This window comes from Pagrus major, chromosome 13, assembly GCF_040436345.1.
Source record: "Pagrus major chromosome 13, Pma_NU_1.0".
Taxonomy (NCBI): Eukaryota; Metazoa; Chordata; class Actinopteri; order Spariformes; family Sparidae; genus Pagrus; species Pagrus major.
This window is the reverse complement of record NC_133227.1, coordinates 4,661,564-4,802,785: the sequence shown is the minus strand read 5'-3', so window position 1 is coordinate 4,802,785 and position 141,222 is coordinate 4,661,564. Positions and strand designations below refer to the sequence as shown.

Here is a 141,222-nt window from a genome sequence, read left to right as displayed (position 1 = left end):
GCTTAATTTGTGAAAAAATGTTAACCTATCCTTAAAGGGGTCAGTTCACCTAAACTTTTAAAAAAAGAACATAAACATAGTTCATAGTTTTGTTTTAATTTAGCTTTACTTTGAGGTATTCATCGCTGACATTTCCTTTCATTATTTAACCTAAAATTGCCCTAAAAAATTAGGTTTTTAGTTGTATAACATGTATTAAAACAACCAATTTGGGATCATTAGGGCTATTTGGAGGCCCTTGTTTTAAGTGTGTACACAGCATTCATATCTTCCAAATTACTTGTTAACAACAGATGAGAGGAACAAGTGTAAAATAAAGTCACAGCGAAAGGGTTTAACATTCCAACAATATTTTAATAGATATGTAAGCTCTTATACTATTTCATTTTACTTTCATCACCCAATTAAAATCTAAGTATTTCCTATTTTTGTGCTTTTCTTTGTCCTTCCTCTGAACCTTAACTGGTGCCTCAAATAATCCAGGACAACACTTGGCCAAACTTTAGTAGACTGTGTTTCATCCTCAATGATAAATGCAGATTCCACTTGGAGGGAACGGCCATCGCTGGATCCAAATGCAAAGTCTCCTCCGGGTCCCCCGTCGGCTGCCAAAGGACTGGAGATGAGGTGCCGAGGGTAGAAACTATGTGGGTAATCCTTTGAACGTGCAAACAATTATTATCTATAATTATTATTTATTATGAATGGTGATATTATTATAACTGTGGAGGAGGTGATTTAATTGTATTTGTAATTAAAAAGTCAAACTGTGTTTGACAACAAGAGGAAAGCTTTCATGTTCTATTTGTATATTTTCATGACTCCTCCATAAATATCCTTTGAGACCAGTTATACTTCAAATGTTTGTAAGACGGAAAAAAAAAGAACAAGAAAAAATTATAAGGATTCACCATTTAAAAATGTTGACAAATATAGAAAATGTGTTGTTATGGTAGATAATAATAAATCACAATGATATATTTTTTCAGTGATGAAGGTAGAAAATGAAAAATAAACTGATAAGAAAAGAAAATTGTACCGTACCTCGTTGTGGTCTTGAGGAGGTTCTCTTGAATCCAGCAGCATAAATAAAGATAAAGTCAAGAACAGCAAGAAAGACGATCTCAGCACAGAAGAGCTTAGGGCCGGTGATACTGACATCTTCTCTCAGACCTGCATTGGCCAGTATCCAGAGAAAATTCAAATATATCTAATGTTTTTAAATACAGCTCACCAAACTCAAGCTTGAGTTTCTTTATGAAAAATAGCCTTTTCACAGGTGCCACTACATTTATATCTCAGCTTGCATGGAACAAGCTATCCAATAACAGGCCCTCACATGCCATAATCCAGCTAATGGTAAGCCTAAGTAAAGCTACCTTCTATTTGGTTAGTTCAAAAAGGTTAATTCAGCTTGAATATGAATGATCTTTTCTTCCAAGCAGCAGGTTTTGTGATTAAAGGCACAAGAAATTGAGAAACTGAAAAGACATGGAGCTCGTTAGGAAGGATTGAAAGGAAGTCATCATCTGCAGGAAGTCTTAATGAATCACCTAAAGGCAGGTAACTGTTTAAAGGCTGGAGAAGAAAAATGTATTAATTAGTGATATATAATTAATACATACATTAATAAGTTATTTTTTGTCCATTGATCCAAGTCTCACTCCCAATTCGTTTGTGAGGAGACAAAAATCTTTTCTTTTCTTTTTTTGTTTTTTTTTTTGTTTATTTTTATCAATTTACAAAATGCAAAGTGAGCGAACAAATGAAAAATCTAAATCAAATCAATATTTGGTGTTACTACCCTTTGCCTTCAAACCAGCATCAATTCTTATAGGTACACAAAGTCAGGGATTTTGTAGGATTATAGTCAGGTGTATGATCAACCAATTATACCAAACAGGTGCCAATGATCATCAATTTCACATGCAGGTTGAAACACAAGCCCTTTTCACACAGAGACGCTGCATTATCTCCACAGCGGAGATTCACCAATTCTCCACCTTTATTTGTTCACGCAGAACCGGTTGGGTCAACGCCTTTGTTTGTTCACACAGAACCAAGCAGCTTGGCCAAGTGACTCACCTATACATGAAAAACATAGGAACTGGAGTGCAGAAAAATGGCAGCAGGTTCTCTGGACTGATGAGTCAAAATTTGAAATATTTGGCCAAAGGGCTGGAGAGCGGTAAAATAATGAGTGTCTGCAACAGTGAAGCATGGTGGAGGTTCCTTGCAAGTTTGGGGCTGCATTTCTGCAAATGGAGTTAGAGATTTGGTCAGGATTAATGGTGTCCACGATGCTGAGAAATACAGGCAGATACTTATCCATCATGCAATACCATCAGGGAGGCGTATGATTGGCCCCAAATTTATTCTGCAGCAGGACAAAAACCCCAAACATACAGCCAATGTCATTAAGAACCATCTTCAGCGTGAAGAAGAACAAGAAGTCCTGGAAGTGATGGTATAGCCCCCACAGAGCCCTGATCTCAACATCATCGAGTCCGGCTGGGATTACATGAAGAGACAGAAGGATTTGAGGAAACCTACATCCACAGAAGATCTGTGGTTAGTTCTCCAAGATGTTTGGAACAACCTACCAGCCGAGTTCCTTCAAAGACTGTGTGCAAGTGTACTTAGAAGAATTAATGCTGTTTTGAAGGCAAAGGCTGGTCGAACAGTATACGACAGGCCATAGAGTAGTCTACAGGTTGATTTGTATTCATCTGTATAAAGAAAGCTGTCATTGTGCTGCTGTGTTTTTCCAATGGTGTATTCACTGATGAAAATAAAGGGCTAAACACAGCAGGGTATCCCTGTTCCTGCCTAATTAGTTACTCATGCCAATAGGATCAGAGACCATGCATTAATTCCCACATTTTCTTACCTGAGACATGCTTTTTACAGAAGCTAAATCCATTTATTATTTTTAATGGAAGCACCTGTAACCTGTTGTGGCTCAGCACACTGTGGGCAGCTGAAGGAGACGGTGCAAAATGCACTGAGTTTAAGGGTAACTCCACCAATTACTGTGGAGGTCTTGGGGAGTACTACTGCATATGTGAAAAAAGACTCCAGGGGAAGCAGCATGTAATGTAAAAAGGTGTGGGGAAAAAAGGCGATATCTCTGGTTCTGATGTTTCAATTATAATCACTTGTTTTTAAACCTTCCATAATGAGTCCAACAGTGTTACAGAAATGCAACACGGACCGGTGGACTGCTTTTCAAAGCCTGGCTCCTACTTTACCCACAGTGCAACTTAGCCAGAGTGACAGTACTGTAGGCAATTTATAAGATTAGAAGCAGCTTCCTCTGGAGCCACTAAAGGCTTTATGCAACTTTTTTTTAATTAACATATGCAGTAGTCGTAGTAGTAGTAAAATTGGTGGTTACCCGTTAAGTATCTCTATAGGTAAGTGTACACTCTCATTGTAAATGTAGTATTCTGAGAGTAGAATGAACAAAATCCTTTGATTAAAAAAGGATATTCAATTATTTTATTAATAATTTCTGTTAACAATTCAGCAATTTTATCAACATTCTGTATAATAATTATTTGATGTTAATTTCAGCTTTGATATGTATCTATACATATTTAAAAATAACAACATTATGCCAGTATTTTCTTTATATTGGCTTATTGAATACAGGCCATTGTAAGGAAGTGTCCGTCTTAATCTAAACAAAAGAAAGTGGCACCACAGTCCCGTTTCAGTATCATTTAATCTTCCACAAATCACACATTAAATGCATCTTTCCACAGACTGTGTTTAGACATCCTAAGGATTCCCAAACCTGCATTATACATGGAAATTATACTTGACACTGTACATTTATTTAGTATTTAGTATTTGAATGTGATAAACTAGGCACATTCTAAAAGAAGAAGGGAAAAGAATCAATGAATCTGGGGATTATATTTTTTCATTCATTTCAGTTAACAGTCTCTAAAATCGAGACATAGAGAGCAAAAACAACAAAAAAAGTACAGTACAAAAAGACATTTGAAGCATACTGTAAATAGGAAAACAGCTGTTCTATTTTACAAGACAGACTATTGCCAACAAGTCCCAATCAGACCTTGATAGTGTGGAGTCTTTTCATCGATCATCAGTCAGATATAAAGATGGAATGTATTGATTTCAGTCCTACTGCTTCAGACAAACAAGACATACGTATTGTTTTATCCTTTCCTCTGTTATCATACATAGTTATGGTGTTTGGGGGGATAGGTTTGTTCCCCTCTCTGATGTGGTATAGAAGTTTATAGTTGAAGTTATACAGTAGGACGAGTTATTTCAATCGATGAAACAATTTTTAAAACATCTGGAGCACTTGTTTTTGCTGTAGAGGACAGTGACTTTAAAGTTCCACACCCCATAAGGTTATTAAGCTATACATTAAAAACAAAAATTCCAGTTATGATTTTATGATAAAGGTAAAAGCTGTGCATTTATTTATGTGGAGCAGTGAAACAGTTTGGCTAAAACAACTTTTTAAGTTTTCTATTTGTACTGCTCTTTATACAAATCAACAGCATGGACCTCGCAAAGGTCATCTTATAAAGTAGAGAAACAAGCCATATCTTGTTTCTCAGCCGTCGAGCGAAAGGTGCAAATCAAGCAAAGTGTTGGCTGGCTATCTGTATCATCACTAGCACTAAACATGTGGAAACACAGGCGTTCTCTTTCTTGTTCATCAAAACAAATCTGGAGCACACACAGTTTCAGACACGGAACTAGATCAACAGTATCATCTACAGCTAGACAAGAGGAAAACAAAAGGAGTGTGAATCCTGTCCCTTCAATTTCCCAACATTTAATTTAACATACACATGTACATCAAGGCCAATGTAAGGCCAATGTAAGGCAATGCTCTTTTTTCCGAAAAACACCTCCAGGGTCCCATGAATCAACATGTTGTCATTCTGTTGTGTATAAAAATGGAAAAAAAGCCTATTAAATATTCATGAACCTATATTGTACTGATTTAAAAAAAGGTATAACAATTCATAAAACCAAAGCCTATTATTTATTCTCGCTATGTTATTCACTTACAATACCAACTGACCTTTACTTAGTTGCTATAAACCTGAGTTTGTTCAACTTGACAAACTGGATAAAGCTAAAAATATGTTTCTTAAACTGACCACACAGTATTTTCGATAACAATGTGAAAGCAGCAGAAATGTATAACATCTTTGCGATATTCTATGATTGCGTAATTTACTGTGGTTTTGAGAACAATCTGATATTTCAAAGAACTGAAATATAGCTATTAAAAAGTGTGAAAAGAGAGCCAAGGGGATTAAAAAAATAAAATGAAGACAAGCATTTCCTCTCGACTTGCATATCGTTGTTAGGGAACGAGTCGAAGCTGGAAAAAAGGACTGTCAGATATAAAACAATTATTATAAAGACAACAGAGAGTCTTCAGACTGCACTAACCTTACTTAAAACCTCACATGGAAAACCTAGAAGATCCACTTTGAGTGCGAGCACAAAATTTGTTCTGTTTAGCAACACAGGCTTCATCTACTAGTCACACTCTTACTCTACAGCACATCATATTACTGAGATGTGTAAGTGGCCCATTTATTGTGTGCAGCACTAGTGGTTAGGTCAAGTTATGAATTAAAACATGCATTAAAAAAGACGGTCCAAGGACAAATATTGGAGTGAATGTGTGTAGAAGTAATTCTCAATGTTGGATTTTGGTAAAAATCGATCAATGCATGTGCTGCATGTGCTTTGACACCAACAAGTAGACCTCCTCTGGTTACTGGGTAAAAGATTCTGTTACTATAAATGTCTAACTAACCACAAATCTGAGTTTATCAGTGTGATAACAGTACGCCCGATGACAAAGACCCTTTTAAGTAAAACTAAGTAATCTCTTTCCAGTCATCAGATCTCCACTCTATCCCTACCAATGAGCTGAGCAGTGTCGTCGTCAGTGTGGTGCCTGTCCTCTCCTGCGTCATCGCTTTCTGAGTCTGTGTCCTCCAGGGGGGAGTGGTAGCCCTCAAAGCCCAGGATGGGCGAGTCGCAGTGTGCAGGGGAGGCGAGGCACTGGGCAGTGGTGGTGGTGGTGGTGGCTGAATAGGCCCCTGGGCTTCCTGTGGGGGACCCCGGGTTGGAGGGCCGGAGCAGAGGAGTGCGTTCCGAGTCTGCTTCACCCTCTGTCCCTTCTTCCTCCCCACGACCCCCAGTTTCATCCTCAGACTCGGACTCAGAGTGCTCTGTGTTGCTCCTAGTGACGCGCTGTTTGCACACAGGACACGTCTTCTTGGTCAGTGTGAGCCACGGGTCTACACACTTGCAGTGGTAGGCTGAAAAGCAGAAATTAAGAATTTAAAGGTTTTTTGTTTGTTATGTAGAGTGAATAAACAAATATCAAACATTATCGGACGAGGTTATTGAAAGGGCCTCACGTGATCTTTAAATTCAGCCTCAAGTTAAAGTATACAGTTACTATAGGTTTGGTAGCATACACTGCTCGAGGCGTCCAGGTGTCACAGAGGGAGATGTGTTTGACAGTGTTTTCACGGATGGAAGCTCCATTGAACATAATTGCTTGTGTTCACTGATGGGACTTCTCCTGACTCATGTGTCTACAACGTCTCAATATATCTACACTAACCCAGGCCAAGATTTCACTTGGAGTATCATATTGTACTTTTTAAAAGGTACATTAAGTAATAGACAATAGGGTATATTCATGCACTTAATGTGAAAATAATACAAAGGCTTGTTGCTGAATGTGTGGTAGAAGTATTTTTCCAAATGTATCCTAACATGCAAATCTCATAATAACAGCACTGAAATATTTACCATGTGAACAAGGTAAAACTCGCAGCTTGTCTCCCTCTTCATACTCATCCAGGCAGATTGCACACACATCATAGTCATCCCCTGAAATAAAGGAGAAAAGACATCAAATTAAACCATTCAAAATTAAGAGAACGATTATAAATTTAATTATTTTCCAAAATTAGTAACAATTCAGCATAAGAACCTGTTCTATGAGAAGAAATCGCCACGGATGATAGAGGAAACTTTATAGACTAAAAGCAAAGTAGTACAGTTCAGTAAAAAGGATACAATATCTTTACCTTTACGGAACCGGTGTGTTGGAATCCGCTTCAGTTGCTCCTTAGACAATCGATTTTTTCTCAGCCTCTTCCTGTACTGTACACATCGTATAATCTGAGCAATACAAAAAGACAATGTTACTGATGGCATCAGAATTACATTGACACTCAACATGGTTGGATGGGCCCTAGACCCCAGGGAAGTAAGTTAGGAGCTGATTCAGGGCTTAAATTTAAAAGTATGTGTCTAGTGAGTAAATATAACATGTCAAGGGGAATATTAGCAGCCTCTAGCTTTTTCTGAAATACCATTAGGATATTATTTTACAAGACAAAGAGGCATATTCAAGGCTACGCCTCTGCTACCCATGGGCCAAACAGTCTAAAGTCTTGAACAGCCTGTTCAAGGTGAGACTGTTGCACCACTGGTCCCCTTCCCTTTCTTTATAAAAAGGTACAAAGGCAGAATAGGCATTGTTGTTCCACCTCTAAGTTGGCAGTGGAGGTAGTAACAGTGCTGAATCAACGTCAGTGTAAAAAGAGTGAGCCAGCAAGGTGTGACGGTTTAGACGAGGTGTAATGTGCAAGACACACAACAGGGAGATTTCAAAAGCAGCTAGCGGCAGTTAGCAGCTAAGTCAAAGAAGAACAGCAGCGTGCAAACAGGGGAGACAATGCAAGGTCAGGGAGCCTCTTACCCTCTCAGTAGAGGACCAGATCAACCACCATATAACAGGGACAGTGGGTCATCGTTATTGCCATATTATGAAATTGTTATTGATTAGGAAGCCTAATACACATACACATCGTGTGTTACATGTCACACTAGACACCAATGCTGTTGTGTAACACGTCATGACAATCACGCCTCTTGTGCTTGCCAACACTAGCACACTGTTTTATATCGCGGACCGAAATAAACACAAAGCCAGCGTAAAGAAGGGTAAAAGTTTTTCCATGGTAGCAGGATGCTAATCGTCCTCTGCAGAGCGAGAGGTACGCCTTACCATTCACTAATGGAGAGCTAGGTTAAAGAATTTCTCAGTGAGTACTACTAACACTGATGTTTATTGCTTTTCCCACTTAGCTAATGCTAAGTGTCCCAGGTACCTATACTTGTTTCTCCAAAAACCTCCCCAGGAAAAATTTTTTATTTTATTTATTTATTTATTCATTTTTAAAGGTAGGTATATTAAAGATGGGCAACATTCAGCTTAATAAAACTCCCAAGGAGGCACAGCATCATGTGCATACTTACCAGAACGACACACATCACAATAATGATCATTCCGACTACTCCAGTGAAGGGAATAAGGTAGTACGAGAGTGGAAAAGCAAACTCCGGCTTGAGGATCACATAAGCCCTGCAGGCCAAGAAGACAAACAAGGAAAAAGTCAATGTGTATTAGACCATGCAAATCTAATGCTGACTGTTGGTGGGTTTGGTTTTGATTATTGTTTAGTTCAAAAAGTTTTTCAGAAATCAAGTTTAAACAAATGGCAAAATGTTTCACTCACCCTTGTTCTGGAATTATGAACTTCCTGAGAATTTGGGAGGCGTAGTAGCTGGTGAATACAGAGGGGATCTCAATCTCCTCAGCAATAGTATCTGGAAAATAAAGAAACAACAAGAAGAAGATTTTAATTTAAAGGTATTTCAGTAAGATTGTACGAATATGTAATGTTTGATATGGTACACATTTAAAAAAAAAAAAAAAAAAGGAATTACCATTGCTGTAGTTCATATTGAGCAGGGTATCTGAATACATGTTGTGAACTACTGCAGCACTGAATCCAGCTTGCTGTGCATGCAACACCTGAAAAACAGTTCCTCGCATTAGACCAGTTTCCCTCACGGACACTACAACATACTCAATATCAGTCAGACATTACTGACCTTTAAATCAAAATTGCAATCATAGCGTCGAATGAGAGCAATGAATTTGGTGGTGTTGGCATCGTAAGATGGTGGCAATGGAGGAGGAGGGTCCATTGCTGTACAACCATTAAGTGGACGGGACACCACCAAAACTCCCTTTCACACAAAGAAAAAAAAAACATCATTATAAAGCATTTAGACTGCTATTTTTCTGTATGCACTGCATTCTCCAATACTCTCACCATTAGTCCATCCTTAGGAAGCGGGGCACCAAACAAGGCGGGCAGGTCCTCAAATAACATGGAGGTCATATTGCTATAATGCTGCCAAAACAATAAACACATAAGGACCAACATAATCTCTCAGAAGAATCATATTACAGCTGAAGTTTTCACAGTCCATGAGCTAATGCTCCAAGGTTACTTACAGCATAGATATAGGCATGTGTGGGTGAGAGAAGCAGTACGCTGCAATATAACACTGTAAGGACACTCCATCGAGCTCCCACGCACCACACACCAGTGTGAACCATCCTCAGTCACTTACAGTTGCACTAAACTGTGGAAAAGATAAGACAGAAGCACATAACAATCAAGAGGGAGTAGTCAGATTCAGGTCTCAGGCTGAAGCTGATTGTACAGTTCGATCGCAGCCTGCCATTAGCATACTAATGCTAAACAGACAATTCAGGTGTTAAGACTGTGTAAATGCATACATGAATATGCAAATAAGGGGCTGCAAACAGGCTCGTCGGCATGCACTGACGAGAAAACCTATGCGAAGTAGTTTTAGGAGTGACTGTTATTCTGTTAAACTGCGAGAATGCAAATGGCCTCTCAAGACAAGGCTTTTACAAACAACAGGGCAAATTAAGCATAAAACAATGAATGCATCGTATTGACTTTTGACTGTAGTCACCACAGATTTGCTTTTAGAAATGTTGTGCAAAGTAACCCTCTTAATGTTGTTATCTAAACATGGTTAAAAATATCCCTTAAACTTTTGGCAAAGTGTATTAATTTGTTTTTGCGTTAAGTCTTTAATCGATCACCTGGTCTCCAAATCCCTGTATTTCTTTAGCTGATTATATCCTCTTTAAATATCAATGTTGCCACATTTACGTTGAGTTCACTTCAAACAAACAAAATAGAGCGGCAGCCAATGTACATGTTTATGTGCAGCAAGCTCTTCAGCTCTGTTAGTCTGGATTACTTTTTGGTTGTTGTTTTGTTGTCATTTTTCTACTAAGTAAGCATGTAGCAATAATCTGTCTTTTACATTATTCTTTCAGGTTAATGCACACAGTCAGGAAACATTTGCTCACATAAAGCATAAGGATTTTGCTGCCAGCTTTCTTGTTCAAAATGCAAACAACTTCCAAGTGCATAGTATTTATGAGCCTTAGTCCAGAAGCAGTGTGAGGAAAGTGTTAACAAAAACCTTCCATTCACATTCCAGTGCATCTCATGCTTTGCAGAGGTACTTACAGGTTTTACTACAAGACCTGACTACAACCCTGTTGGCCATTTTGTTTACAAATACAGGCAAATTAATGTGTAATTAAAGTCGATAAGATAATTCAGTTCAGCAATTGAGCATTACTCTCCTCCCATGTAAAGAGATCTCAGGAGAACCAGGGGTCTGAACTGAGAGTCTGCTAGTCAACTTGATTTCAAGTTGATTTTTTTGTAATAATAGTTCAAAAACTTCTTACCCCAGATCTGGTTAGCGCTGCGGTTTATGTTTGTCCGAGTAATTAACTTATTTATGTAACGTTACAGATAATCAGGGTTAAGAAGCAAACTGCATTAGGACGAGATGAGGTAAAATAAGCGCAGTGCTCAGGTTATTTGTGCTTGGAGGCAAGATGTTATCACAACAATGAAGGACAAGTTCACGTGCCATGAGGACTGTAAATAGGCTAACTTACTTTATGGCCTTACTTATCAAGTTGCTCCATGTACTCTGCCTCCTCTTTGTACTATCATAGAGACATGCATTTTAAGCCGCCCACAGAAAGTTAGCGAAGAACAAATCTGTTCCCGTTTTGTTACATCTGTCGCAATGCTAAACCTGGTAAATATGTAGCTAAAGCCATTTCCACACATCATCCCGAGAAACATTACTAAGCTAGCTAGCGATATTACCTCGATTCCCGACAGGCGATTAAGTAGTTAGGTAACTTACATTTAAGTACCCTGACACGCTGGACTGCCATTAGTATTTCACTCAATTATTAAAAACCTCTGACTGTATTCTGTGAGAAGAAGAAAAAAAAACAATAAAGAAAAGATATTACAAGTCATCGGGGTAATGTTATTGTGTTGTTAGCTAGCTACATACCGTAGTACGTGCTAAAATAGGGACCTCGAAGGTTGTGATCTAATTGAAGTTTCTCATGTGTGTCACTTCAGTTTCTCACATGTCGCCGCAAATCACTTTAAGTTTTCTCTACAACATCTCGCTACGTTCTCGACAATCCTTTAAATCCAACAGAAAACGACAAAAACAGGGAGGATTAACGTTGGCTAAGCTAGCTGACGTTTAGCTACTGTTAGCAGATGTTACGTACCAGTTAAGCAGTCACAGTGACAGATTCCTATGCGTCGTCTTTGTAGTCCGTGTACATCGTATTATACACGGTTAGTGGTGTGTAAACAATTAATGTGTTTTTCCAGTACACCAGACACTTTTCCTGTATGTTGATTTCCAAAAGTTGCGCTAGTTCGCTGCTAGGTTTGTTTGTTATTGCTTCTTGCTCTCTGGTTCCTCTTGCTGTTGTGATGGAGGATTGACTCACCAGCATCGTGGCCCACAGTGCCACCAGCGACCAAAAGGAGGTACAGCAAGGAACAAAATGTCCTGACCTGCAGGCCTCATGTTCTCCATGCGCATTGCAAGCTCTTGGCTTTCTTTTGCTCACCTGTGGTTTACGTAAATCTGAAATGGCAAACCTAGTAGACACAAAATTTTAAAAGTCTGTAATTGTGTTATCTTGTAGAGTATGTCTGAAAAAGAGAATGCACATATTCAGGATTGTCAGTCTGCATTTCATAGGAGCAGAGGGTGACAGGCACCGACCGGTTTCCCTGCATTCAAAGAACCAGATTACAATCAGTCAGTTCCCTGATTACAGAAAAGCATTCACAGGTCGCATGGATGAAGTTCCTGTTATTCATGCATGACAGTTGCAAAAGATAGGACTCCTGCGACTAATGACTCATTATCATTTAGAGGGCAACATTGCTGTCTGGAAAGACAGAGAACTCACAGTCATCAGGCCACAACTTCATCAACACTGCCCTCAAGTGGTAGTTTCACTGTACTATCAAACCATTTCCTGTCAAAATACTGTCTGTCTTATTTCAACAAATGACAACTTAGGTACAAATGAAAAAATAAATAAATACTGAGCTGTGTAGTGGCACTAGTCTATCAACATATAGCAGTTGTAGTGTCAAGATAGTCAACAATTTATGAAACCATTTGTGCCAGTGCATCTTATCATTTAAATAGTAGTAGCAATAAGAGAGTCATCAAGACGACGGTGAGATGATGGAGATGAAGGGCAGTGACATTACTGACTAAAGCGAATAAAAGTAGAGGATGCTGATAGTTTTTTTTTCCTGTGATGCAACCAGATAGCCAGTGGAGTAATCCCTGCTACTGCCAATGTCAAAGACTAACCCTCACTGCAAGGCGCCTGTGATGCCCGCTGCTGAAGCTTTTGTTTCATGAGCAATACAAAATGTGCGTGGATCTGTAGCCTTTCGTTTAAGAGACAAAGACGCTTCACAGAGAGAATAGACTAACCACGTTTGCTGTTGACCTGCCGTATCTATATTGGCCTATAAATAAAGTCTCATAAAACATGATTAAACGTTTTAGGGCACAGAGGTTGCAATAGTCATATCCTGGAACACAAAAATGTATGGGATGGATCATACAACAGTGATGAGTTTCTGGGTCAATGTTTTCCTGCTCTCAAACTTCCCACCATGGAACCACCTGTCTTTTGGAGTTATAATGACCTCACCAGGAAGTCAGAACATTGTAACAGTTGTAGTAGGCTCCCAGAGCTGAATATACAGACCCTGACCCACAGGATATCTCTGCACCATCACATAAACATGTCTAATTGATGGAAGAAGGATTATGTAAACATAATGAAAATGAATGTAACACCTGGATTTGATATCAAGCAATTAACTTTCCAGCATACAGCAAGATATGGTGCACACTGCCTAATGAATCAAAAGGAGGATTAAGGGATCTAAAGCTGAAGATCTCCACCATGTGTGCTGTATATAATAGTGTTGTTTTTATTATGAATATGGATTTAGGTTAATGAATGACATACAACTGATGTGATTATGTAAAACAAACAGAAATGTAATCTGAACTTTTTCTTTTTCTCTTGTCTGCATTTCTGTAGCTTTCAGCTGCAGCCATCTTTCCCAATATGACTCAACATACAGCTCACCCTGTACAGGTGGTTAGGGTTGTTTTAGGGTTGGCTCTTTTGAAGAAGCAGTTACAATATCTTATGATGCACAGCACCAACATAACCGGGCTATTAGTTGAGTTGGAGAGAAGTGGTAAACATTGGTCTTTTAATATCTCTCCGTTTTTAAGAAAGCTGTGTGTCAATGTCACTCACATTTGTTATTTGTTGATCTAATGGAGGCAAAATGGATAATATAAGGTTATATATATAAATAAAAAAACAGTCAAGCCAGCCCTCCTTTTGTGTAGTTGTTCTTACTCATTTGCATTTTCTGAGAAGCCTGAAATGTAATTATGACTGGTGAATGAGCCTTTGTTGGTAGCCTTAATGGCAGCATACAATATAAGACACAATCACATAGAAAGTAGCACTGGCAGATATTTTTTTACTCATTACAAGCAAGAAACACCATCTATGCACTGTTTGTTTTTTTTTTACTTACTTTTGGAACATTTGTAACAAACATGGCTCTTATGGGCATCAGGGACTGTATACTTTGTGGCATGCAGCGCCTACATATATACAGCTCCAGAGCAGGCAAACAAAATCCATATGCTTCTTCTTCACCTTATAGTTTTTACATTTTTAATGCAAAAATCTTAAATTGGAGATGCAAAATGTAATTTCAATGTGCCCATTCTAAAGTTACAGCTTGGACAATGGAAAATAAGTTTATTTCAAGGTGAAATTCAGTGAACTTAACTTAAGTCAGTTTGAAGGGGCTCTGTGGAAGCCAGTTGTTAGCTTATGTTAGCGAGCTGCATTTCTGAAATAACGTTAGCTACTTCTGCTCTCTGTTAGCAGAGTGGAGAGAGGCACTCGAGAACAGACTGTCAAGGAACCGAGTCCTTCACAAAGAAATCCAGCAGCATTAGGTAATTTTGTGAACAAAGTGATAAATCGATGTATATTACTACAAATTGTTAAGAGATATATCTTTGAAGAATGTAAATGTATGAACTGATGGTGAATCAAGAGGATCAAACATTGGTCCTTTTGAACAGTAGGGATTGTAGTGTACACTGTGTCATTTGCCTGTAAGACATTTAGCTTGGTTTCTCCACTTACTGTTCATTATAGATACTAAAGTGCAGGGACCCTGCATTCTTCCTCTCATAAGCATGCAGCTAAATTAGATGAATAGATGGAATTTGCCATGCAAGTGGCAGTCTTTCTGCCCAACAACATGTTTAGTGTGTACACACAAGACTAAGCAACCAAGAGGATCTATGATTGTAGATGAAAAGTTACATGTAAATAAAATACAAACAAGCAAAGAGGTTAAATGTAATTTTTTACTCCACCTCAGCCATTTCAGCTGCATTAAATCATTAAAGAAAAACCTACACAGAGTTAATTTAATGCTCCACCATGTCCAGTCCACCGTGTCACATCAGAGTAAAAAGCCAAATATGATCCTCCACAACAGTGTCTTCTGTCTGCTTCATCTTCCGCAAGTCTTCCAGTGTTGGGCGACCAGACATGCATTCCTATCTCATGGCATTCAGCTCTCATAGAAAATGAGACACACAGCACCTGGGAAGTAAAAAAACAAACAGTTTATTATATATTATGAGTGGATTAATGTACAAAATATATCCACATATTGAATCTGAACATCAAAACTTACAAGAAGCCTTTTCCACAGCCCAGAGGTCCGAAGAACAGCTCTGTTGGAAGGCAGACCTTTCTACACACTCCACTCAGACTGGGGCAGGACCAAGGAAAGGATGCAGCCTCATTCTCCACAACTGTAATGATGGAAAATACGTCAGCAATGTTCAATATCAAATCTTTGTGCTGTATAATAACAAAATATACTATCCATGGAAGCAAAGAAATGTGCAGATTTGAGCTGCAAGAACATGTAGAGATATGAAATCAAGACTTACCATTAAGCAGCAGGACGACCAAGAGCGCCAAAACAACCACACGATAACAAGACATTCTTGCGTTCGATACTGTCGCTCCACAATGAGGTCTTGGCCAGGTCTGTTTGTATTTTGGTCAGAGGGGAGGAGTGAGGATAATATGAAGCAGCATACTGGTCACTGGGTTTTATATTATGGAATTATAAACATCCTAAAGAGAACATGCTTCTCTTAATCTCATTTAGGAAACGTAAATTACTGTGCCCAACTCGTGACAGAGTGTTGTCATGAGACAAGAGACAAACATTCCCAAGCAGGGAATTTTCAGCTGATTTAAAACACATGCACATCCTTAAGCCTCATTGCTGTCTGAGATTGAGAACATGAGCCCAGGGGCCACCTTTTTTAGCATCAGAGAAGGCATTTTCTCACAAATTGTTTCTGTCGAGGAGAAAACATCTGCAGAGGTGAGCATTTTGTAAACAACATTAGCATTTCAATTTTGAGATTCAGCATGTAAACTTTACCCAGAAAGAATAAATCAAGACCATATTTTTTAAAAGAAATAATGGCAGGATCGAATAACTGATCTGATAATCAGTTTGATCTCCTTTAGTGGATTAAAAATCTGTCCGAGTGTGACTGTCACATTGTTGTCATTTTCCAATTAAGTGGCTGCCAGATGTCATAAAGGAGCTTTTCTAATGTGAGCCTGGCAGAGGAAAACACATTCATGAAAGTTGAAACTATTTTTATTGAGGCTGTGATGGACAATGAATGTTTGCCCTCATGAAGTAGAATATTGCTTACTTTCTGTCTGCATCTACATGTGGAAATGAAATGAAATAATAGAGAGCTATGACAATCGCCACGCCGGTCATCAGGCCGAGCTTCCACGACCCAAAGTCAAATTTACTGGGGTTCAGGTAAGACATGCGCCCTTTCTTCAGAGACAGCATCCAATGGCACTTACAGTGTACGCTGCATCCTGTAGCCATCAATTTCTTCACCTTGGCGGCCACTCGGATGACCCATTCGTAACCATTTCCTACCAAATGAGCTTTGGTTCTTGAAATGGTTCCATTCACGATTCTTGGAACCTCATAACTATCTGCAGTTTCACCAGTTTTGAGCACAACCAATGTAAATAAAGATATGTGATCAACGAAAGGCACTATACAATGTACATTGGTCGAACTTCTCCAATCAGTTCCATAACACAAAGGCCACCACCTCCCTGGTCAGTGGATTGTTCCTGCTACTGGCTGGATGTACATGAGCCCACTAGCAACTTGATTAAGTGGGGCACGACTGTCGACATCACCGGAGTAGTACTCAACATTGGCCTCTTGAGTCCACCAACTTGAGGACTATGGCCAGGGGTTAGAAGCAGCACACCCAGAAGCAGACATCCAACAGAGAGGGATGTCAGGATGCCAACAACCACTGCTGGAGTGGTAGGAGGCGTCTCATATCGATAAGAAAACCACAGCCAGGTACTTGCAGTGGCTCATCATCATACAGACATCAGCCAGACTATGTGGCTGAGACCTGTTGTTGGAGAGACTATTATTGATGAGAGAGAGGGGTTGTCACTTTCCAAACTTAGATTACAATTAAAATACTTGTGCAATTGAATATGTTCAGTGCAGTACGTTGTGATAATATCTCATTTTGAGCAACATTTACTGCCTCAGTGTAGAATATTCAGCATTTCAGGGTAGAAAAACATTGAAAGACAGTACAGTCATCAGAAATCACATTCACCTCCTACTCTAACACTTCAGGGCAGATAAATTGCATTAATGATAAAAAATGTTTTATTTATATAGCACCTTTACAAACAGAGTGCTTTGACAGACAAAGCAAAAACAGGACACTCAGGAGGCAATATAACAACAGAAAGCCAAATAGAAGCAAGACCAGATTAAGGAAAAGAACAATGCGGGATGTCAATCTAAATTCATAGAAATATGAATAATAAAAGCGATAAAAAAGATGAAATCATATAAAAGCAAATAAATAACAAGAGTAAGAGAAAATTCTTAAACCAAATCGAGTTTACCACTGCTCACTAATTACCTCCACCAAGGAGGTAATGTGTTCACCCAAGTCTGTTTGTTGGTTTGTCAACAGGATTACATGAAAACTACTGGACAGATTTCAACCAAACTTGGATGGTGGATGGTGGATGGTGGATGGGTCTCGCCCCAGAATAGACCTCATTGACTGTTGGTGCTGATACGGATAAAGGGGCAGATTTAGGAATTTTCCTCTCACTTCTCTGTTACCTTCATGCTGTTTAGGGTCACCAGTAAAGTAGAGGAGCCGTATCTGAGCGGAGCTGTGTATCACACATTAAATGCCAGTCTACAATTTACATTTATTTACAATAGATGTTGGTCCCAGGTGTGATTGTTACCTTGCCAATCTATCCCACCTCTTCCAGATCATAGTTCATCTATTTTAATTTTGCTTATTTGCTCCTAACTCACCACAGGCCACCTCACTGCACTCCTCATGAAGGACTTATATGTAAATCAATAGTTTAGATTGGTGGGTATAAACCCATTTGATGAGATATGCCTGAATAAATTATTGCTGTGATTTGTTTTTTGAGCGCAAAGGTCACGACCCCTCAGACACAGTTTCATCGGTGTTGCATCAGTGCTCTCCAAAGGGAAGTCTGTTTATTTTTCACTCCTCGTCCCTATTCCCAAGTTGCTGTCCAAAGAGGTCTCACCAGTGGCAAAACAGTGGCGTCTAATTGCTTTCTAGAGGAATGGAAAAACAAGGTGGACTAATGACCTCTGGTGAGTGTGTTTATGGCTTGCATCATTGGTGCTGAAAACTTTTTCTTTAACATGTGGATGCAGTCTGTAGTGGTTCTTGCTGATAACACCATACTGTACCTTGACACATTAATACATTTTTAAGCCATTCCGTGTAATTTAAATTAACGGTGCATAATTTTCTGATGTCTGATTAGTCGAGGTCACACAGAAAAAAATCAAATCCAAGATAAATTGTAACACTCGGAACAAATTAGAGTAAAAGTACGACAAATTTAGTCATTTTTAACACAAGCTAGTGAAGTCACTTTTCTTACCATTCTTTTCTTTTCTGCTACAGAGAGGCAGGCATGTCTGTCATATGACGCTTACAGACACACAACCATGTTGTAATATGCAGTAATGCACAGCCTGACAGTACAACTGACTTGGTCAATGTAGTTTCAGGGAGGCCTTGTCCTGAAAATTACGGAAGCCCTAAAGGACCATGCATTCATACATTTTATTTCCTCCGTTTTCCCGTGATAACAAGTTAATTTCATTTGTTTTCTCGAGATCTCGAGTTATTATCTCGAAATAACAACTGCCGTTTCCCGAGATAACGGGATAATTTTCTCGAGATCTCGAGAAAACAAAATTTTGTTTTCCCGAGATAACGATACAATTAATTCGAGATCTCGAGATAATGACTGTGATATGATAGGCCTGAGATTATGGAGACGCCCGGGACCTTGTAGCTGGTCAGCTATGTAGTTAATGACGACATCAGGCTCACTTAGATTGCGCCGCCGATATAGCTGAAGCCTTGCTAACCATCTTTTTAGATTACCCGCACTAATGTGTATATTATCTGTAATAGCAAGGCATAATGCTTTTTCAGCCTGTGTCAGGCCTTGATTGAAAAGATATGTGACGCGGTGATCGATATGCTCCTGCTCCTCTGACATCACTACACTGAATGATGTTTCCTGCAATGATTTAATATACTACACTATCGTTTTGTTTTCTCAAGATCGAATTAATTATATTGTTATCTCGGGAAAACAAAGTTTCATTATCTCGAGATCTCGAGAAAATTATCCCTTTATCTCGGGAAAACGGCAGTTGTTATTTCGAGATAATAACTCGAGATCTCGAGAAAACAAATTAAATTAACTTGTTATCACGGGAAAACAGAGGAAATAAAATGTATGAATGCATGGCCCTTTAGGGCTTCCGTAGCAAATAAATGTGCAGATATAAAGTATTTTTTTAAAATACAGTACATATATAATAAATTGTGGAAATATAAAGATAAAGGAACTAAATAATAAATGAATTAATAAAATGTGGAAATATAACGAAAAACAAATATAATATATATAATATATATTATGTAATATATAATAATACATGTTAAGATATAAAGACAAAAATATAGAATAATAATTACAAGAATTCTGATATATTTTCATATTTATTTGTTGATTTATATATTTATGTTGTTGTTTTTTTATTCCTTGAAGGGCCAAGCTGTCAATTATCTGGCTTTAGGCAGGTCTTTCTCCTTTCTACATTATAATAAGTTTTACACAGTCCTTGAACCCCGATCACACCCTAGGCAGCCATTGTTGCACTTTTTAGTTTGTCACCTGACACCCTGAAGTCTTTCTGCCAGAAAGCCTTTATAATGTGGTTAAAGTTGTGAAAGGGTCTATTTTAACCCAAACCCTGATCTAATCCTGAACCTAATCAAATCTTGAGTAAATCAAATTGATCAGTTTTCTTGTTAAACCTGAGAAAGTAGTTTTGTCACCTAAACTTGCAAGTGAAAACTGAAAAAAGAACTTTTTTAAAAAACCAACAAAAGTGAAAAAAGTAAATAAATAAGTAAACTAACCAACTAATAATGAGTAAATAAGTCTAAAAATAGTAATTCAACAGTATAAGAATACATTTTTATAGGACACAAACCCCAGCCTCTGCAGTGAGAGTCCTGTGTTTAACCCATTAAGCCACCATGACCTGTTTGTTGTTTTATATACCACCTAAAGCCTTTCCTCCTAGCCAAAAGAGATCCTGGTACTAGGAGAGGTTTGCTTTCGAGGCTTTAAGAAGTCAGGGGGTGTAACAGCAAAAAATTAATTCTAGGGTGTAGGTTGTGGCGGCTGTATGGGGCATTAACCCACTAAAACTTGTGATATTGTTGACATTTCATGTGTGCAGGAACTGACTTCTCAGCCTGCCCCTGAAGGAAAAGCAAAAGCAATAGTCCAAAGAAAAGAATAAGAAAAAATTAAGGGATAGAAATAGCGTAAATAAATAGCATTATATAAAAAATAAATAAATTGTAATGAAAAACAAGAAAAAATAAAAAGATATTTAGAACAAATAGAATAATCTATATAAAAAACATAAATAAATATACATTTTTGAAAATATGTAAAAGTAAATATACACTAATAGATTAAAATGCTTTTGTTAGTTGCCTTTATATTCCCAACATTTTGCACTCATATGACTCCATACAGATTTCTACACATTAGTCATTCATATGTGCTCTGTGTGAAGAATCTGTTTAATATCAGGATCAGCAAATTGTCCTTTCTTCACCAAACACTGACATGTTCTCTATTGTGATGGAGCTCAGTAGACGTAACACACTTAGGTTACCATGGGAACACCACTAGTCCGCCTTGAGCGATGTTAAAGAAGGCACCTCAAGCTTCGGCGGCGTGCAAACTCTGCTGTGCTGGGAGGAACACGACCGCTCAGGTAACTGTAGACACATGAGATCTCAATGAGTCTGTCTGTACTCTGATCCAGTGACACTGTCAGATAAAGTCTGGTCTAAATTATAGATGATGTTTGGTAGAGTCCAATCGTTATTAATATTTCTAGTGCTATAAAAGCATTGTTTTCCTATTTCTGTTTGATTTAATGAAACTGTTTGTCATATAATGCATTTATCTATTCATAAAACTGTGTGAAAATCTGATGTCTTTTCCTTTTCAGAGCTGAATTAAAACATGGACAACACAACAGCAGTAACATTCACAATGACTGCATACGCTATCATGGAAAACAGCAAACACGGGCTGTTTATTGTGTTCCTCCTGCTCTATCTTATTCATATCACTTTGAATGTAGTGCTCGTTGCTGTCATACAACAAAACCAAGAGCTGCATCAACCTATGAATGTGTTCACATGTATGTTATCCATCAATGAACTCTATGGCAGTACTGCGTTGTTGCCCACAATAATGTCTGTGCTCATATCAGAGAAATATGAGGTGTCTGTGAGGTGGTGCATGGCTCAAGTCTACTTCCTTCACACATATGCAAGTGCTGAGTTTTGTATTTTAGCTCTTATGGGATATGACAGATATGTTGCCATATGTTACCCACTCTATTACCACAGCATCATGTCTTATTCAAAGACAATCAAGCTCATTGCATTAGCAGCTCTGTACCCAACCATTTTGTTTGGATGTTTTTACTCACTAACCTTACGACTGAGCTTCTGTGGAAAAATCATACCAAAATTATACTGTGTGAACATGGAGCTGGTCAAGAATTCATGTTCAAATGCATCCTACATAAGCATTGTGGGACTGCTGCTTATTCTGGTGTTGGTTATGCCTCAGCTAGTGATGATTGTTTTCTCTTATGTGCAAATTGCTAGAGTGTGTTGGAGACTATCAAGAGACTCCCAGAGCAATGCTCTTAAAACATGTATCCCACATTTACTGTCTTTGCTAAACTTCACAATCGGCTCCTTATTTGAAATTATCCAAACTAGATTTTACATGAGTCATGTGGCTGTTAAACTACGGATCCTCCTGTCTTTATACTTTATTGTCATTCCACCTATTGCCAACCCAGTGCTGTACGGACTCGGTACTCAAATCATAAGAGTTCATTTGCTGAAACTGTTTTTCAGACACAAGATCCTGCCAACAAAGTTAGCAAAGGCAGTGTTTGCAGCTTAAATCTATTTTACATTACAGTGATGTAATAATTGTTTGTGTTTCAGACACTAAACTAAGGGGTAAAACCTCCTTTTTTATCTTCCTCCCTGAACATATAGGATTGTATTTAAATTATATTCATGTTCATTTGATCAAACAATAATATTTATAACGGCCGTCTGGGTCCCCTCAAGTTTTGCTGCTTATGATAAAACAAATTCAACTGCAGATTCAACGTCATGGTTCAAATTTGAAAGTTAAAAACAAAAATGCATATTTTTAAACACTTGAATATGGCTGAATCTGAACAGGATTGCATTTGTTTTGTTCTATTTATAAATAAGACATGATTGTGTATTTTTAGCCATTACTGACATTTCTCCATGTTTGCATATATTATTTGTTACTACAAATGCTGCTTGCCTTCAAATATCAGAAATTAGGATGCTTTGTAAAAGTTATTAAAAGTTATTACCTTCATTTAAATACACATGTGCCAAAATGTGTTTTTCGGATGACCATGATGTAATTAGGTAAGGTACTTTAAAATGTTGTCAGAATTTGACATTTACGTATAATATTAGGAAGACCCTTGTTAGAGTATATCCATCTTCTCAATTTAATTCAAATAAGCTTTATTGACATGAATATTTGAAAAACAACAAAAAACAAACAAACAGTTTAACCATACTCTTAATAACTTTGAGATATAAAGTGTAGAGCTTGTTTCTCTTGGTTCAGCTAACACTGCACACTTCTATAAAATTCAAATTTATAGTGTGGAAAAGGTTTTTGAGATAGTTGAACATGATAATAAGGTGAGGACTTTCACCAACACATCACTTGTCCTCTTTACTTCATGAGTCATTTCAGCTGACATTTGCTTGTAATTTGTTGCACTGCACCTGAAATAAAAGAAAATACATTCTAATTTTGTGACTTCTTTTTGTTATCATTAAAGCCAACACATGTATGAATAAAAGGGGTTTAAAGAGGGAATATGTGTATTTGAATACTCGTATAATACCATATTTTTTGAGCAGCCAGTTGTTCAACAAAACCATTTTATACTTTTTCTTTTTATATATATTTCAATCATTCTTGAAGGTTATTTAATAGTTTAGGTGTTGTAGTGTCACTCTGGCTGCAAACCTTCAACCCTACTGCTGCCAGTCAGTCATACTGTGATATGAATAATTTTAACTTATGCAGCACCAAACTTAATATTTAAGCTCAAGGCACGTAGTTAATATATGCTGTATTCATACATAATTAATATTGAACTGTTTCCACACAATCAATCCTAGAGTTGCATCATAAAGCCTCATTTTCATTATTTGAAAGCCTTAAAACATCTGCTGTCAAGCATACAGGAAGTTTAGTGTTATCTCTAAAGCAGCGCGCGCTGTCTCAGATGACATATAACGTTAACATATATGTCCATTTCCTGACTATTATTTAACATTGTTCACATTTTGAAATAATAAATAAAGCAACAACAAACAGTGAAAAACCAAAGCATCATTCAGGGTCAAGTGGAGTGACAGCTGAACATCGACAGACACGTGTGTGCAAGGCTCTAAACATGTTTAACAAAGCTGGACACAGTTTGTGCTTTTTGACTTTTGTAGTTGAATTTGCAGAATTTACAGTAATGTACCCACAGACACCCCCTCCCTCCAACCACAAGCAAAAAACAAATCACATTTAGGCTTGGCTGATTTAGCTCACCTTAGTTCAGTTTAGCTCAGCTTAGCTCATCTTGTTTTAGTTTAGTGTTGCTTAGCTTATCTTGCCATAGTTTAGGCTTGGTTATCTTAGTTTAATGGGGCACTGTGTAGTTTTGGAGAAGAAAGTTAAACTCAGAATTTTAATATTTCTAATATTAATGAGGTAATAATACAAACTCAGAAATATTTATTTTCTCCATGACTGAGTAAATAAGCTGTTCTCAGAAGACAATAAGGTCCCCAGAACACTGTTTGAAGCTGGAAAGGTGGCAGGGTCCGCCACATATAAACTAAGTAAAACAATATGAAATTGCGAGAGATTGTTTATTTAGTCTGTTTAGGCATACAAAAATCAGTCAATGAAGATCTTTCTCTTCTGATTAAAATGTCTTCTCCAAAACTACATAGTGCACCTTTAATATATATCATCTTGTCATGTTTTAGTTTAGTTTAGTTTAGTTTAGTTTAGTTTAGTTTAGCTAATCTTATTTTAGTTTCATTTTGTTTGGTGTTACTTGGCTCATTTTGTCATATTGTAGGCTAGTTGTCTTAGCTTAGTTTAATCTATATCATCTTGTCATGTTTTAGTTTAGTTTTTGTTATAGTTACATTTTAGTTTAAGTTTAGTTTAGTTTTTAGTTTTAGTTTCAGTTTTAGTTTCAGTTTAGGTTTAGTTTTAGTTTTAGTTTTAGTTTGGTTTTAGTTTTAGTTTGGTGTAGCTCAGCTTATCTTATCATTTTTTTAGGTTAGTATGGTAAGCCTACATGTGAAAGACCATCTGCCGAGAAATGGGAATGGGAAATAATGGTACTGGTAGGGCATGTTGCCTGTGACAGTAACTGTAAAATGAAATGTTAACAAGAGTGGATGTTAGTTGACAAGAAGAATTAAGTTCCTTAAAAGCTTATCTTCACCTCTTGTGCTACTCTGTACAGCAGAGTGGACCAAGAGCTGAGGAACAATCAATACGTGAAATAATACCCAAAATTATTTTTGGTCTCACACATGTGTATAAAGTGTACTCGTGTTCAGTTTACATTTAAACATTGTTTTAACACTTTTGAACTTGTCTATCACTATTTGGAATTCTTCAATACTGTTTTATCATGAATCAGCGAGAGACACCAGGAAGCAGCTACGTGGATCAGCATGCTCATTAGTGGTCAGTGTGTAAAATCCCTTTGGAAGCAATTAGGAACGACTTCATGATGAAAATGAGACCTACCTTGTTGTCGTGATGAAACAAGTGTAAAAACAGGTCATTATCAATATTGTTGGCTGATAACATTGATAAAAAAAAATAATATTTTTTTTTACGAAAGGATTTTCAAGTGATCAACAATTAGGGGTTAATTCTGTTTAATGTACGACCTCTAAGGAGCAGTTTAGCCTTGAACTGGCAGAAGAAACATGACTCAGAAAATGTAATCATGTTTCAGATCAAAGATTGAAATTATTTGAATAAAAAAAAAATACAAATTCCTTTTATACCATGTATTTAGGAAGGTAGGTACATTTTTAACAGCTCCGAAGAAATTTGTAAAAATCAACATTGATCTGTCAAACATAACCATAGCCATATAACAGACCACCACTGAGTTTTAAACAGATGTGCAACAGATGTTTGTGTGAAACTCTTCAGATGAAGAACATTTAAAGGTGCACTGGAAGGCCCCAGTATTGTGAAGTGTGGTTGCCATATGAAAAGCAGTATTAGACAATACATTTTCTCCATTATGGTGATTTTTTATGCATCGTAAATAACCACAGCACCTACCTGCCAATCAACTGAGCGCAGTTGTCTCTGAAAAGGCGAACACAAAATTCACATGCCAGACAACAATATTATTTATTAATTCATAAAAGCATGAAACTTAGTACTGTTGTAGAGTTTCAGCCCCCAACATTTTCAGATTTGGAGCCATCACAAAAACGCCTTATGGCGGCCTTTGAGGCCATTTTACATTCTGCCGTAACTGAATTGTGTATTTTTTGTCATAAATCTTCTGAGCTAAACATGATAACAGAGAAAAAATTATGTCTGCGTCCAGGTTTTGAGAATGATACCATATACAACATCATAAACTGCACAAAGTTTCATGCTTTTATGAAAAAATGAACGATTCACCTCAAATGTCACCTGGGGTATTAAGCAAACCTTAATGTCTCTGGTAGAAGTTTTTTTTTGTTTGCAATGCACAACTCACTTAACACTCGAGTGTGAATTGCAGGATTTGACATACGATTCCTGTGAAATCATTGCCTTGTAGGTGTGACCACATGATTTCATCTAACAGGGGAAATGTACAGAGTATTAAAGCTGCTCAGTGCACGTGGGGGCGGGGGGGCAGCACATACAGGTAAACCTATTCCATCTCTGACTGTCAAGTAAAGTGCATCTTTGTAGACTATAATTTGGATTACTCAGCTGCTTTAAAATAAGTTTGTGACAGCATGACAAATTTCTCTGAAGTGACATCTTTACACCTGTCTGTTTACTATGGAATGGGGGATCTGAAGTTGTTGTACTTCTGCATTTTCCTGATTATATACATAACCATTGTTGCTGAAAATGTGGCATTAATCGGAGTGGTCTATCGTGAGAAAAGCCTGCATGAGCCAATGTATCTGCTGCTGTGTAACCTGGCTGTGAACGGTCTGTATGGAAGCACTGCTTTGCTGCCAGCTTTACTGAGCAACATACTGTCACACTCACATAAGATATCCTTACCGCTCTGCCAGACACAGATCTATGCTATACACACATATGCCATCACTGAATTCACAATTTTGGCAGCGATGAGTTATGACAGGTATGTGGCTGTTTGTTACCCGCTGCATTATCATGCAATCATGTCAAAGAGACTTGTCAAACTTATTGTTTTTACGTGGCTTTATCCCTTGTTGGCGTTTCTCATTGTTTTAATTTTCACTGTTCGGCTGCAGATCTGTGGGAGGACCATAGAGCAGGTGTACTGTCTGAATTACCTACTGGTGAAACTTGCCTGCTCTGATTCATCTATTGCAAGCTTGGTTGGCTTACTATCTGTACCTTTATATACAGTTCCACAGATTATCATGATCTTTTATTCATATGCACACATCCTGAGGATATGTATATTGTCATTCACTAAATCCAAGTTCAAAGCCCTCCGGACTTGCACCCCCCACCTGTTTGCAATAATCAACTACACTATCGGGTGTTTTTTTGAAATAGCACAAAGTAGATTCAATATTAGTCACCTGCCATACCAAACCAAGCTGTTTTTATCTCTGTACTTTTTGATATTCCCACCAATTCTTAATCCAGCAATCTATGGTTTGAGTATTCAACTCATAAGGGTGCAACTGTTGAGGCTTTTCAGCAGAAAAAGCAGGGAAGTGACGAATATTAGAGCAAAGAGGGCTGTTGTTACTGCACATTGAAAGTGATGCCTCTGGCAACACATGACATACAGAATCTCCTGTCTCTCCATGTCGTTTAATCACATTTGCTGTCCCGTTTACTAAAGCACGACCAAGCCAGGCAGCATCGAGACAAACATTTGTAGTGTTGGATGCTTTTCAATGTGAGATTCCTGGAGAATTAGCAGGCTGAAGCTCAGGTTTTGTGGATAGTGAGTTTCAGTCAGTTTATCTGTGCCTCCCTGCACACTAGATAGTACTACAGGGATGCTGTTAAGACACATTTTTTCATCTCTTTATTGTTTTTATTTGGTTTGGTTCAGTAAATAAACCTGTCAAAGTTATACACCTTTGTCTTTTGCACTTTGTCCTGCCTGCAGTTGCAAATAAATGCAAAAATTAGTAAACCTTTTTTTTGGTAATGGCAATCTAACATTTTAAACTTGAAGTTTTTAGATAATAAATGTGTACTGCAGGGTTTTGGTTAAGTGTATGTTATCCTTGTTCACTAAGACAGGGTCTATGTATGTATACAACTGAAAGCGTGTATATGTAATGCTGCAATTATTAAAGCATAAATATTTGAGTCACTACTTGACACTTTGGTATCATTATTCCATTCTTCTGTTTTGCCTCTTGCCTTGTGTTGTTGTACTGAAAATAGTAATTTGAACAATTCCCTGAAATTATTGACCAAACATTTGAATTTCTGTGAAATGTGTAAATGTTTACTTCGAGGGAAAAGAGATTCATTTACTTACCGATAACTGATGTAACCCATTACTAACAGTTTTAAATGACAATCTTCCATTCAAGCAATCAAAAACATATATTTATGTGCCCAATCCTGATTCCTTTCAGATAAAATATTCAGTATATTACTGAACATTTGTTGTGTAGTTGTTTTATTTGTGGAGACTACTTTATTTTCAAAAGCATCGAAATCTGCTCTTTAGCATAATTCTTCCATCAGCCCTTGTTCATACAGGACAACTGGGTAAAGAATGTGACTCTAAAACCACCTGAGGTCAGCGAACATGCAACTCACACTGTACCATCATGTGCAATATATGGCTAATTCAATGTTCAATCACTCAGTTGGCTGGCCTTAACATTTCAATAAGGTGATTTATTTTTTTTAAATCAAGCAAGTGTATTTCTAGAAACAAGTTTTTTTTTTTTTTTTACAAATAACTCAGAGGCTTTAAAATCATACGGCATGTAAAAAAAAACCTTGTTTCAACTGAGATATGACTCAATACAATGCTCATGTTTTTTAAGATTCTTTAACTTGACAGAATATTCAAGACAAATAAGCCCGTACAGCTCACTGAAATGTCACCTGTTTGTTTATTGTGTCTTATATTAAATATACATATATATATTATTATTAATATAACATATTTTGCCAAGAATTTAAACAAATATACTTGGTATACTTGTTTGCCAGATTGTGCAGATTTAAAAGATTCAACCAAAACAATAAACTGGCTACACAACTATCTACTGTCTGCAACTATTTTCTTCTGTGTTTTCTGAATTACTGCAGGTGGCAGCAAAATGAAAGGAATCTGTTCTTCATGCTCAAGTCAAACACTTTTTGTCAACAAAGTAATGCCTAAAAACAAAGGTTATCTAGAAGAGCATGACTTGGCATAAAAACTATCACCATCCTCTCTCACTAAATCCTTCGTCCCAAATATTTCTATTTCTTCTTCTTTCCTTCATGCTACGCAATTAAACTAGATTGTGAGCAGAGAAGGTGAAATGTATGTCCCCATACGAGTTAATAATAATGTGTGTGGGCCTCACACGGTGCAGTTGTACTCTCATTATTTTTGTATCTCGAGTAGACCTTGCCTTACAGGACTGCAGCAAATTCTCCAGTTTTTCTTCTCACCTCACAGCATCTTAAACCGACAGTGAAAAGATGTATTCCTGTTTACTGTTCATAATACCAGAGATATTTGTTTACATACTTACACTGCAGAGAGGGCACTAGTTTCCCGTTCTCATCCTCTTCTGTGTTATTCTTAATTACCATATCCTACAGACTAACAATGCCGGAGGCTTCGTATACACTCAGTGCATGTATTTGCATATGATTATCATCCTCTGAGTCAACCTTTGTTGTGCCTATAAATAGGCATGTGAATCTAAAATGTGATCATGAGAAAAAAAACAAAAAACATTTAACAACATCTCTTGCGTGTGCCCATGCCATACTTTATTCAATAAAAAAAGTAAAGTAGCTACAACGCGGCACACTTGTGCAATGTCAGTCAATTTCCAGTGGCATGGTAATGTGTTTTAGTTATACAAAGCATGCTTGTACATTAAACACTTAATAATAAATACAGTTATTACTCATTATGTGGCGAACAATTAAAAAAATCTGGCAACTTGCTGGGGCAAATTGTAAAATAAGTCTTAAAAGCAAAATGTAGTAGGGGCAGGGGCGGGGTTTGGGGGGTCGACACCAGTAGTCTCCAGACCAAACGTACTTAGAAATACAAAACTGTTTTACAAACAATTAGGTAGACGGCATGCATACAAAAATAGACAACTATTCTCATCATTCCTTTGTAATTTACAATACTAGTTCATTATTGCCAACATTTATTTTTGTGCCCCCGTCTTGAGGAATGGCTCGCTTTCTTATATCTTCTCTCGTCTCTCTCGGAAAAGTACAATGTACATTCACAATCACTGAGGCACAGCACTTGATTTACAATTTGTATAAGTACCCCAAAACATTGTGTAGTCACTGTAGTAATGTAATATTAAATATATATATATGTATATGCTTAACACCCTGTACACTCATAAAACAAACACACCCTTGAATCATACACACATGCATAACAAAATGTCGTGTACATCCAAAATAGCTTCTCTGTCTGAGTGGCTGTACACAACTCCAGCATAATGTTCAAAACGGAAGCGAGGGGAGGCGGCCATGCATGTGAGCGATGACTTACAAAGCTCTCCAACAAGTCTCGGACACAAAGTGCTAAAACCCTGTCATAAAACCCTGTTATTTCAGCAGGCCACACATCTCTTTTGCAACAGCCCTTGTCTTTAAAAGAGAGAGCAATCGAGTAGAGAGGGACACCAAGTCTTTGTGCTCCTGCACGGTGAGCGAGGTTTAAAGAGCAGATAAAGGAAAAAGGAGAGCAGAGCGGGTAAAGGAGGGTGCCTTATATGTCCAGCAGAGGGATGCTGGCTGTGTGAGGCACAGGCAGAGGCGATACGCTTGAGGTTCCATCAACACACTCATCCTCACCCTAAAAAGCCCAGTGACCGGTTTGTGTCTTGCAGAGGGACATTCTGTAAGAAAGGTAGAGGCATCAGTTAGTGATGAAACAATAAACAACACACTTATGCAAAGATGTGAATGCTCAAAACATGTTGGTGTACCTTGAGTGAGCTATGGAGGACCCGGAGGCGATGAAGCTTGTCGTTGAGCAGGGGGTCGTTGACTCGGCGGACAAATGAGCGCTTGTATTCCAGGCGGCTGGATGATCTGTGGTCAGCCGAGGTGGACAGACTGGTCTGCTCCAGAGCCCGGTACAAGTCTCCCAGAGAGTCTGCCTGCATCCTGCAGTCACGTCCATGGCCTGGCAAGAAGGACAAACAGAAAAAGGATGAGAATTCACACCTGTTTTTTAAACAGCAAAATACAGGTAAACAGCCTTCAGAGATTGACAACATCCATTTAGCAGTGAATGTCTCACCACCCCACCGTATGAAACTGTGGGCAGTCTCCCTCTGCCCACACGTTCACACAAAACTATCGTATGCTATCTGCCCAGCATGGACTGGCAGTGAGCCGAGGCTGCTGTAACACCTGGCTGAGGAAAGGACTTGAAAGTTTTGCAAGTTGAGCGAGATCAGCGTATTATGTTGAGTAACTAGGACATTTTCCTGGAAAGAAGTGTTGCTGTTGAGTTTTTTCAGATGCTTTGTTTTTTCATTATAAACACAGTTTTAGTAATTTGAGAGCCACAGCTGAAGACTGAGCTGTGGTTGTGTCTGTGTACCACAACATAAGAATAGTTTATTACAAGCAGAAGTCCTACATTGAAAATGACACTGAAGTAAAAGTATGTAAAGATTGCTTTTTTATATAAAACTATGGTAACACTTTATAATTATCATCAATAATAAATGGTACGTTTATAGTAAATTAAACTTTGGTTAAAAGTTATTTCATGCAGAAATATGGCCCCTGTGACTTTTAAGTCATTACATTATTATTATTCATTCAAGTGTGAGCAGTATTTTATTCTTGCAGTTGGTTGAGGTGCTAATTTGTTGTGCTATTTATAACAGGACTGCAACTAATGACAGTTTCTATTCTGAATTAATCTGCTGATTAATGAGAAAACCAAAGTGACACCTTCAGACTGATTGTTTAGTCAGACCAACAGTCAAATTTCTTAATTTTAACATTAGTTTTGTGTTTTAACATTTTCACTGTCATTTATTTTAGACGTTTCCTGCTGCTCCAACACACCTGATTCAAATGATCAGCTCGTCATCAAGCTCTGCTGACGCCTGCTAACGACGCATTCATTTGAATCAGGTGTGTTGGAGCAGCAGGGAAACATCAAAAACAGGCAGGACAGGAGGCCCTGAGGACCAAGACTGAAGAACAATTAATGTATAGCAATGTATAGCAAAATATGTGTTATTTGTAATTTAGGTAACACTTTAATTTACTTCTTGTGCAGAAAATGTTCTAAAACAAATAAAAATGTGAGGAAAGTGAGCTGAATTTTAATAATCATAATAAGACTTTTACTAAAATGAATTTTTTGCGTGTTTTCTGACATTTCTGTTCTTTTTAGCCCATCATTCTGTGGCTCGTCTCTTCATTGCGGTCTTTATCTTTATCTAGGAAAAACTGACCTTAAACTTCCAACACTGAGTGCACAGCTTATACATCACCCTGATAAACCACCAGGACCTCTCTTGTCTCCTGTTTACATACACTGCCCTCTGTTGGCATCATCTAAACACTACACTAGTTCTCTGAATCTGTTAGTTGCCACTCTGTTTTGCGTTTTGGAAGCAGGGTGGCTCATTCTGAAGCTTTGGGGCTGTGCTTTGAAATGTATCATGCTTTATTTGCCGCCTGTTTTCTGTGTCTTTCTCCTCTTTACAGGCAGCGGTGGAGAGAGTGAACGGTGGAGCGATAGATAAATGAGGACAAGAGCATAGGACCCTTAGGCGTGTTTCTTTATCATGCTCAGGATTCAGCGCTAACATGGGCTGAAAGGATTCCTCCTCGCTTCACCATTCAAACTCTCGCCGAGAGGCACAATGACATCTCGATCGGGCATGAGAGGGAGAGGGAGAAGAAAAGAGAGCAAAAAGGGGCGAGCGTGAGTGTGTGAGGGAGAGAGTGGACTGCCAGGATAAATCACTATCAAATAAGACACTAAATTTCATCTCACTTAGACAACTGTCCTGGAGGTCTGCGAGGAACAGCAAATGGGCTGACTTCAGATCTAATCAAATAAAGCAATAATTGGGAGTGTTCAACCTCTGACATTCGCTGGCTCTGACTGCCTGTTAGCAGCTTTGATGAAATAACCGACGACAAAAGTGCTCTTGCTGAACATTATGAAGATTTATCTGCATGTAAAGTGGACAGGAGAGGTCCCTTTAACTGAAGACTTTGGTATGATTTTGGGGATATGAAATACCTTGATCTCCTGCAGTCGTTTCCAACCTTTTTTGTCCAACATTCTCCCACAGCCCTGTCAGATTAGCCCAAGAACTCTTTCATTTATTATATAAAAGTGGATATTATTACACTTTTTTTATACAAGACATAGCAATCCTGGATTTGATCTATATTTAGACTTGTCCTTTCTTCTAAAAATCTATTTTGATTTCTCTGATCACTTTGAAATCTAGTTTTACGCAGTCTCAATCACAGCAGCATGTGGTGTTACAGGGACAGGTCAGCCCTAAATGAAAAATACATATTTTTCCTCTTTCTTCCTTGTAGTGGTCGAGTTTTGGAGATATTAGTCGTAGAGATGTCTGTCTACCCTCAAATATAATCAAATTAGCACTAAAAGCTAAATACATTACAATAACTCAACAGTAATGTGTCTTTACCAGAAATCATGACCCGGTTACTCCAGAATAATCCACAGACCTTGGTGTGAGCAGTTCCACGTGAAACTATTTTCTTTCCATATCGTCACTCAGGAGGAAGCATGCATCTACTCATGGATAACTGAGCTAGCTAATGTTACATCCAAGCCGAGTAGGACGACAGTAATGTTAACGTTCCGAATTTTCACAACATGATGAACAGCACTACAGGTAAGAGGAAAAATATGTATTTTTGATTTTGGGGTGGACTGTTCCTTTAAGGTGCTACATGTCCTGTGCAGCTGGTTTATACCAAATATCAGTCGATTTGTAATCCTATTTGTGTGTTTATTTTCCTCCTAAACACATATATGTTGATGTATATTTTAATTTTTTTCACGAAATTATAATTTCAGGTATTTCAGGGTACTTCACATCATTTTGAAGTACAACGTGTCAACAGCAGGAGCATGCCCTTGGGTAAACAAACAAGTCGTCGAGTGTGAGCACACAAAGCTCCATCATTATGTGAGTGATAGGGCTGCCACTAATAGTTACTTATATAATTTTTTTGTTGGTTATTTTTTTTGCAATTAATCAACATATCCTGTAGTTCAAACATTTCCCAAAGTGACCATATTTTTTGATTAATGATTTAAACGTATAATTGATTCATCAAAAATGTTCAACTAATTGATTAGCCAACTGGTGTTTTAGTTTTGTCTAGTGTGATCCTAAATATACTGTATACATGAAATGTCAGTGAAAAAATGTGTCTGACCAGTGTCTCTGGGCCGGTCCAGGTGGTAGTGATGGGGCTCCCTCTGATCCGACGCAGCTGCAGTAGCAGCCAGGATAGCGTGCAGCCCGCTGTCCCTGGGTAGCGTGAAGCTGCGGGGCTTCCCTCCTGCATCTGAATCGATACTGGCCCTGAGAGGCAGAGGCAGGGCCCTGTACTGTTCCTGCAGCAGGCTGCGCTGAGCAGGCAGGGTGGACTGTCGGCGGTACTCCATTGCCAGCTGGTCTCTGTCCTCAGATAGCATGGTCTCCTCCACGGGAAACGTCTGGAGGTAGTGCATCCTCGCATTGCTCTCCATCTGGTCCTGCCATGAGTTTCTGTGGCTGCTCGTCTTCTGCTGCCCGGGGGAGATGCCGTTGTTGCTGCTGCTGCCGTCCAGAGGCTCTGAGTGGAACTCCTCATGAGAGGAACGGGACTGGAACGTGTCGGAGGAGGAGAGATGGCCACGTTTCGGCTCCAGGTATGGACTCACCTAAACACAACACATGGTTAGGAAGTGAAACATAAACATAAACACCATACGTTTGCTACTTATGGTGGTATCTTTCTGGTAAACTACAGGCTGACAGACTCACTGAGGATGCTCTGGGATAGGTGTCGTAAGGTGGCGGCGGACTGTCCTGTTTGGATATCGAGGTCATCTCCATGTCCTCATGATCACTCTCACTCCAGTAATCTGTCATGAACAAACAGACTGTGTCATGTTTTCAGTCAAAACCAAACTGTTTTATAACCGTTTACTTAAAAAAAAAAAAGGAGGCAATCACACTGCAGTCAGAATCTTCCCATCTGCATTAAGATAGACTGAGGCTTGTCATGGTTTTTCTGCTGGTTAAAATCATGCACATGTACAATTTATGATAGATTCAGCTTCCAAACTGCTGCATCAGGTCAGAAACATCCGCTGTGCCCATATATGAGTGTTTTGAAAGGTGTAGCTGCAGTGTAGGTGTGGTGTGATGTAACTCCAGGTCTGACTACTGCAGAGTGTGAAGAAGGATGAATCTTAAGACGTGAGAACTTCCTGTTAAGTCGTCTGGAGGTGTTAAGGGTCCAATTTAGCAACTTGTCTGTGAAGGATGAAGCCCCCTCTTCATCAAACCAATGACAAACCCAATCTCACCCGCCCACCATGGCGAGGTTTCTACGTAAGCTCCTCGAAATAGCTCAAGGGTTAGTTACATTATTTCCTGTCCATTTGTAAGGAGGCAAAGAACACCAGAAAACGGAAATAACAAGGCAGCCTTCAGCCCCTAAAATTAGCATTAATAAGAAGAAGCACAAAGAGGAGACGCTTGAATCAGATGTGACGTAGAAGTGAAACTGAGAGAGGTGTTGAAAAGCCTCTGCCACTGATCTGGAAATAAGATCTATTTATTGAATTCTCTCTATCAGGACTTGTTTTTCCAGGTAATTGCATCACATCCCAAACTTCCATATTTATTTTCTTATAACCCTTTTAACTCTGACAGTCAAATAACAGCAAAGAGGAGGAGACGTTATTGATGAAACCAGAAGTAAAAAAAAACTGTGACAGTCTATCTAGCAACGGAGAGATTCGGGACAAAAAATAGTTTCCAAACTCTTCTTCCCACTTTAAAGGACACCTATTATATTATATTATATTATTTTTTGTTTTTTTTCCTTTCCTGTTTTGAAAGTTAAAAAGGCCATCTACGTTCACATTATCCCAAATGTTTCCAACAATGCTCAAACCCCCCACTGCTCATGCAGTAAAAGAGAAGATACATTTTCTGGTGTCCCTGCCCACTTTATCCAATCAGGACAGAGAACTCCATAAAGAGGGGGTGCTGTCTGCATGTGATCGCACAGAGAGCAGGAACCTCCTGTTTGCTGCTATGTCTGGTGATTAATGCGTAAAACAGACCGGAAGTTAGCTAAAGCCATGACACTTACAGCAGCTTTAAATATCAGCAAACATTTTTATATATACATTATATACTACATTTAATATGTATATATCAATCATTATTTAGGGAACAGTGTTTTCTCGAGACATATTAGTCATTGTGAGCTAATAAGCTGTTTTCCTTCTGTGTTAAACTCCTCGTTTGCAGCAGGTATAAGATGGAGCTGAGGAGCAGATAAACTTTACAGGAAACGCACGGCTATGAAACTGTGATAGCAAATTAACACCTCGCCAAGTGAAGACTAGGCAAAAATAATCGTGCATACATTTGTCATTATTTAGTTATATATGATGCCTCAATCTAAGAGCGACAGCGTTTAGTCCGACTGTTTATATAAGTGTTGACCAGCAACCTGCAACAGATGATGAATCCTTCGCAGCACCGTGAACAGAGCCTGTGACTAATCTCACCTTGGTCCTGGCGAATTTTCTCCTGCTCCGAGTAGCCCGCCACCGCCATACTGAGACGACTCAGCCACCTGTGGGGGTGAGTAACAGTCATGACGCACAGCAGCTTGACAGCCAATACAACTCTGTGTGCTTTTGTGTGTATGTGGTTTCCCTGTTTGACCAATCACCTTACAAAACTGCTCTGTTTCAAGGAGAGCAGGCAGTCTGGTGGGGGAATTCAATTTCCGGACAGCAGGAGTTAAAATGCGGCCGCAGATGTAGGATTGGGGGGAGTTTACAGCATGACTATCACAGCCTCATTTACTCACCGGGACATGTCGTCTACATTTTCCGCTGCGAAGTAGAAGGTCTTTATCTTCGGATGGCAAGCCTTAAAGGCGCTGAAAGGGAACCGGGGGTATATTTAATCATATGTAAGCACAACAACAGGCACATATAGCGCACATTTACATGTGAATACAGAGGACTGCTGAGATAAACGGGCACGATCACACATATAGTCATTCAGAGTGACACAAAACAGCAAGAATTTGCATCATAAAATAAACTGCTCTGCTTTTTATGTGGAGTTGTATGTGAGTCTGTGTCACTTAAATATGCTTGCAAACACGATCCTGAAACCAGAAGATGAGTTGCTGTTGTTGAATGTAAAGCCATATTTATGAAACACAACAGTCTCTCAATCGTTTTGACGTTGTTGGTCAACTAGTGAACAACAAACCCGTTAAAGCACAATACCAGTATATGCAGTAAAGAAGCACATTCAGTATCTGAGCTGTATTGAACTGTCTGTGTGGGATTTGCAAGAATCTTTGTTGGTCTTTCTGAATTTGAATCTTTAAAAGCAAGCAGCAAAAGATTAGGCTTCCTTTACCAAGATCAGAATAAAATTAAGTATTTAGAAGAAAACTCCACAGGGGACCTTTAGTTCAGCCTTCAGGACACTACAGCAGTATGCAGCTTGAGAAAGTAGCTTTGCACTGTTTTCCCACAAATGTATCTTAAGTAGCGAAGGAGTTCCACAGTCATGTTTTCATGTTTTCCTGCTCTCTGTGTCTTCATAAAGTTACGTGTCTTACTCTTTCTCTTATAACCTCTCCGTCTTACTAAACCTTCTCTTTATCAACACTCATACTAAACTAAAACTTCTTACATATATAATAATTATCATCTATAAATAGTTATGCCACTGTTAACAAGCCATTAAATACTTTATAAAACATTAATTAAGCAATTGTTCATTGTAAAGCTGCTACTCATGTTTATTAACAGTAAAACAACTATTAACTAAAGATTAATTAACAATACATTTATTAAAGATACCATATATATATATATATATATATATATATATATATATATATATATATATATATATATATATATACATATATATGTGTATATATATATATATATGTGTGTATATATATATATATATATATATATATCAATGATCCATTTTGCATTGTCTGTTATCCTAAATTATTAAATATATACCAATATTTTTTTTTAAGAACCAGTATAGTAACTCTGCACTGATAATACATTGTAGGATTGTTTCTTAACATGCAACATGAAGTCTCTGCTGTTGGTTTTGCACATTTTGTGAAGGAATCTGCATCAGGATATGTCTAATTTTGGGTCTAAATGGATCTAAGCAGCGTGATCCTGGGTGTCCAGGTGAAAATCAGTACTCACTACTTCCTTCTGCATTCAGTGGCACGATCAATCTTGAACTCCGGGAGGCTGACAAAACCCTCTGCCTTCTCATCCTGTGACGAGCAAGACCAGAGTTAAATCAAAGTGCCACATAATAAATAAAGGCTTTATGATTTTATGTTAATTGCGCTTCTGTAAAATCACCATATTCACCTCCTCATTCATGTACCAGTACAGACATGTGTCCTTCAGGATGAACCAGTACTTCTTCCACTTCTGCGAAAAATAGGTTTTAGCATCCTTCTTTTTCCAGAGCCAGCCCTCACAGTCCCCCTGACCAAGGTCCCTGCAGGAAATCCGCCTTTTGCTGATAGAAGACATAGGACTTCCAGCTGCAGGCGCCAGCGAGGGAGCAGAACAGACGAGTGGGTCAGAAAACAAGCCTCGCCAAACACCTGCTCGTGTTTGGGTTTGAGTACATGTGACTGCTCAAGCAAAACTCCTGAAACAGATGCTCTTACCTTTACTCTTCTTCTTTGACCTTGACAGCAGTGAGGATCGTTCAAACACCTGCAAGTAAAGAAAAAAGAATGAAGTTAACACTTTATATTAAGGTTCTTGTATTAAGCATTAGTTAACAAGGTAACAAGGCCCTTATGAGTCCTTATACTTATGCTTATTAACATTAATAAGATTATATATGTTTAAATAATAGCATAATAAACATGTTTATGGTTAGATTATAAGAAAGTATAAGAAAGTACTTTATAAACAGTCAATAGAAAATTGTAAACAGTCAATAGAAAATTGTAAACAGTCAATAGAAAATTGTAAACAGTCAATAGACGCTAAAGAACATCAATAAATGTATTTGTAATTCTATTATGAACATTTATAAGAAACTCATTAGTTTGACAGTTATGTCAATATAGTGTTAACAATAGCAGAATAAACGTTTTTTTTAAAAACTCCAGCTAAAACAGCACGTTTCAGACAGAAGGGGAATACAGTACTGCAGCACTGGACAGTAAGAGAAAACTGATGTGTTTTTTGAGCACTAAAGAATGTAAACCTATTCTAGTAGTAACCCAAAATAAAATGATGAACCTGAACTTGAGCATAATATGTCTCCTTTAAGTGTCTATAGACTCTTTTAAGTGATCGTAAATGTCTTATAAATGTGATAATTATGCTATTATTAACCCTTACATAGTCTTAATTAATGCTAATAAGCATCTTATAAGGACTTAAAGGGCACCTGTTAACTAACTAACCCTTTTTGCCACGCCCTTAATTGTTACCAGAATTACATCATACAGAGGATCCCAGTGCTGCTATATACTCCCACTTCTGCGCTATCTTACAACTTCAAATTATTACAGATTATCACAAGGGACTAACATGGTAGAGGGAAGCAGAGTCGGAGCTGGATGTGGACAAGGAGACTTCCATCTGGAGGGCGGGGACGAGCGTGTAATGGGTGGGGCTGCCTCCTCGCTCAGTCTTCCTCCTGTTCTGACTCAGGCTGCGTCCCAGCAGGAAGTCCTCCCCCGGGGCTTTATCTTCACTCGCAAAACGCAAGAGGGAATTCTCTGCAGGGACACAACAGAGGCACACTCAGCACTGCACACACTCTATAAGATTAAACTTATAAAAAAAGGTATCATTTACATACTAAATACTCTGCATAATCCCACACAATGTATGTACATTTGAGGATACTGCATCATCTCAGTAAGCTTATTATGCAAGTAATTTTCCCTCTAGATTCTGGACTTTTAAGCACATATTAGTCGCTACAATGGTGACAACAATGATCAGACTTTTTTTGTAATCTACTGTACGTCAGTTGCCTGTGATTGAACCCTCTCTCTCTGAGATAAGTGAATGCTGACGTTTCAAAAGACTATCAATTTGAAAGGCATTAAGAATCTACAGAGGAAGGCTGTTGTCAGGCAGGAAGCCCTCAAAACTTCCAAATACTGTCTCTTGTTGATAAATATAGCACAATCGCTTTTTCTGAAAAGCCCAAAGGAGCAACATATCACCACCATTCCCAGAGGAAACAAACACATCACTCAAGTCTTTCTTTGAGACTGAAATAAAGCGACTCAGTCTCCTCCCACTCCATTTACCACCTAACTCAACAGTCACCAACAAAATGTGAAAATCTCTGGATATATTTCTACGGTTGCCAAAGCAACAGTGTACTTTTTATATCCAAACAGAGAGAAACAGCACAGCTGAGAGCGAGGAAGAGAGAGACACATGGAGAGAGGGATGAAGGGGAAAAAAGGAGCAGTGATAGATTATGAACATATGGAGGAGATAGAGGCAGGAGCTGATATCCAGCATGTTATCAGTTTTGACAGGCCAGCTCATCCTTCTACTTTTTGGCTCGGAGATCTGAGAGGGTGAGGATATTATGAGATATCCGCCCACTCACCTCAGCTCCCTCTGTCCCTCTCTGTCTCCCTCCCTTCTCTGCCTCCCTTTTCTTTTTCTCTCTCCCACTGCCTCCCACTCACCTCTCCTGCTCTCTCTCTTCATCTTGGCCAGGTCTTCGTTGTCTCCCACCCAGTTGTATTCCACCGGCATTGAGATAGGCCTGAGCCTGCCTGGAGCAAGGAGGCGCAGGGAACGTCAATATTACAAAGCTGCCCCCCCCTCACACTCATAAATACACACAGCTGCAGACATCTCATAAACACCTTGAGAGCATGCAGACGTCACTTTGAGCTCTCACGATTACAGTAGCGGGTCTTCAGACGAGGATGAGGTCTTACCATAGGTGGGAGTGCTCCCCCTGCGGACTGATGACACCTCCTGGTTCTGGTCGTACTCGTAACAGTATAGTATAGCATCTTCCTCCACCAGGGGAAATCGCCCCCGACACTCCTGGTCCAGGTAGGAGTTTGGTGACTCGGATCTCTCTGCAACATGGACATCCGTTTGAAGATCGTCATCCGGCAGATTTCCCTTGTCATCTCTGCAGGAAAACGGGAAAAGCAGGAAGTAACTTTAATGTTAGTGAAGATGTGGACGGATATTAGAGAAAAGAAGAAGAAAACACAACGTCGTCAGCATATTAAGTGTCAGAAAGCCTCATTTTCAATTTAAAGTATAAGGCTTGTGAAATTCATTCAAAATCATTTTTGCTGTCAACTAATCCCACGAAAAGACCAACGCATTAGTCAGTACTCTCACATGTCCAGCCTATCTGTGGCTTTTAGCCCCAAGCCCATTTGTTCCTGTTAAAGACACAAATAAAAAGAGACTAAAATATACCAATATATACCATATGTTTTTGTAAGAGCTAAATAACTTGGGTTAACAGAGGTTACCTAAACAGGAGTAAACTGTGAATTTGTTAGGGACCACTTTCAGCTGCGATTTAATATATATATATACATGCATTTGGTGCTCTAGTGAGTCCACACAGTGTATGTGATGTCTGTATATCAAGTCAAAATAAAGTACAGTGTCCATGTTCAGGGTAATGAGGGAGAATGCCATCCAGTGCAATAGTGTGACTCTTTGATGCATTTATAATAATTATTCAACAAAGATAAATCTCTATGGAAAAGAGGAATAGTCGACATCAGGCTTTGGCTACTTAAGAAATACTTGTTGGGAGGGTGATAGTTTTAGTCCTTAACTTTACAGCAAGTTAAACATTTACAACAAGACCAAGAGTTAGTTGAGCGTGTTAGCATGCTATTCGTTATCCTGAAATTAGGACTAAACATATCAAGTGCAGCTGAGGTTGATGGGAATGTCACTAGTTTTGGACAAACTGAACTGTTGTCCAGATGATCGCGCTCGACGAAAAGTCAGGGGGTTAACAAGTAACTGTTTACATTCAGTGTTGCTCATCTGAATTGCACCATGAGTTAAATAAATGTGTTAATTGAATTTGTCTCCCTATAAACACCTAGATCAACTGTTTTTTAAATATTTCAAATCCTGCTTTGTTTACTTCACTGTTTGATAGCTACAGTACCTGTATTCTTCTTTCCTGCTTTTGTTGGTGCATTGCTACACCTCTTTATGTGTTACCACTACCAACTATCTATAAGTGGAGTAACATGAAACCTTCAGTTACCATTTTTACAACAAAATTTGCCTGTGTATGCAGTTTATTTTAAACATGGGCGAATCCGCTAAAAATAGGTGATTTTCACCTATTCACCTTTCACATTGCCAGTGGACGACTACGCCTTTCTGTCTTGTGTGTGTCGCGTTTGTTCTCACAAATGCACCGAAAAAACAGGGAACAGTAGAAAGCAGCATATCATATACTTCATCAGAATACATCCAGAAGACTTCAAAAGTCTCAATCGTAGTTGTTAATTTTTCCAGAGTTGATAACAGAAGTTGATAAGGAGTAAGACGTCTCACGTCTTACTCCTTATCAACTTACTCCTTACTCCTTGGTGGTCATAAACTCCATGGGGTACCTTTAATATCTGGCATTGCAAGTGAACCTCATGTGAATTTATGCACAATTTTGTGTTCACCTGGGGGTGTAGGGTTCTGCTGGAGGAGGGGGGATGTATAGGTCCTGCAGGGCGCAGCTACTCCTCCTGGATGGAGTGCTTAAAGTGCTCGTGGGCGTGGCGACGCTGCTGCTGGGGCTCTGAGGGAAGATTGGCTGTGTGAATGAGTGTGTGTGTAAGCATGTGTGAAAGAGAGAGGGACAGGCAGACAGAGAGGAAGAGAGAGAGGAACAGTTACAGGGATTGACACATTGAAAATTTGGAGTTTGCAGCAGTTCAGTCAGTCAGTCAGTCAGAGAGCATTTGTTCAGTTCAGACTGTGCCGCCGAGCTTCTCGACCGTGAAATGAGCAGTGTACTGTATGTTTCTGATGCTCCAGTTCTAGCTAGTGCACACAAGAAAACGGGCCGGTGTGCAGTCTAGTCATCCCTCTCATTCAGGTCAAGGAAAATCTGGTCGTAGCCTACATAGTCTTTTAAACATGGTACATTAAGATAGACTGCTTCTTGTTTATTTATGATACCTTTATATCAAATGATATCTTTTTGAATATGTTCTTGTCACATTTATGATATCAGAATAGTGGCATCAACTTAACTTGAACAGTCAGAGAGATGTTATCCAATCACAACAGGCCTGTTTTTCAGTGACAAAACTTCCAAAAGAAGTGAAATTCTTTCAACAATATAATACTAATTTGTCACTTCTCAAACTATGCTAATGTGTTGCATAACTCACAGCTGACTAATGTCAGTGATGTGCTCCATCATCAGACCATTATCTGTGTCAGGGCTACTGCAGCATGTTCTTTTCAATAACTTAACAGACTACCTTGACATTCTTAATTTCAGTCACATCTCAGAGCAGGAAACATTACAGCTTCTATGTCCTTTTCCCCCACTTTTCTGTCTTTAAAAACGCCAGCAGGAGAGCAAATTTGATTTAGGTGGAGGAGAGGAAGGATGGGGATGTGATTTGAAGGGGGGGGGGAGGCTGAGCAGGACTGCGCTTCAGGGCCTCGAGGGGAAAGAAAACATTTTCTCTGGCCTGAGACTCAAAGAAAGGCTGGGCTACATTAATACGCATCCCTCTCATTTCCACCCATTCTGGCTCAGGCGAACGGTCCTAATAATGTAACTGGTTTGGCCGAAGTAGGACAACAGATGCCATGACGGGCTGAAATGTCAGCTTGTGAATGAATGATGCTGGAACCTTCAACCAATTAATGGCGAATTGTGGTACATAAAGGAGCTGGATGCAGCAAAAACAATACCTGTACCACACAGAGAAAACCCCACAGCTACACCAACTCGCTGCCAAGAATTCTCTCTCTAAAAAATTGAGCATTATGATTTTTACAAAGCTAATGTTTGTTTCAGGGCTCTTGTATTATAAAAGTGCTACTTCAATGTATCCTGGTCTCCTTTTTGTCTTATATCTCGGCTACTTTTGGTGTCTTGTGTCCGCAGTCTGTGCAGTCACATTTTTAGCACGAGTGAGGACAGAAGCACAGAGATACACACAGAAATATCTGCACACAAACAGACATGCACAAACATATCTGTGGAGGATGAAGATGGTCATCGTACTTGCAGAGCCAACGGTTTCCATCTCATGTTCTTGAGCAGAGCCGGGGTCGAGGTGAGCGTGCTCTGCGGGCGTTTCTTCAGCGTCAGTGTGACGCCCGCAGGGTCCCCACGCAACAAATTCACCAAGTTCTTCAGCTGCCAGCCCACCTAGTGAACAACAATAGCTTGATAAAGGTTTCCTCAACACACAGGCATCCCCGTGACTCAGACTACAGAAATAATAAGCAGATATTTCAATATGAACAAACAGTTAGTGACTGATTCAGGGATTCAACGTTCATTCCTTTCACACATGATTTGGATTATTTTTTTTTATGCCTAATCCACTTAGTACTGAAGTTTGCCAAATGGGCATTTTATTCAAGGTGCTGTTGTAGTCGTTATCCTGATTCTACTAGTGGATCCTGATGGTTGGAAACTGCAGCCTGTGAGGTTCATGTTGATGAGGATGTTGAATGCAAAGATGGATGCCAGGGGGCATCTTGTACACCTCCTGTTATATCAATCTGCGGGTGCTGTCATGATGTGGTAAGCCCGGATGTTGTGCGTCGTGAACAGCTGCACGCCTTGTAAATAGTCTTTAACCCAGTTTTAATGACATTTGGCACTAAAAAAATTCCGCCCAGAGAAACACGGTCGGCAGCTGAACTAAATATGCCAGGTCCAGTTTGGGGAGAAAATATCCTGCTCCTGCTCCTGCTCCTGCTCCTGCTCCGCTGGCTGCACTGAATTCTAGTACATCTTGCGTATTTCGAGCAGCCTGAGAAAACAGGCATTTTTCAGGCACTGACCTAGCAATCACTTTGTTCCTTTCCAAGTCATTTTTCACCTTGACAGCCGCAACACAGAAATTCTTCACACGGAAAGTGCATTAAAGAGACAGACAGGCTGAAACAGACACTTTTATAATCCAAAGCATGCTTTATTCCTTGATGAAAAGATTGTTCTGCTGCGTCTGGCCAAAATGAAATGTGTGTATTTAAAGCAGTCAGACCCAGGATTTTTCAGCTTCTTTTCAACTAGCTACTGCTCTGCCTCGGTGTAGAAATGTTATGCTTTAATGTGTTTCTATTGAAGCATCATGCCACTGGTTTCTTCTTTTTGTTAATTTCCATTTGGGGATCCTGGTAACACTCTCCAGTGTTTACTGTCCTGCATAGAGCTCTTTTATGTGTATGATGTTGACCATTTCTCCATCGTTGCTGCCTTGAGTTACTTATTCCTTTTTTATGCATATTTTTATCCAAGAAAAAGAGCATTGTTCACTAACCTTTACTGACAAACAAACATCCCTATAGGCAAAATAATCAGTGGTGGAAAGAGTACTGAAAATCTGTGCCCAAGTACGAGTACAGTTACATTACTGAAATATTACTCAATTACAAGTCAAAGTACTGGTATTAACATAATACATAAAGCAACACTATATAACTTTTTGCAGAAAGATAATTGATTGTTGAATCTCTTTCTATCCATCCATCCATCCATTTCTGTAACCACTTATCTTTTGCAGGGTTGCAGGGTGCTGGAGTCTATACAAGCTAACATTGGGCAAGTGGCGGGGTACGCCAGTCTCATGCCCAGATCGTCAAAAACCAATCAAAATCAAATACCAAATTGGGGCTTTGGCGTTTGACCCGAACCATCAACCCAAAGCGTTGGTATCTGACGATCTGGGATGAAAACTCTTCCCGGAATGACTTTAAAAGTTACATAGTGTTCTGTATGTAAAAGTACAAAGTATTCCTCTCAAACACTACTCAGAGTATTAGTTACTTTTTAAATGTTGATGTTTAATGCATTATCAATAGCAGGCGTTCAATCAAACAAGTTTCTGTTTCTCCAAATCTTAAATCTAAATTATTCAGGGTTTTCGTTGTGATTACCTGTGATGTGCCTGATTGGTTATATACATATTCACATGACTCAATATTTGACTTAGAAAATTATAGATATACCTACAATATACCATATACTTAGAAATAGAAATAAAATCTGTGGATGTTCAGGTATATAGGTTAATTTAGCATCAGTTGTTATCACTACACTCTGTGTTAAGAGCTCAGTGAACAGTCCCTGTCTTTATTTTTACAGGCTTTCATTCTCATGCACAATAGCACTGAATAATGTGCCATTTTCTCTTCAGCTTACTTATTCTGCATGTGTTCAACATTTTCAAAGTTAACCACGATGCAACTTCTGCCTCGGAGGATTTTTCCTTCACTCACTTCCTTCGGTTGATGTAACTACTTTTGCCTCAGCAGCCATTCTTACATCTGCTTCCCATGGAAAAGCAAATCCAGTGAACTTAGTTCATGTCTTACTGCTGGACTTCTCCCAGCTGCCTTAATTATAGATCCCTGAACTGTTTCAAGCATCTTTTCTTTCCTTAATGGTATTTTTTAAACCTTGACATTTGTTCTTCTATTTCTCTTTGAATCTCTCTGCAGTAAAAACCTTTTCAGCACTTCTCTCTTATCTTCTAGGAGAGATGCTGCAAAACATCCTGGGCCACCACGGACATCTCGTTCATCTTATCAAATGTGCCCCTAATGGGATGTTCACGAACAACCAACCATCAATTATTTGTTCTTAACTAAAGGTCACACTGAATTAAACATATTAACAGTATTTAATCTTGTTATAGCAGTCATTATGAGTGACAGTGCAGCTTTGGATCAGCAGACAGCTGAGTCAACTGACTTTACATACCACCATCACCCACTTAAGCTGTCAAACTCATTCAGCTACTGCTCATTTCGACAGCAGCCACAGCAGGACATCTTTCCGTCATCACCACCTACTCCCCTGCTTCCACCTTTGTAACCGTGTACCCGTTCCATAACACGTATAAAACATAACTGATTTTTACAGGAAATGAACGTACTTTCCTGTTGTGTGATTAAAATAAGATATGATGACGGATGTCAATCAAGCTACAACTTTGAGAAGCTGCTGTCAATCAGACTGTAAAAGAAAGCAAGATGCTTCATCAAATTCACAGGCGAAACAACTAACTACAACTACAACTATAAATCATGGCTCTGCTCCATTAAGTCGTTTATTGGTATTGCACATGCGTGGCCATCATTAATTACCCCTGTGCTTCTCCTGCTGTTACAGGTTAAAATATCTGCCACAAAAAAGGTCTGTGGGGATACAGTGTACTCCTTTGTGCACTGACACCTCCATGCTCCCACTTTTGGCAGCCTTTAAACTCCGCCTCACAATGAGATGAAAGAGTCTTGACGTCAAAATCAACTCTGTATTTGCACTTATTCTCGAGAAAAATGGCTGCATTCAGTGGGTGAGATGACTGACTGAAATGAAGCTGACTTGAGCTGTGTAATTACCATACGTCTTGCTGTTGCACATACACAAGTAGCAATTATTTTAGACAAAGGGTGCTATATTTAAATGGTGCACCACTTGGAAGTTTTTTGCTTTCATTTCCACTGAATTCATACTATGTTGTGCACACTTGTGCAGTTTTGTCTCTTTGCAAAAAAAAACAGTGACAGGCCAATTATTTTGTCTGACTAGCGCTCTGCTCAGAAGATAAGTTGAAGTCGAGCACAACTGAGAATCATGTGAGGTCACTAAATCCCTTTATCAATATAAGAAGGATAAACTTCGGGTGCTCTGATGGTTGAGGGCTTTAAGTTGGCAACCATGGAAACATCCCCATCTTGAGTCCCAATTTCCTTTGTTTCCTGTTGTCTTTCTACTCCTCTGTGTTCAATAAATGCATAAATTACATCCCGAAAAATGGACATGAAAAAAAGGACACAGTGTGTATTGCTCTGACAGCAATGCAACTAATTGGAATATGTAGGAGATGTCAATCAAGCGCTGTCCTGAGGAGACATCTATTTAACAAGTAGAAAAACTTGCATGTGTGGGCGCATTAACAGAAATCACAATGAAAACAGTGCTGTTTTATCCACATTTTTTAAGAGCTCTAAGCAGGTACCTCGTGATCGACTGAAGTGCTCTCATGAGCACAAGTTCAATGATTTCAGCTGATCGTCCGGCTGACACCGTGACGAGCAAAGTAACGCATCCATCCAGACAGGGTAACACATCCACATCCTCTAAAACTACCTACAAGAGGCTCTACATGCAGCCACTTATACAATAACAGATCCAGGCAGTAGCGCTGCAGTAGCCCACTCTGGGTGTGTACAAAGGAACTGCAAACACATTCACAGCATATGCACAATCTGAGGCAGGTAGTTCTGTGTATGTGTGAATTAAACAGACATTTGCATAAAAAAGAGAAAGAAAAAAAAACATATGCAAATTCAGACATCAAATATGAAAAAAAAGCCTAAGAGCAAAAAACATGGACTCACCACTGTCTGATGATTGACCTGAATGACTTCATCTCCAGCGTGGATTTTCTTACAGCGGTCCGCCAGGGACTGATGGGCAGACAGAGAGTCATTAACTGCTGCTCCATTACACTGCCATGACACAGCCTCCTGTGATACAGCCACCTCACTCTGCATATCACGCTACAAGTGGATGAGCTGTGAGGCAATAATCTACACAGGTGAACGCAAAGAGGCTTGTACTTACACCTTCTGTCGTCCCGGTGATTACGTGCAAACCGTCATATGTTGATTTGATATACATGCCCTGTTGGAATACAGCAGGAATATGAATTATTACATTTTTGAATACATAAGGCTCATGTGAAACAATGCAGCAACACTGCCATTTGCAGAACAAACCAGGGCCATTGCATACTTGAGAATCTTAGTATTTGTTTTAATCTGCTTGTAGTTTAAAATCTGAGGAATTTGGATTCATCTCAATTATTTTTAGCAGCAGTGAATACCATGAGTGTTTTTCATATTGAGCTTGGATTTGCCTGACAAATAATAAAATAAAAACAGGATGTACTTTTCAAACGTACACGGAACAGTCTGATTTAATATTAGTCTCCTTCAAGCAGACTGAATCAAACATGGAGGATTATTTATCTGCAAATACTGTTTGGCCTGCTGCAGAAAAGCTACAACTTCCACTAAAAGGGGTCTAAAGTGCACAGCAAAGACAAACACACAAACACACACCCAGACACACATCCACACACAGATGTGCATGAGCGCACATGTGCCCTCACACGTACACGGATACACAGAAGCAGCATGCCAGTCCTCAAGATGAGTGTAAGAGGTTTATTTTTAGGCCACTTGGCCCACTGTTGTGTTCAGGTTTCATTGAACGGATGAGAGAACTTCCATGCCCCCTTGGTAGCATTTATGTTGGGGGTGGGGCATTTATTGTGGCCCCGAGCAGGGCGCTCGTGCCTGAGTGTAGGTCAGCGCAAAGATGGAGTCTGACAAAGTGCTAATGGCGGCATAAATAAGTATATTCTCTGCCGATAAACACTGACTGACTCTGCTGATAAGTTTTTCCCAGAAGTAAGTGTACAGACGATCACTTTGCAGCATTTCAATCTGTATATTCGAGCATTTTGTATTTGCTAATTTCAACAAGGGCAACATGTTCTGTTCATGTTGCTTTGTGTCAGCTGACTCATTTGCCCACAAGCTCAGCAAAACCCAGTTTTGCGACAGCTGCAGTGAGCTGCATTAGACACTGGACAATACAGCAGCACACACTGTTTGTTTCACCTCAATATTCTCATTATTTGGGCATGTGAAAAGATGGCTCATGTTTCGAGTGCCAATTTAAAAATATAACAGCCACTTGTCTTGCCAGAAACAATGTCTCTGATAACCGAATGAAAATGTTAACAGAAAGGTCTTCTTATTAACCCTGGTAACGGGACACAGTCTCTGGAAAGAAATCTTTGTGAATTTTTTATGCAATTTTTCCAATGCTCTGAGCACTGCAGATGAAATTCCCTTCACCAACATGGTTGATATAAGGATATCTCAAAATCAAAACTATTTGCATCTGGGTCATCCAACCCTTTTAGTAAATAGCTTTTGTACTTGGTCCCAAAAAAGGTGTTTGAATCACGGGAGAAAGTGTGATATAACTGCAAGAAACAAACCAGGCAAAGTTAGTGTTAGTTATTGAGCAGCTGAATAAACTGTCTTTGCAGAGAGTGAGATTCATGCTGCAAGATGAGTTGCACATGCCATATTTGAATCAAACAGAAGTCAGAAATCATGCTGTCTGTAATTAGTAAGCTTCTCCATCATTCAGCATTATTAGTAGCTTTGTACTTTACTTTTATTGGCAGCTTTTTCCTGTGTTCATTTCATGAAACCTGGAAAACAATTTCAAATCTTCATATTTTAAGTATATTGAGCTGTTTTCAAGTGTATTGAATATAAAGTATATTGATGGCCTGCTTATGTGCACATACCACAGTTGTGGTGGGTTATTGGGTTTGTGTGCATCTGCCAGATGGTTGTGTTTACCATGAAAGAGTCTGTGCAGTGTGATGCTGCTGAATAAATAAAACCCAGCACCAGCATTTAGAGAGTTTGGTCCACAGTAGCTACCCAGAATTTGACTGGATGATCGACTCCATAGATCTATCATATCCCCAAATGGATTATGTACAATTATGTTTTACCGAGCACCAATTTATTTCAATTAAACAGTGCACTTTACATTTCAAAATTCATGTCAAAGGCAATTGCAGTGAAACTGATATTTACTATTTCTTATATTTTCATGGAGAAACTACCTCTATATTCAAATAAACGGTTCACATTTTACTTTAAAAGCCATTTGAAGGTCAATGTGTGTGTGCGTGTGTGTTTACTGACTCTTCAATTTTATTTTAAAGGAGACATATTATGCTCTTTTTCAGGTTTATCATTTTATTTTGGGTTACTACTAGAATAGATTTACATGCTATAATGCTAAAAACCATATTAGTTTTCTCATACTGTGATACTCTCATACTGTGAGCAGTGTTTTCTGTGAGAGAGAGGAGCTCCTGGTAGTGTGGAGTTTGACCTCTTTAACTTTCAAGATCTTTTACATGCACGAGAACATATATATGAAAAACTGAAGGAAAAGGGAAAAGCACAATAGGTCTCCTTTCAAATTAACACTATATTTCAGAGAAATAATGCAAACTACACATGATAGGCCATGGAAAGGTAATTACGGGTTAGTTACAGCAAAATATGTATATAGGTGTAGTGAAAGTATTTAATGGACGCATCATGTCAACCTTGTATTGGGCAGATATTATATAACCCAGTAAGAACTAAGCTTTATAATACAACTGCTGAAAAAAAAAAAATATTAGCTTCTCAAGTCATAACCTAATATTTTAGGGTATCATCTTACAATTAAAGGGCCAATGTGTAGGATTTAGGGAGATATAGGAGCAGAAATGGACTATAATATTCATAATTGTGTTTTCATTGGTGTATAACCATTCATTACCTTAGAATGAGCCTTTTATATCTACAGAGCATGCAGGCCCTCTTCCACGGATTTCACCATGTTGCACCAACAAAGACCAGAAGGCACCTCAAGAGAGGGCGTTTTTGGCGTTGTTAGTGGCCATGGTAGGGGAGGGTGAGACAGGCATGGTACCTTGTTGCAATCTGCAACTGCACTGCTAGATGCCACTAAATCCTTCACAATGGTCCTTTAATATCAATGCAATTACTTGCAACACATCTTTTTCTACTATAATTTTAAGTTCCGACTATTAACTCATTATTGCACAACAACCTATGTAACCTATCTTTTCTTTTAGGACATACTGGGAAGGTTGACCAATGAGAAACTCCCCAAAACATAAGTGTGTTTCTTAAAGTCTTACCAGTCCTTCAGTGGATTTTATGTTGGCTAGCTGAACAACCTCCAAATGTGCCGCCTGGGACACCATGGGATCCGAGGACAGAGAGATAATGTGGTCGCACACTCCAGACAAAGTTTTACACTGGGGAGGACATATTACGAATGAATACAGTCTTTAATTGTGCAAATTACAGCTTTATTTACATCCGATGCAGTGTAATAAAGTCAGCAACTCACCACATGCAGGATTTTGTTTTCTGTCTCATATACGGAGCAGTCCTGGGGAACATTCAGAGAGCACTGTTACCTCAAGAGAATGTGTCAAAATGGAGTTATTATTGGCATTTCTGCTGTAGGTGGATATAAGCAAAAAAGCGAGCAGCTTGGCACCTATAACCCCCAACACTCCCACACAGGCATGCACAAACACAAAACAAATGAATCACCAATGCGGAGGCATGTCTCTCTCTCTCTATCTCTGCCAGTCTTCCTCTCTCGGCCTTCAACTCTCTCGCTCTCGCCCTCGTTCACTCCCACCTCTCATTTTTCCCACTTACATTTTTCTCTTAACTGCATATAAACATTATCCTCCAGAGACTGTCCGAAAACCTGTTCAGCATCATTTCTCTTATTACTTGCTAATCTTTAAGGGTCTTACAGGCCTGATTGTGATTGTCAGCATTTGCAGATCAAAGACAAATACTCTGATATTAACAATAATTAATCATTTGTACTCATGTTTAAATATGGATGCAATGTTTGCAGAAATCTGAGCTGTGTTGGGGTATAACAGTAGAGGCTCTAGATTGGATGTGTGCACAAAGAATTGAGTGAAAAGCTGATCTAATTCTTTGTCTGTATCAAGCATAGATCAAACTGTTTCTGAACTTTTTTTTCAAAATATGTATCATGTACAGATGTTTCTAAAACTCTCAAAACTATAAAAGCATTGTGGAAACTACAACAGAGGAAATGTAAATGCATTTTGGCATCACTGTAATACTCGCATGTGGAGATTCAGGTTTCTCGTGCTCTGTATTTTGATCAAAATCGTCCAGTTGCCTACAATACAGCACTTAGAATTGAAAATGTAATCAGGACAAAAAGTCTATTGGGCCTGAGCTGAATATCAAAATATAGTATAATACAATTTATTTACCTGTTGTACAATTGTAGTGAGCTCGAGACACAGCTGGATAACGTTGTTTCTGGTCACGGAGTAATCTGCCACCGCAGCGAACGGAGACCTGAAAAAGAAGGAGCACCTGGAATGAACCATTAGATCATCCGTCCTTTGAGACTACATCATTGGTAAATCTGTGGGAACATTCACAAACGCAGGACATCAGCACACATACACATACACACAGATTACGATTATTTTATTTCAGAGATTAATAGATATTAATGTTTCTTACATGTATAGTGTGTCATGTCTTGGTTGGCTTTTTTGGTTTAGTTATATTTTCCTCACTTCCTTGTTAAGGTTACACACTGCCTTTCCGAAACCCCGCTGTTCCGAAAATAGACTACCATTCTTCGTAATGGCGGGGTTTCCCATTTTTTCTAAAGACCCCGCTATTCCGAAAAGGCTATTGGGGAAACCCTAACCCTAACCGTATTGGGAAGTAATTTGAAGTTGAAAGTCGGAACAGCGTTGTTTTTGGGGGAGGGTCGGAACAGCGGTGTTTCGGCGTGGGGGTGTTTCGCAATGGAGGGGTTTCGGAATGGAAGGCTGTCCCCCCCTCGTTAACCATAACAGTCAGTCACTTATAAAAGGGAGTATATGGATTAACATAAGGTGGTTAATGTACATAATATATATAAACAGCATCTTCATTCATGAGCCGACAGTCTGTAAAAATTAGTCACTGTCAGCTTTTTTGTTTCATTGTGACATTAATACATACTGCACACAGTCTAAAAATCGCAGTTTTATTCAAACTTCCCCATTTCTGTGCTCTATACTCCAAGGCATATTAAACAAAATGTAGTTGTGTCAACAACGATGCATTCAAACATTAAGATGAAACACAATAAATTGAATTTTAATTAGAACGGATGCTGTAGATTATGTAGATGATGATGTTATGGGGAAAAGAAACAGCGATTCACTTTGTTATTTCTGTCGAACGCTGTCTGCTTTGAACTTCCAAATTCCTCAAACACACACACACACACACACACACACACACACACACACAAACAGACGCAACCACATTGGCACAATCCCACAGAGAAGAAGAGGATAAAGCAACATATAAATAGACTTGCTCAGTGCCTTTTTGGCCACCCTGTCAAAATCGACTTATATAAGGCCTTTACTCATCTTTTCTTGTCAGCTGATTGGTCATGGACAAAATATAAAAAACAAAACTGGTCTGTGTTGTGGGAAAAAAACACTAGAATCCTGGAAAACTCAATACATGATAGTCTCAATCCTTTTTGAAGCCAGTTGTTATATCTTCAATCTGCCACGGGTTTTCAACAAATGTGTTTAATTCATCTCATCATATTAAATCCAGTCATATCCAGAGTTCATATTTTTGCTTGAAAACAAAATCAACACTGTGATTAATATTGAGGGTTGAGCAAGTACACCACTGAAACTATATCCAGTACTTACTTTTTTATGAGTATTAGAATCATCTGAGTAAAATATGTCCGTTTCCATACTCTTGATGAAGGAAAAGCCTCACTGCTTGTTTAATGAGGCAGCCATTTTCCTCTGATATCAAGCTCAGGAAAGCTTAAATGCTGGGATGATGTTATGCTGCTGTGTTCTAGGTTGCAGAGCATATTAGTGAATCTTATGAATTGTTATCATGTCACCACTTCCCAATTGTTTAGCAACTAAAAAGACGATATTCATCAGCCCATTAGCTAATGTTAACCTTGATGTTCAACCACTTGCTAACGTTACTGTTTGAGTACATCTGGTGCATTTAAATTCCAGGCTTAAATAAATGTGTCCGAGATGTGTGTTCGTATTTTAAAAATAATTTAATTTAACTAACAGAAGCTAACGGGTATCAAATATGTTGTTTTTATCTGAAGCTCAGTTCTGAGGCTTTTCTGCAAAACGTTTTCTTATAAATAATAAATATACTTAACTTCTGATCACCCCAAATAAATTTCAGGCTTAAATTAACAAACACATATTATTCCTGCCCATGTTGGAACGAAGCACCACCCACTTCCAGTTTGAATCCCACTCATTCTGAGTACGGAAACATCTACAGATGATGGTGTACTTGCTCATCCCATCCCATCATAAATATGCACCTAAGATTAACTTTAGGGCTTCCCCAAAGACCATAATCTTAATCAAAGTGGTGCAAATTTGATACCATGTTAGTTAAGACCAGTGCTGCTACTGTAACACTGCACTTTGTGAATGACTGCATCAGTGTGTGTGTGTGTGTGTGTGTGTGTGTGTGTGTGTGTGTGTGTGTGTGTGTGTGTGTGTGTGTGTGTGTGTGTGTGTACATGATTATGTTTTTTATGAATGTCTATTATCACCATATATCACAGGTGCACCTCTTTGCAAATCTCACCTATCGAGCCACGCCAGAAGGCTTTTGGCTGCAGCGATCAGGTCCACCACGGAGGTAAGAAAGTCATTGGGCAGCTTGCGGGTGGCTCGGCCGTCGTAATGGCCGCTGCGCCGCCTGCCCGTGATGAAGTTCTGCAGGTTCTTGGCAGATGCATTCAGCTTGTGAGAAAGAGTCTTGAGATTCTCAGTCTCCAGCCCGTAATTCTAGAGGAGAGAGGAAAGTAAATTCTCTCTGTTTGACCAGTTTGTCAGTGTTTGTTCTAGCTGTGACGCATCCCAAGTATTTCTACCACTGTGGAGGCTTCAACTGACACTTCTCTGTGAAAACAAAGAGCGCTGGCAGAGGAAGCCACCTTGTCGCACTACAGACACATGTAAGGAGGGAAACCACTGACCCCTCCACCCTGCCCCGCTCACCCCCAGCTGTCACTTTGCATGTCGAGGGATTGCAGAACATTCATTATTACCCTGAACAGCGAACTGCACGTGCAGGCCTGTGGGCGTCTGTCACGTCAGAGTTTCTTGGGAGGGGAGAGCGCGGCAGGAGGGCCACTAATCATATTTAATACAGCAGTGCCTGAGAGACTTAAAACTAAATCCCAGTTACGTAAAGAGCTTTGGGGCTGAAGCAGGGCCCCCCGTGCAGCGATGCAGGATGAGAGGACTTTAGATTCAGATTGCATCTGTGACCTCAGTCCACTAAATCTCCATCCAGCCTCTCTATGTGTCTCTTGGGCAAATACATCTTCGTCTCTGTTCCAGCCGCTCTCTTCCATTCCTACTTCTCATTCATCTTCTGACATCTTCTCCTTTTATATTTCCTTAGTCAAGCTGTTCACATTTAACACCCCCATGGATGTGAATTGTTGGTATGAGAGCAGCAAATGTAATGACAAATACCACCGATGTGTACTTTTTATGATTGTCTGACTCTCCCCTCAGTCTGCTCAAATACAGATCTGATTCAGCAGGGTACCACAGGTGGATGACACGCCTGCAACCAATTCAAAAAATATTCCTTTATACATTTACATTAACCATGATATTAGATTAGATTATAACTGTTGCTGTGAAGAACAAAATGAAAATTCCTTCTCTCCTAAGTTAATGTCTACTAGTTCTAAATAGACAGCATACAGAGCAATAGAGCTGCAAATATTGATCGATTAATTGATTAGTTGTCAACTATTAAATTAATCACCAACTTCGATTAATTGGTCTGAGTAATTTTTCAAGAAAAAGTCTTCTTCCAGCTTTTTAAATGTGAATATTTTCTGGTCTCTTTACTCCTCTCTGCAGTGGCGGACTCAGAATGTTTGAGGGGCAGGGGCACAAAAAAATTAAAAGGGCACCAGCTGTTGCATTATTATTATCATCATTATTATTATTATCATTATTATTATTATTATTTGAGGCCCTAATCTGAACTTTTGTGAGTTAACAGATGCCTAAATCAACTGAGAATGATCCCAAACTCTAAACAGGCGTAGGAATATAACACACCAGTGAGTAATGAAAAACAGTGAGAGTAAAGTTCCCAGTGATGCTGCAAATTCAAGGCAAAAAAAACAACTTGAAAGCATTTTAAAAATGACTAAAAAGACTAATGCATATTCATATTCATAGACAAGTGAAGACATTTGCAAAAAGAGAGGACATTTTGTTAAAGGCTCTCCTCTGGGAAAAGAAGTATATTCTTTGATTTGATCATTATGTTTTTGACTAAATTGAGTGTGACTGCATTTCGCACTGGAGAAAAAGATGCTCCTGAACAGGATGTTGCATTGTCTTTGGTTTCATATGTCTCTGCGATCCTGCTGACCTGAAGGTAACACAAGGCTGAGGTCGCTGCAGTGACACGTGGAGTGCTACAAGCCGTATAAACAGGAGGCTTTGACTGTTTGAGCAGCAGCACATGAGCCCAGTCAGACTACACAGCGGTCTACCATGCTGACACACGCAAAAGTTGTGTTTCTGAGACTAAGAGGAGAAATTACTTGAAGAGGACGTTGTAATCCTTGTCAGCACTAATGACAGCTGTAAGATTTGCCTGTAGAGGATATTTTGTCCTGATTATCAGCTCTGGTAGATTTGCGGTGATGTTTGAAAACTGAGGCAAATTAAAGCTTTTTCCCTGTTGTGAAGTTTAAAGCCGTCATTTGTAAGAATATTGTGTTTAAGACTTTGTGGGGGATAACTTTTTCATTTGAAATCTTACAAAATGTCAATTTTTCAGGCCCCAAAAAAAACAACTTATTTTCTAGCTTGATGATACCACGTTTTTGAGGTTAATCCAGTGAATTTTAAAAGTACTTGATTGGATGAGGAGGCACCAAATGTGCTACAGAAACTTCATCCAACAGCAGTGGTCTCTTTGAAGTGACAGTACAGAGTGGTAGGAAGACAGCGTGGGAAGCTTGCACTCACCAGAGCACAGAGTAGATCCACAGCCTCCAGTATGAGCTCCTGGTGGCCGATTCTGGACACTCCCAAATCCTCCAGCTCCTGGTGGGTGATACGCAGCAGCTGGTCCCCCCCTACTTTCTCCCTCTCGAAAGTCTTGATGTACTGCTGCAGGCAGTCGTCCAGGCCTGAGGGAACCACAGGAAGACAGGAAAACTTTTCAGTACAGCAAGACAATTTTTGTTCGCTGTCGGTATCAGATTTTTGATTTCCTGTGAAACCTGTCATTTGCATAATGTGTTCTGATCGGGCTCAATATCACTTTGCTTGCCAGAATGTGCTGTAAATCTCTCTAGTGTGAGTACAGGTTGTAATTTTGTTATGTCCAAAGTGTGAAACAGTCTGTGTCAGATAAGAAATCTGACAGATTCCCCCTCATCAACAGTCCTTAGGTGGATTTTCAGCTTTAAACAAGAACAAGCTTTCAACTCGAAAAGGGATACGTGTCTCTGCTCAGCTTGGTTTAAATCTTCCTCTGCTGCAGCAGGTGTGAAGTCCTTTAGTGAGGCAGTTGATGAAGCGCAGCAGACTAGAACAAACAGACGGATTCTGCATCTCCTGTCTGCTCCGATGGTTTCTCAGTTTAGGTTTGAAACTGGAAATTATACCTAGGCTGGCATAAATCCATTATATACAGGGAAAAGACAGAAAATTGTCTTACAAAAGAATCAAATACAACAGCTTCACAAAAGTCAACAGTTACATGTAACAGGTGCTATTTATTTCACAAGTATTGGAGGGGACAGCCTTTTCTATAGGTATTAATGATATTGTGTTCACCCTCTGTGCTCTTCCTTCCTATCACTGCCCTGCTTCTTATCTGTCTACATCAGTGTCTTTCAAACTGTTTGTGCCCAAGACACACCAAAGGGCAAGCCAAATCCGATCCATCTTCATATCCTGGCAAAATAGCCTCTATAACACGTGTCGTCTAATCACTCTGCACACATTTCATTTTTATCCAAACATGCCGAATAAAATCTGACAAACAACTACATCCCCCATGAAATATTTATTAACAAAATGATGCAAGAATTCATTTGAAACTTGAGAGTTTACTTATAAAAGCAGCAACACACGCATTTAAACCAGACAGGTCACAAAATTAAAATGATGTGAACTGCTGCGCATAAGAAAGCGATCCATTTCCCCCCTTGTTATCCTCCTTCACACTGGCTGTCAATCAGGGCCTTTGATGTGTCACACACTAATCATTTCCACCATCTTGCATGAACGCCAAAATCAAGGGTTTTTTTTAAGGTATAGAGTTTGCCTCCATATTGAGAAGGTAACTTAATCCTCATTGAAGTATATAAACTATATAAAGTAAATATACACAAAGATGTAGCGCATATTTTGAATTTTTGGCTGTACTTGTAAACAGCAGCAAAATGATGGCGATGATAATGTGGTCGGCACCTTCACATCAAAAGTTCGACATCAGGGAAACAATGTCCATCAACTTTGACTGTGTGTGAGCACTAGGGATGTGTACAAAGTACTGATATAGCAAATTAAAAACTCATTAATTAATTGTTGTTTGGTTGTATGTTGAAATAAAAATGTATGAACAAGCAGAATTAGGCAAAAAAGCTTTAAAAGGGGCACAATGTGCTTTTGGAGACAGAATTCAAACTCAGAATTTTAATATTTACAATATTAATGAGGTAATAATACAAACACAGAAATATTTATTTTTTCCATGACTCAATAAACAAGCTGTTCTCAGAGGAAAATAAGGTCCCCAGAACACTGTTTGAAGCTAGAAAGTTACACAGTATGAAAGTCCTTTAAGGTCAGTTTGTTTATTGAGTTTGTTAAGGTATAAAAAATAATTAGTCAAAGAAGATCTTTCTCTTCTGATTAAAATTTCTTCATATTGCACCTTTAAATGTGCTGCCCCTCCTTTCTGGAATAATTTGCTGAAGGGCCTGAAATTGAAATTGAAGTTATTTTAAAATAGTGGTCTTGGTCAAAGAAATTGAAGTTGTCACTGAAATAGTTTTTACAAATTGTACCTGTTAATGCATCCTATTGGTTATGCTTGTTTTTGTCCTTGATCTTGTAATGTACATTTTAGCTGAATGTCGTCTTCACTCATCTGTAGTGAGTGACAGCTTCACTTTTATTGTGTCTATTGTTGAGAGAAATGTCACACTTGAAAAGAGATTTTAATTTCAATGAGGCTTTTATCTGGTTACATAAAGGATATTTGTTACAAATAGCAAATTGATTTTATTCAAATTTTATTCACTTTCATATCAAGCAAACACAATATCTGAACTCATTTTAGGGCTGCCAACTGTTTTTTTCAGTGTCTTTTTTGTCCTTTTTCTTGCAAATGTTTGAAAATGGTGAATTGTTTTAACCAACCAACAGTCCAAAAAACCAAAAATATTCATGTTACTATCACTGATGGAAATGAAACCAGCATATACTGACATTAGAGAGTCTGAAAGCTGTACATTTTGGGGATTTTTGTTTTAAAAAATGACTTAAACAATTGATCATTTTAATTAAAACGATACATTTTTATTTATTTGGCTGCTAATACATTTTCTGTTAATATAATACTCAATTAATTACCTGATCATTTCAGCTCCTACTTATCTATACGAGTATCATAGCTTTATGTCACTAGAAAGCGCTCTGCATGCTAACCGGCTATCCTTTTAGCACTGCAGACAGAGAGTAGCCTTTGTAAGGCTTTTTCTATACACTCGGTCTGTTTCCATCTTCTCAGTGAGCGAGAGGGACAACCACACACACACACACACACACACACTGACAACTCTTCCCTCATCTCGTCTTTTCATCGCCGTGGACCAATCATATACATGTGACTCAGTGCTGTGCCTGAACCTGATCAAGCATTCAGACGAGGTTTAGCTGGCAGCTAAACGGTGGCGAGGAAACGTAGGGGGTTTCATGGTTTTGCATCAAATTTAAAGGCTTAACTAATCGGCCTCCTTACCAAGTTAATTGAGACTCATTATGTCAATGAAGTATTCCCCCATGTTGCCATAGAAACCATGAAGCAGGGTTTCGGCAGGGATTCTCCCTGACCGCAGGAGCACATAAAGAAATAAGTGAAGAGAAGATGCTTTCCAAAGAGTGACCCTTAGACGTTTATCAAACGTAGCTATCTACTGATTTCATTCGCGATAATTCAAAAGCCCTGATAAGATTTTGCATTTTTAAAAGACATTGTAAAGCATTTTGTTGCGTTCTTGATGGGTGCTGTATATATAAGGTTATAAACTGAGACGCACATCAAAAAGTGGCACAAAATGTGACACGAACAGGCTGTTCATGAATGCTTAACTTTGATATTTCCCCCTTTTAAACTTGAAATGTCATATCCAATCTCATATCTGTCCTCGTCTGACTGTAGTGTCATGTAATGGATTGCTGACTGCACTAACTAATCTCCACAACGTCAATTTTCCTGTCCACTTTATGCACGGGTCAGATTAACAGTCACGCGGAGGAGAAATTAAAAGCGCAGCGCTGACACATCCTGATCTCCATCCTGGATAATCCACTGGTAATGTGAGGTTAGACCAGATATTTATCTGTATATTATATTATATTATATTTATTCAATGTGACTTGTCATCGATCACTGTGACTCACATCAGAAGAGGAGAGAGGAGAGTGTTGCAGGAAAGATAAAACTGATAAACTTCACAAAACATGAATTATGTTAATGCACACTGTCAGGAAGAGATTACACTAAGCCTGCATTCGATCTGTGCGCCTCACATACGATTCATGAAAACAACACTGAAAATGCACCTATCGTGTGTGTTTGCACAGCCACCATGCACTCGTCAAGAGCAAAATTTCCGGTCAAAGCTTGAATTCCTCTCTCTTTTGTGATCTCTTCTTTAAAGCGGCTTTGTCGCAGCTGGGAATAAGAGCATCTTGCTCACACAAAACACTAACTGGGGGGAGGTTGAGAGAGAGGGATTGTGGGAAGGTCACAGGGTGCCCCTATTTGGCCTCCAGTGACATCACGGAGCGGCTATGCTAATAATGGAACCTGTGAATGCTTGCGACAAAACGCTGCCAGTCCTCAGGAGCTGAGAATGGATGTGAGACAAGAATGAACCCCCTCCTCCTCCTCTCCTCTCTCTCCTCTTAGTCTCTCAGTGCCACTCTGTCCCTCACTTTAAATTACCATTACTGGGCTCTGGGCACAGAATCGTCTCTGCTCCACTTGTCAGATGTGGGACACCGAAGAGCCCTCTCTCATAGCCGATCTCCGCTTCTTGCTGCCTGAATCTCTCACTTGTGTGACCAGCTTATTTACAGCTCATCTTAGATCTCATGTGAACTGCTGTGGTCATTCTGTCTTTGCCTTTTCTGCACATCATATACCATCATCACCCTCTCCTTTGTCTGTATGAAGCTATACACTTGCCTTTTGTGTCTTAACTCAGCTGACACACCCACAAAATCAGCCTGTTTCAAAGGCAGCGTCACATTCAGGTACAATCTGTACACACACAACTCACACTAAGAGAGGCCTGATCTTTGCAATCACAATATGTCTGAGCCAGCAGAAAAGGGCCTTCAGGCGCAGAATTATGACTAAGGCTGTGTGTGTATGTGTGTCAGCTCGTGTGTGTTTAGGCGGTAAAGATGTATGTTTCATCCGGAGCAGCTCTGACGGGCTGTGGCCTGACACGTGAGCACGTGGCTCTGCAAAACAACACACAATACTGAAACAATCGCTGTGCTGACAGACAGTCTCAGATAGCATCTTCCTCCTGCTGAGTTTAACATCTCTCCACTCACATTTTGTACATATTTGATGGCAGCAGACTGCCGGTGGTGATCACTTTTAATGCAGGCAGACAAAAAGCAGAAAATGTAATGAGTTCTCTGTGCCCTGAGAGTCTCCTGACAGGCTTGTGTGGGCCCTTTATAGGTCTTGAGCAGACAGTTTATCTCCAGAGGAACCTTTCATCTAAATACCAAATATACTTATGAGTGATTAATTCAATGCAACAGCTGAATATGAATCTCTCCTATTTAAACTGAATGTCCCGACCTTACATTGATTACAGTTCGGTATAGTTTTGTTTCAAATGCTTGGATCCTATCTGCTGAAAAGATTTTGTGATTTTGCTCAAATGCCTGACTATATCTGACTTAAATTAGGCTGCAACTAATGATTATTTTCTGATTAATCAATTAGTTGTTTGGTCTATAAAATGTAAGAAAAATGAGAAATCCGCAAATCGGTGTTTCCCAAAAACCAAGATGACGTCATGAACTGTCTTGTTTTGTCCACAACCCAAATATATTCAGTTTGCGGTCATAGAGCAGCAAAGAAACCAGAAAATATTCTCATCTACAGGTGCACTGTGTAGCTTTTGGGAAGTCATTTCAATTATTATTATTATTATTATGTTTTTTATGCCTAAACAACTTAATAAACAAGCTCTCTTTGTTTTCATGACTGAAAAAACTGAATAAACAAACTGACCTTAAAGGACAACACAATTGAATGATGATTTACTCCTCCTCCTCCTGTTTATATGTGGCGGACCCTGCCACCTTTCTAGCTTCAAACAGTGTGCTGGGGACATTATTTTCCTCTGAGAACAGCTTGTTTATTCAGTTACAGAACAAATAAATATTTCTGAGTTTGTATTATTACCTCATTAATATTGTATATGCTAAAATTCTGAGTTGGAATTTCTTCTCCAAAACTACATAGTGCCCCTTTAAGAGGCTGGATTTTGACTTTTTGTCGATTTGATTATCAAATATCAATTTAATAGTTGATGACTAATCGATTAACTCCAGCTCTTAACTTTAAGTCAGAGCTAATCTGCTCTTAAATACTGATGGATGTGTATTACCTTGGGTTTCAGTGCAGTATGAGGTGTTAAAACTACTTAAGCCAGGCTTACATGATGCTTTTCCAAGTCAGCTGTGACTTCTTAATGACTTAGAACATCTGTGGATCAACATTTCTGCACAGATGGCTGCACCAGCTCTGATGTACAGAGCTGTGAGGGCTCTGATTTTACACATTGCAGATATAAACCTTGATCCTTTTTTCTTCTTTTTTTTCTGGAAATACAGATTGTGAGCCCAGATCCAGTGAGAAGGGTAATTATTCGTGTGTAATTACTGGATCTCCGCTGTGTTTCACAGGCTTCCTGCGAGGCAGCCCTGCGTTAACAATAACCACCTCAGGACACAATAGAGGTTTTTAAAGCGTTTTGTGCCGTTTGAATGTGTGAGGCTGTGGAGAACATGTTGGTCTGAAGGGACAAGTCGTCTCCACACTGAAACTGCGCGAAAAAAAATCGATCAATCGGTTTGGGGCTGTGATTTAAAGCCTTTTAAGAGGCGCATGCCGATGAGGCAGAAAGCCGAGGCTCAGCAGGTGTTTTTGTTCTCTTTGGGGATCTCGACTGAAGCTGTGTTCAGATAGTCGTCGAGCCTATATTCATGACTATATAGCAGTTTGATGTATCTGGTGCCTGAAGCCCTTACCTTTCATCCAGTCCACCACTTGACTGGAGCTCCACTTGCTCACTGGCTCCATAACCAGTGCCATGGTAGAAGTTTGTCTTGGTCACGCTTGACAAAAGAAAAAAAAAACACTCCCAACAAACCCACTCCCGCCTGAAAAAAAAATTCAAAATAAATAATATAATAAAGACCAGGCAGTTAAAAGACAAATCAAGGGCTCTCTCTATTCTTCTCTGCTGTGTTTACAAACAAAACGAGGTAGGTCCAAAAGGTCCAAAATGTCGCTCTGAGGAGCCTGAGAGCAGCCCAGCACACTTGAGCACATTCCTGTGCTATTTGCTCGCTTGAATGAGCTTTTACTTGTCATTCATGTCAGGCTCAGTGGCGGGGATGATGGTGGGTCGCTGCTGCCCGATCCCCTGCTTCCAAAATACATCCCAGTACCATCCGGAGCTGAGGAGAACAACGCGCAGACTGTCACTCCACACTGCTGTCTGGGAAAGGTTGGGTTCGCTCTGAGCATCCTCCCTCATACACAGACATGGAGTCACAGCCCTCACCGTGCTGAGTGTGTGTGTGTGTGTGTGTGTGTGTGTGTGTGTGTGTGGGTATGAGGGCTGATTAGTGCCACAGAGAGGCAGGCAGCAGGAGTCTGAGCTGGAGATGTGTCTCAGCCCCATGTAGACGCCCAGATTATGCTGGATTTTGATGAGAATAAGAGCTGAGTCTATGAAGAGCAGACATTTAGAAACACATCGATGATGGTGCTGAATGCTTCAAAAAAGACAACACTTTAAAAAAATTTTAAAAATGTAAAAAATATTTTAGATTTTTAGGATTTGTAGATCATCCAGCCACTTACTGCAGTACAGGAAAGCAGTGGTGATAATACGTTAATGTACATCATTTAAAAAGACCCGTGTTGATCAGAGGGTGGACAGTCCCACGTCTCTTTAAGTACCCGGTCCAGCCCAGGATTGGAAAGGTTGGCAGTGCAACCAATGCAGCTGCTCTAGGGCCCGTGGTTGATGGCCCCTCTGTAGGCCCATCATGGCCTTCCAGATGAGGCCCTTCCCTCTCTCAGAATGTATATCATTGTTGTGTTCACCATTATTAATTCATTTGAAGAGCATGTGCTTACAAAAGGTAACACAATATTTTCATAGAGCAGTTTGTCTTTGTCAGCAATCAGTTGCTCCATGAAGAAATTGCTGTAGATTCTCATAATGCTCCAGTAGTTTTAATGCTGCCTGCCACACAGTCAAGAAGTCTCTCTGAACCAATTAGGTATTCAATTATTTTCGGTTTATAACCACTTTTCTAATTGATTTTTGTTCATTAAACCCTGTGACAGTCTAATTTGAAACCACTGATATGTTTTTGAGCTTTAAACTGGCTTTTTGACAGCACAGGAGATGCATAAGAGATGTTGTTGTGATTGTGAGTCTGATTAATATGAATAGATACCTGCATATGAATGCAGATTCTGTAGGTAAGAAACAAGACTTTGGTGCTGGAAGCATTTTCGGTTACATGTGCAGCCTGTTTTCCAAGTAGTATTGACCAATCATGTTTCAGCAGGCTTAGTAGCCTACATGTGGAGAGCAACAGAGGTGAAACGCATTGGTCAAAATGCATTCATGGAACCTCTCTGGTATCGTCTGACAATGATTGAGCTTCTTGTTAGCTATTTTACTCATATGCAGATATCTGTTAGAGATCAGTTTAAAAAAATACTGGTGCACAGAGGAAGTCTCGGCACACATATCTGTTATCTGGTGACTGTATGTCCCTTAGCTACACCGAAAGCCCTGAAACACAGTTGTCCCCAGAAGCTAAATCGGTCTCAGACCATAGCTGATTACTACCGAGATTGGTGATAGTCTGACTTCCAAAGCTTTTAGGTAACTGTGCTCATGGGACCATTGTTCAACCCTCCCAGGTTCCATATCCCTCCATTAAGGAGCCCCAACTAATCAGTGGGAGTCGCTAAAGCCACAAAAAGGCTAAATAACCGAGTTGGAAGCATTGCAATCATGGATTGGGTCCGGGTCTGTGTGGGTGTTCGTTCAATAGATTTTCAGCACAAACAACTGCACGAGCACACCTTTGTTTCCGCACAATAAACACTGATGGCAGATATGCTATTTGAAAAAAGAACGGTCCATTTATTCTCCATACTGCATACATAAAACAACGTGAATACAATATAAGCCACCAATAAATCTATTCAACACAATGGCAATGCTGATACCCTCCTCCTCTAAGGCCTCGGGCACTAATCACCCCTCATACTGCCACTGTTTCCTCCTGCCGTCTTTGTCGCTGCTCACGCCTCCGTCACACAAAGCTCAGTGTAGCGGTCACTAACGAGACAAGGATGCTGACATGCTCCTCGCTTTTTATCATGTATTGGTAAACAGCTTTAGGGTCTGAGCCTATATTCACTGCATGTACACTCACTGTACTGTAAACACCACATTTAAACTGAATGTCACACCAACCAACAATGATGAGTGCATGCACACGTTCTGTTTCTGTTTGTCAACCTAGAGACAGCACCGTGATTGAACAACTCAAAATAACTAACGATTATTCTACAACATAGATAAATGGTGAAAAGTTGCATAAGAGAAGGAGCAGATCATATGACTCACACTGGATCAAGAGGGTACATTAAAGTTTGAAACGCACAACAGCATTATGTGACTGAAAATAGCAAAGACATGCCTGAAACCAATAACTAATACATTTGTCAAAAGGGTTGCCAACAATATCAAACAGGCAGGTGAATGAGAACAATATAGCAAAAAAAAAACAGAAAACAAACAACTCCCAACAGTGCAAGCATTGGCATTCAAGATAATCAATAATCATACATCAGTCCAGGGACAAGGAGCTTTGCTGTGAGAAGCTTGAATTCAGACAAATAATTTCACGCAAAGGTACATCTTGTAAACACCAGCTGTAATGATTTTTTTTTTAAAACTTATGAGTCAGTAGATATCCAGCCACAGACCATGCACACAAACTCTGATGAAGATGAAAAGATTTGTCTTGTTGAGAGATGCAATAAATATTAAATGTATTACTTGAAAAAAGCCAATACTTATGATGCTTCCTTCTCCTTTGTTTACTTGTTGCTACATACACAGTCATAAAGAAAGTTAAAGGGACACTCTGCCAGTTTTAAAAGTCTGTTCAAAGGTCTTGGAGGTTACTATTTGCATATGTGAAAAATGTTGTATGAACCCTGTTGTGGCTCTTGAGAGGATTCAAGTGATGTGATCAGTTGCCTCAAGAGATGTGACCTGAATCAGTGTCAGATGAGGGTTGAAGACTACAAGTGTGGAACTGAAAAAAATATGGGGGTGCAGGACTAAAAAAAAGAAAAAAAGAAAAGAAAAAAGGGAGCTATCATGACTTCTGTAGCCAGCTCCTCCCTGAACTGTCAGTGTTTGAGTTGCATTGTGGGTAATGTAGGCACCAGGTTTTGACAAGGAAGAATGCATTTAATAAAAAAGATAATATCTCTGGTCCTGCTGCACTTTGTTTGAATTTTTTAAGGTGGCTATCGTGAGTCGAACAATGTTTTAGGAGTGCAGTACTAAAGTAGACAGCTATGGTAATAAGCTGTTCTTTGGTCAATAATCAGGCCAGATTTGGGCCAGTTATGCACCTTCTGATGTCACACATGATGTTCTGAGTATTTGATTTTATTCTATTTGAAAGTCAAAAAGTGAATCGTTGTTCATCTTTAAAAAATATTATTATTATTATTAGTAGTAGTAGTTGTTGTTGTTGTTGTTGTAGTAGTAGTGATAAAATAATATACTTTATTTTTGATTGCATTCATTTCCTTAGGCTGTCCAAGGTTGCTTTGCCATTTTAGATTTATGAATTTAATAAACAGTAATTAAATGGCTTATAGACACAGATTAATAGGGTGGAGGAACCATTATCTGCACTAAGTCTGATGAGATGATGAGCAGAAATTGACTTAAAAAAAAAACCTTTAGACATTGTTCATGTGCTTTATTCTCACAGCAAAAATTCAGACTCACAGCAGGAAGATCACAGGTGTCGCTGATGACATAAACGATGACTCAGTTCTACTGTTGGTGTAGTCTAGTGTTACAGTGAGCTAGAAGGCCTATACACAATCCCAAGACAATGAAACTGAAGCAACTAAATGAAATTTAGCCATCATTATTTGTCTTATCATTTACACGTGGGCTTTTCTTATGACCTGAAAAAAATGTCTTTACTATGAAAAAGCCTTATTGCTGTCAAAAAGTCCACACATTTTGCTATGGTTATTATGCAGTAAATTGAAGATTACTTGGTTCTGCACGCAAGTTTCATATGTATGTTGCAGAAACATATTCTTAAACCTTGGTTATTGTGGGCCTTTAGAATAATAATTTAGAATAATGAGCTTCAGTGTATATACTGTTTCACGTCAACTAAGCTTTAGACATTTTTCACAGAATTAAATCAGCATGTTTAAACCAAACAAGGACGGTCATTTGGCAGGAAATAACTAAGTATATTTACTCAAGTACAATACTGATGTGCAATTTCGAGGTTGTTGTGCTTTACATGAGTATTTCCATTTTATCATATGTAAAACTTGACTTTCACTGCTTTTAGAAGCAAATATGGCACCCCTTTTTCCATTACATTCCTTAGTCCGCTATAATCACTTGCATGTACGACCAGCTTATAGAATATGATGCCTTGTTATAAAACAAACTACCCAGAAGGTTTTTGAAGTAAGTAAAATGAGCTCCCCCTAGACCAGCTACAACATTAAAATGCTGCTTATATATTTAGGCATCAGTATTAATAAAATAATAGCACATTATACAAAATAATTCAACATTACTTTACTTTTAATACTATATTTTCAATGGAACTTAAACATTTACCTGTCATTGACTGTACATTGTTGTATTTCTTCTAGAGCACTTCCTCCACCACTGGTCGTGTTGGAGCAGACTGCATGTACATCACACCCCCGGCCTGTAGGGGGCAGCGTCTGCTGTGTGATGCGTTTCCACTCACGCGGTTTGTCACGAGAGAAGAAGAAACTTTGGCTTCCTGAATCGAAGAAGTGAAACGAAGGTAAACGTGTTAATGTTTATGTGTCGTATACATTAGACAATGATAATAATGTATTTATGTAACTCCCAATGCGTTTATATTAAATGTTTTTCCCAATATGAGAGTAATGTTGTAATATTGCATAAGATTCTTGTCGTTATTCCTGGTTGGAGACTCTCTGGTCGTCCTACTGCGCCAGTCTGATGGCGTATCTTCACTCTCAAACTCAAAGTTTTAAGCTAACTAACGTTGTTGTTAATCCATGAACGCATCATGAAGTCCAGTTGACATGAACTAGCGTTACATAATATCTAATCTAATGACATGTGGAGATGAAGGTGTTGGTGAGACATTCAGTCGAGGCGGAAGTGAGAGGTTAAAAGAGGGAAAAGTCCAAACTGAGCCTTTAACCATATAACAATTAGCTAAAGTCAGCACGATCCGTCACTCAGACTGAAGGTAATGCTTCAGTTTTGACATATTAATACATGATAATCCCAAACATTTGCTTATTCCTACAGATGGTTTATGTGTTATAATATTTAAATCGATGTGTCTCAGTTTTCACAAAGCCACAGCAACAGACTTTTGTGTGTGGATAAACACAGCATACTATTCTCTCATTCGGGGCTTAAAGTCTTATAATATATATAATATATAATATATAATTAAAATAATAATTACTATTGTATTATCAAACGATAATCACTATAAAGCTTCATCTGTTTATCAGAAACAAACAAATCACATCAGGAAAATGTGCTTCTTAGAGTAAGATGTCTGTCTGTAAAAGGCTAAATGATCTAATGGTCACATGTCTGTGGTCTGGATCAACCACTAAGTACCAAACACAAAAGACTCCAACACAAGAAACCTGAAAATCTGGTTTGGTGTAAAGTTCTTAATACACCCTGACAGAGAATGTGAGATCTGATCTATTTCTTTTCTCTCCATGGTTTTTATTCTGCAGGTACAGACAGTCCTGACAAAAAAGTGCGTTTGTCATGTTTGTTGATGGCTGACAATCTCAACAATATGATGGACGACAGTGATCTAGTGGACATGGTCACGCCAGCAGGCAGCTCTTCCCTTGGGGATGCAGTGTCCGGTAGAGAACAGAGTGTGTCTGGTGAAGAAGAGGATGACGATCTCTACTACATCCCTGAAAGAAGACCCTCTCTGGACTTGGGACCGAGTCCGATGGATACTAGCCAGTGGTACTGAGATTTTTTTCACTTACTAGCCCTAGGAGTTTTCTCTTACACTGTAGGGTTGTAAAACTGCTGAGTAGTGACACTATATTAAATGTAGAAACACAACCAGTACTGTCATTTACTTTCTGCAGATTATACAATACAAAATGAAATATCACTTACACCTTATATGTAAGAGCAAGGGTGGTGTGGCAGCTCAGCAGTTTCCCCTAGTGGACTGAATGACAATAACAGAATGGGTAACTGAGTGTAATATAATTGGATTTATTGTGGTGAATGTATCACATTGAATCCCCCTTGTCCATCTAAATTGTATTTGTTTTTAATAAATGGTAAGTTTATACTTGTTTAAACTTTAGTTGATATTTATTTCACTATTAACAAACAAAAAAATACTTTATGAACCATTTACTGAGCGATCGTAGAGGTTTTTAAACATCAGATGCAACTTTATAATGGTCACCTAAATAAAGTTTCTAGATGAACTACAGAGTATTTATTAACCCTTCACAAAGTGTTATAAATATCAGGTGATGCATCAGTTGATTAATAAATGGTTTATAAAGCATTTCACTGTTTGTTAACAATGATATAACTATTAACTAAAGTTTAACTATAAATGTATCAATGATTATAAAGTGTTACCAAGAAAAAACACAAAAATAAAACAAGAAAACCGCAGCACTTGAGTTATCTGGATATTTACAGTATATGTACAGGGTTTGAGCAGGCTATCTTTACCTGTCTAAGTCTGTATCTGTTGCAGAATTATAAGCATTGCCTTCCTTCACAGAAAGCCTAAGTGCTCACATGACTTAACAAAAAAGTAAATCAATTCAAAGGAAAAAAAAAGGAAAATTATATAATTAAAAAAACACAATGTGGGGATAAATCCATCCTTGTCAATCAACCTTGATAAGTCCTTGTAGTCACCAGTTAACATACCCAAGACTTGACGGCCTTGATGCTGTATGAGACAGAGCACTAAGCTTAAGATGTGCTGCTTATCTGGCTTGTACCATGGAATCCTGTGATTGCTTGTTACATGGTGACTTAGCAATTAACAAACTGTCATTCGGCCATCCATTTTTTATTTTTCAGGCATTATGTGGATCAGGCCTCGCCTCCAGCTCTGGGCTACTGGTCAATGACAAGTGAGGAGAACTCAAGCGACATGACTGACGAAAATGGATCCTCCACGAGGTACACACCAGACAAAGTATCAGGAAAAGCTTAAATCCGTCTATGAATTCAGGCATTCATCACAGTGAACACAGGAAGCAGTTGTGCTTGTAATGTGTTCCTTCCAATATACATTACCCAGAGGTGGCAAAAGTACACAAATTCTTTACTCAAGGAGAAGTACAGATACTTGTGGAAAAAAAGACTGGTGAAAGTAGAAGTGCTGATTCAACTTCTTTACTTGAGTAAATGTAAGAAACTACAGGCTCTGAAATGTACTCAAAGTATAAAAGTAAAAAGTATCCCTCTTCTAGACTATTAAACTCAAAGCTAGAATCAATGGGATTTGTCCGAGGGGTTCATAAATGTACTAGAAAGATATTTGATTGTTGAGTCTCATTCCCTGGACGTCAAGTACTGCCAGTTTGGGTTGGTAAATCGTCCCAAACATAGCAAAAAAAAAAATCAGAAAACACAGGCAGAGGGCTGCAGGGTCTCTTCAGGTACAGCCACCACTTTGTCTGCTTCCGTCTTGCTACATCTGCCGTGTGTGATATGCATTGAAAGGTTGAAATCAGGTTGTGATGTTGGGAAGGCTGCGTGCAATGACACAACCTAAAAATAATCGATAATTCCCCTTTAATGCATTAAAACTGAAGTAACAAGCATGTTTAGAAAATGTATGGAGTGGAAAGTACAGATATGTTTGTTAAAATGTTGGGAGTAAAGTAAAATATCAGAAAAATAAATACTCATTTTAAGTACAGATACGTGAAAAATCTGCTTAGGTACAATAACAAAGTATTTGTACTTCATTACTTCCCACCTCTGGCTTTACCCTGTTGTTGCTTTCATTCTATCCAAGGAAAACTGTAGTGGCATCTTGTAGTTACATTGAATATGATTCAAGCCCTCCTGTCATCCTGGTTTTAGGGTCCAGCTGGACAGAGCTGATTCATTCTCTAGCTGCTACTCCATGGACAGTGACGACTGTGAAAAGAGAACCCCTAAGTAAGAAATACATCCAACACGTGGCAGTTAAACATGTTGTGTGATTGTGATTACATTCTAGATTGACATTAAAATATGTTTAAATCTCTGCTGTTGCCTCACCAGGGTTAAAAACAAAGATGATGCCGCCTCAGAGCCTTCTGACACACCTGAGTTAATCCACGACCCGAATGAGATAAGACATCCTTCTCTGACAGTGAAATTCACGTTTAAGGTCAGTTCACCTTTCGTCTCTATCAGTTTTAAAGACATGAAGTAGAACAAGCCTTCTTGTTGAAAACAACAGCATTAAATGTTGTCCTTTCTTTGGAATCAGGCTATTTGTACAACCCTTGGGAAGCTGTCAGAGGAAGACATCAGAACATTCAAGAGGATGCTGTGGAAGCGTTACCCGCAGTCATTCAACACTCCTCCCCAAGGCATGGACATGGTGGACCTTGTGGACCGGCTCCTTGAGTGTTTTGACCTGGAGGTGTCCTTACAGATCACCAAAACCCTTCTTGAAGCAATTAGCCAAAAGAAGTTGGTTAGGTTTCTTGAGACTTTGTGCATCAGAAGTAAGTAGGCTCCAGTATGTCTTTATGACTTATTACTGTTGCATGGATGAACTGTTTACATAAGGCAAAGGAGATAATAGTCAAAGTACAGCAAGTGCTGATTCCAGGGTTGTCATCCAGTTCACTGTCCGTTGAAACAAATAAGAGAATGTTACATAAATTTACATGCACATTTTTCCTTTTTCAGATGAAGTACGTCACGATTTATGCGAGACCCTGAAGAGTAAATTCGGCGAAGAGGATTTGCAGGGAGAGAAGAGACCCTTTGATGATATCTTCACTGATCTTGACATACCCTCAACATGTGATAATGGCCCAAATATTGAACATGAGGTCATGACCATAGAAAAGCTGGACAGCAACCGCGAAGCAGGGAAACTGCTTTCTACTAAAGATGTTATGAGCTCCAAAAGGCTGGCGCGCTCAAGCTTTAAGCTTATTATGCTCATAGGAGTGGCAGGGTCAGGGAAGTCCTTTGCAGTCAGAAAGTTGGTCCTCGATTGGATGGAAGAGCGGTCCCACCAACATGTGGCTTTCTTGTTTCCCTTGCTGTTCAGAGATCTCAAACAGTTTGAGGGTTCGAAGATCTCCGTGTTGGACATATTACACACACTCTACCCCGCAACGAAGAAACTGAGGGATGAGGATTTTACATCCGAGGACTGCAAAATAATGTTTATCTTTGACGGTCTCGATGAGTACAGTGATAAACTTGACTTTCAAAACACTGACATTCTCAGTGAACACACCGATGCCACCACCCTGAACGTAATCGTGGTCAACCTCCTCAGAGGGAGGCTGCTGTACCGCGGCCTATTCGTGATCACCTCTCGGTCTCAAGTAAAGCGCTACATTCCTTGGGACACGCCTTACGATGAGATCGACGTGCGTGGATTCCGTGACTCTGAAAGGGAAGAGTACTTCAAGAAGAGATTTCAGGACCCAGATCAGGCAGCTCGAGTTATCGCGTACATCAACTCTTGCAAAACCCTCCGCATCATGTGCCACCTCCCCTTGTTTTGCTCTCTGGTGGCTGAGGAGCACCAGCGCATATTTAGGCTACAGGGGGCACAGGCAGAGCTGCCCAGGGGCCTCACCAACATTTACACAAAGCTGATGCTCGCACTCATACGTCAACAGCGCAAATTTAGAGCTCCAGATCATAGCCCAGATAAAGAGAGAGATTTCCTCATGAAACTTGGAAAGGTGGCCTTCAACATGCTGGAAAAGAACCAGTTTAAGATCATCAAGACAGACTGGAAGGAGACTGGACTCAGCGCTGAGGAGGCGGTGATCAACAGTGGCCTGTGCACACAATACATCACAAAGCCATTTGTCTTATTTCAGGAGAAAGTCCTCAGCTTTATCCACCCCACCATGCAGGAGTACATGGCTGCTCTGTATGTGTTTCTCTCCTTTAGAAACCAGGGGAAGAACGTTTTTGAGCAGCACCTGAAACAGAAGGTTCGGGGGATCCTAAAGGGACACAAGGCATTAGAGCTGTACAAGAACGCTGTGGACAGAAGCCTGCTGTGTGAGGACGGCAAACTGGACATTTTCCTGCGTTTCCTGTTCGGCATGACTGTCAAGGCCAATCGGGAACTTCTCCAGCCATTCTGCACATCATCTGTCAAGTGGTCAACATTCACTGAAGATGCTGCTGCACTCATCAGGAAGAAGATGAGAGAAAATCAGCATCCTGGCAGAAATAGCAACTTGCAGCACTGCCTGGAAGAGCTGGGTGTGTGAGCCTCAGAGGCGGCAGTGAGCTGATGTAACACTGATCGCTGTGCAAAATCATTTTGATTCTAAACAAGTGTCAAGATGTCCACTGTCAGTAGGAGGAAATCTGTTCAAGACATGCTTCTGTCCTGATGATGAAACATGTTTCTATTTCTAGAACACATGCACTAATGGAGCCAAACGTAACCACTTCTGAAGTTACACTCATGTGCCAATGATGTGGAGAATCTTTTTTGGAAATGGAGTGTTGTGATTTAATATGTGTTAATATTGACTTACAGAAGCTGACAGATTATTATTTGTCTTGTTTTTATATGTTGCATATGCAATCAAAGATGTTTTCATATACATTAATTATTGCTACTGTTGCCAGTCTGCCCTCTGCTGTGCTTCAAAATGTCTCAGTGTTAAAATTCCTTCAAATGACTTCAACTGCACTAATAACACAGTATCATGAATGATATGATTCCCTTGAGCTAAACTAATTGCTTGTTGGCTGTTTGTTAATGTTGCTCTTTATCCTAAAAAAGTAGCGGTACTCTAACTCTTGTAATCCTGTTACCTGTTTAAATTAACAAACAATAAATCTCTGGGGCAACAACCAAAGAGTCCCATCAGAAAAGCACAGTTGAGTTTGTGAGTAAATTGATTGATGCGATGTTGTCTCATTATGGAGTATATTTTATTTTATATTTGTATATATTCTATATTTGTTCAAAAGTATACAGACAAAGGGATGATACAGTATCATAGCAAAGTACTGGTACAATATTTTCTATACATTCTGCAGTCAATAGATATTACATTTGTGTGGTACAGTCATGTAAATAACAGTAATTTAGACAGTTCACTAAAATTGTAAGCAGGGTGCATTCAGTTCCACATGAAATGTTGAATCCAGACATTGTGTTCCCCTGGATAAAGAAGCGACTTGTATTTTTTTCCCTTCCCAGAAGATCAGAAGGTGTCGCTTTCTACATTTTCACAGTACATTTCCTCACTGAGGGGAAGCCATTAAAAGAACATGTTGTTCCACTGTGGAACCAAATGCACCTCAAGTTTCACATTTACAACTTTTCGTCAGCACAGTTCTCCCACCCAACAGTATCACATCATAAATTCACAGATTTGGTTGACTCGTGTCAAATATGAGTTAATTTGCGAGTGAAACATTGCTCAGAAAAAAAAAATCTAAATTTTCCTGCAGTAACATTCATTGCTTTGTGGTTTTTCCCACATTACAATTACTTCTTTTTGTTGCTAGTCTTGTGAATTTTTGGGCTGTTCCATAAGCATTTGTCACCACGCAAGTGAAGGTGGATTTGAGGTCCTCTGATGTGACATTCTTCAACAGCAGACTCCTCTGAAGGATTGCACCCTCCTCCAGCGTGGATCTGAAACAAGCAGACATTACAGGTCAGCTGCAGGTTGTTATTTTGTCCTGCTTAACAGCAGTCTGAAATCTGAAAAAAATAATACTCTCCAGCTTTGCAGAATGTTAGTAACTGCACTTAATCGGCTAAGACTTCATCCTCTGTAAAGGTAATATACATAAAAGTTAAAACTCATAATACTCACTCCTCTGACTCTACTATTCTGCCACTGCTGGGTGTGTCTTCAGGGAAAGAGCCATTGACAAGCCAGTAGATGACTGTCTGATCAGCTTCAAAATTTGCAAACGCTTCACAGTGAAGAATCAGCAACTGTCCTGTGAGGCAGAATACATCCAGAACCATTATACCCAATTACAGTACAGCTTTGATATATATACAATAACCCTTTAAAATAGCTTCACAGTAAGTATCCACCCGAGCTGTACAGAAGCAGTTTATGTTACCTGGCTGAGCTCTTATTGTGACGTGATGTGGCCCGATGATCTTTGGAGATTCATCCTCAGAAACTGAAGAACAAATTTAGGTTAGCACAAAAGAAAATCTGATTACTCAATAAATGAAACCGTGACACACAAAACATGCTGTACCTGGAAATCCATCTGCAAGCAGCAGACACAGAGATCCCAAAGCTGATGCAGAGATATAACACAATCACATCCAATACCATAATACAGTTAAAGTTTGTTGGTATTAATAAGTGTTCCTACCTTTGACAACAGACGACAGCTTCATATTGACTCCTCCAGTGTCAGCTCTGTGCTGTTGACTGGTGTTTGGCTTTACTATATATACACACAACTAACAATCCACTTCCCCTTCGCCAACTCATTACATATGTATTAGACACACAGTGCAAGGGGATTTCCTCAGAACCATGCCCTGTCATGTTCTCTGTTGATTGTTGACACACACTTACAATGACATAAATCGAGCGTGCTGACTCATTCACAGCTCTCGCTCTTGTGACTCCAGTTATGTCAACGTATAGTGTCACCCGGGGAACAATACCTTGGCTTTACACGTAGGAAACGTCTGGACATGATCTGAACCATGTGGCATTTATTCAACTGATCTCATTCAAAAACACTGACAACAAAACAGAATGATAATGTTAGTCTTGTTGCACACAGACCCTTTCCTGTGTGACATGGTAGAGAGGCTCAAGAAAAAGACAGTTGGTATTATGAGGCCAGCAAACTTGGGACTAGAAAAATCCACATAACAGATCATATAAATATAAGACTGGCACCATCAGTACTCTCATGGAGTTAAAGGATCATTCTGGGTTGTTTATTATGTTTTTAGTGTTAACAGTCATTGTTTTAAGTCAAGGTACTTAACGGTATCAGAGCTTTGGAACGATCCCAAGTCAGATCAGTTAGAAGTTCACCAAAAATACAAAAACATGTTTTCCTCAGGAGGTATCTAGCCATGCAGATAGTTTGGTTTTAATTTGGCCCAGCATTGTGACATCTGTCTCTGAGATTTCTGCTCCCATCGCAAGAGAATGGAACAGAATTAAAGGATAAGTTCACCCAAAAATGCAAAAAAAGTGAAAAGTCATTATCTACTCAGCTCCGTGAAGTTACAGTAAAACAGCGTTTCAGCATTCTCCTCAATAACTGAAGTAGATGGGGATTCGTTTTAAAAAATTAAATGTCTCCTGAAGCCACAAGATCCCAAATCCATTTGAAAAGACGTTATTTATACCCTTTTTAAAGCTAAAATCTACACTGTAGCTGCTAAGCTAAAAGTGTTAGCACACACCCTGTCTGACATGGGTACACGAGCTCAACTGTGCGTTGAGGGCGTAAGTAGCGTCTTTTTAAATTGATTGGGAATCACAGGGTTTCCAGAGACTTGGATTACGCCAGATGAGCTGTATGGACCCATTTAATGTTTTTTTTTAGTTGTTTTCTTTTACCATTTAAATGAAGTCCCTATCTACTTCATTTGTTTAGATGAAAGCTGCAACACTCTTTTGCTGTGAAGCTCCAGAAATTTTTTGTGGACTACAAATCTTTACCTGACTTTTCATCAGCATGGGGGAGAGTGCATAATGACTGATTTTTCATTTTCGGGGGAAATTATCCTTTAAATTTTGTTAGTAGCACTCACAGCACTGAAAAATGAGGTTTAAAAATATCAACAGCGACAGCAACAAGGACTTTGTTTGTAAAATGAACATGCTGGCATAGCCAAACCAAAACTATCATCATTGCTACATATTTTTGTATTTAGGAGAATTGCCCCTTTACACACAAATTGTGTGGGTGAAAAAGAAGATAGTGACATTATTCCACATCACATCATACAATTGTAATGAGTTATAGTGTGAGGAATAAAGATCTAAACAAACAAAACTGTTTTGCCAGTTGGTAAGGATGAGTGTCTATGAAAACAATTAGGGCATTTTAAAATGCGGTAATATTAAAAGTTCCATCTTAACAAGCGCTGTATGAGGAATCCTCCATTTGAATACGGTTAGCACTTCTTTCCTCATGGTGACGAAGTGAGAAGAGATTCTTACATGACGCACAACTGTCTGTGCTTAGTAAACTCTCTCAGGTCATTTGAGTTCAGAATATGATAGGGTCAATGTTGAGCAAGCCAAGCAGCCTTGTGAGCGATCACATTAAATGAAGCAGTGGCAAAATGACTCCAGAGGAATCTGTGGACACTGGAAGCACAGGGAGCGATTACTTGTGTTGATTTTCATTCAATATTTATTACTCATGTGTGATAGCCATCAGACATGAGGAGGAAAAACTCCAGCAAGATCCTTTAACTAAGTGTTAACAAACATTTAAGACATAAATTAGTAAAAAGAACCTCTCTAATGATTTTTGACAACCGTTTTACTAGGCCATAAGATGCACAAACCAATTATTAGGATGTGTGAAGCAAATCCTGGGAAACTGACACAGACATCCAAATTCAAATTACCAATAAAATTCAAATAAACCGTAAATACAGATATTGTGTGCCTATAAATATATACAAAACGTATAGACACTTTTTATTGGTGTTTTAGTTCAATGTTAGGCCCTCAGTCCTTTGAGCCAGTGCATATCTTCTCCGTATGGCGTGTGTATGTCCATTTCTGACAATCGCGGGTCACTCCAAACCCAGCACGTAGTTGATACCTTGCACAAATCCAATAATAACAGGCTGCCAGGCCACCAAGTACCGAAGCCAGTCTAAAAGTTGTCCATACATGACATGTGGCCTCTCCCAGCTGGAAAAGAAAAAGGTTAAGGAAAAAAACCTTCAACAGAAATCAAACATGTTTATTAAATAGGGGTAGTGGGTGCAAATATGAAGCCTAAATAACACATACAATTGGTTTAACACCAACAAGAGGTGAAAACTGCTTTCAGTTTCTCTAAAGGCTATTATTTATTTTTTTGTGTTGCATAGGTTACAGTTTCAACTAAAGTGTAATCCCTGAACCACAAAAAAAGGAACAGGAACTTGTCATATAACCTATAAATGTTTCATATCTCGTTCCAAATAGCCTGCAATGAGCTGCCTGAAAAATCCACCTAAACTTTACTGAAACTTCCTCTCTGTCTGTTCCAAGAAAGTTGTTTTTCTACTGTAACTGAGCATGACTGGGTTTCCTGAATGTTGGCTCTATGTCCCCTGGGGAAATGTCCAATGATGCCCGTGTCCTCCTCTATTGCATGCCAACATTTTTTGTGCATGCTGCGCATTGCACATTACTATATATGATCTCTGAAATTAGAAAAATTACCTCAGGAATTGTTAGGACATTCAGACTCAAACAGACTCATTAGCCGTGTTTCCATCCAATTGTCAAGAGAATTTGGAGCCAACTCTTGAAATGTTGCACAAAACGCACATTTCGTAATGCAATATTTCAAAATTCACATAAGAACACATCGATGGCAAAACAGGTTGTGAAATAATGCAGCACAGGAAACAACAACAGATTAAGATCACATGTGAGCGGTACAGCTCATAAGGATACGGGTTACTGAACATCCTCTTCAGATCCACTTTCTCTTTGCAGTACGGGCACATCTGCTTCTTTCCGACGATACACCATCCTCTTATGCAGAACTCATGGAACCTGGGTGTGGAGTTAAGGCTCGGCACTGCAGTATGTGAGCAACAGTTCGAACATATACTGACAAATGGCAGCTTATTGTCGAAATATGGAAACTTATTATATTTGTAGCCATTCTGCATCGACTGAATGATCAACATTAAAGGCCTGATTTAACCAAAGGCAAAAAAGACACTACGCTGGTGTAAAAATCCATTAATATTCATATGTAAAGAAACACATAGTTGTATTTAAAAGATCTAATTAATGCTTTGTAAGGACAGAAAATTAATTTATAAATTGGTTTAAATACCAAACACAGTTTCTGCACTGGCAGACAACACAATATATAGAATATATTGAGCATTAATATATATAAAATAGCTGTGAGATTAATCTTAAATGCAGCCTACATTATTGTCATGTCTTGAAAGATTTTTTCCCTATCTGCCAATAAATGTTATATCAGTCACAAATTTATATCAGTCAATAATTTAGGGCTGCTGATGTGTGATTTGGGCTCTGTCATTATTACTCACAGCATGCATTTCTTAATACTTAGCAGTAAAAGTTTTGTAGGTTTAATTTGATGTGATTAAATTCAGCTGTAGAAGAGGAGGTTTGAAGGAACTAAACAGAAAACAAGCAAGCTTAACAATAAGTTGTAGGAGACAAAATATAAATCTAGGTATAAACACATCTCTGTGGCATCAAATAAGGTTTCGTGTTATTTACAGTGTGCAAGCAGCAGAAGATAATCATGGGGGGAAGTGATGCCAGTTCATATGAACATACTATCAAAACATCAACAGTCTGACATAAAGGTCAAGTGGACTCTACCAATTCCCCTTTGGGCTGCTGACTGAGTACACAGTACAGTTCCAGCACAGACTATAATTTTAATAAACATGAAAATGCTCCGTCAGACTACTGAACTTCCCTTTTCACTGATAAGAGAGAGAGAGATGGTAACAAGAAAATGTGTCTGTATTTATAAGGAAGGATACACATGGTTGCAGGATAATCTGTACGTGTTCTCGATTATGCCCTCCTCGCTGACGTCTACAAGGATTGGCTGACCGCACACAGCACAGATATTGTCAGAGAGGTGCTTGGTTGGCATGCCGGATGCACTGTAATACTAAAATAAGAGAAAGAAAACAGTCAAAATTGCATTTTAGCTTCCAGGCATCGCAGAAACATACAGTGCGCCTGCAATCTGTCCGCTCACCCCAACGGTTGAAGCCATGAAGTCTGCACACATCTCAGCGAAGTCTCTTCCTAGGACTCCGTAGTACAGCCCGTAGAATAGTAGAGAAACACCGAAGTCCATGGCATCCTCCGGCTTTATCCTGGACAGACAAGGCATGAGAATCATGGCTCAATTGGGGTTCAACATCAACTTCTATTTAGTTCATGAAAGATGTGCGTGTTTTCTGTTTTCAGCCTACAGCAAAGTTTACATGTTTTAGGAGACAATATGAATTGGCTTTTTTCCATTACATCTGCTGGCCTGGCTCTACTCGGTTTGACTTGGCGCAGCAGCCGGGCGCGGCCGGGATTTTGCATTTCCACCACACCTGGACTACCTGCTTAAAGGTGCGTCTTAAACCAATGACACACTTGACCCAATCCCCACAGTACTATTGAAGGATCAACGCTAACAAAGGGGCTCCGCTAATTCAGTTACAAACACTTTTCATTTATTTTGCTTGTTACGGGTTGGCTACAGTCACGAGACGTCACCGGAGCCTGCTTGGAGGCGGGGAAGCACAGCTTGGCCCTACTCTGGAGCAGGTTCATCGCTGCCGCGTCTCAGCACAACTCACCACAGTGTAACTACTGATGGAAATGAAAATCAGCACGGCTCAGTTTGACTCGGTGTGGCCAAAAGTACTAGTGGGAAAAACGGCATTATAGGAAGCTTTAATGTACATTCCTTCTTATTAGCCTACTTCTCTTTAGGCAGGGTAGACAATCCAGCACACTGTAACGTCAACTACTAACTGTTGAAAAAAAAGATAAATATGTAGCATTTTCTGTGTGTTTAGTTAAAAAAATGAAAGTAGATCCTGTTAAAGGTTCCTTGTCAGTAAGTTAACTGTCTGCTCAGTAGCTACAGAACCTGTCACAGCCAGCCCTTTGTTCCTTCAGAGGCTTTAGTCAGTGGACTGATTGCAGATTTAATCTAATCACAGATGGATTACATCTTAATCAAACCAAAGCTGTCAAATATTTGTTTTTTAATCAACCATTTATTTTTAGCACAGAGCCTCCTTTTCCAAATAAGACCTGGTCAAGAAATAAAAGTGACCGACAACGCAATATTAAAAACGCAGGCATAAAAGCAAAAACTACAGTGAACAGTTTCCACTGTCCCTGTAGACGATGTGCCTGAAGCAGAAAACGTAAAAGCTTTCTGTAACACTTTAGGTCAGGGAACATATTAACCATTAACTACGTGCTTATTAGCATGCATATGAGGAACAGACTGGCTTATTCTTAGTCATCATCCAGCTGCAAGATCTCTTTCTACAGCTACTAGACCATTAACTAAAAGTTTGCCCTCAATAACCTCCTAATTAAGGTTTATTGATATAACATATATGGAAGTTGTTGGACATGAATTATGATCTTAATTTGCTTTGCTTAGTATAAGCTTCATAATCTGGTAGAACCACAAGAATATTTTCTCTCATTAACACTTCATAGTCTATTTTTTGTAACAAAATACAAACTACAAGTGTCTATAGTGTCTTAAATAAGTGTTATTATCTACTTATCTACTTAATACCTAATACCTGATTCACTAGTAGAACCTGTGTGGGTTAGTAAGTGTTAAACTACTAACTAATAAAAAGCCAGTATACTACTAATATGCAGTCTAATGAGTAACTAGTTAACGGTTAGTATGTGTTCCCTAATATAAAGAGTTAGAAAACGTTTTTTCTCATCTCCCTCTCTGACCGTTAGGAACTGACAGGAGAAACATTGTCATTTCCTCATCTAAACGGAAGTTCCTCTAATAACTACGCATGTTTTAACGTCATTGTGAGTGATAATATCCACTGTGACATGGTATTTTTAAACGCGTCATGTGATATTTACTTTCATGTCGTACGACCAGAGTTTAACCTTAAATACATAGAATCCCTAGAGTTCAGCTATGGATTATGTAAACCCCATGAGACAGAAAGTAAAGAAAAATGGAATGCTACATGTGGGACAGAGACCAGGAAGAAATCCTAAAAGGGAAAGTCTACAGCAGCCTCAAGTTTGAGGTTTTTCTTTTCAACGGTGTGAGCTAATATTCACCAAATTTGGGGGTTATGGTTGAGGTATGGTTGATACTGAACTGATAATACATACCTGAATATTAGGTTTATACCAAAAAGTGTAAACATGACGACACTGTAGCCAACTATTCCTGTGGCGTAGCTGATCTTGTAGAGAAGGAGAAACCACTTATACACCAACCTACAGCAGTCAACAAGAAGAAATATGTTATTAATAAAAAGGCAGATCCTTTAATTTATAGGGTATGGTCATGTGTGAATGATGGTTATACCTCGGTGTGGTGCAGGCCAGTGGCTTGCGAGTGGCACGGTAGGAAATGTACGCTGTGATGACAGAGAAGATAAACCAGGTGGACAGGAACCTCCACCAGTGAAGTTTGGTAGTGAAGTAGAGAGGAACTACCCACATCTGGAACAGAGTCACCAGCTACAAGACAGCAGAGAGAGTGTACATGTTAGGAGATACATGTACAGAAGGGACAAAACATCATCAGACAAAAATAGAGACACCACTGACAACATCTCATATTTGGATAGTTTGGGACAAGAAAGAATACACCCGATTTCTCCTTATTTGAGAAGGCATGTATTGATACAGTCATGTGCTGCCACATAGATGGAAAATATAAGAATATGCAGACTTGTCAGGGCCAAAGCTGTGCTAGAAGAATGTTCAGAATGTTTTTTCACGTGATATTCTTCAACTTTCCAAAATATTTTGCTTGCACATCTTTTGGGTCTTACATTGTATGACTTTGGATGTCTCTGTTTCCACTGCACGAGGACTAGCTGGGCGACGACAAGGGTCACTATGAGGATGAGCACCATCTCTGCGTGCATGGCCTCATGGCCTTTGTGTTTGGCATGCATTTTTGCATGCTCCACCCTGCGGAAAAAGAAGAACATACTCAACCATGTTATGTAGCTAAGAGACAAAGTATTTGTTGTTTCATAGCAATGCAGGATAGGCGTGTCCTTAAAGGTGCATTGTACAGCTCTATACACTGGTGTCTCCTAATGGCTATGACTGTGAACTGTTTGTTTTTTCTGTCTGAAAGCATATTCGAGAGAAAATAATCATAATATAAATTTTTAAAAAAAAGTACTTACCTCCACTTCTCCTCTGGTGAAAGCTTCGACACATCAAACTAAAGAAAGGAAAAGACAAAATAATGACTATTACTGTAAAACAAAAAAAAAACATCTTTCACAACGTATTTTAAGGGAAAACTACACACATCAAACTACTCTTAGTGTAGCTGACACAATAATATAATTTGTTCTACTGACCCAGATTTACTAATAACTAACGAGTTTTTTTTTTTTTTTATTGTCGGGACTGCTTATTAAAACAACAACCAGCACCAAATTGCTGTGTTGAGCATCACCTCTCACACAGTTGGCCTTAAAGCCCTAGATCTTACATTGCATACCAATTACAGAGACGCTAAAAGAACTATTTGAATTAAAACATTTAACCTTGGGTGAGTGGCAAAATTAAACACATGTTCGTCAAAGCTGGACAAGGCAAAAATTTTCTTTGTAAGAAGTAATTAACATGCACTATGTGTGTTTAGCAGTTACACCCTCTTTAAGTTGATGGGCTTGTCTAGCTACTTTACATGATTGAAATTATGAGCCGGCAGCAAGAACTGATGCAATGCTCTTTGGTTATTGGAGTTTCCCATTTGCCAAAAAGGCAAATAAATTAAGGCTGGAGGGGACTACATTAACATGTATCCTGCTAAGGGTTCACAACGAGTTCTTACTCAAATAACACCTCCTGTACACCACAGTACACCATCATTCACATCCATCATTTTAAATGTTAATACAATAGGCAATAGTAGGACGAGATAATAATCCATGCTGTTGACATGTAAGTGAAATGCCTTGTTCCATGTTTGATTAAAAATTATGTATTTTCGTTCAGCAGATTAATACATTTCCGAGTACTTTTAAGTTCTTTCATCACTTTACAGTAAGAGGCAGGAGAGAACAGGGAACATCAAGTCACCTACGAGATTCAGATCTCCACTCAAACCACATACACTTAAATCATCAGTGAACTAAACACAAGGATCTAATGTGTATTTTGTCAGCCTGTTGTGATGCCAGTCAAGCAGATATTCTGCCTGTGCTGCACATTTAGTAATTACGCCTCACATTACAAACTGTAACACTCACAGCAGTTCACTCTGTGGTGTCTGGCACACTGTGAGCACCTGTTTGACATTAAGGTTTGGTTAGACCTGAACACTGAAATGTCAAAGGAAGTGGTTTGATTGCCTTCACTGTCTTGATAGTGATGAACCACTTGGCCTTAAGCACAGGAAGGACAATAAGTGACCTTTGACCCGATCAGCCACATCAGCGTTATTTGTAGCGTTAATAGATCGAGCTATCAGACATTTCTAAACATAGCACTGAACATACGCGTGCGGAAATGCTCGTGTTAATGCTAACTTTATTATTATTATTATTATTTTTAAATAACACCTGAGCTACTTTAGCCAGCTGAACGTAAGCCGGCTAGCTAGCTTAGCATCGCTAAATGGCCCCCAGGGCGTTTCTCGCCTGCACTGATGTCTTGTCGATCGTATACATTCAATGCACAATGCATTTTCTCCGGACACCATTCCTCTGCTTGGTAACAGATGGCTACAAGGTGGCTAACTGCTTACGGTAGGCTAAACCCGTGAGCAGTAGCTAGGCTAGCTAAAACAGAGTTCCGAGTTGGCAGCTAGCATCCCAGTAAATAATAACCCCTCATCTGTTGTATCTGTTACAATATCTCGTCGTGGGGAAGTACTCTCACCTGGTTCGGTTCATTGTGATGCTCCAGTCCATGGTCGTGCTCTACACCATCAACCTCCACCTCAAACACCCCGGCCATCTTCGGAGTGCTGCCTTACCGTTCCGGGTCCATTAGCATTAGCAACAAACCAAAGAGGGTCACATCCGGTCTTGTGTGGCTTTTTTTTTTTTTTTTTTCAAAATAAAGCTCTGAAATGTAGGTCAAACAGTACAGCTGTGACTTCATGTATCAGCTCGTCTTTAAAGACAAATGTCAGACCAGCTGTGCTTAGCGTTATATGTTCTGCTGATTTGTCCCAGAGAGGATGTTTTTTTACATTTACACAGAGATATTTACAAAGACTTACTGATCAGACTGGATCGTGAAGGGGAAAAACTGATTGGTCAAATTGAAAAAATTGAAAAATCCAGAATATAAAACACTTATTCGCACTTACTTATTTACTACGTAATAGTAACGATGATAAAAAAAGAAGAAAAAAATGAAGACAAACATTAAATGACAAGGTGTCTCCAAACTTTTGTGTACACTGCAGTGTTTTCTTGTGTTTTTTTTTTTTTATAATACTCATAATTTAGTTAGCAAACTTAATTGTTTTATGTGCAACTTTAAAAAAAAAAAAAAAAATACTACTGAAATTGGCTGATGATTATAATTATTATGAATGTCACCCATATTGCAGAACTTTAAACTTTAACTCTAAAGCTCATTAATATAACATACAAATTGTATTAATGTATGTCTCGACTTGTTTATAACTTTAGTGACGTTCATATGTGGTTGTTTCTCGCCTTATTATGCGCTCTATTTTCCAACAAAACAGTACAGTCCTGGGGCTGAAACAAAACTGATAATTACATCTTACTAAACCTGTTGTTTGGTAAATATCCCGCCAGAATTCACCCAGAAACGACGACCGGAAGCTGTAAGGGGACCGTGTCGTGGATTGTGATTGGCTCGGACGCGTGTTGGAGTCTCCTCTGATTGGCTGAGCCGCTGTCACAATGCAGTGTAACTGGCCTGTGAGTTGTTGGCGCCCTCAGTTTGAGATTCAACTGAGAAAGCCGGCTGTCCTCACAGTGTAATACAGTGCAAGAACAAACTACATTTTATCCGCTTATTTTAAGCGTCCAGCTGAGAAGATAACACCGACAACTGCTGACTCAGGAACCCTGCTGCTTTGTTGCCAACATGCATGTCATTAAACGAGGTATGTAACTTTATTATTCTTCCTGTGAAATACTGTCGGATAATGCTGGAGGTGATGTAAAGGTCCTAAAAAACGGTTATAATGCGTCTGTAAGCTGCTATAAATGTTAATATTACAAATAAATACCACAGTTAAACCTACAGCTCAGTTGCATTCATATTAAAATGTGCTTGTTGTTTCTTTGTTTGCTGTGTTTCCGTTGAGACACCAAACAAAGACTTGAGTTATGACAGGACAAAAGCCTTTTCTCTGTTGCTCGACACTGTTTTGTCTTTTATATGACATACAACAAATGGAGGCGACACAGCCGAGGCTTTAATGAATGTTTATGCTTGTTGACCCAGTTTTGCTCTCTAGCTTTCGACGTTTAAACTTTCCCTCCCCAGTTTTTTTGCAAAGTAAAGTCGTTGGCAAACTTCCTCTATAAGGTGTGTGTAAGATAAGGGTTATTATAGTCATGTGTTGGTATCTGTGGTATTGGCGCGAAGCAGCAAGGTGCCTCCCTATTGTTGTTATAATAGCTGGTTAGACAGGTGTTCAGTGCGTGTGCAACCCTCTTAATTGATCATTGGAGGGAATCAAATTTACATCTATAGCAGTGATATTTCCTGAGTGGTCACTACTGCAGTTTTATTCATTATATCTCCTGAGAATTGATATCAGAAATTGATCCATTTTGAGGACTAATGAAGTTATATTTTTGTATTTCAGATGGACGTCAGGAGGCAGTCACTTTTGATAAAATCACATCTCGCATCCAGAAGCTTTGCTATGGGCTCAACAGTGACTTTGTGGACCCTGTAAGTTCAAACCACTTTAAAGTTATCCACCAACATTTAAAAAAAGAAAAGAAAAGACACATCAACCAATGGAGTGACACTGTTGGCACATTCAAAATTTAGAGATATTCTACTATAATCCTTTATATCTGTTTCCGCAGGCTCAGATTACAATGAAGGTGATCCAGGGTCTGTACAGTGGAGTCACCACCGTGGAGCTGGACACTCTGGCAGCAGAGACAGCAGCCACCCTCACCACCAAACATCCCGACTATGCACTCTTGGCCGCACGAATCGCTGTGTCGAACCTGCACAAAGAGACCAAGAAAGTATTCAGCGGTGAGTGCAAGTTTGAAGTTACTGCTCTATTGCAAGCTGTGTGACTTTTGTGTATGTTATTAATCTATTATACATCTATATCTATGCTACTTTGTATTGAAATTAAATAACAGCATTAATGCGCTAGACAATATTGACCTTGTGCAGTATTCTTTGTAAATATATGGCACTGGCTGTGAAAAAGCACCCTTGATCCTTCCCCCTATAATTTTTGTATTACTATGTGTATTGTTTTTTATAGTGTTGGTGAAGGCATGAATTATTGTACATTGTTGAAGTGGTTTAATTATTGTTACTAATATTACACTTCATTCCTTTCTGCTTTTGCAGATGTGATGGAAGACCTATACAACTATGTGAACCCGTTAAATAAACGTCATTCTCCTATGATCTCCAAGGAGACCCTCGACATCATCATGGAAAACAAGGCTGTAAGTCACATTTGATGATATATTTTGTGCATGTTTTCAAATTTGATATCACTGTTGAGCATTATTTTTAACATGATATTCTCTGGTCTTTGCAGCGCCTCAACTCTGCCATCATTTACGACAGAGACTTCTCTTACAACTTCTTTGGCTTTAAGGTCATTTTTTAATTTCATTTGACATTTATACATCTCACGCAGGTTCTTTGGAGTGTATATCTAATTCATCCTTTTGCTTGAACAGACTCTTGAGCGGTCGTATTTGTTGAAGATTAATGGCAAAGGTAAGAGTTGAAAAGCATGTTTATGGGCGCAGAGACTCACTGTCACAAGTTATTTGTTAAACAATGTATTAATTCATGAATTGATGGATTCATTGCTAATGTATGTCTTTCTGTAGTTGCTGAGAGGCCCCAGCACATGCTCATGAGAGTGGCGGTCGGGATTCACAAGGGAGACATTGATGCAGCCATTGAGACCTACAACTTGCTGTCAGAGAAGTGGTTCACCCACGCCTCACCTACTCTGTTCAATGCAGGCACCAACAGGCCACAGCTGTCCAGGTGAGGACACTGAGCAAAGTGAACCACATCTATGATGCTTTCTTTTACATTTTTTTCCTAATTTGATTTGTGGGTGTTTTACAGTTGTTTCTTGCTAGCCATGAAGGACGACAGCATCGAGGGTATTTACGACACACTGAAGCAGTGCGCCCTCATCTCCAAATCAGCTGGAGGTATTGGACTGGCAGTGAGCTGTATCAGAGCAACAGGCAGCTATATTGCTGGGGTGAGTTAAATATGCAGAGATTAAAATCAAACAGGGATTAAAATCTGTGTCATTTTTTGTATTACTTACTGTGGTTCTTGTTTTTCAGACAAATGGTAACTCCAATGGACTGGTACCTATGCTTCGAGTCTACAACAACACAGCACGCTATGTGGACCAAGGTGGAAACAAGGTAAAGATTTAGAAGATTTACTAAGACAAACTATAACAGAGCATGATGTTATTGACATTTCAGGTAGTACGTTAATTCACCCTGCTCTCCTTTCGCTTATTCAGAGACCTGGAGCCTTCGCTGTGTACCTGGAGCCGTGGCATTTCGATGTCTTTGACTTCTTGGAGTTGAAGAAGAACACAGGTAAAGATGAGCAGAGGGCCAGAGACCTGTTCTTTGCCATGTGGATCCCAGACCTCTTTATGAAACGAGTGGAAAGCAATCAGGTGAATTTTGTCGGAAATCTTTAATAGGTTACAGTCTGAAGTAAGCTATATGAATGTTATCTTTTCTGCTGGTTTTGGGGGAAACTTATTGCTTCTCTCCTGCTCTTGTAGGACTGGTCTCTATTGTGTCCCAGTGAATGTCCCGGGTTAGAGGAGTGTTGGGGAGAGGAGTTTGAGCAGCTCTACACTCGGTAAGAGCAGCACACCAAACTCTGTTCTTAACAAATTACTCATTTCTCAGTGCTGACCCTCCCATGCCTTCTGTTTATCCTCAGATATGAAAAGGAGGGCAGGGCTCGACGTGTGGTGAAGGCTCAGCAGGTGTGGTACGCCATCATTGAGTCTCAAACTGAAACCGGTACGCCATACATGCTGTACAAGGATGCCTGCAACAGGAAGAGCAACCAGCAGAATCTGGGCACCATCAAATCCAGCAATCTTTGCACAGAGATCGTAGAGTATACAAGCAAAGATGAGGTGAGGGCCAGGAGATATTATTTTACAACCTATAGTTTTTTTCTGTAATGTTATAATCCATTATATTGTCATTCTAAATGCTCTTTTTCAATGTGGTTTGTTCGCAGGTTGCTGTGTGTAACCTGGCATCCATTGCCCTCAACATGTATGTCACCCCAGAAAGGACCTTTGACTTCAAAAAGCTTGCATCTGTCACCAAAGTCATTGTCAAGAACCTCAATAAGATTATTGACATTAACTACTACCCAGTGCCTGAGGTTTGTTTTCTTCTCGAGTGTTGCTTCTCTGCCGACCATGCAGCTGGGTCTTATGTGCTCTGTGTTAACAAATGGCTCCTCTCTCCTGCTTTACAGGCTGAAAGGTCGAACATGCGCCACAGGCCAATTGGAATCGGTGTGCAGGGTCTGGCTGATGCCTTCATCCTTATGCGTTATCCATTTGAAAGCCCAGAGGCCCAACTGCTCAACATTCAGATCTTCGAGACAATCTACTATGCTTCCCTAGAGGCTAGCTGTGACCTGGCAGCTGAGCTCGGCACTTATGAAACCTATGCCGGCTCTCCTGTGAGCAAGGGGGTGAGTAGATTTCACAATGTCTCAAATCCATCCTGAGGTACAGTTTATCAGTTTGGGATCAGATCCTAACTAATTTTGTTTTCCAGATCCTTCAGTATGACATGTGGGATAAAACTCCAACTGATTTGTTGGACTGGAAAGCACTGAAGGAGAAAATTGCCAAGTAAGTCTTCCTGAATGTCTTTCTTGTTGTTGATGCTTCTCAGGTCATATATAATGTATGTGGAGAAGGTAGCTCATCCTTGATTCAGCTTCTTCATTGCCCTTGTGTGTCCTCAGGCATGGTGTGAGGAACAGTCTGCTCTTGGCCCCCATGCCCACTGCTTCCACTGCTCAGATTCTGGGAAACAACGAGTCCATTGAGGCTTACACCAGCAACATCTACACCCGCAGGGTGCTCTCAGGAGAGTTCCAGGTCAGCACTGAATGAAGTCGCTGTGTCTCCAAAATAGTGTGTCCAAAGAACAAATTGTCACCTAGAAGAGCTGTTACAGTTCGTTAATTAATTGAGTAGTCTATCAAAAGGAAACAAGGTGCTATTTTCATAATTAATGACTTGTTTAAGTCATTTTTCAAGCAGAATGGTCAAACATTTGTTGGTTCCAGGTTCTTGAACATAAAGATTTGCTGCTTTTGAACGAAACTAACTACTTTATCAGTCAATGAAGAGTCTTAGAATTTTGGATTGTTGGTTGAACCAAAGATCGGATTTGAAGACGTCATTTAAGGCTCTGGAAAATTGTGATGAGCATCTTTTACAATTTGTTGACATTTTAAACCAGAAGGTTAATCAATTAATTGTGAAAATAATCAGCAAGTTAATCGTCAAAGAAGAAAATCTTTAGTTAAAGCCCTGTTGCTGAGTGTGTTTTCCATCTCTGCCAAAGATTGTAAATCCTCACCTGCTGAAGGACCTCACAGAGAGAGGACTGTGGAGTGATGAAATGAAGAACCAGCTGATTGCTCAGAACGGGTCCATCCAGGTACAGAGTCAAATTGATTAAATTACTGCCACTATAATTTAAAATGAGCAACGTTTTGATGATTAAAACATGTCTTGACTTGTCCACAGGATATTGAGGAGATCCCTGATGATCTGAAGCAGCTGTATAAAACTGTGTGGGAAATCTCCCAGAAGACCGTCCTCAAGATGGCAGCAGATCGTGGCGCCTACATTGACCAGAGCCAGTCCCTGAACATCCACATTGCTGAGCCAAACTATGGCAAACTGACCAGCATGCACTTCTATGGGTGGAAGTTGGTAAGTCAAGACTCAGGGATTGCATGTTTGATGCACCATAGCGCCAAGAAACTGCATCATAATGATAACCTGCCTTCTTTTCCTGTGCAGGGCCTGAAAACTGGCATGTACTACCTGCGGACGAAGCCTGCTGCCAACCCCATTCAGTTCACCCTGAACAAGGAGCAGCTAAAGGAGACCCAGACAACCAAGAGTGAGGAGGAGACCAAAGAGCGCAACACTGCCGCCATGGTCTGCTCATTAGCAAACAGAGATGAGTGCCTGATGTGTGGTTCATAAATGAAGTGTCATTCACTCAAACACACTTCCCCTCATCCACCAGCATATACACCTGGTTCTTTTTATTTGTATATGATGTCATAATGTGTTTTACATATGCCGCTGAAAGTCACAAATCCCTCTGGTGCTTATTTAATATTTTCTGGGTTTTTATCATGAATTTTGTATGCATGTTTGTATAGAATTAATAGTGTGCAAGGAATTAATATTTGTCCTTTGTTTTTTATCAATGCAGTTTTGTAAGATGTGGGTCACATTAATGAACTTCATGATTGTATTTTTAGATGAGTGGAAAATTAAACTTGTACAATCATTTTTAACAAGTCTCATTAATTTTTTCACAATTATCAAGACTACCTCAAAACCTGACCATGGTTATGTATACTTTGTTATTAAATACATTTAGACGTGCATTTATTGAGGCAAGAACAGCATATTTCTTTATATTTACTAATGTAAAATATCTACTTCCAGAGAGAAAATTGGCAAAATAAGAATGGGTAAGTAGTCAGCATGCTGTTCTTAATATTGTTTATCAGGAAATGAGAGGCAGGGAAATTAAGTATGTCTGTCACTGGGGATGCTCATGCCTGTGCTTGCAAAACAATTTTTTTTACCCGTGAATAATATTGTGAGGCTTTTGTGTCAGAAAACATAAAGTATGTTTTAATTCTCTGGTGAAGCTGGCAGATCAGGAGAACAGAAGAAGCTCAAAAAAACAAAAATGAAGGTTAATATGGTCATGGCATCAATTTTGCAACAAAAGCCTACATGCCAAGCTGTTTTTCCAGTGCAGGCGTCTGGATGTGTTGTGTCTTGGGACAGGTGATGATGCAGGTGATGAATTAATGAACTGGTGTGTTCATGCATGCGACCTCATGGGAGGAGCATGTGTGAAACAAGCTGAGACCTGCACTGTCACACAGTAGCAGGCTGTAGGTCTGCTGTCTACTGAAAAGACACATTAAAGCGTTCAAACAAGCACAACGTTATAACCTTAGTCAACAGAGACAGGGAAACAAGTCTATTTACAAATGTTTTATTTGTTTCACTGAACACGAGGCTATTAAGAGAAAACAGAAAGACCAACAGAGGCTTTAGAAAATGGCTGTGAGTAGAGTGACACCCAGCACAAAGCAGCAGTGCAACTAGCGCCTGCCACACTTGCCTCACTCGACTGACCAATGAAACAATGTGAATGTGAGTGGAATAAGCCAGAAAGCAACAGGTTTTTGCACCCTGATTGACTACACTACATGAGAAGTTTCTGACAGTATCAGTGATTGAGATTAAAGGAACTGTACAACCTTTTTTTTGGTGGAAAGTTACCACTCTAATGTCTGCACAGCAAATATGAAGCTATAGCTAGCAGTTGCTTAGCTTAGCATAGCCCAACTGGAAACTGAGAGATGCATTAATGAGTCCTACTGCTTTTCTTGCTAAGACCGGCCCTCCTCTGCCTCGTTTAGAAATTCCTGGAAGTATCTGTCTCCAGACAAGAGGGCTCGTCAAGGGCTCGTAAAAATCACAGAATAATTCATAGAGGAAAATAATTATGGCAATCTGGGCTGTAGCTGAAATGTGTTGCTTTGGACCAACTTTTCGGATGGCCAGACTGACGGACATCAGTATCATCAAGCTCTGTCAGTAACAGAGCCAAAATTATGAAGCTGGAGAAAAATCTCCAAATTGTCAATGATTAACTGCAGCCCTAAAACAAACCCTATTGTCAGATATTGAATGGGGTGATTAAAGGGCCGATCCCTGTAAATGTCAGTGCGGTCCTTGACATGGGAAAACACACCAAGGTTACGGTCTCACTAGCACTCCATCTATCGAGCCCTCTCCCTCCTGAGAACCAAAGCCTGTGTCCTGGGAGCTGCTGCTGCCTGTCGGAGAGGGAATGGTTTTCTTGGCTCCTGGTTTGTCACTGCTCTCCCTGACGCCACACTTCTCTGCTACATTATGCTCAACCTTTCTACCCTTCATCCATTTTGCGTCGACTTTCTTTTCCTGCAGCTCTATGTCTTTGAACTTGTTTGATACACTCTTTGTGTCTGTCTTCTCATTGTTGACTTTGATGCTTTCAGCTTGCTTGGGAGGCGTCTCTGTGTGCTTTTCACCCACCTTTGCCCCTCTGAGTGTCTCTCCTCCCGCTTGTTTTACTGCCTCAACCTGTGTGTCCTCGGCTTTTACCTTTTCTCCTACATTATTAAAACTTGTCCCTGCCACCACCTCCTCCTCTTTCACTTTATTGTCAGTATTTTCATTTTTGTCTGCTTCCACCTGCTCTTTTTTCTCAGCTTCCTTATGATCTCCCAGCTCTGCTGTAGCTCTGCCTTCCTCCATTTTCACCACATCACAGTCTGTTACCTGCTTTGATCCATCTGTTCCACATTCACCCTCCTGATTCGGCTGTGCGTCTGACTCCTGTTGTACATCTGAGTCAACCTTTTCTTTATCCGCTCCTTCCTCTCCATGATGCACAGTCACTTTAAGTGGTGTGTTGTCTTCTTGTCTGTCGGTAAAACCTCTGAAATTGTTCTTGGCACCTATGATGTATTTTCCTAGTACAGAAGAGCCATCCTTGTTCAACGCATCGTTGCATCCATTGTGCCTATCATCCGTCAGAAGCTGCTGAACCACTTTCATATCACTGTGAATCCTGACGACCGCTTTGCTCAGCTCAGTAATCCGATTACCGATATCTGAGGAAAGAGGATACTCCAATCACAACACGGCACGCAGGCGCTTAAATAATAAATAATTCTATTCGGTATCTACAGGTTTTTCAGGTGGATCAGTCAATACTTTAGAAAAAATTTAATGATGTTTGTGCATTTATACATTTAACACAATTTCTTAATCTGTTTTTTTATTTCTTATTAATTGAATATTAAACACTACTCACTGTATCACAATCCTAAAACATGACTCCAAACCACTCAAAAGCATAACATTTATATCATTTATAATTTTAAATTTTTTATGAGATAGCCAGTAGAAGAGAAAGACTACAGCGATGGAGGAGAGACAGTGTGTGAGGTGTAACAGACCAGGACTATACTGCATTACTGTCTGACTCTTCAGCGCTGACAGATTTGCGTTAGAGTCAAAGTTACCTTTCCTCTTGGTCTCCTCAAACTCCCTGCGAGCCGACTCAATGTAGCGCTGCACCAGAGCTCTGGTCACCTGCTGCCGATAAGGTAACTGGCTTTCTTCGGATCCATTACCTTTGTTCTTAAAACACACATTTAGCATTTAAGTGCACAGTACTTCTGAAATCTAGAAGATTATTCTTACTACAGTCTCTCCAGCTCCTGTAACAGACACTTACCATAGAGGTTATTGGAGGATATTTTTCCTCAGGATTACAGTTGAAGCAGCAGCAGAGTCGTCTAAAGACACCCCTGGAACAGAATTTAAAATCAATAATTAAGTATATAGATAAACAATGATATGTCTTTGCAGGTCATGCTTTGTTTTAGAGCTCACCTTAACAAGTAAAAGACAGCTTTGGGTGAGGGGATAATATTAAAGGGCACAGGCATGGTGAGGCCCTCTTTGAAGTAACTGAGGTACAGCTTTGACCTTGCAAACTTCCACTCAACATCTGCATCATCCTGAAATAAAGAAAATTAGTCTCAGGTTTCTGCTTTTATTGCAGGAGTGTTGTGAAAACATGTCGTTACCTCAATTTTCTGAAAGGAGTTGGTGATCATAGCAATGAGCATGTTGAGCAGGACGATGACGATGACGAGCGTGAAGATGCCGTAGAGAATCCTTCCTACAAACTCTGCCAACACATACTGCGGCATGTCCACGTAGTCCTGGTTGGCCACACCGAACATGGTCCAGAATAAGAAGTGGAACGTCTCATTAAACCTGGAGAGTGGAGAGGAGAGTGTCACGACACATGTTTTAACAAACCTTGAGGATTTGTATTGAATACGCTTATTTTCAGCAGCCATTAATTTCATTCTCTCATCTTGAAAAAAAAGTACTGTGACATGACTTCTCATCTTGAGATGTTATTTCGTATTCATGATTTTGTGAGATAAGATTTGTGGGTGCATCTCACAGCCTTTTCTTCATGCTTGGACGACAAAGTAAAGAGAGCCTGTTGTTTAGATTCAAAACAAGAAGGATGAACAAGGAAAATGAAAGAGAGATTTTTTTCTTTAGGGAAAAAAATTGCATGATTTGACGGACCAAAAGCACAGTTGCAGTGGTCAAACATGTCAATACATTTAATTCCATTACAAAATTACAGGTTATTTGTCTTAAACAAAATATTCTGCCTTGGCAAATCAAATCTGCTACAAAGTAATGTTCCCTTCCTGAAGCACAACTCAAGTTTTCCTACAATCATCCAGCTAAAAGAAATGAACATTAATAAAGGACATTTTATTAAAAGGTACATGTCCTTGTAGGGAGAATAGCAAAACAGGAAATAAAGCTCATTCTCCATTTTGCCTCACAAAACAGTCTGTTCTCCTCTGGGGTGGCAGGATATGTATACCAAATTGTTCTGGATTTCTGAAACTAATATTGACATTTAAAAATGACATTTACATTTTAAAAAAACACTCCATATAACTCTAATACTCTACCAGTTTATACGCAGTGAGCTAATATCATCTGAAATACTGACCCAGGCGATTTGTCTGTCCAGCTCTAATATAGAACAAGTTTTATGTAGGCTGAAGGCTGAAGGCCTGAGGGGATAGTTGATATTTTGGAAATTGGCTTATGGTGGAAACACAGACTTCCTGGAGTCTTCGCTTGTTGCCTGGCAACCTCACAGTGATGAAAAGACTCCAAGAAGTCAAATGTTTGTATAAACAAACATGATATAACACAGTGAACAGTGTTGTATAAAGTACTCAAAGAGTAAATGTAAATATATTGTGCTCACATGTGACTTTGGTAAAAGTGAAAGTAACCCATGTGAATAATACTTTAATTAAAAGTCTTTAAGTATCTGATATTAACTGTACTTAAGTATCAGAAGTAATTTTCTGTCAATAAATGTACTTAGATATCAAAACAACAAGTAAAAGTAATTGTTCATATATTCACATGTACACTGTATACTATGGGTCAACTGATTATCGTATTGGATATTCGGCATTTTTCTAAATTACTGGAATCAGTGTTTCTATAATCTGATTTCCAATCAAATTTTAAAATGCCAGTAATTAAAAATGCACCACTTTGGCTCCGATGCAGCTTGCAATCTGCAAAGTAAGTTAAGCTATGAAGTAAATGTAGTGTAGCAAAAGTACAATATTTGCCTCCAAAATGTAGCGGAGTGGAAGTACGAAGTAGCAGAAAATGGCAATAAGTCAAGTACCCTGAAATTGTACTTAAGTACTGTCATTAAGTAAATAGTTACACTCCATCACTGGCCATCAGTCTCCATGCTAAGCTAACTTCATATTTACCATACAGCCATGAGAATGGTGTTGATCCTCTCATCTCAGCAAGTGAAGTGAAAAAAGCTAATTTGCCAAAATGTCACTCCTCCATGAAAAAGGCCAGAGCATTTGTCACCAGCATATATTTTTTGGACCTCTTTTTTTCAGCCCAGCAAGGTATCTTCTGAATGGGATGGGTTCATTTAAAAAAAAAACTCTTCTTATTGGCGACTAGAGAACTGGTGGATATGCTCGAATGCTTGTATGAGAATCCCTGAGCTGAAACAACAACATCTCTGAAGCTGAAGATCCCATATTCTTACCTGCCAAGATGTGGAGAGATGACATAGGGAACGTAGACATTGTTGATGCCACAGAGGAAGGCTGTTCCAATGATCATCAGTATAAACATGAATCTAAAAAAAACAGAGGAAAAAACATTCTCATTGGCTCTGTCAATATGTGTGCAGATGTTCATACAAAGGGCAAAATGAAGAGAGCCGTTACCTCATCATGTCATCGATCATCTTCCCTATGGAGATCTGCAGAGTTCCCAGAGACTCATGGGCTGGCAGGATGTACGCCAGACGTGTGAAGCTCAACATGCTGGTCACTGCAAACAGCACCTCTGCAATCAGCTGGGGGTCCTCCTGATGCCAGTCCTCACGCACTGCAAAACAACCGAACAGAGCAGTTCAGCATCAAGAGCTCTTCTGCAACAATCCTGAAATAATGATCTGGTATCATTTCCTCACCAGTCTGAGTGAAGTAGAAACACTCCTCTGCCCCGCTGTGATCTAGGCAGAGGAAGTAACCTTTGAGCATGATGAGCACACGCATCGCAAAGGACGCCAGGTACATGCTGAGCACCATCACGTCCAAGCAGTTCCACCAGTCCAGGAAGTAGCTCCGCAACCCTTCAAGCCACACTTCTTTACACTCATACCAGAAGAATCCTACAGGAGAAAGCATCATGTAAACCCTGAAACCTGATTCAAACCACCTCCAGGCATCCGTTTTCTATTTGTACATCATAGAAGGGAGTCAGAGTGAACCTACCAACCACCCACACCATGTGGAAGGAGCTGTGCAGGATGTTCTGCTGCCGGGAAGCAAATTTGTCTCGATACAGCTCCATCGTTATGGATTCTCCAAGTAACGTGATGAGAAACCAGAGATAGGAGGCTGAGTGGAGGAGGAACTTGATCACAGGGATCTTTAGTATCTTTCCTACCTGGTGAAAACACAAAAGACAATGTGATCTGTCAGGGCCAAGACACATCTCTCATGACATTAAGAAAACTCTCTCTACATAGGCCAATTTTTGCACCTTCGACCTGGGTGCGATCCAGTAGATGAGGCAGAGGAAAGGCATGGTGAGGAAGATCCCCACAGAGACAAACAGCTTCCAGACCGTGCGGCTGCCTCTCCAGCCTGCCAGGTGCCCACACCAGATAGATGACAGCACCTGCTGGCAGATTGGATGGGCCACAAACTGCACAAAAACCACAGAGAGGGAGAAACAAATTATAGATCAAGTATGCATCTTCTTTAACTCATCTCTGGCTAACAGAAGGATTTAGTACCTACCTGCTTCTGGTTGTAGTTGACAGCGAGCCGCAGACGTGACAGGTTGGGTATTCCCTTCTCGAAGGCCTGCTCCTCGAAGGATTCCTGGCTGTCTTCTCCACAGCTGTTCAGGATGGTGGTCACCTCGCACTGGTTGCGACACATGCCCAGCAACTCAACGGCAAAATCCTGACAAAGCTGCTCCAGGCCCAGGTACTGAGGCTGCAGGAGAAAGTGGCACCACAGCAGAGTCAAGAAACAACCCACACACAAAATGGAACAATATCTACAGATGCCATCAGACCTTGAACTCTGGCTCTTTCTGTGACAGCATGCGGAGCTCTCTGCTGAGACCGAAAGCCTGGAGCATGGCATCTTCGGAGGTGACGGAAAGGTAAGCACGGCTGGCGATGCCACGGTAGGTGTTGATGCGAGACAAGGAGAACTTGAGCAGGTCGTACTGCCGGCCGTTGCGACACTCCAGACAGGCACAGGATATCTTATGAGGCCATGGGATGATGTGACCTTTTTGGGTGAGCATGGTGACTATTTCATACAGGTCTTTCTGGCAGGCTAACGTCAGAGGAGTGACGCCAGGGGCAAACTGGGAGTTGTCAATGGAGCTATCGAAGATGGCCTGAGAGAAGGAGCGCACGTCCATCTTGTTGCCTTTCTCCTGGTCAAGGCGGTCCAGCAGACGCTTCACCACTCTGGGCTGGTTGGTGTCAACGGCGACAAGCAGGGCCTCGTGGATCTGCCGGAAGTCAAACTTGACCCCCTGCAGGAGGGCGTCCATACAATCCTCGCTGCCCAGGCGGATGGACAGGTTGAGGGCTTCCCTCCACTGCCGGTCCTCAGACTCATCCAGCTGGCGGATGATGCCATCCCCGGTCTTCAGCAGTCCAGACAGCAGCTCTGTTTTCCCTTCCTGAATGGCAGAGATGAGCTCCGGAGGGAAGCGCATCTTCTTGTTCATAATCTCGCGCCATTGTTCTGGCTGAGGGACAGGACAGGACAGTTGGCAGGACTATTAGAAGTTGATTCTTGCATTTTTCATCAGGGAACAAAGAAATTCTCAGAGAAAATTAAGGAATTTACTGAAAGAAAAAAAAGTGGCATAATGCACAAGCGACACAAACACTTTCTGGCATCAAAGAGAACACATTGAGCCACATTTTTTCACTCCTCTCTCAAACTCCCCTCTCTTTTAACTCAGATCTATTGAATGACAAATTCTACCGAACCATATGTAAATAAAACTCTTCTTACCGTGAGGTTTTCCATTCCTGATGAAAAACAGCGCAATTTTGAGCAGTGATCCTAAAGTTGAAGCACAATCACATTCTCTGGAGACATGAAATATAGTTTTTTGCAAGCTATTTTGAGCTCCAGCGATAAAGGACAGAGATATCAGTTGATTGCACAAGCAGCTCCACTCAGAGAACTGAGCACTTTGGTGTCCTACGATCATGTGCTACCGGCTGACTGCATGGAATCAGTACCCACAAACTCAATAACACACTTCAATCCCCCATGGGGCAGGGCCAATTAAAACGTAACGGGTTCAAAGTGTTTCACGCTTGGCCGGGCCCAAACCAAACTGTTTCTGTGCTCAAACAGGAATTAACTCTGGTCTCCCCATTGGAAACAGTGCCATAGCACAATTAAGGTAGCTGTTACTGAACAGGCGGCAGCTGTCATCGTTTCCCCCAGAGGAGCTGGAAGGAGTTCACAGCAGTGAGAAAAACAAGGAGCTGCAAGGAGAAGACATTCTGATTATTTTCACTCCTCTTCAATCACGCAGTTCTCTTTGAAGCTGTACATCTCTGTCCAGTTACTAAATTTATACATTTTTGTGTATTTTCGTCTCAGGACACAAATGTGAGGTTTTCTCTCCGCGTGGGTTAGTTTACTATCTATATTTAGATTTAAATAGATTTTGTTTGATTTTGAATTTTTCGAGAAGCTTCCCTTCTTGGCTCTTCATCACTGTACAACAAATCATATTAACTGTATGGTACATTTTCTTATGTGTGTACTTATGTGTGAACAAATTTGAGGTACTTGTTGTTGTTGTACTACTCCACAACTATTTCACAGCTAGTTAGTTCACAAATTAAGTTTTTTGCACACAAAACACAACTATTTTCATCGTTTTCATGTAAAAAAAGATCCAAACGTTTCATTTCCAGCTTCTCAGTTGTCATGACTTTTCCCTTCAACTACTTTAATACATCTAATTTATACTTAACAATTTTGAGGTTTAGACAAACATTGTGATGGTGTCACTTTGGGCTCTGGGTGATTTCGACAGCATTTCTCACCGTTTTGACAAACCAGCCAACCAAACATGCAATCTATTGATGGAGAAAATAATCAGCAGAGCAATCCATGATGAAAATAATCTTCTGTTACAGTCCCACACAAATAGTTCAAAATGAGCTCCGCCTCAACCAACTACTGCTTTAACTTTAATGCATGAGTAATAATAAACAGTATAACACTGATGTTTTGGTACCAACCCAAAGCGTCAGTATTTGCTGATCTGGGGATGAGACTCAATAAGCGCCTACATTTTTCCATAAAGTTACATATTGTTGCTTTAGGTAAAGAATCTGAATACTTCCTGCACCCACTGGCTGTATGTGCACTGATGGGTTTGGGCCAAATTCCTGTCCACAGCACACAAGCTGTATTTAACACAGAGACCATGCTATCATCATATTAGTTTGCAGGCTGTTGTAAAATACAAATGTCTGAAATGTTTATCTATCAGATTGCTGACAATTTCAGTCTCACCAAAGACATATTAAATTCAAAAGATGGCTGAAATCATTTTCCATGGAGCGATCTTGAAATAAATGTCAATTTTAAGTCCTTCCCAGTTGATCATGATACTCAAGAATAAATCAAGTACATTTTCATCAGTCATTACTCAACTGTAATCTTGTGTAGAAGTGAAGCATGACTGGCTGCTGACTGTAAGCATAATATTGTACAGCAGAGGGAGGAAGAGAACCGTTGTAGACTTCAGTCTCTTTGTTATGACAGAAATTCTTTTTGTTGCGATTGGTTTCTTTTGGAGATACAGGAGGTAAAATAAAATACCGATTGCCAATTACCATCTATTTTCAGTAAATGTCCTGGTTTTTATTGGTTGGTTATCACTGCTCAAATATTTTTGTGATAAAACATTTTTTCTGGTTATAAACACAGTGAGGAGATGGTCTTTAAATCTTTATGAATGATCTAAAGGATGAGAGTATGCAAGTGTTCGAAGTCAAGGTTCCTAGTATTGATTTTACAAGCATCTTGGTCATCTTGAGATGCTTTTGGGAAATTTGGCCAGGAGGTAATACATTTCTTTTGTCATAACTAAAAAAATCTAAAAACTAAGAAAGTATTTTTCTCCTAAGGACGTCATCACAAAAATCTTCACAACTCTCCATTAATCAAGAACAAAACGTTACAGCATGCGATGGTGTATAAAACTGCATGAAAACAGAACAACTCTCTAAAAGCTGTATGATGTTCTTCAGTCTATCAGCTGGTTACTCAAGGCATACCAGTACCTGCTACTGTTGGCTGCAAAGGGAAGAAAGTAATGTGAAATCTCTAAAGAAGTACAAAAACAAAATATTTTCAAGGAAATATTTACTACAGTTTCAAGAAAACTAATTCAATAAAGTACAATATAAACATTTTAATTTATAAACTCTGGTTTATATTTTTAGCAATGGTTTACCTTGGTAAATCTGTCTGGTCAACATATTCATCTACTCTATGTGGCATTCATTCATGCTCTATTCATCACTCTAATTTGTTCCCCCCTTTTTTCCTCAGGATCCAAATCCCATAAACCAAATTATGTGTAGAAAAATGTGACTGAGAACATGAAAAATATTCCTTTAGTTGAAACATTTGTTTGCATTTAATATACAATGTATATTCTTTACCATGTAAAAGTAAAACAACAGTTGCTCTAAAACTATATTACACCAAAGAGAAACATTTCCTGTAACAAAATCCTTTCAAACAACATGAATTTGGGTTGAGTGCAAATCATGTAGTATCCTGGTGCTTGTTACTCAACCAATTATTTAAAAACAAGGAAGCCAGCAATGGATCTCAACAAGGCTCTGAACAATTGAGAACATTGAGAGGGAAAGCTATGATTCCTTATACACACACCCTCAAATTAATAGCACTCTTAAAAACAAACACACTTTATCTCCAAAAATTCAAATGAAATTCAATGACGTCTCTCATTATTCAGTTAAAACACTCAATTAAAGCGTCAACAAAAGGAGAAGAGAAAGTCCTCTATATTCACATATGACTCCTCAAAGTTAAATACAAACTAAAAGCCAATCCTAAATGTACAGAGAAACTCGTGTTTCGCTTTGTGTGTGAACAAAAAGTAGCGTTCACGTTGTGATAAACAGTGCAGGCCAGTTCAGTAGGTTTTCGAGTCACTCCTTTCTCGATTCTGTGTCCTCCTTCATCTTCTGCTCCTGCATGCGACTGCGAGTGGAGCCTGAATGGAAAGAATTAGTATGTTAGAGAAACATACATCCAGTAGCCACATGATTGATAGTGACAACATGAAGAAGAAGAATTGAGAAAATCAAAAGGCAGTTTTCACTTACTCATCTCTGCAAGCTTCTGTATCAGTGTGGAATCTCCTCCAGATTTGCTGTAAATTAGCATATATGAAGTGAGCATCTTTGACTTTGATGTGCAGTTTATAAATCAGGGTGTTTACATGCTATGGCAAAAAACACCATTTGTTACCAACCTGCCATCAGCTTCATCCTGCCCATCCATATCGAAGCGTAACCTCTTCAGAGGCTTTGGAGTGGCACCAAGATCTAGAGTCCTCTTCAAAGAGCGCTCGCTGCTGTTGACCATCTGGTTGATCTTCTGGAACCGGTTTGACAGCTGCAGATAAAAACAAACCAGACAGATAAAGTGAGTGAGGAAGAAATGACTGAAATGGAGATTATTAATATGCTACAATGCAAACAAAAAGAGCCTCTTACCCCGAAAGATTCACCGATTGATACCAGCATCCTGTAAAAGGCAAAAAGCACAGATGATGAGAAAACAAAAGGATCATGCTACTTCACAGGCGTAATTAAGCTCTCCAAGGAGAACAGCAGTCTGCCATGAAAATGGAGAACTCACCTGGAGCGAGGAGTCATGATCCCTGGGGACATGCGTGGGTTTTTCAGAGGGGAGATGTATACGTTGTTGCTGCCGGGCACACGCAGTGGTGAATTGGGGAACTTGTAGGGGCTGCGTGGGATTTGTGGGATGGGAGAGAGGGTGGGCGGCTACAAAAACAAAAACAGCAACAATGAGAGGGTAGCGCAGACATGTACACTTGTCTGAATGTGCATTTTCTTTAAAGTCCAACTGTAGATCCTTCAAGAGAGGTGTCTCACCCTAGTAGACGCATACTGCAGGATGTTGGTTTTCAGCTTCTGCATGAACACTTGGTTGTAGAAGACGATGATGGAGTCATAGTGGCCCTCAGTGATCAACACATGCTTAAAGGTCTGGAACAAACAGTGTGACACAAAGAGATGCAACAATTCAACACAATATAACAGTATAAGGCCTGGGCTGAAAATAAATAACTAAATGTATGTCATATATATATATTTCTATAATTCAATTTATATTTTTAACAATGCACCGGGTTACATTACAAGTTCTCTCAGAATCTCTTGAATATTCAAGCAAAATTGGTATTGTAAGTGAAATAATCCCTAACCAAATTGATAGTGAATTGAATCAAATTGGAAATCAAAGCAAGATGGAAATTTGTGAAACAGAATCAAATTGATTTGGGAAATCAGTGGCTCAACAGCAAAAAAAAGTCATTAACAAAAGGCGTTACCTCCTGGTTGGTGTTGGGCATGTTCTTGTACGCTGTGACGATGGTCTTGAAGCGCAGATCGACACTCTTCACTTTACATATGGCGTACATGGCTGACATCATCAACTACAAGAACAATTAGAGCAAACCACAAGAAGACATGAAGAAAGAGATGTAGACAGAGCAAGAGCGCAAGAGAGAACTTGAGTAAAAAAAAGACAGAGAAAGAAAGTTAATGAGCTAGTGATAGACAGGTTACCTGGTCGAGGTGACGGTCTCTCATCAGCTCGTGCTCATGCTGCAGAGTGTGCTGGAACAGGGTCCATATGATGGGCTCCAGCTCAGGGTGGGAGGACAGCAGGTAAGAGCAGAGTATCTTCAGCCTCATGTAAGCCAGGCGGTACACTATGGAGAGAGGATTTTGTCAGAAGTTATCCAGAGAGACCTAGTGTTCTGTCTGTCTGCCCTCTGGAAAATATAACTCAACCAAAAGGAATGTGCATTGATTGAAAAAAAAACAATATGCGTGAGAGTTTGAATGACATCATACATTTTTTATAGAAGAGGCTGAGGGAGTTGGACTTGGGGGGTCGTGGAGTCTGGCCTGCAGGCTGGGTCGGAGGTTGAGAGGTGGCTTGAGAGCTGGGTGGGGCCGGGGACTCGGGAGGCAAGACTCGAAGTCCCGGACGCATTGGGGAGAGATATCTGTAAGAAAATAGAGACACCCAATTATAAGATTTAAAGTAAACTAGAAGGACAGGTTTAAAGCGCCATAAAGTAAGCCTTCAGTCAGTGGAAAGAAACAGATTTTTTTGAATATTATGTTGCAAGCTCTGGTACAAATTACTCAACAGTGATTTCACAACCGCTTCAAAGGTTTTAGGGTCTAAGACGTCTCATAGCTCCTGCATACCAGCAACTAAAAGACTGACAGAGAGATTTGTTTGACAGCGGACTCACAGGTCAGCTGCGGTGTGGTTGTGCTGCAGTGGTTGGCTGAAACTGGCTGGAGTCTCCACCTGTTCTGCTGCTCCACCCTCATGCTCCTGTTTCAGCAGCTCAAACAGCAGCGAGCCCTGCAGAGACACAAACATACAGTTAAACTGGAGTTCAGCTGAAGACAAAACATTTGGACAACAGGGAATAAGCTGATATGACAGTTTTTCAACCTTTCAGTGGTGCACATTACACTTTTACTGACACCTGAACCTGAATACCTGAAAGCTTTGCTAATATCCAACAACAAAGCAGAGTTTAAATATGAGTTTGTATGTGAAGACTTTTGCTACTCTGACTTGCATTTTTATCTGATCTAAGAGAACAAATTGATACAAGCAGTTTGTCATTTTAATCACAGCACCATCATCGGAGTTACTGACTGTTCATCTGTCTGATAATGTAAACTCTGCAGTTTTACTGGCATGAAGAATCCACCGGAGGAACAAGAATAAGGGAAGTAATGAGAGTAATTTTTTATGGAGTGGAGAAAATTAAAATAATTGCTCAAAAGAGAATAAAATCAGAAGTGGGCTGTCAAGGCAATTGTGTAATATAAAATCTGAATTAACATTGACATTATGTAACATACATTTTATTATTAGTTGCAGCTCGTGTATGTTATCCTACTAATGTCACGAAGAGCTGATCTAGAAACAAGTGCAGCATTGACAAAATATCAGTGCAATCAGGAAGACCAAATCCCCATTGCAAAAATCTGTTCCTCATTTCATGTTGACCAATGGATGATCCCTATAGTAGCCTGATTTCAGTGATAACCATCAACAGTTCTCTCTACATATCACGGCAGCAAAAGCAACACCTACACACACATATTTATCACTGTCAAACAGTTGATTCAAGACTCAAAGACATGCAGACCAGTGGTGCACGTGAACATCAGCATTCACACACCAAGAGAAAAAAAAAGCCATGAGATCATATACGGAAGTGGGTGTGGTTACCACTCTGCGGTTTACACAGTGACTGCAGGTACAGACTTGCTATTAGCACATTCTTTATGTCATATGTGCCACGCCCGGCCGACGCCACTGACACATTTCAAAAGTACACTCACTTGTTATTTGATTGCTGCAGCAGCATTCAGTGATGAATAATGGACTCCAGCAGTGCAATGTTTCATCAGGTGTAGTAAAATAATTGTGAAAGAGCCCTGTGTTCACTGTCACCTTTAGATTCACGTTGGACTTCTCTAAAGTTACGTGATCATTTGTTTGAAAGCGGAAAGTGAGACAAACAATCAAAGTCAGTAAAGAAAGTATGATAAAGCTCTAACATAGTTATATTGTTATGAGACACTGATCTAAACACATCTATAGCAGTCAATAAGACAGAAACCTTAATTTAAGTGGGTTATTTAAAATAAAAATAGAAATGTATGGCCCATACATATGTCTGATTATTCAAATTTGAGATAAGTGCAAATGGGAGGACTCTGGCCCAGCTGGAGGCTCCTCCCTTTGTGTTTCAACAGTCCACTGAGTGCTTTGTGTTGAAGCCTCTGACTATCAGCCTGTTATGAGGCGTCTGATTTACGACCAGACAGGAACAGAGTAAAACCTCTAGAGCGTACGAGGAACGATCACCATGCACCCCCAGGGCTGCTGCAGGAACAGACAGGAGCACAAGAGAGAGGAAGAACCACTCAACTGTTCACAGAGCTGAGGAGAGGCACATGACTCTGCTCTCAAAAGGGATAAACATTTCAGTCTGAGAAAGACAACTGGAAAAGACTGACAACTTGACCTAAATGAGGATTATTTGACGTGAGGGACAAACTGATGTAAAGGACTTTGGATACTGATACAGGTATTTTGTGGAGTTGCTGTATAATTTCCTTCTCAGCATTTCAGAACATTAAATGACACAAACTGAGGATTCTTCAATATTTGAGGACTGATTTTCCTACTCAAATGATTAGCAAATGTTTCCTGCTTGCTGCACATGGTTGGATTAACAAGTTGGATTTTTACGACGGACCCAAGAAACAAAGGAGACCTTTTTCACTCTGTAAATGCTCCAAACTTTCCAGCCTGGTCTAAAAATGTATAACAGCACCATACAAACTTTAAACAGCAGCACAGTCAATCAAAATCTCATGAACTGCAACAAGAGTGATAACTTCAAGTACCCTCTGTATAGCGTGGTTTTCAGCCTGGTGTTTGTGGTTGGACTTATCTTCAACATGGTGGCTTTATACATTTTTGCCTGTACGCTGAAGCTGCGGAACGAAACCACAACATACATGATCAACCTTGTCGCTTCGGACTCTCTCTTCGTCCTCAGCCTGCCTTTTCGGATTGTTTACTTTGTTAAGCGCGAGTGGCCTTTTGGAAGTGTGCTGTGCAAGATCTCTGTGGCCCTGTTCTACACCAACATGTACGGCAGCATCCTCTTCCTCACATGCATCAGTGTTGACCGCTTCCTGGCCATTGTGCACCCGTTCCGATCCCAAACTATTCGAAGTAAGAGAAACGCCAAACTGGCCTGCTGTGCGGTGTGGGTGATGGTTCTCGCTGGAAGTGTACCCACTGGGTTCCTTTTGGACACTACTTCACAGAAAAATGTCGACTCCTCCACATACTTCTGCTTTGAAAACTACTCCAGAAATCAGTGGAAGGCTGAGCTGTCTAAGGTGGTGGTGTTCATTGAGACTGTGGGCTTCATCATCCCACTGTTGGTCAACTTCTTCTGCTCCGTCATGGTGCTACGGACACTAAGGAGACCCCAAACCATCAGCCGTGGAGGGAACCTCAACAAGGCAAAAATCTTGAGGATGATCATTGTTCATCTGCTCATCTTCTGCTTCTGTTTCATTCCATACAATGTTAACCTCATGTTCTACGCCATGGTCCGCTCCAATGTCCTAAAGGGATGCTACGCGGAATATGTGGTCAGAACCATCTACCCCATTGCTCTGTGCATAGCAGTTACCAACTGCTGTTTCGACCCGGTCATTTACTACTTCACTTCAGAGACCATTCAGAGCTCCATCAAACGCAAGTCCACAGTGTGGCACAACGGGGCCAAGCTTTTCGACAGACTAAATCAAGACAGCTCACAAAGCAGTCCAAATTCAACACCCAGAAACCTGACTCTTAGGGCTCTGAGGTCCAAAGTGTTTGACAATGAGTCGACAGTCTAATGACAACTCTGTTATGTAACAAGATTAAGAATTCAGGGAGTATTGCTCGAAACTGGATTTGAATGGGAGGACACAGGTGGAAGCCGAATGGCCTTGAAGATGATAACAACCCATAAACACACTGGTTTCTATGGAGTCACTCACTCATTTACTGGACAAGAAAGAGACTTTAGACTGGGAGTGATCTCTATTCAGTCAATAAAAAAGAAGAGGAATTATTTGAATTAATACAGGGTGTTGCAGCAGGAATGCCAAGGGTGACAATTCACAACCCATAAGTTAGAAAACTCTTAAATCTGTTAGGGAATGAGTTTATAATGTGTTCTAATGGAAATGTCATAAGCCATAGTCATGCACGGTGCTGAAATTGTAGTCATTTTCTCAGAGCAGATTCTCCTTCAAAAAAATTCTGCTTTGACAATGCTGAACCAGTATTACAGCTGTTTTTATGTGCAGTAGTTGTGGCCTCACTAACGCTTTTAAGCACTTTATAGAGCAGCTTGTTCTATAACAGCTTTTACCCCTTATACTGAACGTGAATAAAAGGAGTTATTAACTTAAAAAAGGTTTCTGAGTCTGATATTCACTACTTGTTTGATAGAGTGGGGCAGTAGCAGGGTATCAGTTGTTTGTATGCCATTCTCTTCAGCTGCTACCAAATCATTTGTCTTGACTGATTAGTCATACAGTTGCTACCAGCACAGCACCAGGTGCTGTGATTGGCCAATGCCTTGACTGCACAATGAGTCAATAAATTGCATAATGTAGATTACAGGTGTGGTCAATATTTAAACAGCTGCACGCACAGCAACGGCCAAAATGGCACCAACACTGCCACTGGCTTAGTTCTTGTGGAAAGTGTTGGGACGTTAAAACATATCACGATATTGCTTTTAGTGTTTCATGCAGTGTTTGGAGGATTTCAGGGGAACTGCGACAATAGGAATTTCCCCCCAAATTCAGTTCTTACTACATTTCGCAGTTACTGAAGTTTGAAGAGAATCCTTTAAAACTAATTCCAAGCCAGTCTGACTATGTGTATGTTTCCTATGAAGTAATAGGTGAAGTGAAAACACCTCACCGTGTAAATGGAATATGGTGCCGCTTGAATATCTGTTCCCTCTTGTAAAAGTGGCAAGCCTCAAGACCGAGCGCTTCTGCATTCCTGTTGAGAGGCGTAGCCTGGGGGTCTGCACTGACAAGGGTCGACTCATCACCACCACTGCACTGATGAGGATTGTGAAAGCCAAGCAGACGAGCAACAACATGCCTCTTGAAGGAGAAGCACGTTTACAAAACAGAGCACAGTGGAGGCTGCTGCAATCCTAACACAGACCCAGTAAATGATCCAGAATATCCAGGCGTTCTTGAGACAATTGAAACAATTAGCGGTTTTAAAGTCTTAACTCTCTTTGTTTGCATTCATTGCACTTCAACATGGTATACAAACAGGCTTACATTCAGGAAGCAGCTGGACTTTCTCCACCCTGATCAAATTAAATATCTGTACTGATTGATGGTTTTGTGCAGAAAAAGTCATTCTGCATCAAATCAGAAATGAGAATGACATAGCTTGTGATGACATTAACACAGTATGCGCAAAGAGGGCTTATTGAATTAAACTGTAAAAACACACCATCTTATATCTGTTTTTAATAACAATCATAACTTGAAGGAAAGATTTATGTGCACTGAAGATAAATCTTGAACAGTTTTTTCACGATCATAGCATGTTTTGTCCTTAACTTGATATTTATATTTCTATCTACTTAAAAAAAAAATTGTGTAGCTAAATTGTAATATGTGCCATATTAGCCTGATTTTCTCCAAATTAAGATGAATCAAACAGAAACTCAACTAGTTCAACATTGCTTTCACTAAATCACAATTTGATTTGTAAGGTTCAGCTGTCTGGCTGTGGACTAAATAAATAAATGTGATGCAGGTAAAAGGTTAACTACTGCTTTTCTCAGGTACATTTTGACACAAAATACATTTTCAACAGCGTCAAAAGACTTGTCTCAATGGTTTTCAGTTTATATCTGACTAATTAAGACAAAGATTGCATGATTTTCTCTGGTTTTCTCCTGGGCTCATACATCTATGAACTGCGATCTACACTGACTTAGGGCGCACTCATACTAGGCAATCCGTACCGTGCCCAAGCATGTTTGACCCACTTCCTTGGTACTCTTCCTTGGCCCTGGCGTGGTTGGAAGAGATGTGCTTCGGCATGGTACAGTTGCTCATGCATGAGCACAAGCACTGCCCAACATAAACATAGGTATAATCATGCTTATTACACTGCCTTGCATAATCAAGAAATCCAGGAATGTGAGAGGGCAGTCTATGACCAAAACATCACAAGATAAGCCACAAAAAAGTCAGTAGAGTTACAGCCATGTTCTCCATTGTGCTGCGACCGCGCCACGATGTGATGACATATGTACAAGAGGTAACCGTGCTCAGGCCCGGTTGCGGACAGAGCAATGTGAGTGCACGCCAGTGCGGGACTAGGCGGGACAGCCGTGCATCGGCACGGTACAGAGCAACTGGGCCAAGTGTGAGTGCGCCCTTGCTCTTCTGGTCCGACGTACACTGCTGTATTAATGCAGCACCTTCTTTCTGTGAATTATTGCTATTACCTTTTCAGTTGGCTGACAAATACGGTTAATGATTAACTCCAATCACTCGTGTAGGTTTTTAACAAGCAGCCATAAACACGACTCGTGAACATGAAAGTAATGAAACAACCAGTGTTTAATTATCAGGCTGCTCAAAAAAACAAAAAACAAAAATCAGTTCAATAAAAAACTAGTTGGTTAAAACCAGATAACTGATCTATTCTAAAGGCAAAGTAAAGATCAGTACTTTTAATAGTCATTAAATATTTTGACTGATTGAGATAAAACTTAGGTGGTAGGAACAAACGACAAGAAGAGTGTGTAGGAGAGGAGAGAGAGAGACCCTGACTTGTGTTTGAGTGTAGGCGGGAACTGCTTCATCAGTAACATCTGCACCATTACAGCCTCTAACAACCGAACACTGTCACTGCTTCGGTGAGATCCTGATGGTGAGTGATGACGTTTTTTTCTTTTCTAAAAATCTCCTCAGTAGTGATAGTAGTGCTTTGATTTACACTACATAACAGATTTAGGTAGGCCTATGTCATTTTTATAAAATGAAGACAGCAATTTGCTGTATCATTTAATAAAGTTTTGGTATAAACTTACAATTTTAAATGATAAAGGTCTACAAAGATTATCTGAAAACTTAACTTGATAAGGAATAATATATTTTTTTGTGTCATACTTTAGCCTTTAATTTGTCTTGCCAAAGCAAAAGAAATTCTCATTAAAAATTGTAATGTGATGAGATAAAAAGTAACAAAACTGCTACATGCTAATTGCAATTCTTCAAGATCTCACCACCATCAGTTGGACTGTTTGATACTCATCTGACACTTGATAACTGAATTATTATCACGAGTTATCAGATCACCAAAGCAGACGACAGAAGCAACTCAAACATGTCAGGAGAAACAAAAGATTCACTTAATCATTTACAGGATCGTGGATACTTTATCATAAAAAAATAACATTTATGTCTCAAATAACGTTACTGAGAATTAAAAAAAATGTTATTGGGGGACGACTTGACTGATAGTGATGATCAATGGGTCTGTATTGAAGATAATTTCATAATTGCATTGAAATTAATGTTCAAACTCATGTACCATGATTCCATTAGTGTTAAAATAATAGTAGGAGATCCCTTTAATTCCTCAGTCAGGGGTATTGATTCAAGTATGCCGAGTTGCTGAGTTGTTCAACAGCCTAAATTCCCAGTGAATTGGTCACAAAAAGGACAATTATGTAAGATGACATAGGAAAAAGTCCCAAAGTACTAAACACAAGAAAAGACATTTGCAAAAAGTGTTTATAATCAGATCCTCCACAATGCTGAACATGCCTAACCTGATATTTGCTTACGCTTACTGAAGTCTTAAAAAAAAAGTCTCAATCAAAGATTAACTTTATGAGCTTCACTAAATGTGTATTTACTGCAGTGCACTTGTATAATATTGTGGGGTGTTTCTTCTTCCCTCCCGTGCAAGTAATGAAACAAAATGTTTGCTTGTTTTATGAGAGCAGGAAGTTGCATTCAAAATTAAACTGACAGTATTTGCCTGATGTTCATCTTGCATATGATATATTAATTCAGCCATGTTAGCTGTAGAGCTAACATGGCTGTAGGAGGTGTTTTCATTGCACCTCAGCAAATTTACATTCCATAAAACAGCAGACATTTTGATTTTATTTATCTTTTACAAGCCACAGGTTTAACTGCTCCAGCAGATGCAAATTGACACTTCCTCTCATCTTCTGTTCATTTCACTTTAACCAACCTCATTTCCTCCAGGTATGAGAGCAACACAGTGATTTAAAGTGTTGGAGCAGCGGCTCATTCTGAGACATGGAGCTGTGGAATACGACTGATGTGCCCGCCAAGCCATTCACGCCTCTGTCGAACTGCACTGTGGACACCAGCTACCGCTTAACCTTCTACCAAGTGTCCTACAGTCTCATCTTCCTGCTGGGGTTGCTCACCAACAGCCTGGCTCTGCGCAAACTGTGTCAATCTCCCTGCCCAGTGAACAGTACAGCCATTTACATGATCAGCCTTTCAGCTGCCGACTTGTTCTTTATAATCTCTCTTCCCCTGAGAATCTACTACTACCACCAGAAGGCAAGAGCAGTGTCCTCCAAGACCGAGGACGTGTCCAGTTGGACCTCTGGAGTTGTATTATGCCAACTCACTTTCACCCTAAAATACATCAGCCTGTATGGGGGCATCTTCTTCCTGGTGTGTATTGCTGTGGACCGTTACTTTGCTGTAGTGCACCCCCTGGCATCATCACTCCGCAGGCTGCACGTTGCACAGCTGGTAAGTGGGGGAATGTGGTGCCTGGTGCTGGGGCTCAGTGTGAGTCTGCCTCTGCTGCGCTCTGCAGCCACTGACCAACACCAGCCCTGTCTGCTGGACCCGTCCTTGCAACACCACCGCACCATCATTCTGGTAGCTCTAAGCTTAGTGCTTGCGTCATTTCTACCCCCCACTGTGCTACTTCTCTACAGCTACTGCAGGGTGCTGAGCGTGCTTCGCCAACCAAGACGGTGTTCCCGCAGCCAGCACTGCAACCGTCAGCACACTCTCAGAGTTATTTACTGGGTACTGGGCGTCTTCCTGCTGTGCTTCCTCCCCTATCACATCAACCTCCTGGGATACACCCTCACACATGTGGGGCTGCTGCCCCATTGTGGCCTAGCCAAGGTGACAATGGCTCTGCACCCTGTGGTGCTAACACTTGCAAGCTCTAACTGCTGCTTCAACCCACTTATCTACTATTTTTCCAGCAGGCTGGTGCACAAAGATGCGCCTGGTGGCAATAGCAGCCAGTGACACAGATCATCTAAGACTACTTCTGACACTGTTTCTTTAGATAGAGCAGGGTCTTTACTTTATGTTCAGTGCACTGAATTGAATCACCAGGACTGTAACCCATACTGTGTCTACTTCTTTAGAAGTTAATCTGCACTGTATGTATTAAAAATAAACATTGCTCCTGTTGGAAATTGCAGCAAGAGTAAGCTTGATTTTGAAAGTAGCCAATTGTAAATATCCAACCCCTCCCTTCTGACCTGCGTCCAAAGCCACTCCACAAATATTTACTCCAAATATTTATTGTAGTCATTAATATATAATCTGTATTTTTGCATGAATAAAACATGAATATAATAATAACAGGTTTTGTGTGTTTACTTTAATGCACCGCTGAGGGCGGCATCAATGGACCAGTCTGGGGTTCATGTTAAGAAGCACAGCGTTGTTGTTTTGTTTAGTGTATTTTGGCAACACAACAATCTTTTTTTTAAATACTAATGTGCAATGACATTTTTCATATGTAGTGCATGTTGAATTTACGTGGAATCAAGAGTGTTTTTATATTTATCTCGTCTTTATGTTATTCTTGAACTTTAGTAATAAAACGTTCAAAAAATCTTTTCCTCTCATTGACCAACAAGTAGATATATTTACAGTATTTTCATGAGGTTATGTTATCAAACTGCTGTGACATTAATACCAAACTACTGTGGTGGTGATAAGAGATCAAACTGACCGTCCTCCATGCAATCCTCTCCATAATGAGGTTTTCGCAGGTCTCCAGGTGTTTGACGATATCTTTGCTCAAAGTGGGGTCTGCCTTGATGAAGCTCTCGATGACTTTGTAAAAGTCAAAGGCAGCGAGGTTAACCACATCCAGTATCCAGGGGAAACATACGTTTGTTTCAGCTGCGTCACCACCGCAGCCGCCATGGTTGTATCCTCCAGTCTTAAAACTGCTCTCTAATCGTGAGGAGAAAACAAGATTATTGCAACTTGTGCAATAAGTGTGAACATTTATCTGTTTAACACCTAAGATACAACACAATTATTTCAGATTTAGCTTGTAACCGTAACTGTTAGCAGGACGCACACACCTCCATACGTTGCCATGACCACCTCCAAAGCGCAGGCCAAAAGTGATGTGTGGAATGTGGAGTCGTTGAGGAGTTTACTGTAATGGAAATCATATGACTCAGCTCAACACTTCACTTACATTGAAAACAACAAAAAGCATGTAGCACAAGTGAACAGAAACACAAATGACTGCTTTTATACAGTGATTCCATATTGCTTAAATAAAAACTGTGAAAAAAACAACAACACATACCTGAAATTTTGAACTGACAGTCGCTTCTCTTCCTACAAAAAAAAAAAACAGGGAACAGGAGGTTCACGTGAGTTGCTTTCCCTTTGACAGATTTCATGTGCTCTCTAGTGTTACATAGATTATAAGGTTGTGGACATGTGTAAAATGTGTTTGATAATATATGTAATATGCAGTACATTTATCAAATATGGTTAGGTTCCAATAAAATCAAACAAGTCAAGTACCGATTTTAGCATTGCCTCCATGACTTTGTAGTAAAGTTTGACACCAAGGTTAAACCTCTGAAAGACAAAAGAGAAACACAAGTCAGACATAAAATCATTTCACCATAGGAGGTAGCACCATTGATTCTCATTGTTGTCTTCTTGTGTGTTAGTTTATACCTGCCGGCCGAGTACTATGCAGCGTGGGCCGACTGCCTGACCGAACCTTTGGCTGAACGCCTGTCCGAGTGTCTCCAAGCGCTTCAGCACATCTTGCGTCGGGTCCACGGTGCAATTCTGATCGCAGGAAAGAAGAAAACAGGAAACAGGTCAATATAAGGTCATAAGATGCAGTTTCATGGGTTGTTTTAATTAGTGACTCTTCTAAAATGCTTAAAATGCTTCTGGAGACCTACTTTGAAATATGTAGCCAGGTTAGTTGATGGCTGGTCCCCACTGGAGGTGAGATCGCCCCTCAACTGCTGAATGGAGGTCATTGCAGCTCTGATGAGACAAAACCACAATCAGACAGTGCTGAAGACAAAACCACCATAATTCACACAATGAAATTTCCCCAATTGTCTGCATACAGTACAATAAATCTCAGAGCAATGTCAAATGATTGGCTTTTAAATATTTTTCTATATTTATAGATATTGTTTTATGATTGAATATTTTGCTAACCAAAATATTATTAACACCTATCACTCGCTTTATCTTTTTCCACACCAACACTGACAAAAAAAGGTTAATGTGTCCCATTTGGATTGTGGTATGTTGTGTTTTTTAAATGTACCTTTTTTGCATATGCAAAGACAAATGTCTGTCTTTCTGCACACAAAAAGTAGACAATAAACTATTTTCTGTTCTACTGATAAAGGCTATTGCCTTAAAACAATATGCAGATATGCCTGTCAGATTTGAAAACTTTATCTCTAACTAAGTGAATTCATAATTGAGTACATTATAGGGTACGATGCATGGATAAAAAAAAAAACCCAAACAAACAGAAAAGATTTGATTTTCGCTGTAAAACGGTCTACTGCACAGTTTGACAGCTATAAAAAAAGGTGCTAAAAGGGAACACAAGAACTGAGACCTTCTCCTGATAAACACTGACTGAAACAATGAAGATCAGGGACAGTTCACTATTCACCTGATTGGAGTCTGAGGAGGGATGAGTACGGCATCTTCATCAGACAGGTTCTTCTTTGGCGTTCTCTCTACCTGTGTTCTGTATACAGGAGTAGATTATTCAACACTTTTCTCTAAATTCATCATTCATTCATTTAAATTCAAAATCAAAACACTCAATAGTGAAGAAAACAAGAACTTACATCTCGACTTTAGGTGCAAGAACAGTCTCATCTCCGTCAAAAAACAGCCGTCCATCAAATTCTCTACTCTTGAGGTAGTGCTCTTCGTACTGTTGGTTGATGTCATTCACCTGTGGTGAAAATTAGAGTTTGAGTTTACTATTAGTTAAGTGCTCCCCGATGTACAAAATTAAACATCACAGTGCCCCACTTTGCACCAATGATATGCAAGGTTGTTAAAAGAAACAGGTGCACTGTACATATCATACAGAAATGGAAGAGTTCTCCATTAAATTAAATATTTCACCTAAATCCAAATTTGCTTAATACTAAAAATGTATTGCTGCATTTGTTACCAGCGCTTTATCTGAGGAGGAGAAAATCATTTGTGGTCACAGCCTTGACATACTTTATAAAAACAATTTCACTGTTGTAGGAAGGCCAAGTGTGCATTATACTCGTGGCTATCTTGAGCTCTAAACTCACCAAACTGCACCAAACTTCATTAGCTAAATGCAGCTTTTAGATGCAAACTTGACCTGCAATTGTAGAAATCAGACAATCCATGGAAAGAGAAACTAAAAAACATCTAGGATTGATTTCTAAAAGCCTGAAGACTCGTACAACTGTTTCATTACACAAACATAAAATCAACAACAATAATTTGGCTTTCATCACTGTTGGCCACAGATGCAACACAACTTAAAACTCACTTAAAAACACACTCCGTGTGGTCTGGAGACCTCGTTGCACTTGTACTACAGTCTGTCTGCATCTGCTCAGATCTCAATCTTAAAATAATATGAACATCTCTGAAATAGGGCACAGCTCCAACTTGTCTGCCACTACTGTAGATTAAGACTACATACTGAGTCTCAGACAGCTGTGTCTAGAAGATAATCTGGGCCAAAATCTCACTCAAAACTAAATGTTTTTTCCAATTTACCCAAGCCGCTCATAGGTCAGATAAATACAGTGAGACTTATACATTATTTACATATGGCACTAATGTTAATAATACACATCGACTGTCTGTTACTGGGGTAATGGCCTGTAAAACAAATATGTTCAGCATCCTTCTTCAGAGGAGTGTTTTCGTGTTAGCAAACAGTAGCATCCTGTCTCCGTTGTTTTCTCCAATATACTACCCTGACACACTAAAAATGATCCCATGCTTGAGTACACATTTCCCCAACACCATGTATGTAAAAACAAACATGTATGAGCTGCAAAGAGAACAACCAACAGCTGTCAGACACTCAAACATTCAACAAAGGCACCAGCCAGCAGGAAGAGAAAACTAATGGAAACAGTAATTGAAGAGAAGCCAAATAGTAGAGCAGGTGTTGTGACAATAAGCTCCCCTACCTGAGGAAAATCTGGAGATCTTGAAAGATCCAGGGAGTCCAGGAAAGCAGAGAAACTGGTCTGGTACACATTCTTCACCTGCAGACACAATCTGAGTGTCAATGAGGCCAAATACACACAAAGCAGAGACAATAATGCTGACAGTGAGATTCATACAAAGAGAGGGGCTCAGACCTCTTCTGCATTGCATTCATTCTCTGTGCACAGGGTTTTGAGAAGCTGCAAATCCACCTCCGGCACCGGAGGTCGGGATTTGGCTTTGCTCTGGTTGCGACGAGACGTTCGTGTTGGAGGGCTCTGAACTTTGCTGATAGCGGATTCTGAGAGAAAAACATTTCAAGGGATTAGAAAATCTCTGGGAGCCAAAAACAATACCAGAACATCCAAAGATGATACTCTGTTTTCTCATTTTGCATGGCTGGAAAACACAAAGGACAGATTTTACTCTGTGCTATACTATACTAAAAACAATATAGATGTATAAATAGCACTGCAGGTAAGAGGGAAAATGTGTACTTTGGATTTGTCCCTTTAAGATCTGTTACAATGAGAAGTCCTTAAACTTAATTAAATAAAGACGGGTTGAAACTGACTGATACTGAAACTTACTGTAAAGAGGCTGCAGAAGGTCTGGAGGGCAGCGTTTGATGCACAACTCCAGCGTACAAAGCAGCAGCTGGAACGATATGACCAGGTCATCCTCCATCTGCAAGGCTCTTCCTGTAGACAGCAAAGATGCAGAACATGAGAAGCTCTAGAAACAACACAACCATGAGGAGCAACATTTTCCAATTCATATGAGCTCTACAGCCGAGCTCAAAGGCCGAAAGATGAAAAGAAGAAAATGGAGCAGCATGAAAACTATTCCAGCCAGAGAGTGTGTGAACAGCTTGATCCGACTTGTTTTTGTTGTTGTGGTTTAACCTACCCTTGGCCAAAAGAAACATTGTCCAGCAGCTGCGAATCGTCTCCCTCTCCCTTGGAAAAGAGACACTGAATGATTAATCAAGTATCTGTTTTACATGTTTTACTGAAAGAAATGCAATTATTAAACACAAGACCATAAAGATACTAAAATAGAATTATGACAAGTGGTAAATAATTATCCAACTTACTTGCCATCAGGAAGCAAAGCAAATATTTTCTTGCATGTTCTGAAGCAAAAAAGAAACCAAAAACATCATCAGTTACAATTTTGCCCATGAAAAGATCTACATGAATCAAGCACCTTTGCTATTTTGATGTGTTCACTTACTTCTCAAACCTCTGGTAGAGAGCCAGCGTCACATCATACTTCTTCTCCAATCGTGTCAGTGCTGAATTCACCTTGGTGCTTATAGTATCCAAGTTCACATCCAGCTTCCTCACCAGAGTTAAAAACTGCTTCACACTTCAAAAAAGGATTCATTTGTGTGAGGAATATAATAAATGTAATGAAACCGAACAATAAATTCAAGAATGAAATTGTAAAACTACACAGAGATTTTGGATTTAATTTTACAAATAACAAAAGCTTGTTTTGGACCACGGTGCTTACAGCAACCAAGTGTTTCCCTTTTACAGAATGCATTACGAATAAGTGTTATTACATGCATTAATGTGGTTAGCCATTTGCCAATAACATGCTTCATGCACGGTGAGTACTTACTTCAGACTGACTGCTTTCAAAACTTGAGTTAAGGTGAAGCAGCTGACATCCATGTCAGTGGCTGACACAAACAGACAAGCCCCCCACAGCCTTTTCTGAGTGTCCTGGAATGAAATGTAAAAAGAACAAGATTTACAACTTACAAATATTTGAACATCACCCACAGGTTGAGGAGCAAATAAACATACTGTGGTTATTACACAATTACTGTTGAAGGATGAAATATTAAAAGTTTGATTTGAACATCTTGAGAGAGCTCCCGAAGACGATCACAGACATGGAGTGGGTTTAGTTGTGAGGGCATCTTCATTTTAATGGCTATTTCTATTCTGGGTGTCGTTGTGGCCATTTTATTCTGACCAAACAGTATAAACAGTAGGTGACCTGTCGACTAAGGGGATACTTGTGTTCTCTCATTGGGTAGTTTTTAATTTTTCCTTCAACAGGCTCTAAACATTACAAACCTTCTGTCTCATATTTATATCAAAATACTTACAACTACTTCCTCCATGGAGTCTTGAACATTTTTCCACAGCCTCCAGGCACTGTCACACACCAGGTCTGTCACATGAAGGCTCTTGCACAAGGTCACAAACTCAGCATCCTTGTCTCTGTGTCTAAAGGATGGAGACAATAAATCAACATCATGGAGAACACAAACACAGTTTCAGGTCATCACAACACGCTGCACAGATGACAACAGCCTCCCAGTGCAGGACGTCCACACTGTTAGCCAAAGTCAGACATGGGATGTACGTGTGTGTTATAACAGCGTCTGTTACATCTTTTACTGAATGGGTTTACTCTGTGGTTAGCTGTATAGGCGTGAAAATACACAGGAATTAGCTCTAATACAGGCCTGACTTCGTTTGAAACATCTAGCTAGTCAGCCTCTCGGTTAGTTACATAAGCTAGCTAGCAAGACTAAAAGCACAAACTAGCTAAACATTTAGCTGCAGTGTAAACACTTCTTACAGAGTAACAACTACTTCACGGGTTGATAATATACTGGTGAAGCCTGAATTAGGAAGCATAACTTCTCTTACTTTTTAAGAGATAACTCTGGACTCTCCTTCTTCTCTGGAGAGGCACTTTCAGCACTGGGCTTCAGCTCCTTGCTCTGTGGAGTCCCAGAGTTGCGCTTTTTAGGTGGCATCTTGCTATCCGGTTACCTAACAGGCAAATATATTAATTTAACACAGAACTTTGTTTTGAGGGCGATAAATTCGGTTAACAAAGTTTAAAGCCCACTGCACACGTCCCGTGGCAACAATACAACAAAACCTGACCGACTTCCTGAAACCGTGCTGAAGTGGGTGCTCGTTTTGTGTCACCGAAGTGCGCGGCGGAGTGCCGGTGCCGGCGGTGTCTCAACATTTAGACGCCCTCCAAAGTCAGTGTCCACAACCCCGTGTGTACTAACCTCTTCACTGGGCTTGTCTGGTCGTCTATCTGTATTTAAACCCAGTGCAGTCACCACTTACATTAGATAAAAGGTGTATACTTATGATAAGCGCTCTCCTCTGTGATGACAAACTGAGCGCAGTGTGCTCGCACTGGGATCACGTGATACACCGCAAACGAACTAACCCAAACTCACGATGTGAAAACGCGGGAAAATATCTACGACACATCCGCTCATTAACATTTATCCCGCCATGAGCAGTTGCTGTAGAAAGAAAGTAGGCGACTCTTAATATAAACTAATCTAGTGTGATTATAAAGTCGTTACAATCAAATAGACCGTGCATGTTTATTCAGCTGGCCCTCTGTCTCTGTCTCTCATTGTTCACGTTGTGTGTTTGTTTTCGCTTGTTTTTAATATGTTAACGCGCACTAATTCTTCACTTTTTCACTCAATAACACCTTTTTCACAACTGTAGCCTACAATCAATTATCTGTTGTCACTGCAAAATGTTCTTCTCATAATAGTGACAGCAAATGTTAAGTTTTAGTTAAGGACCATGGGTTTAATGTGCATAAATCCATGGCTGCACACAATTTCCTAATGCAACCATTGCCCTCTTGTGGTAAAGTTCACACATTGGTTTTTTTTTTTATTCAAACTACTGTAAGGTTTGATAATAAAAAAAAGCTTCTTTGTTGGCTCCATCTAAAATGTAATGTCCTATTTTCCTTGGATGTATTTGTTGTTTGTAGCCTATCCTGGATGTGTGTCTAACCTCACTTAAAATGATCCCCAGTAGGCCTCCACATCACTGACTGTTATGATCACCATTTGATAATTGTTTCCAAACTAATATTGTAAAGGCAACTTTGAAAATTCAGTTAAATAAATCTGATCTTATCTATATACTCATCTCACAGTCTTCACAAGACATTTATGAAAGAAAACTAATACATTGTAACTAAGAGAGTGATTACATAAAGATATAAAGACAACGAGAATATTTAATCATTATGCACAGCAATATACAAATGAATGGCAACAAGGTGTACTAAGGCATAAAGACGTTATCCTTAAACACAGGATAACAAAACGTTGTTAATCGAGAGGTCTAAATCTAAATCTACCTTAATCTAAAGGTAGGGATCCTGCCTGGAAGATGCTTTGAAAGAGAAAAACGGTAACTCATTATAAACACACACAAAATTAAAAGTTTCATGTGACTGAAAGGGTTTAAAAATGTGGACATTGCAGATCTGACAGGTTTATCCATCATCATCTTCTTATTTGTAACAGGACACAACAGGAAGCACATACTGTGTGCCCTGGAAAACAGCGGGGAATTTTCATCATAACCTCACATTAAATCTTTAGACATTCATTATCAAAACGTCAGTCCTCTGTGAGGGAAGTGCAACTAGTATGATAAACACATGTTATTTATCTGGTTGTCTTACAGTCTATTTCAATCAAGTCACTTCAAAGAGGTAAACGCATTCATGTGACCCGTGTATCCAAGTGAGCTGTCTTTTTGTAATTCTTCATATTAATCCAATATCCAACATACATAGTTCTGATTGTCAAGAAACATTTTTAAATTAAGTAGTGTGGCCATATTGCCAAGAAATAACATTTTAACAACTGACTTTGATGTCTTCTTGAAGCAAGCCCTCTAATCAGTGACATTTGGACCCACAGTTGTGAAAAATGTTTGCAAGATTGACACCATGACAACAAATACATTCAACCGATGAGTACCTTTCCAGATAATACATTTCATCACAATGACTTAAGGAGGGCTTTCTGCCAATAAATAGCAAAGTTTTATTAAACATTAAAATCTAAAACCTACATAAATATGTGTAGATACCCACTGACTCCTATCACTTTTTTCTAAAGATGCTAAAGGATGGTTACGATACAATCTGCAGATATTCAATACTATTACAGACTTGTTTTGTAAGTTTGACATACTGAGCAATAACGTTTTCACTAGGAGTGACTTTGACTTTGAAACGCTGAGTGTCTGCTATCATACCGACACAGGAAAAGTAGGTAATAGTTCGTTTGGCAAGTTTTTTTTTCTATATTTATTTATTCTAGCAATAAGTTCAGCAATTAATCCTCTTAAAAAGTTGAATAGATTAAAAGTATTCCTCTGTGCAACTGAGTCGTCAGCACTCTTTAGTCCAGCAGTCTGATGACTTGAGGTCACCTCTCCAGGTCCATCAGTGGCTGTTGAAGGTAACAGTCAAGCATCACTGTATGTTTTTGTTCCTTGTACATGATAGATCTGGTACCTCAGCCGCTGTTGACCGCTACCAGTGAAAATTCATTCACTCTGCTACTATGATAATAAATAAGATCAGCAGATACACTGCTAATGTCCCAGTGGAGTCCTAATATGCCATCTACGAACCTTATATTCTATACAATGTAAAAAAACAAACAACAAAAGTTAAAAAATATACAATTTAAACATACATAAAACTATAAATAAAGGAATTAATCCACACTGCCCTGCAGGACACACAGTCCGGCCACCAGAACCTAGCTGGTGCACATATTAAATTAAGTCCTCTCAACAACTCAGTTTGTCCATCACTGCTCTCTCCGTGCCGTCACGCCTGGCTTCCCTGCTCCCACGTCATAGCAGTAAAGTCCATGTCTGTGAGCGTGACAGTGAACGGAGCCTCTACTCTCTCGTGCTCCATGCTCTCCTGTGCTCCGGCGGCACTGTTCACAGTGTTTACCCTCCAGGAGTTTAGAGGTCGAATTGATTTCTGGAAACGCTGCAAAAAAGAAGGACGAGACAGTCATCAACCCTCCCAATGTTATATCTTTAAACAGATACAGCAGTGACAGTCTGTTTGAGCTGTGCAGTTAGTGTGGCAGACATGTAACCAGACCTCACAGTAACAAAAAAACAAGAGTGGTGTTACTGACCTCTTTCAGCGTTCCAGTTTCCTTGCTGATGGCCACAATGGCCCAGATGAGGATCTGTAGACAGCAGGTCGCACCTATGCACACGCCCAACGCTTTGCCCCACCGTGGATACACATAGGACCCGTACTGGAGCGATGTGTTGTACATCTCAATGAAGATGTAGGTCAGGATGAACTACAGCCGCAAGGGGAAAGGCAGAGTGAGCAGAGGCTACAGGGGGGAAGTCAGATTGAATGTCAGTTTCCACTTTTAAATTATTCACAACTGTGTTTGTGAGATTTTCAGCACAGCTGGCTTTATTTCAAACACTGATGTTATTTCAGATGGTAATTGAGTTATCATCTTTGTTCACCCTCAGTATACGAACTCTTCAGTCATTTAATGTGATATTTTTACCTCACTGGGACAGCACAGTGTCTCAGCCCTCATCAAATTACCCTCTGACTGCAAGTGCAACAATACATGACAATAAAAGGTGACATTAGACAAATGGCCTTACAGTAAATGGTAATTCTGCTTCTGGTCAGAGGCAGAAATAATAGAGGAAGTGACGTAAGATGGGTTTTGTAACTGATACATACCAATGATACTGTAAGGCTATAATATGAGCTGTAGCCCAGCACCAACATAAAGGTCATTACATGGACACAGACATGAATCTTGATTTATCAAAAATAATCTTAATTACAATTGTTCATGTTTTATTTTTAGTGACTCTCAGTCTGAAAAGTTTTTAATTCCCTCAAAAACAAACAAGACTTTTTAGTATCGGTGCATCTCTACTCCCTAGCCTCTGTTTATTTTCATCTAACCAAAAAAGCAGTCATTTGAAAAGGTTTTGAAATACATGAAGAAAATCAACAACAAACTCTTGCTAAATTAAATAAATGTGAGAATTGCTAAGAACCAAATGGAGGGAAGAGGTCATTAACTATCTTGTGACCCCTAAAAAAGTTTTGCCACCAGAACAAATTAACCAAACTGTTAGACCATTAAAAAATTCATACACTGTACACCACTGCCATGAAAACATTGCATTCGACTCTAATGAACTAGAACAACCTGCCCCATTCCAGTTAAGCAGCCATATAGCCGAAACATGCTTTCTCTTTCATTCTTAAAGTTTAAAAATCCCTCAACATTATTGCATTTGGATTTTAGATAGATAACAGATACAATAATAAATATCAAATAGATATTCTGAAAAGCAAAGTTAGAGATAACCAGTGCTAATGTCACATTGTACCTGCGTCTACTAAAATATTGACATTAATACAGATTTGTTTACTCACCAGCAGAAGAAATGGCGTGCAGAACACCCAGCATGCTTTGAAGTAAAGCAGCACTTTGCCGCACCAGGGAGGGCAGTGGCAGATCATATCAAGAATGTCCTGACAAAACTGGTTGACTCCTAACAGAACAGTTCATTGAAAGGTGCATATTAGGAACAAGCAAGATCATCGGGACAACAGGGCATAACAGAACATGTGGTGAATATTCAGCAGCTTAAAAAACTGTTTGATATCTTTGCATTTTTAAGATTTGACAGACGGGTCAAGGAATGATGTGATGCAAGAGGTTTCATGTGAGGGTAAGGGGTGTGAGATGGGCTACCATAGAAGAAGGAGATGCCAATGCACATGAAGAGGGTGATGATGATGAGGCCGAAACTAGTGCTGAAGGAGTCAATGAGAGTGAACCAGTAAATCCCACCCTATAAGGACACAGACGGCATGGGGAATGAGTCACGTGATCGCAGACAAGATGCAATTTGCAGCCGTGTTCCTCACTCGCTAAAAGCACACTCACATCAGTCACTAACAGGAGACCCATCAGGTAGAAGCAGAAACACAGAGCACCCAGGAACATGGCCTTGTGCAGCGAGTTCAATCTGAGGTGCGGAAACTCGTCCAGCACAGCCGTAGTGATGCCCTCCATGTTGCCAAACTGTGAAGCAGCAGGGTAAAAGGTATTAATAAGGCAGACATGAGCATCTTTATTTCTGCTCATATCTTTGTGTGCTGTGTAGGACCTTACCAGCGTATCGATCCCCAGCATAAAGAGCATGAGGAAGAACATAATGGACCAGAACACTGAGCCAGGCAGCAGAGCGAGGGCCTCTGGGTAAGCGACAAAGGCCAACCCAGGACCTGAAGGAATAAAGGAATACATCAAGTTCAGGAAGGCAGTAAGTGCATAACATGGAACACAATTTGTTTTCAGAAGAAAATATTTTTAATAAAAAAATGACACAAACACACACAAACATCCTATTAACACTGCTATAAGACTAATTTTCAATGAGAGAAGGCCCCACAGAGAAGATTTTTTAAAAATTGTGCATAAATAATCTTATGATGTTGTTCAAAATGCTTTGAGTTAAGATGTCTGGATTGACGAGGATCCACAGGATTACTGCACAAAATGAGTTCAGTAACTACCTGTATCTGCCACCTCTGCGACAGGCACTCCCTTCTTCCATGCCATGTGACCCAGGATTGAGAATATAGCAAATCCTGCAAAGAAGCTGGTGCAGCAGTTTCCTGTGGTGATGACCAAAGTGTCCCTGAAATCCAAAGAACCATGATCAATAAAACTGAACCCATCATGGCTGCAACAACAGAGCCATCATTACAGCAGAGCAGAAACTCACCTGATGACATTGTTGTCAAACTTATTGTAAGAGGCCATGGAGAGCAGCCCTCCAACTCCAATACCTAAGGAGTAGAAGATCTGAGAGGCTGCGTCGTTCCATACCTGAAATATAGACAGAAGAATACAGACAGAAATATGCTTAAAACAAGGAAAATATCTTCACACACTCCTCAGCTTATCCAGTGCACCATCAGAAGTACCTGTGCATTAGCTAATCGGCCCCAGTCTGGTGTGAGGTAGAAGGCGATGCCCTGAAGAGAGCCCTCCAGTGTGGCTCCTCTGATGATCAGGACAATGAGCACAAAGTATGGGAAGGTAGCCGTTACATAAACCACCTGAAATCACAGACAGTACAAACGTTAGTCCGACAGGGTTTGGCAGCAAAGGGCAGGTTCGTGTGTGTGTGTGTGTGTGTGTGTGTGTGTGTGTGTGTGTGTGTGTGTGTGTTTTGTGAGAGCTGACAATAACAACATTGTGTTGGTTCACCTTGCCAGAGCTGCGGATGCCCTTGAGCATACACAGGAAGATGATGATCCAGGCAGCCAGGAGGCACAGAGCCAGGGGCCACCGGACAGGGCCCGGGTCGTGAAGGCCCTCGCTGTTTACTACACCCAACACACGCGTACTACAAGACACACAAGTCAAACACGTAAAAAACAGCACATTTCTCGCCACACCTGTTGTCAGTTATTACACACTAACTGATAAAATAAAAACAAGGTGTTTAAATATTTATCTTACATCAGTACATATTTTTAGTCCAACAGAGTAGCTCTAAAGTAGAGGAATAATAACATCAGCAACATTTTGTATGAAGCCCATAATGTAATGAAACACTTACAGTACATAATGCATCATAAGAGCTGCTGTAAGCCTTCATAATGTAACATACACAGTATAATGTAATATACAATGTCTAAGCAGTCAAAGGGCCTTACATATACGATCGCAATATTGTTCAACATCGAGTGTCATAAATGCTTCGAACTGCTTAATCCATTTTGCATAAAAGGTTATAAAGTGTTATGAACACAGAGCTCTGAATGTTTCAGAGTGTGTTTGGTTTTATGCTGCAATGCCTTCACAAATAGCTCAATTGAAACATAAAGGATAAAAAAACAGTAAATACGTCAGTCAGCAGAGGGAAGTGAGGAGGGGAAGTTTCCACAGGGTGAGTGGGCAGAGTTCAACACAGAAAAATGTCCTCTATCAATGCCTCTGAATGCCTGCCGCACCTTTTTTGAGTGTATGCTGTTGTGATAGGGTCAACAAACAGTCTTAATGAGATGTTGTGTCTTGCTGGAGTCCTTCGGTTTGTTTGCTGTATGTCAACAAACCTTTACTATTACCCAAAGAAGCAGACAGTAAGCTGTCATCAAGGCCTAGTGGCTGACCAAAACAACCTTTTCATCGCGTTCATGACACTGTTCAAACTTTCATGCAAAATGTATCCAGAGAACTGAGGAGTAATGGTGATAGTTAACTTACAGTATTGTATTTATAATGCCTAAAAATCTGTTGTAATAAAACATCATAATGATGCGGGTGTGATATTTCAGGAAGTCCATGGTCATATTTACCGAAAAGGTAATAGTTTAACCAGCTTGAGGTGTCAAGTCATTGTTCACAATACTTGTCTTTGTTGAAAGTATGTACAAAAGGAGTGGTCACATGTGTAATATATCATAACACTTAAACACATGAATATTGACATGAATAAAACAAAAATGAAGTTGCATGGAGATGTACAGGAGACATTCTACAGTCTGAAGAAGATGATGAAGGACAGTGTTGTTTTTATCATGTTTTTACAAATATAAAAGGTGAATGATTGTTTGACTTACTTCCAGAACATCTCTGTGGGGCTGAGGACTTTACCAGTGGAGCTATTACCGGTTGTGCTGTTACCACAGAGACCTGCATTGGCAATAGCATCACAGGACCAGGGCAGAGGGCTCTGGAAGGAGCTGCCCAGGTAGTAAAACGTCCATGCTATAATGACATTATAGTAGAGACACACCAGCGTGGACACACACAGCATCCCAATGCCAATACCTATGGGAGGAGACACAACCTTAAGCCTTCAGATACATACTGTTGTGTAAGCATGCCGTGTGAGATATCAGTTGGTAAATTTTAATATGCAGATAGCTATGAAGCCATGAAAATTAAATAGTCACCAACATTTAAGACACTTAAAAGGGACAGTTCACCTCCAAATCCAAAATAAATATTTTTCCTTTTATGCTTTTTATCCATCTGGATTGTTTTTAGTGTGAGTTGCTGAGTTTTGGAGATATGGACTGTAGAGATGTCTTCTCTCCAGTATAATGGAACTAGATGGCACCAGGCTTGTGATGCTTCAAGGGCCAAAAATAATACATCTGAAACACTCAACAGCAATGTCTCTTTCAGATTTGTACACTGGGGAGACAAAACAACCTCTCCATAAACGAATGGTACAACACAGGAGGGCCAACTCCTCAGGTCAAGACTCTGCTGTCCACTTACATCTGAAGGAGAAAAATCATTCCTTTGAGGACAACAATGTAAACATCTTGGCCAGAGAAGACAGATGGTTTGAAAGAGGAATAAAATAATCCATCTATGTCAAACTGGAACGGCCATCTTTGAACAGAGGAGGTGGCCTACAACTTTACTTATCACCCACTTACAATGCAGTACTGAGTTCCCTCCCCGGACAGCTTAACAACCATTCGCACCCGGGCTCACCTAGCCCTAGAAACCCACATGAAGGCCATTTGAGTCAATGACCCACAAGTGGCCCCAACGACTCTGAAACTCAGAGCTCACACGTGTCCTTAACGACTCTGTAAGGACACTCCCACACCGAGTTTAAAAGCCTGCAACTCCCCTCCAGTTAGTCAGAACTGAAGGAGCCTCTTGGATGAGAGGTTAAACAGAAACAAGTCCAGTTGCCTACGAATCAGCACTTAGAATCTCTACATATGTACTTTTGATTTTGGGGTGAACTGTCCCTTTCATGTTGTGCTTGTTAACCAGAAGCTGTTCATTTCATCTTATTACACTTGAAACTCTCTTGTCCTTGCTGAGAACTTGCATTTCCACTTTAAAATGACCGAGCCTTACGCCAAAACCTGCTTTTCTGGCTCTATTTTTGGCTGTAAGATAGTTCCTGCAGGTTTCTTCATCAGGCGTTTATATTTAGCAACCAAGTTGCAGAGCTCTCAGGAATGCTTAGCGTTGACTTGTAGTGACGTACAGTATATGCATGACGTACAGTGGTGATGTGGCACACTGGTGTGAGTCAGCCAGTTATTTTCCTGGACTCTGAAGTTGAGTGACTGGTGACACAGGTATCAACCCCAGATCCTGCTGACTCAAATCATGACGTATGGCTCAAACTGGATGCTCAAGATTGCTGGAGAACTACTATATAACTGTGATAGGATATTTTAAAATCTAACACCATATAGCTAATTAAAATTCAGTATCAAGCCGCATTAAATCACCACACTGACATAATTATATCTAAAAGGTTTCGAGGTTGTATGTCTCTGAATTACAAGTGTATAATTACTGGGCTAAAGAGCATGATACAGGAGGGCATTACCTTTGAGCAGAGGGCAACATTTCCATACGGTGATGGGGCCGGCTGCTCCGTACTGGCCTAAACTCAGCTCCATGAGGAAGAGTGGAACCCCCGTGAAAAATAGCATTATGAAGTAGGGGATGAGGAACACACCTGTGAAGATTAAACAGCTTGATGAAGGGTGGTGTGAGGTGACAAAACCAGTGAAAGGACTCGTTTTATGTGGGTAGACGGCCTGTAGAGGCAGGCTAACTTCTGTCTAGGTGTCAGCTTTATAGACAAATGTTTTTCCGCTTTACAGTGAGTCAAGCTCCAACATGTTTGATTTCAGATGCATAGCACGTGAGGCTGGGTTAGAAAGGCAGACCGTATGTCTGCTGTGTAATCAAGGAAAACTGTCTCTACTTATGGGATTAGTGGATGCTTTGTGTTCATCTCCCAGTACCAAAGGCTGCCGTGGATAGCTCTGGACTGTGTGTGCAAATAAGCCAGCATGATTAGGAGGAAAGCGCACACCCAAGGGCAGGGCAAAGAGTGCCTCCTGCCCAAATGGGTGTAACAAATCACTACAGACATACACCAAGGCATTTTAAGCGCTTGAGACTTCAGAGGGGAATGAACATGCCGGCAGACTGCTCACCTCCTCCATTGCGATAACAAAGGTAGGGGAATCGCCACACGTTCCCCAGTCCCACGCAGTACCCGATACAGGAGAGCAGGAACTCATACTTCCCTCCCCACTGCTCCCTCGGGATAATCGGGGTCGGAGTGGGCGCAGGACTCGTGGGTCGAGATTCAAGCTGTGGTGTAGGTGTAGGTGTCGAGGTGTGGCCATTTTGAGTGACAGTATGGCCATTCAAGTGAACCGAATTCTAGAAAAGAAAACAACAACATATTTTTAAGACAGTGAAATGAGAGGAGTGAGGAGAGTCAGTCAAATCCCTTTGCTGCTTCATGACAGGGGAGTCAAGTTGTTTAGATGTGAGTTATAAAGAATATTAGAGAAAGTTGATTGTTGCAAAAAAGAATCAATTAAATAATTAATCACTGTTTGAGTACATTAACAGTAAAAACACCAAACATTGGCTCAGAGGTACTGTAACTGTAAAACAGCTCAATGTTGCCATGTCATGAGGTGTTCAAACCACCAAGCAGACTTCCTCTTCCTTCCTGTAGGTCATCCATCTCTAAACATGAAAGGAACTATTTTCTCGTGTCAGGTAGCAGAGAGGAAGTCTGATCTAGATAACAGCAGGGCTTCTGCTTTAGATACTGCTGCTGTCATTGTGATGTGTTTAAAGATAGATAATTAATCAGTCATTCTCATGACACAAATACAATAAGCACAGTTATATTAAAGTTATGCCCCAGTCTTGTGTCATCCAAAATGTAACCTCTTTCAGATTTCTTGTATCGCTAGGTTTTACATGCACAAAGAGAATACATGATCGTGAGTAGAAATATGGAGGCATCGAGACATCAATACATCAATGTCTGATACAGGAAGTTGGGGCACTCCACAATGTGTTGACAAGATAGCTTAACAGAGGAATATGTCAGACCGACTGCAGCACTGCAGGGAACCAAGTGTGGTTGCAATGTTGTGGCAGACAAAAAAATAGATTTTTTTTAATACTGTAGAATTCAATACCTTAGATGAGCCAATGTACAAAGTATAACTGTAGACTTTCAATAACACAGCAACCCTTGAACCAAGAGGACTAGTAAGAATGAATGAACCGCATCAAAGGCTGTGCTACAAGTTTACTTTTAATGTAGTTTAATCATCAGCATTTGATAAAAGATCATTTGAAAATAAACAATACAAGGAACCTTACATTTCTACCAACTAACGATTATTGTCAATGTCGATTCATCTGCAGAAAATCCTCTCAGTTATTTTCTTGATAAATCGATTTTTTCAACCAGAAAAGAGCTCTGATGAGACGAGAAAAAACAGCTTAACAAACACACTTATTCTGTAAAACAAAACTATCATTTAAAAAAACAACAAAGAAAACAGCAAATCTTCACAATTGAGTTGCTGAAATTAATGTTGGGGCATTTTTCTTGAAAAACTGACTGCAACAATCAGTCGGTTATTTGTTGAAGATTACTTTTTACTCCACTAATCGATATCGATAAATCAAATCGATCAACTCATTTCACTTCTAAATGCTCTATTAGTGAAAATAAGACAGGTCAAAATGAGTAATGTGTCCATTTAATACCTGGCTACACCTCTAATCATCTTTAATGATCACTTGCTTTGATAATGTTAAATAACTGAATGCAACACCATGAGAGCAGCTGAGTGCAGCTTGTGTATGTGGTGGTAAACCCTGAGAAAAGTCTGCGCAGACACACGTGTCAGTGAGTACACTGTGGTTTATCTGTCCTGTGTACAGTGTGTCTGTATAGGTGTAGCTGAGGACTGAGGACAGTAATGTGGACAGACAGGTTGGACGGCTTCATCTCAAGAAATTTTATCTCTTCTGCCACGACCTCCGGGAGCTCCGGAAGGTGAAATTAAATCTTTCGTAAAAGTGTCCCACATCCTTTTCAGAGTATTAACCCCGCACAGACTGTATGTTTAGATGCGGACCCTGTGGTGAACAACAAACCTCCGCTCCTACGTGTCCTGTGGTCGCTCTGGACTCAGCGGGGCTCCCGGGTGCTGCTTTGCCGCTTTCGTCGTGCATTTCCCCGCGGCACAGGTGCTGCTTCACTGCTGTATCTGTCGCTCGTTAATCCACATTTTACACCGTGAAGTCCGCTTGAAAGTTCGCCGCGGTGGTGTAGTTTCTGGTTGTGGTTGAAGAAGTACAGCCGGCGTTTACCGAGTCAGGCTGTGACACAGCAGGGAGACATCGACGATGACGATAAGGAAGCGGGCCGGTGGGCGGCGAGGTGAAGGGCAGGAGGCAGGGCGCAAGTGCAGCTCAGACACGGAGGAGGAGAAAGCACCTCCTCCACCTCCTCCTCCTCACCTGGGCTTTGTTTTGTTTGCAGGGCAGGGTTGTTTTGGGTTGGGTTACTAGAGGAGGTAATACCTGGGATGGGTAATTTGATCATTTATAGGCGCAACTTAGCCAAACACCTTGTTGCCAGATTTGGCTTTTCATTTTATTTTGAAAGGAACAACAAGAGATCTGCTTCATCACACCAGCAGGCTGAATGTAACCGAGTACTTTTACTCACGTGCTGTACTTCAGTACTTTGAGTATTTCCGTTTTCTGCGACTCCACTACATTTTGGAGGCAAATATTGTACTTTTACTCCACTACATTTATTTGATAGCTTTAGTTACTTTGCAGAATGCACGCAGCAGCACATTTTTAAATGCATGTATTTAATCAGCAATTAGATAACAAAACAATAAAAAGCTGAATCAGATAATCAGAAACATTTTAGATATTGAGTCCAATGAGCCGTTGAGCCTTAGTGTACAGAAGGCTACAGTATAACATATGTGTAATTTTACTTCTATTTCTACTTTTCATCATTAAGTACATTTACTGCCAGAAAATTAATTTTGATACATTTAATATTACATACTTTAAGACTTTTACTCAAGCCCTATTCCGTTGGGTGACTTTTACCAAAATAATATTTTAACTTGATGTCTTTGTCTTTTGGGTACACCAAACAATTCAGCTTAATTGAATATTAATTGTATTTCATGTTTGTTTGTTTAGAAAGTGCATTGAGTCCGTTGTTTACAACACTGAAGTAGTGATGTGAGGTGGGGAAGCACTTTTGTACCTTTGAATAGCCTTGTTGGTGCAAAAGCACTGCATTTTGCACCAACAACTGTGTTCCTCTAAAATCAGTATTGTATTGGCCTCTTACACATTTGTTTTCCTTTCTGGAAGAAAGTGTTGATCAAATGTGACTGAACTGGTCTAAAAACTGAACAATGAATGAATTTCATGAGACACTCTCGAAATAAAGTGTTTGAACATGGTGTGACATGAATAGTGTCATTGTGAATGGTGGTATGTCAACATCAGGGTCAGAATAAAGACTTTCTTGGTGGGGTGAGTGCCCCCCAAAATGTCTGTGCGTGTCCCTGAGCTCAGCCAATTCCAAAAATATTACATAATGTAAGGTGTCAGTATCACTTGATCTCTGGAGTTTGGTTGAGAAAGGAGGAGAATTTGAGGTTTCACATTGTTGTGAGGGAAGCTGTAAATCTTCTGTTAATCTGCCTGTGTGTGCGAGAGACAGAGAGACAGAAGCGGGACCTGACCACACTTCTCAGCCTGACTTCCTCAGGTGTGTTGAGTGTCTCAGGTCTACATTTTGAGAGAATTCAACCATAAACATTCAGCATTTAATTTGAGAACCAAACAGCTGCACATGACACAGTATCTAAAGAAAAATGAACACAAACTGAGGCACTGTCTTGATGTTGGTGTTGTCTTTTTCTTTCTTAGTTGCAACTAATGGACTCTTTAATCCACATAAGCTCATGCTGCTTCTCTAAATCCATCCAATCTGTCGCGTGCCTATACTTAACAACCCTACTCAACAAACCGGGTCAATAGATGCTACAGTGAAGTGACACAGTTGCTGTTTGTGCAGAGCCAAATTACTGTAATTGGAACTTTAATTTAGCTCAGTTTGGTACGATTCTTGTTCGGCAACATCCTCATGATGGAGGGGTGAGGTGGAATAAAACATTAACTGGATGAGAGCCTGAAGAAGTGAGAAGATTTGAGGATTTCACAGAGAAAATGGAAGTCCAAGAGGAAATGAAGAGTGACTGGAGCCGGTATTTTTGCAATCAGCCATCACCACCAGTGGAATATGACACAAACCGTCTCTGCAATGAGTTGAACAGCAACTCTGCGAGGCTGGAGGGCAACTCAGATCCACTCTGCAGCATCTGGACCTACGCTGAGCAAGCACAAGGCAAGAGTTGTAACAGTCGGTCATTTGTCATGGATGCTAGAATAAGACTAGATAGTTTGAAGTCAGGGTGTAATTCACCCGTGACACTCCGTGCCAGGGATGGGAAGTTGTTCAACTACAACAGTCAAGAAGACTCCTGGGACAGTGACGAGTCGGAGGAGGAAGAGTCTGCTTTGGACTTGGTGGAGCTCCTCAATGTAGAGGGTGACGTGAAGGATGAAGAGAACTGGTAGGTCCGACTTTAGTAAGGGTGGGACAATGAGCAGGAGTATGATTGTTTCTTGATGAATGAAGTATTCCTCACAGGTTGTATGAGTCTCCAAAGAAGCAGGAGATTGTGGAGAGAAGTGAGTCTGCTCTCGGATGGTGTCGACACGTCCTGGATAACCCCAGTCCTGAAACGGAGGCGGCGTGTCGCTCACTGATAAATAAGCTTGATCAAAGTAAGCAAGTAGCGCAGAATCACTCAAATATCCCGTGTCCTGCAAATATCATTGATTTAAAAAGATTCTTTTAAAGGATAAGTTCACCCCAAAATGAAAATTCATCGTTTTCTCGCCATCAAGCTGATGAAAAGTCAGATGAAGTTTCGTTGTCCACAAAACATTTCTGGAGTTTTACAGTAAAACAGTGAAGCAGCATTCTACTAAACGACTAACATAGATGGGGACTTGTTTTAAAATGTAAAAAAAAAAACAAATACATAAAATGGCTCCATACATTTCATCCAATGTAATCAAAGTCTCCCAAAGCCCCTAGATCCCAATTTGATTTGGCACTTACAGCCTGGACATGTGGTTAAGCTCATGCATCCAGATGGTGTGCGCGCTAACCCTTTTAGCTTAGCAGCTGCGGTGAAGATTTCAGCTTTAGAGAGGGTGTAAAGAACGTCTTGTCAAAGCAATTCGGGATCTCGTGGCTTCCAGAGACTTGGCTTGATGGTGACTAGATGACGACTGACTTTTCATTTTCGGGTGAACTTAGCCTTTAATTTGGCCAGCTCTCTGTCTTGTCAGGATCAAGCAGCCACTTCTACAAACGTCCTGCAGTTTTCCATCGTACTGGCGATATGGCTGTGGGCTCCTCTATGGACAAAACGTCTGTCAGCACGACGCACAAGGTGTCTGACAGTACAGGTAAAAAAAATCATGTTTTTTTTTTGTACAAAACACCCTGAGAAATAGCTCAGAACTCTTCCACTGATCGAGGAAACAAAATCATGAAACTAAAGGTAGAACTTTTGCAAAACCTTTATGTTGATCCAATAAACTGTCTTTAACTTCATATATTTTGTAACACATGTTTTGCATTATTAATCTGCACAGACAACAATGAGCCGAGCAACCCCAGTGACTCTGTAACCACAACCTACAGGCTGCAGGACATCACAGATGTTCACATTATGGCTCGTTTACAGGAAGCCAGTGAGTATAGAAGAGCGTTTTTGATGATTTAGTCTACACTGCACACTAAATGGAGGTTGCAATAACTTTGGTGCATATTTCTCAGGTTTAAGGCAGGACTATGTCTCCACACCTGCTGCTGCTTCACCTTGGAGAGGCCCTGAGCCAACACTAAAGCTTCCATCTCATTTTAACACCACTGTTGAAAATACTGATGACTTCAGTCCAGGAAATCAAACTGAGGCGTCACCTTCCTCTTGTTGGCAGCCTGGTCTATTGTCACTGACCTCATCCTCTTGTCAGTCACCAACATCAGAAGCTAAGCATGGCTTCCAGAGTCCAAAGCTGACCAGACTTCACCAGCAAGTCACACAGTTCAAGCTGCTTAAGCTTGCTCAGAATCAAGGTACACAAAGCTTAAAATATTTTTGAGAAACTTTAACCCTCTAGGCGCCAGAGTTTATTTAGGAAAATATTCCGTTTGGATTTTAAGTTGAATGTCTGTGTGTGAACTATGACCCCTGATGTGCTTTGCAGCAACATCATCAGGCAGGACCAGGTCGCCCCTGCGGACCAGCCTCCGCTCCCTGCAGGCTGTCAGGAACAGCAGAAGTTTGGAGACAGACGACTACCAACCCGCTGAATCACAAATCACTCAACCAGCATCAGGTATGGATCTGTTTCCTTACATTAAAGAAAAAAGAAAATACCCACAAAACACGATAAACTGCAGATATACGTTGTCAATCCTTAAATGTGTCTCATTTAAACATTTTTTACACTACATTTTTTCTCAGGTGCATCACCTGTCAGAAAGGGGTCAGGGTGCTGGTCTCCATTACTTTCCATGAGAGATTCCTCAGACCGGACGTCCGCCATGAAGAGACTGCAGAGGTCTCAGTCTGCCAGCCCCTGCAGGATCCCTCACCCTGCTAAAGGATACCTGTCTGTTCATGGACGTGTTTTTGCCACACCTGAGAGGTCGACCACTGTAGCTTGGGGCAGAAATGTGTCATCCACACGAAGGTGAAAGGTGTCACCAGTGGGTCCCTGACAGAACTAAATGGGTGGGGTAGATTTGAAAATACGTCATATGTTGAATTAACTTACTTATATGGGTGCCTGCATAATCATTTAAATAGCTTTAGATTGTGAAGGAATTAAAGTCTGTATCAGAATCCTTTATAGCATGGTATGTGGGTCTAGGTAGGGATCATGTATGTAGTTTCCATCTCATGGGCTGTGATCTGAGTCATGTTTGTCTGCAATAGATTGAAGATAAAGGCGGCAGAATGTGAAGCAGGTACTGTAGTAAGCAACACCTACAGAAGCATCCTGTAGGGCTGGATTTGATATTACTATGACATCCTGGGCTGTGAAATCAGACAAAACTCTAATAATGCAGACTATTGTAATTCATAAGAACATGGAAGTGTCAGGGGATCTTAGCCTGCTGTCTGGATAAAATCCCCAAACTGAGATGCCCTTAAAATCATGAAAGTGAAGAATTATGCTCTGTGCTGCAGCAATCAGTATGTGCATGAGCTCAGCTACTTCTAACCATTGAACATGATACGCTTGGGTAGAGGTATTGACACGATGTGAGCAACTAAACGTTTTTCATCACAGGTAATAAAAGCGGTTCATGTAGATTTCAATGAACTTTAGTGCAACTCATTTGCAGAAACGCTGTTTTCTGCAGAGCTGTTGCAACAGGAAGTGTGCAGATAATAATATAATGTATGCTTGTTACAAGAAACAGTGTGGTTTTAGTGGGTTTTCTTTCTAACACGCGATGTCTTTGTTGGGGGTTACATTTTGCTGACGCTTTTGTGTTGATAACATGATGTAATCTAACAGAACCAATGCACTGAAGTTTCAAATTGTGTCCTCTTTCTATTCAAAACTACCTGAATACTCCTCAAAAAGGTGATTATTGAGAAACGTATAGATGTTTACATGAAGTGCAGGTCAAACAGATGTTGTAACTCCTCTCATTAAGGTACATTTCTCTTATTGTGTTGCAGAGTGTCACCTGATATTCAATGCTGTTCACACTGCTGGGGTTTTCAACCTGTCTGATTCATAGGAAATTTATCAAGTCAGTTTCTGTTCAGCTCTCTTTGATCTCATCGGCTATTTGTGCCTGAATGTGATTCATTAATACTCCACATGCAGCACATGCTCACTGTTAAGCAACAAAGAGACACATAGTCTGTATACTGGAAGTACAGTTTGGAGATGGAAAACCCTCTATAGTTCATATTCAAGACAGAACTCCAGACAAAATATTCTGCATTAAACATCACAGCGTATAACTGAGGAAAACACAAGTGAAGAAATAAACAAATATGTCTTCTTACAGTTTAGTCTTTATGTTGATTAATAATACTGTTTATACCTTCTGATTACAAACTGTATTCTTTTAGTGTAAGTGATCAGCACAACTGTTACAACTGCTTGACCGGTGTAACCAAAAACATTCATGATGGCCCCATCCAATTCA

The 141,222-nt window shown here is 39.9% G+C and overlaps 13 protein-coding genes across 15 annotated transcripts; 6 read left to right on the top strand and 7 right to left on the bottom strand.

The window, feature by feature from the left end:
- Positions 1–3,708: 3,708 nt before the first annotated feature.
- rnf167 (ring finger protein 167) lies at positions 3,709–11,785 on the bottom strand. Its single transcript, XM_073479814.1, has 10 exons — positions 11,549–11,785; positions 9,404–9,534; positions 9,219–9,299; positions 8,995–9,132; positions 8,827–8,914; positions 8,616–8,706; positions 8,356–8,461; positions 7,119–7,212; positions 6,838–6,918; positions 3,709–6,335 (listed from the first exon to the last, which is right to left on the bottom strand). Exons 2-10 carry the CDS (start codon positions 9,506–9,508, stop codon positions 5,911–5,913), a joined length of 1,209 nt encoding a protein of 402 aa, XP_073335915.1. The 5' UTR covers positions 9,509–9,534; positions 11,549–11,785; the 3' UTR covers positions 3,709–5,910.
- A 9,369-nt stretch (positions 11,786–21,154) lies between these two features.
- Positions 21,155–22,117, top strand: LOC141006908 (olfactory receptor 52D1-like). The gene has a single exon (XM_073479206.1). It carries the CDS (start codon positions 21,155–21,157, stop codon positions 22,115–22,117), a length of 963 nt encoding a protein of 320 aa, XP_073335307.1.
- A 4,163-nt stretch (positions 22,118–26,280) lies between these two features.
- On the top strand, positions 26,281–27,252 carry LOC141007271 (olfactory receptor 52Z1P-like). Its single transcript, XM_073479617.1, has one exon. It carries the CDS (start codon positions 26,281–26,283, stop codon positions 27,250–27,252), a length of 972 nt encoding a protein of 323 aa, XP_073335718.1.
- A 3,261-nt stretch (positions 27,253–30,513) lies between these two features.
- LOC141007378 (connector enhancer of kinase suppressor of ras 2-like) lies at positions 30,514–64,586 on the bottom strand. Its single transcript, XM_073479733.1, has 22 exons — positions 64,523–64,586; positions 57,968–58,131; positions 55,542–55,744; positions 53,144–53,249; positions 52,222–52,263; positions 52,007–52,126; positions 48,814–48,873; positions 48,588–48,656; positions 44,233–44,379; positions 42,665–42,798; positions 40,931–41,163; positions 40,673–40,762; positions 39,546–39,736; positions 38,666–38,714; positions 38,358–38,536; positions 38,184–38,257; positions 36,794–36,865; positions 36,486–36,553; positions 34,720–34,820; positions 34,127–34,616; positions 30,652–30,851; positions 30,514–30,561 (listed from the first exon to the last, which is right to left on the bottom strand). The coding sequence occupies exons 1-22, from the start codon at positions 64,584–64,586 to the stop codon at positions 30,514–30,516; spliced, it is 2,904 nt and encodes a 967-aa protein (XP_073335834.1).
- A 4,974-nt stretch (positions 64,587–69,560) lies between these two features.
- On the top strand, positions 69,561–75,941 carry nlrc3l1 (NLR family, CARD domain containing 3-like 1). Its single transcript, XM_073480067.1, has 7 exons — positions 69,561–69,628; positions 70,578–70,824; positions 71,923–72,024; positions 72,937–73,014; positions 73,120–73,228; positions 73,331–73,571; positions 73,759–75,941. The coding sequence occupies exons 2-7, from the start codon at positions 70,622–70,624 to the stop codon at positions 75,318–75,320; spliced, it is 2,295 nt and encodes a 764-aa protein (XP_073336168.1). The 5' UTR covers positions 69,561–69,628; positions 70,578–70,621; the 3' UTR covers positions 75,321–75,941.
- A 37-nt stretch (positions 75,942–75,978) lies between these two features.
- Positions 75,979–77,463, bottom strand: LOC141007566 (interleukin-1 receptor accessory protein-like). Its single transcript, XM_073479929.1, has 5 exons — positions 77,416–77,463; positions 77,296–77,337; positions 77,152–77,214; positions 76,893–77,022; positions 75,979–76,708 (listed from the first exon to the last, which is right to left on the bottom strand). Exons 1-5 carry the CDS (start codon positions 77,438–77,440, stop codon positions 76,528–76,530), a joined length of 441 nt encoding a protein of 146 aa, XP_073336030.1. The 5' UTR covers positions 77,441–77,463; the 3' UTR covers positions 75,979–76,527.
- A 1,948-nt stretch (positions 77,464–79,411) lies between these two features.
- rnf121 (ring finger protein 121) lies at positions 79,412–87,000 on the bottom strand. Its single transcript, XM_073479878.1, has 9 exons — positions 86,895–87,000; positions 85,187–85,224; positions 84,821–84,962; positions 84,349–84,503; positions 84,150–84,257; positions 82,012–82,132; positions 81,788–81,921; positions 80,703–80,804; positions 79,412–79,946 (listed from the first exon to the last, which is right to left on the bottom strand). The coding sequence occupies exons 1-9, from the start codon at positions 86,970–86,972 to the stop codon at positions 79,826–79,828; spliced, it is 999 nt and encodes a 332-aa protein (XP_073335979.1). The 5' UTR covers positions 86,973–87,000; the 3' UTR covers positions 79,412–79,825.
- Positions 87,001–87,913: 913 nt separating this feature from the next.
- LOC141007094 (ribonucleoside-diphosphate reductase large subunit) lies at positions 87,914–93,791 on the top strand. Its single transcript, XM_073479425.1, has 19 exons — positions 87,914–88,104; positions 88,816–88,904; positions 89,045–89,222; positions 89,553–89,653; positions 89,749–89,808; positions 89,894–89,933; positions 90,050–90,212; positions 90,297–90,438; positions 90,527–90,610; positions 90,715–90,876; positions 90,988–91,067; positions 91,152–91,353; positions 91,461–91,610; positions 91,707–91,928; positions 92,015–92,091; positions 92,208–92,343; positions 92,816–92,911; positions 93,001–93,189; positions 93,280–93,791. Exons 1-19 carry the CDS (start codon positions 88,086–88,088, stop codon positions 93,466–93,468), a joined length of 2,379 nt encoding a protein of 792 aa, XP_073335526.1. The 5' UTR covers positions 87,914–88,085; the 3' UTR covers positions 93,469–93,791.
- Positions 93,792–95,277: 1,486 nt separating this feature from the next.
- LOC141007647 (short transient receptor potential channel 2-like) lies at positions 95,278–101,744 on the bottom strand. The gene is made up of 13 exons (XM_073480025.1): positions 101,727–101,744; positions 100,762–101,454; positions 100,479–100,679; positions 100,219–100,383; positions 99,948–100,122; positions 99,644–99,844; positions 99,396–99,558; positions 99,212–99,304; positions 97,161–97,353; positions 96,964–97,091; positions 96,806–96,878; positions 96,591–96,708; positions 95,278–96,176 (listed from the first exon to the last, which is right to left on the bottom strand). The coding sequence occupies exons 1-13, from the start codon at positions 101,739–101,741 to the stop codon at positions 95,278–95,280; spliced, it is 3,117 nt and encodes a 1,038-aa protein (XP_073336126.1). The 5' UTR covers positions 101,742–101,744.
- Positions 101,745–104,094: 2,350 nt separating this feature from the next.
- Positions 104,095–123,388, bottom strand: rb1 (retinoblastoma 1). 3 transcript variants are annotated; one of them, XM_073480054.1, is made up of 28 exons: positions 123,318–123,388; positions 122,860–122,985; positions 122,310–122,430; positions 121,814–121,917; positions 121,421–121,555; positions 121,281–121,319; positions 121,094–121,143; positions 120,775–120,885; positions 120,340–120,485; positions 120,166–120,243; positions 118,819–118,928; positions 118,638–118,715; positions 117,898–117,985; positions 117,662–117,778; positions 117,503–117,559; positions 117,279–117,310; positions 117,046–117,122; positions 116,685–116,911; positions 107,302–107,417; positions 106,892–107,046; positions 106,601–106,746; positions 106,363–106,467; positions 105,905–106,018; positions 105,645–105,793; positions 105,500–105,530; positions 105,256–105,398; positions 105,107–105,153; positions 104,095–104,994 (listed from the first exon to the last, which is right to left on the bottom strand). In XM_073480054.1, exons 2-28 carry the CDS (start codon positions 122,967–122,969, stop codon positions 104,930–104,932), a joined length of 2,751 nt encoding a protein of 916 aa, XP_073336155.1. In that variant the 5' UTR covers positions 122,970–122,985; positions 123,318–123,388; the 3' UTR covers positions 104,095–104,929. The 3 variants fall into 3 exon arrangements, with proteins under 3 accessions (XP_073336155.1, XP_073336154.1, XP_073336153.1); XM_073480053.1 differs by having other exon boundaries at positions 123,237–123,371; XM_073480052.1 differs by lacking the exon at positions 123,318–123,388 and having other exon boundaries at positions 122,860–123,049.
- On the top strand, positions 108,910–111,054 carry lpar6b (lysophosphatidic acid receptor 6b). Its single transcript, XM_073479619.1, has one exon. It carries the CDS (start codon positions 109,373–109,375, stop codon positions 110,501–110,503), a length of 1,131 nt encoding a protein of 376 aa, XP_073335720.1. The 5' UTR covers positions 108,910–109,372; the 3' UTR covers positions 110,504–111,054.
- Positions 114,980–115,966, top strand: LOC141006758 (lysophosphatidic acid receptor 6). The gene has a single exon (XM_073478983.1). The coding sequence runs from the start codon at positions 114,980–114,982 to the stop codon at positions 115,964–115,966; it is 987 nt and encodes a 328-aa protein (XP_073335084.1).
- Positions 123,389–125,306: 1,918 nt separating the features above from the next.
- slc6a7 (solute carrier family 6 member 7) lies at positions 125,307–135,295 on the bottom strand. The gene is made up of 14 exons (XM_073479159.1): positions 135,021–135,295; positions 133,037–133,268; positions 132,418–132,549; positions 130,667–130,877; positions 129,309–129,447; positions 129,023–129,157; positions 128,821–128,924; positions 128,609–128,733; positions 128,205–128,317; positions 127,977–128,114; positions 127,782–127,881; positions 127,460–127,578; positions 126,168–126,341; positions 125,307–126,013 (listed from the first exon to the last, which is right to left on the bottom strand). The coding sequence occupies exons 1-14, from the start codon at positions 135,096–135,098 to the stop codon at positions 125,843–125,845; spliced, it is 1,971 nt and encodes a 656-aa protein (XP_073335260.1). The 5' UTR covers positions 135,099–135,295; the 3' UTR covers positions 125,307–125,842.
- Positions 135,296–141,222: the final 5,927 nt, after the last annotated feature.

What these genes read in the sequence shown, in the direction of transcription:
- rnf167 (XM_073479814.1), bottom strand. Translation starts at nt 9,508, where the DNA reads ATGGTTCACACTGGTGTGTGGTGCGTGGGAGCTCGATGGAGTGTCCTT. An exon ending in TTCCTAAGGATGGACTAATG is followed by an intron (nt 9,133 to 9,218) that starts GTGAGAGTATTG and finishes TTTGTGTGAAAG; the next exon opens with GGAGTTTTGGTGGTGTCCCG. An exon ending in AACACACCGGTTCCGTAAAG is followed by an intron (nt 6,919 to 7,118) that starts GTAAAGATATTG and finishes CCTTTATTTCAG; the next exon opens with GGGATGACTATGATGTGTGT.
- LOC141006908 (XM_073479206.1), top strand. Translation starts at nt 21,155, where the DNA reads ATGGACAACACAACAGCAGTAACATTCACAATGACTGCATACGCTATC.
- LOC141007271 (XM_073479617.1), top strand. Translation starts at nt 26,281, where the DNA reads ATGACAAATTTCTCTGAAGTGACATCTTTACACCTGTCTGTTTACTAT.
- LOC141007378 (XM_073479733.1), bottom strand. Translation starts at nt 64,586, where the DNA reads ATGGCACTGGTTATGGAGCCAGTGAGCAAGTGGAGCTCCAGTCAAGTG. An exon ending in TGGATCTACTCTGTGCTCTG is followed by an intron (nt 55,745 to 57,967) that starts GTGAGTGCAAGC and finishes TCTCTCCTCTAG; the next exon opens with AATTACGGGCTGGAGACTGA. An exon ending in GCAGAACCCTACACCCCCAG is followed by an intron (nt 41,164 to 42,664) that starts GTGAACACAAAA and finishes CTAACATTAAAG; the next exon opens with TTACTTCCTGCTTTTCCCGT.
- nlrc3l1 (XM_073480067.1), top strand. Translation starts at nt 70,622, where the DNA reads ATGGCTGACAATCTCAACAATATGATGGACGACAGTGATCTAGTGGAC. An exon ending in CCGATGGATACTAGCCAGTG is followed by an intron (nt 70,825 to 71,922) that starts GTACTGAGATTT and finishes TTTATTTTTCAG; the next exon opens with GCATTATGTGGATCAGGCCT. An exon ending in CAGTGAAATTCACGTTTAAG is followed by an intron (nt 73,229 to 73,330) that starts GTCAGTTCACCT and finishes CTTTGGAATCAG; the next exon opens with GCTATTTGTACAACCCTTGG.
- LOC141007566 (XM_073479929.1), bottom strand. Translation starts at nt 77,440, where the DNA reads ATGAAGCTGTCGTCTGTTGTCAAAG. An exon ending in GCTGTCGTCTGTTGTCAAAG is followed by an intron (nt 77,338 to 77,415) that starts GTAGGAACACTT and finishes TCTCTGCATCAG; the next exon opens with CTTTGGGATCTCTGTGTCTG. An exon ending in AGAATAGTAGAGTCAGAGGA is followed by an intron (nt 76,709 to 76,892) that starts GTGAGTATTATG and finishes TGCTTGTTTCAG; the next exon opens with ATCCACGCTGGAGGAGGGTG.
- rnf121 (XM_073479878.1), bottom strand. Translation starts at nt 86,972, where the DNA reads ATGGCCGGGGTGTTTGAGGTGGAGGTTGATGGTGTAGAGCACGACCAT. An exon ending in ATCACAATGAACCGAACCAG is followed by an intron (nt 85,225 to 86,894) that starts GTGAGAGTACTT and finishes TCCTTTCTTTAG; the next exon opens with TTTGATGTGTCGAAGCTTTC. An exon ending in AAGAGGATGTTCAGTAACCC is followed by an intron (nt 79,947 to 80,702) that starts GTATCCTTATGA and finishes TTTCTTTTCCAG; the next exon opens with CTGGGAGAGGCCACATGTCA.
- LOC141007094 (XM_073479425.1), top strand. An exon ending in TGGACCAAGGTGGAAACAAG is followed by an intron (nt 90,611 to 90,714) that starts GTAAAGATTTAG and finishes TCGCTTATTCAG; the next exon opens with AGACCTGGAGCCTTCGCTGT. An exon ending in ACTACTACCCAGTGCCTGAG is followed by an intron (nt 91,611 to 91,706) that starts GTTTGTTTTCTT and finishes CCTGCTTTACAG; the next exon opens with GCTGAAAGGTCGAACATGCG.
- LOC141007647 (XM_073480025.1), bottom strand. An exon ending in TTTCTACTTCACTCAGACTG is followed by an intron (nt 99,559 to 99,643) that starts GTGAGGAAATGA and finishes GTTGTTTTGCAG; the next exon opens with TGCGTGAGGACTGGCATCAG. An exon ending in ATCTCTCCACATCTTGGCAG is followed by an intron (nt 97,354 to 99,211) that starts GTAAGAATATGG and finishes TCCACTCTCCAG; the next exon opens with GTTTAATGAGACGTTCCACT.
- lpar6b (XM_073479619.1), top strand. Translation starts at nt 109,373, where the DNA reads ATGCTCCAAACTTTCCAGCCTGGTCTAAAAATGTATAACAGCACCATA.
- LOC141006758 (XM_073478983.1), top strand. Translation starts at nt 114,980, where the DNA reads ATGGAGCTGTGGAATACGACTGATGTGCCCGCCAAGCCATTCACGCCT.
- rb1 (XM_073480054.1), bottom strand. Translation starts at nt 122,969, where the DNA reads ATGCCACCTAAAAAGCGCAACTCTGGGACTCCACAGAGCAAGGAGCTG. An exon ending in ATGAATGCAATGCAGAAGAG is followed by an intron (nt 120,244 to 120,339) that starts GTCTGAGCCCCT and finishes TTGTGTCTGCAG; the next exon opens with GTGAAGAATGTGTACCAGAC. An exon ending in ATCATGACTCCTCGCTCCAG is followed by an intron (nt 105,531 to 105,644) that starts GTGAGTTCTCCA and finishes TGCCTTTTACAG; the next exon opens with GATGCTGGTATCAATCGGTG.
- slc6a7 (XM_073479159.1), bottom strand. Translation starts at nt 135,098, where the DNA reads ATGCACGACGAAAGCGGCAAAGCAGCACCCGGGAGCCCCGCTGAGTCC. An exon ending in GCCGATTAGCTAATGCACAG is followed by an intron (nt 128,925 to 129,022) that starts GTACTTCTGATG and finishes TCTATATTTCAG; the next exon opens with GTATGGAACGACGCAGCCTC. An exon ending in AAACTGGAACGCTGAAAGAG is followed by an intron (nt 126,014 to 126,167) that starts GTCAGTAACACC and finishes TCTTTTTTGCAG; the next exon opens with CGTTTCCAGAAATCAATTCG.